The sequence below is a fragment of the Poromitra crassiceps genome, assembly GCF_964638095.1.
Source record: "Poromitra crassiceps genome assembly, chromosome: 5".
NCBI lineage: Eukaryota > Metazoa > Chordata > Actinopteri > Beryciformes > Melamphaidae > Poromitra > Poromitra crassiceps.
In genome coordinates, this window is record NC_139642.1 from 61374118 (window position 1) to 61514108 (window position 139991).

At 44.1% G+C, this 139991-nt stretch overlaps 1 protein-coding gene and 1 pseudogene across 2 annotated transcripts; one reads left to right on the forward strand and one right to left on the reverse strand.

Moving 5' to 3' along the window:
* Window positions 1-29826: 29826 nt before the first annotated feature.
* On the reverse strand, window positions 29827-118822 carry LOC310776668 (anoctamin-6-like). The gene is made up of 22 exons (XM_083636831.1): window positions 118672-118822; window positions 118156-118188; window positions 82795-82851; window positions 82582-82644; window positions 81693-81801; window positions 74836-75017; window positions 67508-67588; window positions 65980-66089; window positions 61084-61218; window positions 60318-60423; window positions 58354-58414; window positions 50407-50531; window positions 50195-50293; window positions 49764-49832; window positions 49360-49576; window positions 43438-43607; window positions 42611-42708; window positions 42345-42502; window positions 37764-37969; window positions 33807-34006; window positions 33137-33242; window positions 29827-30455 (listed from the first exon to the last, which is right to left on the reverse strand). Exons 1-22 carry the CDS (start codon window positions 118810-118812, stop codon window positions 30297-30299), a joined length of 2685 nt encoding a protein of 894 aa, XP_083492957.1. The 5' UTR covers window positions 118813-118822; the 3' UTR covers window positions 29827-30296.
* Window positions 91604-93497, forward strand: LOC310777392 (SPRY domain-containing SOCS box protein 1 pseudogene; annotated as a pseudogene). Its single transcript has 2 exons — window positions 91604-92585; window positions 93250-93497. The product of its transcript is annotated as an SPRY domain-containing SOCS box protein 1 pseudogene (transcript).
* Window positions 118823-139991: the final 21169 nt, after the last annotated feature.

Sequence of the window (139991 nt, forward strand, 5' to 3'; positions counted from 1 at the left end):
CCAGTCCAGCACTGGCCATGTTTGACCCCTCACTGCCCACCATAGTCTCTACAGATGCCTCAGACTATGGCCTAGGTGGTGTGCTAACACAGATACACCCAGACAACTCTGAAAGAACAGTGGCGTTTGCTTCTCGCTCTCTGAACTCTGCTGAGAGGAAATACTCAGTAGTGGAAAAGGAAGCGCTGGCCTGTGTCTGGGCTACAGAGTGCTGGAGGACATACTTATGGGGAACCAGGTTCACCTTAAGAACGGATCACCAGGCTTTAACAACATTACTGGCTTCAAGAGGCATGGATAGAGCCGGTATGAGAGTAGCACGCTGGTCTGCCAGGCTACTCTGCTTCAACTATGATATTGTTTACAGGCCCGGTGCTCAGAACCATACGGCAGACTGCCTTTCCCGTTTGCCACTGCCATACGACCAGGACTGCTCCCCAAACATAGAACCAGAGACTGTTGCTGCTGTCTCCGTCCTGCTGACTGCCGTTCCCATGTCTGACTTCACCGAGATCTGCTCTTCCTGCCCAGAGTTAGATCAGCTGCACACCTACATGACCAAAGGATGGCCTGCATCATCCAAAGGCCTGCCGGCAGACATGATGCCTTACTACAAAGTAAGAAATGAACTGTCCATGCAGGAATCACTCATCCTCAGAGGGAGCTACAGAATAGTGGTGCCAGTTCAGCTACGTTCACACATGGTACACCTGGCACATGAGGGCCACCAAGGCATAGTTCGTACCAAACAGAGACTCAGAGACTTGTATTGGTGGCCTAAGATGGATGCGCTGGTACAGTCTGTTGTTGCCACTTGCGTGCCCTGTCAGCTGAATGACAAGACAACAAGGACCGCCCCTGCACCAATGACACCAGTCCCTTTGCCCGATGGACCATGGCAAAAGCTGGGATTGGACATTGTGGGCCCATTCGAGACTGGCCCTGCTGACTGCAGGTTCGCTATCACCATGGTGGACTACTACTCAAAGTGGCCAGAGGTATGTTTCGCTCCACAATGCACTACTGCTACACTGATTCGTTTCATGAGCACAGTGTTCAGTCAAAAAGGAAACCCCATGGCTGTGGTGACAGACAATGGCCCACAGCTAACCTCATCAGAAATGTCTTCTTTCCTGGAACGAGATATCCAACACATCAGGACTACAATCTACCACCCAGAAGGAAATGGAGCTGTGGAAAGGCTCAACAGGGTGTTAAAAGAAAGCATCCTTACCGCAGAGAGAGAGCTCCGTGGAAAGCTCATGTCACTAAGTTCCTTCAAGTCTATAGAGCTACGCCACACGCGACCACAGGGACTTCACCCTTCCAGCTCATGTATGGAAGAAAGATGAGAACCAAACTCTCAGTCTCTATCCAGCCAAAGCTCACAACTGCTCAGGATGATGAACTGAGAGACAGAGTTGCAAAGAAACAGTTACGCATGAAAACATACACAGATGCTAAGAGACATGCCAAGACTCCTACACTGCACCCAGGAAGCCTGGTGCGTGTGAGACACCCTGTGCATGTCAAGAAAGGAAAGTCCAAGTTCAGTGAGGCTCTTAAAGTGATCCAACAGAAAGGACCTCACAGTTACACACTCGCGGATGGGAAGACTTGGGACGCTTCACGCCTGTCTGCACTGCCGGACACCTTCACTCTTCCAGTAGAAGAACAGAGAGTTCCACAAGAGCCGGTCGTCGGACATTTCACCGTCTGGCGCCTCTCTCGATCCGACTAGGAATTTATTGATTCGATTTTTGAGGATTTCACATGTATCATCTCCCCCCCCCCCCCTTTGATGTCCTAATCTAATATAAAGCACCTGTGAATGTACATGCTTCTTGTCACCATAAAGTCGATCAGACGAATAAGTTTGCTCCTCGGACATAATACTGATCTGAGCTTCCATCCACACCCAGCCGCACAAGAAACAGCGCAACAGTGCTGTGTGGGGGGCAGGGCCGCTGGAAGTCATTTTAAGCTTTTTTTTACATTTTTTTGCCATATTTAGAGGAATATCTAATTTTAAATTAACATTAGGATACTGTTGTGATGTAATTATTCAGTATTTTCTCCTTTTCTCACTCATTCAAAGCAAAGAGGGAAATATATAGCATGATGATAATGCTCTATATCTCCCTATTTGCTCTGAATACACCAGTTAACATGACACAGACTTAACATGATAGAAATATTATCAGCAAACTTAATGACTAGACTAATTATTCTGATCTGAATGGCATATATCAAGAAACATTGACTTTGCTGTATAGTGGGAGGTGCATTTTTGAGTAGGCTATACAAATAGCATGTCAAGTTCACATTTCTTTATTGCCAGATTAAACAATTCGTATTGGTTGTTGGTTGGTTCAACACAACATGTGCGTGCATGCGCGCTTCTTCTTCTTCTCTAGCCTATAAGCATGTAACTTCCTTCATTGTTATTGTTGATAATTCTATTTAAATAGGCTACATTTTCTTTTCCCGAAACATTCTTAAACAAGAAAGGAACATAGTGCACTGCAAAATATTTTTAATTACATTTGTAAAAAAAAAAAAAAAAAAAAAATTTTTTTTTTGGAAAAAATCTAGGGGGTGCAGCAGCACCTGCAGCACCCCTACTTCCCGCGGGCCTGGTGGGGGGGCGTGTCACATGTGACAGAGTAGTTCATTTCGCCGGCCCATGACATGACATGACCCGCAAGGTAAGCTAACGTAACTAATTAAGATGCTCTAAGTCTTTTAAGACGAAATATCTTGATAGTGATTATACTGTTAATAATGTTGTCACGTTGATTAATTTAGACTAATGTCGGATTATACGAAATGACCAACCAAGCTCTTCCAAAATGTGGGGTGTCTTGCTCTCTTTCTCCTCAGGCTTCAGGAGTTGTGCTAACTTGCTAAGCTAAATTTAATGAATAGCTGACGAGTGAACAACACTTGGAAAGCTGCAGCGTCTTCCAGCATTTAACTTCGATACGATAACGTGAGGTGACCACTATCTGGCAGGCTGCGCAAACTGTGTTACCATGTGGAACCATTGAGTGTGGAACCGTAAATCGCCAATGGCTCACTTTTTGGCAAGTTCGCCAGCCATGTGTTGGCTTGCTGCGTTCCTTTTGTTTTAGGGACATCTGGTGGTTGAACCACCACTGAGCAACTGTTTTAAAACCACACAACAATAGGGGCTTGGTAGGTCATACTATTTAGATGATCGCTTCAGGAGCAGACTGATTCTAATTTGTGGATGTTTTCCCAATTTTATTTACAAGTGTATGTATTGACATTTAAGGGCCACTTTTATCTCTCTTCAGACACTGCCACAATGACATCAAAGAAGAGGAAAATAGTGCCAGGACAGCAATCCATCGCTGGCTTTGTGAAGAAAATAATAATTGGTATGCATATATTTTAGATATTATTGGCTGATTGCTTTGGTGCTGAATCTGATCATGGTACAGTTAATTATTTTCGATTACTGTAACTACATACAATCACGTGTGTCTCGTTAGCCAGCAACAACTGTGTTATATTCAAATCTGTCTGTGCTGCAGAACAAGCACAGACGACTGTTTACAGTATTAACATCATGTAGTTTGAGAGATACTGTATCGTGTTGTTTATCTTAATTCATTCTGTTTAATTTAATTCAAATAAATGATCCTACCCATCCCACATAATTATTTCTTTCTTTAAGCTAATATTGGGAAACAGTTAAAAATATATATATTTGTGCATAAAACAACATTGTTTATCCATTAATTATTTACAGGTGAGAATGAAGCACAGGCAGTTACATCAGCAACTTCTCAGCCACCAGATGAAGGCCCATCTCAGTCAGCTCCAGCACAGACAAGGTCCGCTTCCCAAGATCTTCCACCCACTCAGGCACAGTCGGTTAGAAGACCAACATCAGCAACTTCTCAGCCACCAGAAGGCCCATCTCAGTCAGCTACAGCACAGACAACAACAATGTCTGCTTCCCAACATCTTTCACCCACTGAGGCCTGCTCACTTTTACATGAGTACTTTCCTGATGCATGTATGCAGAAGACCCTGCATTCATACTACACGTGTGCTGGTGCTTGCTGTGCTTTGTCAAAGACAGAGGAAACAAGGCTTAACAAGAAAGGAAAATTTATGTTCCAGCACAACTGGATTAATGACAGGGCCATGTCATTCTCAGAGGAAACAGGTACACATATTAGACCTACATGTTTTATTTGTAACAATGTAATGCCACTTTGTGAGGTTTTAGCTAAAACATATTTCTTTACACCCAATTTTAGGTTTATGGTGGCTGGTGTATGTGGAGGGAGAGGGGATGTTCTGCCTCTTGTGCAGAATACACAATACAGTCAACAAGTTAAACCGACAGGCTGTATTTAATCAAGCTCCATCAGTAAACTTCAAAGCGAGCGCAGCAAAAGATCATGGAACGTCAGAGGGACACCGGAGTACCATTAGGAAAGAACTAGGATAAACTCTTCCCTGGCAACCCAGTATAAGGCTGCAAAGGAGACCAATGACTCTGTTACCCACAATGCATTCCTTTCTGCATACTGGCTTGCAAAGGAGGAGATTGCAAATAAGAAGTTGGTGTCCTTGATTGATTTAGAGGACCAGGTTGGAGCAGAAGACATGAAGAAATTTAAACAAAAAAGTCAGAGATCTCAGAGGGGCTAATAAAAGACAGAGTGGTATCTCGAGCAAAGGAGGCAAAGTACTACAGTATTTTAGTCGATGAAGTCTCAGATTGTGCTGTTCTGGAGCAGCTATTAATCCACATAGGAATAGGATATGTTGATCTGCAGGGAGAAACACATTTTGACTTCTTAGAAGTAAAGGATGTGCTTGAACACAGTGATTCAGCAAATGCAGAAACAATCGCTGCTCTGATTGTTGAAGAGCTCCGCTCATGTGGTCTCCCAGTTGAAAGCCTTTGTGGTTTTGGCTCAGATGGAGCAAGTGTGATGACCGGTGCAAAGAATGGAGTTGGTGTGCGGCTTAAAAGACTGTCTCCCATAATGATCAGAAGTCACTGTATAAACCACCTGTTTTCTCTGATTATCACCATTGTTGGATCTTCTCGCTATCTGAGACATTTGTTGTTGGGGTTATATTAACGTAGGGCGTTGCTGCCTGACTATTCCTTTACAATAAATAATATAAGAAATATTTTCATCATTATATACAAATATAAGAATTGTTATATACAGTATATAAATAAAAATATATGTATTGAGCCCTGTGTCACTTATTTACTCAGCTGACTGGGGACTTATATGTCTATATATATATATCTTTATCCTCTCACATGTGGGTTTATACGATGTAGCTATGTTTTATGTAGACATGAATTGTCACATCTTAAATGTTTTTAATTTATAGCCTATATACTGACAAATGTGTGTTTTCTTTCTTTTCTTCTACATATAACGTTAATTGATTGATTGAGCTGTACATTGAGGGGCGGCCGTTCTGTCACACGGCCCGCTACAAAGGTGTTTGTGATCTGCACTTTGTGAATGAACCTGATGAAGCACGTCTGCGAAATGCGTTGTTCTTAAATAAATCAAGTATTTTGACAAGTTTGGTCATCATCTTTGGAGTGTGTGGTCTACAAAATTGTTCCTGACTAGTTGGTGTTTTATATAGTATCCTGGATTTATCTTGCTGTGACCTGCACCTCCCTTTGGATGTGCACGAGTAACTTTCTCATTGATATATACAGTATATATGAACAATACTGATGTGAAAGCCACCACAGTGCACAGCAGCACTTGCAAATAAAAAGTGTGTGTGGGTGGGGGGACAGAATCTAGGTTTTGAAAAGTCCCCAGTGGAAAATACGCCCCTGATATATATATACACACAGTGTATATATATATACACAGTGTATATATATATATATATATATATATATATATATACACTGTGTATATATATATACACACAGTGTGTATATATATATACACACACTGTGTATATATATATACACACACACACACACACACACACACACAGTGTGTGTATATATATATATATATATATATATATATATATATATATATATATATATATATATATATATACTGCCCATCTCTGTATATGTATATAATATATACATATACGGAGATGGGCAGTATTTTAAATACATGTATTTAAAATACATATTTCAAATACATTTGTGTATTTTGTCATTCGTATTTGGCTGGACCGAGAAAAATAAGATGAATACATACATACATACAATACAATACATACAATACAATACATTACATACATAAAATATATATATTTTTTATGTTATGTAATTGTATTCTCAAATTGACAGATTTTTGACATTGACGCAGGTTTAAACTGTGGAATAAAAAAAGGCAACAACCTTATCCTCATCCTCATCCTCATAGACCAGGACGAAGTCGATCTCTCTCTTGCCGTCGTCGAAGAATAAAGAGGCAGGTTTGTCTGGCTGGTTGGACTCTACCTGGGGCTGTTGCTCATCTGAGACTTCTACAACAGTCTCAGCCTGAGACATGTTGAAGAAAACTAACTAGCCTATCACCTGCATAAAAAGTCAACCTACTTCGTCTTATGTACACTACGGTATGAGAGCTACTTGTATGACACATGAGGTTAACTCTTAGAGGAGGTGCTTCTATATAGAACCTTTAAAGGGGCAATTTGTAATAGTTTTGCCCACTAGATGTCGTTGTCGCTGGAGCTGTATCCTTAAACACTTGCATTGCTCTCTGATATAGCATCTGCCATCAGTAGTTCCCAACCTTTTTGTACCCCTTGTGCTGTTTTGCCATGCCAGTAGTACCCCCTCTCTCGTGCACAGGGGCGGACTGCATAATCGGGCACATCGGGCAAATGCCCGGTGGCCTGGCCTGGCCTGGCCTGCAATTTATTTATTTTCTTTTTTTTCTTTTTGCAGGCCAGGCCAGGCCACTCACTGAACAGCAGGCCAGGCGCCGCCTACTGGTTTACTAGTGGTTTTATTACTTTATTCAGGGTTAAAGTGGGTGCATCTCATTGTAAAATTGGACTTGGCCCAAATTGGGCTTCAAACGGCCCAAATCGGGCTTCAAACGGCCCAAATCGGGCTTTAAACGACCCAAATTGGGCTTCAAACGGCCCAAATCTGCCTTCAAACAGCCCAAATTGGGCTTCAAACAGCCCAAATTGAGCTTCAAACGGCCCAAATTTTTCGCAGGCGCCCTTCGGACGCCGGCACGCGCCCTTCGGACGCCGGCACGCGCGTCGCCCCGTATCGGCCTGGCCTGCTTGGTATCTAATGCCCGGCCTGAATTATGATCCCAGTCTGCCCCTGCTCGTGCATGTTGATGATGCTCCTAAATTTGTTATATAACTTTTAGTGTCATATGCAGACGTATAAGTAAATCCACACAAAATATATTTTTCACTGAACTGCCGGTGTTGGTGGTGGCTTGACCTCTTCACCGGGCTCCCCTAAACCTGAATCTGGAGCGACAGTAACTCTACGTTTTTGAGCCATTTATCATTCATGTAACAGTTGACACCTGTCGGCAGAGATGGGCGAAAATACATCAAAAAGTATTTTGATACAAATTACAAATACTTGCTTTTTTTATCACAATACAAATACAAAATACTGGGTCTGAAAAATGTATTTGAAATACAAATACGTATTTTGAAAACACATAAAAATGCATTTTATAAAAACTGATAAAGAGCTGCAACAATTAGTCAATTCATTGATTCATTGTCAAATATTACATTAATTGCCTATTTTGATGATTTGTTAATCATTTTTGAGCCATTTCCTTAAGGAAAAATGTCCTAATTTTCTGATTCCAGCTTCTAAAATGTGAACTTTTCTGGTTTGTTGTTTAGATGGTAAATCATCTCTTTAGTCCTCTGTGACAGTATTCTCCTTTGTGTACCCTCTAACACACTACAGTTCTTCCATTTCAGTTTTAGCTGTTTTTCAGCACAGCTAATTTCTCCCTCACTTCAGCTGTTAATCACCTTCTGTGAGCGCTTTTACTTATAACATTTCTACATGTTTTGGAACTTTGACCATGTTTAGCCATATATATCTGACATCATATATACAGTAGGGTGGAGACTCTGGAGATGATGCGCCGTGGCTGCAGTTATGGAAATTGCCCACTCCATGGGCTCCCAAAATCATGACAGGCAGACAGACAGTCCAATAGACTTATAGAACTCCCACAACATGCAGGGTAGTCCAATACAGTGGTCCCCAACCACCGGGCCACGGACCGGTACCGGGCCGCAACGCATTTGCTCCCGGGCCCCGAGCCGGTCTTTTTAGTTTTTTTTAATAATCATAGGCTATAATATTATAGGCTGTGTGTGGTAGTTGAAACATAGTTTCAAGTTGACGTTTATTTATGTTTGTAGTTAAAACAAAAACATTAATACTGTAGGCTACATACAGTACAACACAAAAGGCTGTTATTTACCCTTTGTTGCCTGGTGAGTAAATATATATGTAACTAAAACCATTAAAATTGACAACCGGTCCGCAACTTTTTTTTTCATGTACATGTATCTACCGGTCCTTGGCACAAAAAAGGTTGGGAACCCCTGGTCCAATAGACTTCTACGGCACAGACAGCCAGACATGCAGACAGTAAGGTAAGGACAGAGAGACAGACAAGAACCCAACATACACACACACACACACACCTGCGCGGGGGTGTGGGGGGGGGTTTATTAATCTTATGCAGCCACGCCCACTTGATCCGTTTATGTCCTAGTTCCTCATTGCGCAGCTCGCGAGACGCTGGCAGCTCTCGAAGCTTTAGTTGGCGGCTCTAAGAAATAGATTTTTTTTTTTTTTCCCCTGCTCTCCCCAAAATTTCAATAAACCTTTATGGCATATTATTACAATACAACAATACTGGTGTTGACAGTAATAGAAGGTGCCAAATCATTCAAAACAATAAGCATTTTGCTTTTAGGAGTATTGTGCCAGCGTGCAGCGCTGTTCCAAAACGTGTCAACAGTTGCCTGGGAAACGCACATCCCATAATACAACTGTTCGCATCGCATCCCATAATAGTATGATGATACTTGGGATGCCATTGCGAACATAGATGTGAACAGATTAGCTAAAACTTCAGCGTCGCCAGCGGCGGCCCCCACCGTTGCGGTCGAGGTATACGTTTCGAAATCCCTCTAGGCCTGAAAGATTTTCTAGGGGAAAATGGTATATACAGTATGCCCCCTATTCTCCCACAGGCCTTCGGCGCTAAAACGGGCCTTAACCACAAAAAAACGTGCCTTTACGTGGCTTTACGCTGCCAAATGCGTTTTAGGCCGAATGGGCATGGTGCAGTCCCAGAATGGGCCAGAGTGGGCGTGTCGGCGCTAAATACCGGCATACTGCTATCTTCCGACCTGGCGTACATTTAGCGCTTTGCGCTTTTGAAAACCAGGCCTATTCAGAGTGCGCCAGTTGCGCGGAGCGCTCCCCTCTGGCTCTCTCCCTCCCCTGTGGCTCTCTCCTCTGTCACCCTTCTCTGTGTCACTCTCTCCCTCTCTCCTCACAGTCTGACAGGCACAATACCGACTGTCTCTGACTCCCTCGCTCAGAGTCCCATAGAAAAAATAAGCTGTAAATTCACTGCAATGTGAATGTCCCAACATGCATTGTGCTTCTCCATTTCGCTACTAAATAGCAACCAAATGAGCCGAAAACCTATATTAAGGGAGGATCTAAATAATGTGTAATGGTAAGACAACCTCCAATTGTAGAACATTTCAATATTGGACCAAATAAAACATCGAAATGAAAACACCACCCTATGTGAAACATATATGTCCTACTGGGGCTATAAATATCCCTTGTCGATTTAACGTGATTTAGATAAGTGACAGCGGAACGCGCTTCGGAAGCTTCTACTGTCATCTGCTATACTGTGATCTCCGCTCCAATAACTTGGCCCTACTCCACATTTAGTTTTACAATAAAAACACATTTATGCAATGACTTTACATAATGTAGGCTATATTTATGTGCATCATCCTTCCTGCAGCAGGCGAGAGAAAATGATATCTTTCTGGACAAACTTTCACCAATCTAATAGGCTATATTTTTCTAGCTGATGCGTTTAGAACATTATTTTCACTTTGATCTTGCTATAGTGTAGCGTTTTTACATGCTTGCAGTATTTAAACTGCAGTTATATTGGTTTGAGAAGCATCATAATATGGAATAATAGCCGATATATGGAGACAGACGGGATGAAGGGAGGTGGGGGGGGGGGGGGGGGGGGGATCAGAGGCTTGGGTTTCCTCTGGTTTTGCTGGACCACTGGAATGGAGCTTAAAAGGCAAGCATGGATTCGTTTATTGCACTTATCCAATGAACTGACGGTGCATAATTTTACGCTTAAAAGGCGTGGTTGTAATGGTTGAGGCTGCGTCTAGCGCCAAGACCAAGATATCAAGTGCGCTGGTCCACGCCCACTGATTTGCGCTGCGCCAGGCGCTCGGCCTAGAAACAGCGCCGATGCAACGATAGGGGCCTATATGTGTGTGTGTGTGTGTGTGTGTGTGTGTGTGTGTGTGTGTGTGTGTGTGTGTGTGCGTGCGTGTGTGTGTGTGGAAAACAATAAAACAAAAAAAGTAGTAGGCAGATGTGCTTGGTTGGGGTGGCTTTTGGTGTTTTGCGGGAAAAGTGGCTCTCCTATTGACTTTGTCCTGCCAGTGCGGCTCTAGTCGAATAAATAGTGAGGATCACTGGTTTATGTTATGACTTCCTGTTCAAAATGCCAGCTGTTTTACCTGCTCCACAGCTCATCGTATTTACTTTATGCATTTGTTGTTGTTGTTTTCTTTGTGACTTCAATAACGTTGTACCGATGCCAATGATACGACCAAGTTGATAGCATGCGAATGAAAAGCATTGTGTTGTTTGCAGACCATAATCAAACACCAGCGGCTCATATTGAACAGAGAATCGCAATCTGAGATCAACGACAATGATTCGGTCTATCCGGTGTTTTTGGAGAATAGCTGACAATAGCAACGCAAAGACAAAGAGGGAAGAACAATTTCACTTTAATAACTTCCCATTCGATTCAAAGGGAGATTAGTCTCCCCCTTTATTTATAATAAATTAATTTGTTGAAGCCCTGATTAAGGGCTTCAATTAAGCCTGTTAAGGACACACAGGGCGTAACTAAGGACAGGCAGCAATTATCTCTGTAGGAATAAAGTCTTATTAGACATCTGTGTGGTGCACCAGAGAAATGGAAGCTTTTACCAAATAACTACCTAGAGATGAAACAGAGGGGAAAAAAGCAATCCAAATGACCTCATGTTCCTGCTCAGCAGCCACAGTCTCTGTGTAAAAACAGGAATGTGAAGGTTGCGATTGGTTATGGGATGAATATTTTGATCATCAAAATAAAAGTAAAAGTGTGATACGTTTGGAATGGCACCTGTTTCCATGTTTCTACTTGGCAGTTTAAATGGCCTTTTCACGCCTGACTCATTTTGCAGACTGCTGCTGATATATTTAGAGCAGGGGGTAATATTTATTATTCATAACCGAGGTGCCGAATAAGCAATAATAGAATAAGCCGACAGGTCGCAATGCCGATAGCCCACAAGCAGAACCAGCTGAGCGAGGGGGCGTGCAGCGTGTCGGTGGAGCTAACCTCTCCCAGCCCCCATGCCAAACCTAACCTCCCCCCATGCCTAAACCTAACCTCCCCCAGACCCTAACCCAAAACCTAACCTCTCCCACCCCCCACGCCTAAACCTAACCTCCCCCAGACCCTAACCCAAAACCTAACCTCTCCCACCCCCCACGCCTAAACCTAACCTCCCCCAGACCCTAACCCAAAACCTAACCTCTCCCACCCCCCACGCCTAAACCTAAGGTCGGCATTGCGGGCGGTCGGCATAGCGGGTGGACACCCCTGAAACGCTCTTAACCAAGTCCATGTGTGATGTCATCTACCGATATACCGGTTTGAACGGAGGCGGAGCTTGCCATCTTCGGCTGTCCTGAATCTTCTGCTCCTCCCTACGGCTGTGCAGCAATCTCTGACACAGGGGACGACTGTCGCCAAGAGACTTATTCTGAAGGAGTGGAAGTCCCACTCTCCACCTTCTTTTCAACTGTGGCTGGCGCACATGATTTCGGTTGTACGTATATGGAGAGACTCAGGTTCCTGAGGACCAACTCACTTACGAAGTTCTCAGCTATTTGGGACCCGTTCCTGGCCTACTTTGAGATTATAAATGACAAATAACTGGCCCCGCTGATTTCTCATGGACTCCTTGCACGGGATTTTATGTACAGAATTTTCTATAAGCATTTAAGCACCTTAGGTGGCTGGTAGCACCATATTGTAATGTTGGTATGTTTTTGTGTGTGTTTGTTTGTTTTTTGTGTGTCTGAGTTTGTTTTGCTTTTGTTCTGAAAATTTAAAATTTAAAATAAAATATTGAAAAACAAAAAAAGAAGATGAAATTAAGCCATCATATCATCTACAGTATAGACACAAAGGAGATGTCCTAATCGTTGTAAACTAGACTGGGAATCCAACTGGTTATAACTGTAGTCCAGGCATATTATAACTGAAATCGCAGTCATCAGAAATTGCCCCAGTGTTCAACTGCTCCAAACAGGTGAAAATAATAATAATAATAATAATAATAATAATAATAATAATAATAATAAGAGATTAGTGTAATTGTGTTAATATTCCCATGAAATACTGAGGCCTATAGATTCAAATGTTATTTTCTAATGTTAGAAGTAACTGGTCAAGATTAGCTCTGATAATAAGACTGCTGGTAGCTGGACTTATGTGTGTGTTATGAGGAGCAGGGGCGACTGTAGTTCCAGACCTCTAGGGGCCTACAAGATCTCTAATCAGAATGTGACATGCATACAGTGCCTCAGAAAAGTGGTTGAACACCCCCCCACACCCCCCCCCCCACCACCACCACCACCACCACCAGCAGCAGCTACACGACTAATATATCCAATCCAGTAGTAGTAAATATTTTTTAGAAAATGAAAAATGTAATATGTGCTGTTTGAAGTATCCAACCCCTTTCACTTTGGCAAACCTCAACTCAAATACACAATGGAGTCCACTGCAATGAATGTGCAAGGGCAAAACAGAAGCTGCCCTGGCATTATAGCTACACTCACTGAGCACTTTACTGGAACGCTAGACTAATTATACTGGGTAGGTATCAGCTTTCAGCTCGATGTTAACCGGCTACCAAAGTGACATCTGCCTTAAGGTTTGACGTGTTGCATTCTCAGATACTTTTCTGCTGACCAAAGTTGTTGTTTTTGTACCATTCTGTGTACATTCTTGAGACTGTTGTGATATCAGCAGTTTCAGAAGGGTTGGTGCCAGACCTAATACTGGGTAGGTATCAACTTTCAGCTCGGTGTTAACCGGCTACCAAAGTGACAGACGTGTTGCATTCTGAGATACTTTTCTGCTGACCAAAGTTATTGTTTTTGCACCATTCTGTGTAAATTCTTGTTGTGATATCAGCAGTTTCAGAAGGGTTGGTTGCCAGACTAATACTGGGTAGGTATCAGCTTTCAGCTCGGTGTTAACCGGCTACCAAAGTGACAGACGTGTTGCATTCTGAGATACTTTTCTGCTGACCAAAGTTATTGTTTTTGCACCATTCTGTGTAAATTCTTGAGACTGTTGTGAGATCAGCAGTTTCAGAAGCGTTGCACCAGCAACCATACCGCGCCGTGGTCAAATGGTGTGAGTTGCATATGTCAGTTAGTTTGTTCAGCCATAGTAACCACATGCAATGCCAGCATTGGTAAAATAACTGTTGAATTCAACAATTTTATCAGACTGAAATAAATAATTGAGGTGTAATTACACCTCAATTAGGTCAACAACAGACACGTTTGATGTTAAATCCGACAAACCGGAGCTCTGAAATAAAACCCACCAGGACAAAACGATCCCTTATTTTGACAAGATGTTCCATATGTTTATGGGCAAGGGTTATTGTGCTTTTGGCTTTAATTGAGTTTACCTGTGCTGTAAACCCTGTGTTATTGAGACAGCGTCCAAAATTAGCACCAGCCACCAGCCAAATGCTGGTAAAATATGCAAGTGGCTGGTAGATTTGCTTCACTCACCATCCAAAACCTATCTATTGAGTCTGGTTAAATTTGAACATTCACTAGCGATTTGACTGATGGACAAAAAAGTTAATTTTGGAGCCTGTATTGAGATCCAGGTGAATATATTTCTTGTTAATGTGCTGTTGGCTTTTGAGTGTTCAGGTGTCTGTGCTGTAAATCCTGTTGAGAGTCAGGTGAATGTGTCTTAGTTATTCTGGCTTTAATTCTGCTTACCGGTATGTGTCCTGTGAGGGGGGGGCTCTTTATGTGACCATGCCCAGGGGCCCATCATGTCATAATCCACCTGGGCATAAGATGTTGGGAGAAGTAGATTCCTCTATACCGGTGGAGAGGAGTGGAACAACATCCCGAATGGAATTAAATCTGCAAATTCTCTAAATGGTTTTAAAAACCTGAAAAAATGATTGCTGAGTAAACTAGAGTAATGTGCGAGCCTTCCGTTGTCATGGTTATTGAACATGTGTGTTTTTGTTGACTGTTCTATTTGGTTTATTTGATGTTATGTGTTACCGTATGTCCTGTTTTTATAAAACCAGGGACCATGTTGGAAATAAGTGTTCACACTTTTAGATGTCTATCCCTTGGATTTTGTCTGCTATATCCATAAAATCAATCAATCAATCAATCAATCAATCAATCAATCAATCAATCAATAAGATACTCTGGTATAGACCTATGAGCATCCTTATGCTTGACCATGATGTTTGTTATGGCCAATCCATGTCTAAAGCACAGAAGTCCAATAACAGAACACTCAGGTTCAGAACAGGGAAGCCATCCCAATCACGCCCCTCCGAGTGCTGTGAGCATTCCAGTTTTTGTGTTTTGTGTTTCTGATGTTCCTTGATGCCTCAGGGCTAAAATAAATCATACAATTTAGGTGGAAATTGTGGAAAAATGTGTGTCATTGATGGTTTGAAGAGCTCAAGTCACCTCTATATTTGTCAGAAAAATTCACAACTGGCCTTAAATGAATGCTAAGAAGGTCCCCTTTAAAATAGGACCAAAAACAATAGTACAAAAGATTGGAAAATGCCCTGACAATGTGGGGTCCACCCGCTATGGCGACACCCGCAGTGCCGACAGCCCACAATGCCGACAGCCCAACACATTTGTGGGAGAGGTTAGGTTTAGGGTTAGGGTCTGGGGGAGCTAGGTTTAGGCGTGGGGGGTGGGAGAGGTTAGGGTAAGGGTCTGTCTGGGGGAGGTTAGCTCCAGCCGTCCGCCAACACGCTGCACGCCGCCTCGCTCAGCTCTGCTTGTGGGCTATCGGCATTGCGGGCTGTCGGCACATAGACGGGGCACCGACAATGTGCCTAAACCAGGATATTCACCAGCGTCTAAAATGCAATTTACTTTAGGGGTGATTAAATTCACGAGCTGGTAACTGTGTCACAGCTATCACTCAGGAATGGCTATCATACCAAAATATCATCTACAGACATGTATCTTATCAAAAATCATAAGCAAGTTTTGCCACCTTGAGTGGTACCGACAAGTGAAATGTTGAGCTCTGGCCCATGGACTAACAGTACAGTGGGGTTCTCCAGGGCGCAGAGTCATTTGGGCCAAACCTGGAGATGGTAAGCCGGTCACATGCTGCTGCAGCCAGGCAGGCACGGGGTGTAGCTTATCCCACTGCAGCAAGGCAGCAGAGCGCACAGAGCTGGAGCCATGTCTGAATGGAATGCTTTACCTCCTACAATTATAAACATAGAAAGTAGATATAGACTTAAAAAGAAGCTAAAAGTAAATTTTATAATATCATAACTAGTTAATTATAGGTCAATGAATGGATGTACTATGGGTGGACAGATGATAGATAGATAATGATTGATAGACAGATAGTAATGTATTAGTTAGGTTATAGGTAGATGTATTATATTATAGTATTATATTCCAGTATTAACTGTATATAGTATTTTAGGAAGATAGTAAGGTTGTGATGTAGGTTACATGGTTATTTGGATGGACATATACTGTATTTAGAACCAGGTTGAGTGAGTTTGTGTTTGTTTTCTCTTGTTTGTCTTAAATTTATGATTTTAAAATGTGTTTTGTCTTTTATGTTGCATATTTGTAATGTATCTGTATTGTTTGTTTTGACTGTGGACCCCAGGAAGAGTAGCTGTTGCCTTGTTTAACGGCTAACGGTGATCCTAATAAACTAAACTAAACAGGAATGACCATCACAGGATCAACCCCGGCCACAGGGCTCCTGACATAGACAGAGAGAGAGAGAGAGAGAGAGAGAGAGAGAGAATGTGTGTGTGTGTGTGTGTGTGTGTGTGTGTGTGTGTGTGTGTGTGTGTGTGTGTGTGTGTGAGTGAGAGAGCACGTGTGCTCGTCAGGCCAGTAGTATAATGGACGATGGGGAAAAGGAGGTGCCTTTCTTATGAAAGCGGACATACTCCTCTGGGGGGGGGGGGGGGGGGGCAGCAGGGAGGGTCTGTTTGGAACAGAAGAGAGGAGCGGGAGGGGGGGGGGCAGGGAGGGTCTGTTTGGAACAGAAGAGAGGAGGGGGAGGGGGGGGCAGCAGGGAGGGTCTGTTTGGAACAGAAGAGAGGAGGGGGAGGGGGGGGCAGGGAGGGTCTGTTTGGAACAGAAGAGAGGAGGGGGAGGGGGGGGGCAGCAGGGAGGGTCTGTTTGGAACAGAAGAGAGGAGGGGGAGGGGGGGCAGCAGGGAGGGTCTGTTTGGAACAGAAGAGAGGAGGGGGAGAGGGGGCAGCAGGGAGGGTCTGTTTGGAACAGAAGAGAGGAGGGGGAGGGGGGGCAGCAGGGAGGGTCTGTTTGGAACAGAAGAGAGGAGGGGGAGGGGGGGGGCAGCAGGGAGGGTCTGTTTGGAACAGAAGAGAGGAGGGGGAGGGGGGGGCAGCAGGGAGGGTCTGTTTGGAACAGAAGAGAGGAGGGGGGCAGCAGGGAGGGTCTGTTTGGAACAGAAGAGAGGAGGGGGATGGGGGGGGCAGGGAGGGTCTGTTTGGAACAGAAGAGAGGAGGGGGAGGGGGGGGGCAGCAGGGAGGGTCTGTTTGGAACAGAAGAGAGGAGGGGGAGGAAGGGGCAGCCGGGAGGGTCTGTTTGGAACAGAAGAGAGGAGGGGGAGGGGGGGGCAGCAGGGAGGGTCTGTTTGGAACAGAAGAGAGGAGGGGGAGGGGGGGCAGCAGGGAGGGTCTGTTTGGAACAGAAGAGAGGAGGGGGAGGGGGGGCAGGGAGGGTCTGTTTGGAACAGAAGAGAGGAGGGGGAGGGGGGGCAGCAGGGAGGGTCTGTTTGGAACAGAAGAGAGGAGGGGGAGGGGGGGCAGCAGGGAGGGTCTGTTTGGAACAGAAGAGAGGAGGGGGAGGGGGGGCAGGGAGGGTCTGTTTGGAACAGAAGAGAGGAGGGGGGGGGGCAGCAGGGAGGGTCTGTTTGGAACAGAAGAGAGGAGGGGGAGGGGGGGGCAGCAGGGAGGGTCTGTTTGGAACAGAAGAGAGGAGGGGGAGGAAGGGGCAGCCGGGAGGGTCTGTTTGGAACAGAAGAGAGGAGGGGGAGGGGGGGGCAGCAGGGAGGGTCTGTTTGGAACAGAAGAGAGGAGGGGGAGGGGGGGCAGCAGGGAGGGTCTGTTTGGAACAGAAGAGAGGAGGGGGAGGGGGGGCAGGGAGGGTCTGTTTGGAACAGAAGAGAGGAGGGGGAGGGGGGGCAGCAGGGAGGGTCTGTTTGGAACAGAAGAGAGGAGGGGGAGGGGGGGCAGCAGGGAGGGTCTGTTTGGAACAGAAGAGAGGAGGGGGAGGGGGGGCAGGGAGGGTCTGTTTGGAACAGAAGAGAGGAGGGGGGGGGCAGCAGGGAGGGTCTGTTTGGAACAGAAGAGAGGAGGGGGAGGGGGGGGCAGCAGGGAGGGTCTGTTTGGAACAGAAGAGAGGAGGGGGATGGGGGGGGCAGGGAGGGTCTGTTTGGAACAGAAGAGAGGAGGGGGGGGGGCAGCAGGGAGGGTCTGTTTGGAACAGAAGAGAGGAGGGGGAGGGGGGGCAGCAGGGAGGGTCTGTTTGGAACAGAAGAGAGGAGGGGGGGGGCAGCAGGGAGGGTCTGTTTGGAACAGAAGAGAGGAGGGGGAGGGGGGGGGCAGGGAGGGTCTGTTTGGAACAGAAGAGAGGAGGGGGATGGGGGGGGCAGCAGGGAGGGTCTGTTTGGAACAGAAGAGAGGAGGGGGAGGGGGGGGCAGGGAGGGTCTGTTTGGAACAGAAGAGAGGAGGGGGAGGGGGGGGCAGGGAGGGTCTGTTTGGAACAGAAGAGAGGAGGGGGAGGGGGGGGGGCAGGGATGGTCTGTTTGGAAGAGAAGAGAGGAGATAAGAGGCAAACTCTGCATTGTACAGTAGTGAGAAAGGCCCCATTAGAAGTGACAATCAAAAGCCATTACATGCAGTACTGATGTAAACCTGTTTCAATCCTCAGGCCTGGTAGTATACTTTGTGCTGCTTTATCTCTCAACACAACACATTGACCTGAAATACACAATAAACAAAAACTGAATTACTATCGTGTTCTCCCTGTTATAATATCCAGACTGAGCCCCCACCCCCTCCCCTGCACATAGTGCACCGAGAGCAAAGCCTCCACGAAGCCAGGGAAAACGTATGTTGTTGACTGTAATATCTAATGCAGTGATATAGAATGGAAATCCACAGCAAAAAGGTAAACAGTGAACCACTTGAAGAAAACCAGTTGTAATTAAATGATGGAGCCAGGAGTCAGAAGAAGTCGTCTGATATGATGTATTTCACATAGATCTTGGCCAAGAGATGCACTCTTGTATATTCACGGATGGATACACAGGCTTACATAAAATGAACAGGAAGTCACAGACATTTATAGGACCCACATCAGGTGACATCAGCCCTGCCACATATTTTGAAGGCCTTCTGCAGACATGACGTTGACATAATGGCAGGGATTCTGTAGACAACCTAGCTTTCTGCAGATGACCTAGCATTGTTCTGGCCCTGCAAAGAGCACCATGACAGGGCTCCCTGTGAGATAGGAATATGGTGCCTGTCTGTCTGTGTATGCACAATAACTCTGTGTATTAGGCTAACTATGTGTCACTTAAATGAAAGTGTATGTTATATGAATATATTATTAATAACTAGTGATTGTCCAAATAAAGGCTAATTTAAAAAAAAAAAATTCTGCACATATTTTCCCACCATTTTCCTACTTTTCACTATGACAAGATCTTATTTACCTCTTACACGACGCTATATTAATTCAGAATCAGATCATACGACCTGAGTCGTGTAAGGGCTAGCTCTTATTCAGACTAGGCCTGCTAAGTGTTAGCTGATTAATTGGATCGAAGTAACGTTACTTACGTCAACAGTAGCCCCGAAGGGACTGTTTGGGTATATGACTGGTATACGACTTACTAATGCGTGGCCACGACTTACTAATGCGAGATAATGCTCACCATTTTAAATCTCCATCTGACTGTCTGGCTGAATATGATCATTCAATTTATATCCACTTTGACAAGAACCACAGGTATCTCTTTGCTAAAGCTGTGACAGGGGGGCCTCTGACAGGGCCTTGCTGCAGCTGCCCCCTTGCCCTGGAATGCCCTCCCCAGTCACATCTGACAGGCCAAAACTCATTGTCTTTCATACTCATTATGTCATCTTTCCAAACAAGCCATGGATCTTTTAAGTTTATGTAGCCTGGTGAAATTTGAATGACACAGGACACAAAACTATAATTGGGGATCTTTATTATCTGACTACTTCCAAAGTAGGATAGTAGTATTAAATTATTTTGGAGTTTGGAGATTTTGCTTTGACAAAGAGTCAGGTGAGTCAGGTGAGTCTCTCAGCTTGCAACCAGGAAGAGAAACGGCATCCTACTTCCTCCTTCCTGTTGTGAGCTAGTTACAGGTCATGAAGGAATACTCAGTAGCTCAGTGCCCTCTAGTGGCTTTAGTGGGATCGCCCACTAGGCCACATTTAATAGATTTTCTTACAACAAAACATTCACTTCTGTAACTCACTGATCTATAGAACGAGATCACTAGTGCAGCTTCACTATAGAAATCACAGTATAAACTGTAGACAGTAAACGATGCACTTTCAGTGCCTTCTCTAGTGCAATAAAACCACTGTTTCAGTGTGAGAGACAAAATAAAATAAAACAAAGCAAAAAGAACTGTAGTGGCAGCTCTTTATGTGGTATCTTTGTGCTAACTCGGTGCACGTGTCGGTGGTCACAAGCCACCAACCCCAAACAGCACAGCAAGTGCGTCCAGAACGCTATCAACGTGAGTGTTTCCTGAGGACTCGGCACGGCAGGATAATATCCCGTAGGCAAAGGCGAACGTCCAAAAAGACAGGTGAGTCTCTCAGCTTGCAACCAGGAAGAGAAACGGCATCCTACTTCCTCCTTCCTGTTGCGAGCTAGTTACAGGTCATGAAGGAATACTCAGTAGCTCAGTGCCCTCTAGTGGCTTTAGTGGGATCGCCCACTGGGCCACATTTAATAGAATTTGAATGACATTATGACAAGCTCCATGTAGTGGTGGTGGAGCAGGAATTGAACGAGCCATCTGCATGCTTCTCTGTTGCATGTTGGGCAATTTGAGCAATTACCATAATGAGCTAATGAATTGTCAAAACTGGAAATTAGCATGAATTATATACATAGTGAAGCTGAAACCAGGAAATTGTTATACTGTATTGCTGCTTTTAATCAATTTAGAAAGGTGATCTATAGTCTAAATTGATGTTTGGAAGTCCAGTAATTAATCTGTTGCCATAACAGTCTACTTAACTATTTCTAAATTGACTAAAAGCTCAAATATAGCCTTTTCCCGATTTTGACCTATAGCCAGGCACTTCAAAAGTCATAAAAGCGTCCCCGCCTACAGTATGAGAATGAGGCTTGTTCGTTTCTGACTGTAAAATCGCAAAGCCATTTCCTTGATTTCCTTCCTTGGAGGAAGCAGCCGCGGGAGGCGGCTGCTTTTGGTTGACTTTATCTCTGTCGGGAGAGGACCGTCGCCACCTAGCTGGTCGGTAAAATAGATTATACACATTCAATACTTCCAATATCTCCATAGGAGACGCGGGGGGCATTGATCCACGTAGCACCGTCAAAAAAAAATATATTTTTTTTTTGACGACTCAACTCGTCGTTGGCAGTGAACAGCTGGATTGTGTTTGACGACTCAACTCGTTGTTGGCAATTAACGTGTTAAAGCTGGCTGCTAGGTGCAAAGAGCTAGTGATGTTAAAGAGAGGAATCGGGAATCAAACCAACACCCCACCTGTCATGTAACGACAGAGACACAGCAACTCATCATGCTGAGCTATAAGCGCTGTTTTGAACAATGACAGACGAAAAAGATAAAAGCTCTCAGCGAAGAGCTTTGAGTACGAAGGGGAGCTGGTGGTGCGATGGATATGTCGACCACTTTAGAGACGTGCAAGCATGCAGATGGCTTGTTTAATTCCTGCTCCACCACCACTACGTGGAGCTTGTCATAATGTCATTCAACTAATTAAATGTAAAAGATCCACAGCTTTTTTGGAAAGATGACATAATGAGTATGAAAGACAATGAGTTCTGGCCTGTCAGATGTGACTGGGGAGGGCATTCCAGAGGGAGGGGGCGGCTGCAGCAAGGCCCTGTTACCCTGTCACAGCTTTAGCAAAGAGATACCTGTGGTTCTTGTCAAAGTGGATATAAATTATATGATCATATTCAGCCAGACAGTCAGACGGAGATTTAAAATGGTGAGGATTTTTTTTTTTTTACTACTGGGGGAACCTGGCCCCACTGGCCCCCCCCCCATTAACTCCGGCAATGCCAAGACTTTTTTCCCTCTCTCTCACATTCTCTGTAATGTCTCTCAACCAGAGGAGACCCACGTTGCATTCAGGTACAGTCAGTTAGATTCAGCTTTGGGGGTGGTGGTGGTGGTTGCTTAAACCTGCGCTAAACCTCTGGTGTCACTCCACATTTACTCTTTAGGCTTTAGACAAGGTGCCACAATAGTCTACTGGAAATGTCTTGGACCCAGTAATGTTGTTTCTTATGAACTTAAATACCCCCTTAAAACCCCTTTTAGCAACCAAGTTGAATTTCATCCACTAAGCATAAATATGACATTTCAATCATAAAAGTTAATAAGAAACAACATTACTGGATCCAAGAAATTTCCAGTAGACTATTGTTATGTTCATAGTTTATTACAGTAACGTGGGAAGTTATTTCATGCAGCACAGACAACAAGCAGCACCGACAACATGCAGCACAGACAACAACATGCAGGACAGACAACATGCAGCACAGACGACATGGAGCACAGACAACATGCAGGACAGACAACATGCAGCACAGACAACATGCATGACAGACAACATGCAGCACAGACAACATGCAGCACAGACAACATGCGGGACAGACAACATGCAGGACAGACAACATGCAGCACAGACAACATGCAGGACAGACAACATGCAGGACAGACAACATGCAGCACAGACAACATGCAGCACAGACAACAAGCAGCACAGACAACATGCAGCACAGACAACATGCAGCACAGACAACATGCAGCACAGACATGTGACACAGACAACATGCAGCACAGACAACATGCAGCACAGACAACAAACAGCAGAGACAACATGCAGCACAGACATGTGACACAGACAACATGCAGCACAGACAACATGCAGCACAGACAACAAACAGCACAGACAACATGCAGCACAGACATGTGACACAGACAACATGCATCACAGACAACACAGAGCACAGACAACAAACCGCACAGACAACATGCAGCACAGACAACATGCAGCACAGACAACAAACAGCACAGACAACAAACAGCACAGACAACATGCGGCACAGACAACATGCAGCACAGACAACAAACAGCACAGACAACATGCGGCACAGACAACATGCAGCACAGACAACATGCAGCACAGACAACAAACAGCACAGACAACATGCGGCACAGACAACATGCGGCACAGACAACATGCGGCACAGACAACATGCAGCACAGAGCACAGACAACACGCAGCACAGACAACACAACATGCGGCACAGACAACACGCAGCACAGAGCACAGACAACACAGAGCACAGACAACACAACATGCAGCACAGAGCACAGACAACACAACATGCAGCACAGACAACATGCAGCACAGACAACATGCAGCACAGACAACAAGCAGCACAGAGCACAGACAACACAACATGCAGCACAGACAACAAACAGCACAGACAAAATGCACCACAGACAACAAACAGCACAGACAACATGCAGCACAGACAACATGCAGCACACACAACATGCAGCACAAACAACACAGAGCACAGACAACATGCAGCACAGACAACATGCAGCACAGAGCACAGACAACACGCAGCACAGACAACACGGAGCACAGACAACATGCAGCACAGACAACATGCAGCACAGACAACATGCAGGACAGACAACATGCAGCACACAGACAACATGCAGCACAGACAACATGCAGGACAGACAACATGCAGGACAGACAACATGCAGCACAGACAACATGCAGGACAGACAACATGCAGCACAGACAACATGCAGCACAGATGACATGGGGCACAGACGACATGCAGCACAGACGACATGCAGCACAGACAACAAACACGCCTTTGTCTGAAATTATTAGAATGACCAGATAAAGATGATTCACTAAGGAAGATGAAACCTTCATACAGTATGTGGGATACAGATCCTACTAGGGTTCATGAGTGATCAAAAAGAAGAAGCTATATTTCCCATCTGAATTGTATCAGCGACATGTAAACAAATATCATATTCATATGTGTCTATGGGCACACTCAGATATTCATAGTGGGGAACTAAGCCCCAGCGTTCTGGCAGACCTGCCTCTAGGTAAGATTTAAATAAATACAAATCAACATCTCAACTTGGGCATCAAAATAGCAAAGTAGTTTTTGGACCAACGTTGCTATTTTACAATTTCCACTCCGAAATTGTAAAATGGTAATGTACGTTTATACAGGTGTGGACGTGGTTTGCGGAGATTTCCAGTTTTCTAACCTCTGCCAGACCCTAACTCTAAAGCTAAACCTCTCCCCAGACCCTAAAACTAACCTCTCCCCAGACCCTAAGCCTAAACCTAAAATCTCCGGAAACCACGCCCACCCCTGTATGAACGTACATTACATCAATTTTGGAGCCGAAATTGTAACACAGCAATGTTGGTCCAAAATGTTGCTATTTTACAATTGTCTGTGAGACTGTTTTCCAGCCGCAGCGGGGCTTAGACTGACTCTGGGTGGGAAAGGGGTTCTTGGTGACCCTAACCTGAACCTAAGATTAGCCTCTTTGCAGACCCAACTGTGAAAGTAGGTTTCAGCCCCTAGAGGGCACTCTCGCTGCATGACAATTATACAGTGTGTAGAATTCTAACAGTTTGCTCTCAAATGTGAAGATTCTGCCCAGAATTCTTCAGCAAAACGACTCAAATGTATTTTAGAGTTTAGTTACCCTTTAAATCCATAGTTTTTATAATATCTCATCAATCCAGGAATGTTTTAATATTCAGATACAGCTGGCAAACTAGTGTGAGGGGGACAAACTCAGATATGACACCCAGAAATAGGGCATTGCATCATTTAATTGGTGATGATAAATGAAGAAGAAAGCATCAAACTGTATAAGATAAAAGCATCAATGCACAATTTTTGTTCCAGATGCCTCTGAAATGAACAAGTATCTCCATTTGAAGTTCTGTTTGTTTATGCCAGCCTCCTACATATAGTGATATTTAAAGAAATATCTATAGTTCCCCCATGCAAATCCCATAAATCTCTAAATACAACTGTAGCACTTCTGTACCCCCTCATGGTAAGGAAGGGTAGTGCTCTTGAGTTCTTTGTTATACTAGCTTATAATTAATCCCTTTAGGTTTTTTGTTTGTTTTATGCGTTGCATTACTCCATTTAAATCTATAAATTATAACCCCAACAGTGGACCTCCGGATACAGGTAAATGCCCTTAATTATTCCTTATACAGTAGTACTAAAATACTCCAACAATATCTATTAATCACTATAATGTACTAATTAATTACCCAAATTGCTTATACGTTACCTACTGTATCAATGCTATGTATGCCTAATCAATGCTAACCTATGCTAATTACTATATCTTTCCCCCCTCTGTTATAGGAATCAGGCTCTAAAGTAAGTAAACCCTTCAAAAGGAAATGAATGAATGAATGATTGATTGATTTTATTTGGAATAATAAAAGACAGCATCCAAGGCATAAAAACATGAGAAAGTGCAAGCATCATTTACATCATGGTCCCTGGTCTTATGGAAACAAGACATACAGCAACACATAACATCATATATACAGCACAGACCAATCAAAGAGTCGATCACTCACCCAAACAATGATCCATAGCAGTATAAAAATAATAATAAAATACATAATACATAAAAACACAATCTTAATATCAGCCCGGACTACCTCTCAAGCTATAGGCTACACTACACTAAGTTACTCAGCAACCATTTTTTAGTTGGTTTTTGAACCCATTCAAGGACCGGGCAGACTTATTATTAATTTAATTTAATTTATTTGTAAAGGGACAGATAGTCGACATAACATATAACATTTGCCAATGTCTGACGACATGGATAGCATCTCTAGCCAAAGCTAATTTGCAATGCCCGTTCCTAGATGTTATTAACAACAACTGTTGAAAAGCAAAGTACAGTAAAAGTCAGTAAAATATACAATAAACATGAACAAGGATCATAAAATCATGAAAATGGTCAATCAGGAGGGATTGGGTGTGACAGGCGCAAAGGTCGGAGAACTGCTCCCACAAGCTGTCCCTCATTTTCGCAAATTAATCAGGTTATCCACACAGCATTCTTATCTCACAAGTCAGAAAAGTAGCAACAGACATGGAAGACACCAAGAATCAACTTAACTCGCCAAAGCCACCATTTAAACTCAAACAACGAGAGTTCTCGGACGACGACGATGCTAGCACTCTCAACGACGTCATTGAGCTAGCATTAGCTAAACAACAGGCTAGCCTCGAGTCGGCATCACATGGCATCACACGGCCGTTCACACCGGTATCACTGGGGTGAAGCTCTCTGTTGACAATCTACAGAAGAATATGGACGCTCACATGGAAAAAGTCAGGGGTCTTGTCGACAAAGTAGACGCGGAGAGGCAGAGTTTTTTGTGGTTGGAGCGGTTGATTTTATTGATATCGTTATAACAAAGTGATTGGACATTTTATTAGATTTTTGTTTGATGGAACAATCTGGTTAACTGTGTTGTCGTTCTAGCAAAGTGATTGAATTTCTGTTTGATTTAAATTTATTATTTAAAAAAGCACAGATGTAGCAGTCACAAAATGATGTAGCCCAGCGAGCACAAAACGTTTTTTCAACGTTGATTTTTAGTTGAAATCTGGGTGATATTGGGTTTCAACGTCTAAGACCTAATTTCACCCTCTTTTCAACCGGCTAAAATGCGGTTACAACGTCAACGTGTCAAAAAACACAATTTGGTTAATCATATTGTTAAAACGTTTGTTGTAGCTTGAAATAGAGACAATATTGATAGTGTGTGAATTGGCATTTGTCCAATTTATTGTGTAACTGAGAGTTGAAATCTGGTCTACACGAAAACTACATTTCAACGCATTTTATGTCACATGAAATATCATAAATATGGGACTATATAGGCTATGTGGTGCCAGCAAAAAGCTTCCAGGTCACATAGGTTAATAGTTTAGCGCAATACTATAAAATGCAGCAGCGCGCATGCATGATGCACAAGTAGCCTTAGTCGCTAGCTAGCTGTGACTGACTAGACCAAAGCAAGTCTGCACTGGTCTGCAACATAATTTTAGTCTGTTACATAATATTATAGTCTTGTACACATCACATAAAATAACCTGTCCTCCCGATTGTTGAGCCTACAATCGTGTAGTCTACAAGTTGTGTGCAAGATAGAGTATATATGTGTGAATATGTGTGAAAGAAAATGTAATTCTCTTGAGAAACTACAAAAGAATAACTACTCGGAATCAGTGAACAGGGAATTAAGAGAGGCTAAGATGGAGCTTAATGACCTGTTAAGGAGACAAGCGGAATTCATCATGCATAGAGTTAGACAGAATTACTATTTTAATGAATTCATCATGCATAGAGTTAGACAGAATTACTATTTTAATGGGAGCAAATCAAGCAGGTTGTTGGCTTTGAAACTAAAACAAAGTGAATCCAGAGCTTCAATAGACATGATCACCCACTAAAGGACTTATATCTGATCCAAAAGAGATAAATGCCACGTTTCACTCTTTTTACAGCGATTTGTACAAATCGACACTTAACTTTGATCCGGATAAATGTAATAATTTCTTACATAAACTGCATTTACCCACTCTAGATGAACAGGAAGCAACAGAGTTAAGCCGACCCATATGCTTAAGGGAGCTGGAGGCTGCATTGAGACTAACTAATCAGGGTAAATGGGCCCAGATGTCTTTCCTCCAGAGTTCCTGCTACATTTCCTGGATCTTCTGGGACCTGTTTTATTCGCCTCGATCCTGTCTGCTATTGAAAAGGGCTCTTTTCATGAACACACTAATGCCGCGCTAATCTCTCTGATTCCAAAAAAAGGGAAAGACCATACTGACTGTGCCAATTACAGACGTGTCTTTGATTGACGCAGATAAAAAGTTGTATTCTAAAGTGCTAGCGCTACGCTTAGAGAGATACATGGGGAAATTAATACATAGAGATCAGACAGGCTTCATGGAGGGGTGTCTTGCTGCAGACAACATTCAGCGATTAATACATGTGATACACAAAACACAACTAGACACCCCATGCGCTATACTGTCACTCGATGCCGAAAAGCTTTTTCACAGGCTCAAGTGGCAGTATTTGTGGGCAGTTTTGGAGAGATTTGGACTGGGGAAATGTTTTATTGATATGATACATGTTTTATACGCGAACCCCACAGCCATGGTCTCTACTAATGGTCTACATTGCTCCTAGTTCTAGGAAGGTTCCTAGTAGAGGATGGGTCAAATGCAGAGGATGCATTTCCCCATGGGGATAAATAAATAAAGGATAACTGATCATTTACATTCCAGTCCGTTTCCCATTTTGAGAGGTTCTCGGCAGGGGTGCGGCCTTTCGCCAAGCCTATTCATTCTCTTGCTGGAACCCCTAGCATGACATCTCAGGCAAAATCAAATTGCTGCTCCCATCCAGATTAATTCTTCATTGTATACTATATTGGCCTTCGCTGATGATGTGCTTATTTACCTAACAGATAAAAGGGGTAAATCATTTGGGAGATATATTAAATTCAAGTGGCCTTATTAGTTTTGAAGAACTGTGCCCCATTTTTGATCTACCGAGGACATCTTTCTTCCTATACCTTCAATTACGGAGCGCACTCCGTGCTTATGGAGTTCCACGGGGTACAGGACTGCAAATGTGACCACACTGCCCACCAGAGGACTTGTGTCAGCCATATACTCACAACTTCAACATTGACTAAAACTTGGACCAGGGACTTGGCCATGGAGGAAGGGGACATAAATTGGGAAAACGTCTGGAAGAACATATTCCACTCATCAAAGAACCCCAACCATCAATTAATCCATTTTAAGCTGTGTCAGAGAACCTACCATACACCACTCAAGATTTCATATGAAACTCGTAGCCAGCCCTAACTGTGATTTGTGCTCTCTCAATACACCCGGTACATTTAAACACATGATATGGGAATGCCCAGCTTTCTAATGACTTTTAGGGGAAAGTGACATCAATTCTATCTGATATGATTGGCACGCCTATACCGCTCGAACCAATCCTTCTTTTACTTAAAGATGATTCACACATGGTATTGAGTGAGAGACAATGCAAGTTATGGCTCGCCGGTTTAACTGCAGCCAAAAAACTGATAGTACAGCGTTGGTTACCGCCAAGGACACCACTTTGGAAATGTGGAGGGAGGCTGCCTCCCTAATAACAGATCTACTGAGGAAATAGAATGTGCATCTGTACTCCTGGTGTGAATATGTACCGAGATCGGGAGGGGGAGGGATAAAAATGTATCTGTAAGTTGTGTTATGATAATCTTTGTCAACCTGCAATAAAAAGCAATTGATGACAAAAAAAGGTCAATCAGTCAGTCAGTCAGTCAGTCAGTCAGTCAGTCAGTCAATCAATCAATCAAGGAACAATACAAGCAATCATACGCAAAGATATAAAACATTGTATGGATCATAACCTACAGACCCATGAACATAGTCATTTATGTGATCAACTCATCTGCTGAGTGAGCTGTTAAAGGGGGACTTACCCCCCGAGATTTCTGGCAAAACGACATTCTGCTTGATTTGAAAAAAAAAGATAAAAAAGAAAAAGGAAAGAAGCAGAAGAGGGTCTCCTCTTGTCTCACTATACACTCTTTGGCTGTGTTCAGACCATTGATTGGTTCAGACTGGAAAAATAAACAGGAAACGGCGCCATGACACTTTTCCCCGCATAGAGGGAAAACGTTATATCAGACTGTATCAGTGCTAGAGTTCGTTATAAATATAGCCACGTTATGAACAAATAACCGACGCTGGTGGTCCGTATGGAAACAGTGTTACTCTAAATGGTTAAAAGATATGTCAATTTGGTCATTCAGTGCGTTTTACTGCCATGTAAAGTAACCAACGTTAGCCGCTAGCATTAGCCACAGTAGCCAATTACCCATAATGCCTCGCGTTATCCCAGCATCCAGGAACGGCTCGCGCTTCATTTAATGCATAAAATAAAGCTGATCATATACAATTGATTCACATTGAAGTACACCACGCACAAATACCACCGTGACGTAACGTTGTACCAAATCAGGTTTGAACCCATAGAGGGCGCTCTTGCTGCCAAAAATGATACAGTCTGTACAATTGTTACAGTTTGGTTTCAAATGTGAATACTTTGACCAGAATCCTTCACACACCATGCACACCAAAAGCCATTTATATTGGTTAGAAGCTGAAAAAAAGTGTTTTGGGGGGTTAGTCCTGTTTTAAGTCTTCATTTGCTGTTCATGTTTTTGATCATGCAAGAGGTTTTCCTCGCGCATTTTCTGCGTTAATTTTGCCACATGTTTGATCTTCTTTTTGATAGCCTTTGGCATGTCTGGGATCGCGTAGCCCAGGATGAACTCGGTAAGGTAAACAATGTGCTGTAAGGAGAGGAAGACAGTTGTATTAGTGTATTTAATACAAAATAGGCCAGTGTGAATGATTTAATACATGGACTTATTAGCCCCAGTTGCATTTTTTCATATGAAAGAGTACTACTAATCTAACAGTTTAATGATCACTAAGTGTACTGTTACATTTATTGTGGATTATCAAAATCAAATTAATCTTTTATTGGGGAAGGAACAGCATGCACTTCAATAATTGTCTTCAATGAGGAGAGATTACAGTAGTCTAGACCAGGGGTTTTCAAAGTCTGAGACTCTGGGTCACCCCCCAGACAAAGCTTGGAAAAAGGCACTCCCCTCACTCAATTCCTGGAGACCTATTGGATCATGATTATGTTATTTGATCCCATAGACACTCAACAATGTGAGCCAAGATTTATTGCTGTTTGACATAATTTAGACTAGACCAAATATATAGAAAAGTGTCTGCCTGAAGGCATTTAGGGCCTATCTTCGCAAAAGCGGTAATTTAGCGTTTAACGCCGCGTGCAATGCAAATTGGGGGCGTGCACAAGCGCATGCCTGTTATAATCTACTGGGCATAGGCGTGCCACAACCAAGGCGTTTCAGCACAAAAATGTGGGGATAGATGGCATTATCCTATCGTCAGCAGCGTGCAATTACTTTGCGCTAACAGCTTTGAAAAGCACCTCTTAGCTGCGCTCCAGACGCTAAAACACTGGCTGCGCTTGATCGCACCATAATGTCCGTGCTGCGCAGCGCAGAAACGTCATTACGCACAGACGTGCCACGCCAGGACATCAAATTCTGCTGCTAAAATTGGGTAACCAACAGATTATTCGGTGAGGCAATCAACTATAATTGACTGAGAAACTTTTATCACATCGCAAGGAGGGGTTATGGTAAATTAATTGAGAAAACTTTGAGAAACATTGTAGCCTACTTGCAATAGGCTATTCACCTTCACCTGCTATCCGATAAACCCGGAGGGTCGTTGGCACCACAGCCGATCTGTCACAAGCTCTCTCCATCTCTCTCTGTCCTCGGTACGAGTCAGCAGCTCAATGTTTCACAGAGTTTTAATTGAGTCCACTGTAAATCCTCCAATCTTTTCTTTTGTCTCCGCCACATGCAGGTTTCTATTGTCCCACCCCAGCCAACAAAATAACCCGAATTGCATCAAAACTCATATGTTTTTAACAGGTATATGATGTGATGGTGTCATTATGAGATAGGGATAATAATATATAATAGGCCTACAGCTATACAAATTACGCATGGGGAGAATTAGAGCATGCCTCACGCAAACTGTATTACAGGGACTGCAAGACGGAAATCTGCTTTGATTGATGTTATTGCCAGGCCACACCTATGAATAATTATGGTGGTTAACACCGCCCAAATCCCGTTTGCGCCGTGCATAAATGATTTGGCACGCCTCTAATTTGCGCTTGCGCCCGTTGTTGTGATCAATTTGAATAGGCTATTTACCTTATGCAGCCCCGCCCACTTTTTCTCTTCCGTATTATACGCAATTGTATTTGTTCTTCCGGTTCAGTGCTAATTAAGTTTGGCAACATTCAGAAGCTACACTGCGGCCAACTTCATTTACATGTTCATAGCGTTACTGCTGCGAGGAGCCGATGGCTGTACCCGGTCAGCATTTAACGTTAGTTACAAAAGCACATTGACAGTGTTTTCTCACTGCCAGTACACTGGGTTGACAGATACTAGCTAGTCCGACTGGTCACACAGCCAGCGCTCTCAGTCCTCGCTGCTCGTTGAAAATGTCCAAATAGGCGTTATTCTGATAAACTGGTCACATATTTGGAATGTTACGTTCTCATCCGAAAAAATATTAAAACTTTAAAACAGTTTGTTTTTTTGCTTGAAAACAGCTTTTTGGCTAGTCTAAAAATGATTACGGTAGGCGTAATCTACTTCCGGGTCTAAAACGTAAAGACGATTACAAAAGGACGTTATGCAGAAGCGTCTTTATATGGGCAAATACGGTGAATACTATGACTATGTTATAATCATGTTTTCATGTCCTTAACAACAGGGACCATGTTGGAAATAAGTGTTTGCACTTTCACATGATATCCCTTGGATTGTGATGTTTTTTTTTATATCCATAATAAAATAAAATAAAATAAAATCAACCAGCCAACTAATAAAATAGTATAATTTAAATATTAATATGTTGTCAAACATGTATTTACCGGTAATTAATTTCTTGTAATATGCAATATGATGACAGAATAGTGTATCTATGAGAATCTGCAGACTTCAATCAATCTGTTTGAACCAGAAATAGCTTTTTAATCACAGTTGGGCAAAATGATGAGGTAATGAGTGGTGTCCCATTTCCAATCCTAGGTGATTGTTTTTGATCCCTACCCCTTGTGGCTCCGTTTTGAAGGGCAAGGGCCAAAGTGAGGGACACTCAAAAACAAGGGGTAGGGGTAAAAATAAGAATTGGGACTGGGCCAAAGGCTATGTGATCTCCTACTCCTTTTGATAACGAATGTAATACAGTAACTAATGTAATATGTTTTCACTTCCATTCACTGAGCCTCCCCTTAAACTGTTTGGCGCCCCCTGGGGAGGCCCGCCTGCCACTTTGAAAACCACTGGTGTAGATGCATCAAATATTCTGAGTGTCAGAGATTGCTCATCATACTCTCACTCACCTCTACAAGAATGATAAAAGACAGCTTGGCAGCGATCACATGCCAGTAGTACAAACTGTACTCATACCGATGCGTATCGCTGGGAGGATTCCGGTAATCTCGATACCTAAAAAGGAAAACATTGACTGTTAAATGGCACCAAAGATCAGCTTGGAAGCACCACCACCACCACCACTTATTTTCTTCAGAACTGCAGAATATCCAGCCACCCAAACTGATACTGATCAATGGTCATTTCCGTTAAAAAGTAAAGCTGATCAAGGTTGTATGGAAGCTGCTTAGCTGACTCTGCTCAAAGGCAACACGATTGTCAAACCACTGTAGGAACAGCTATTAGTTAATTTCCAAAAGGCTTAGGCTATGCCTATTCTGAAGAAATCATTACCTAATATGATTAAATATCTCTAGAATTCAGAGGAACCATGTGTGTGTCATGTAATCTATAAAAATGTATAATTTTTGTCAAGCAACTTTCCTGCTAATTGTATTCAAATTTGGTTTTTAATTGTCCCAGCCTAGCGATCATTTTGAGAGATGTGTCCTATTTTTCAAAATGGTGGATCTGGTGGATCAAACTCAACTGTACAAAATCCCTCCAGGTAAAATTCGTACTGCAGAGAATCCAGCATGAACACATGATATTGGGATCAATTTGTCAACTGCTGTGTACCTGCATGTGGTGAGGTTTGGGAAGCAGTCAGACAGGGGCCTGCTCTGGTTAGTGAAGTCATCAATGTTGAATGTTGACAGGGAGCTGTTGATGTAGCCCTTCATGGTGTGGTCTGAGTGCTCTCCATATGGTGACACTGAGTGAAGCCAGTAGTACACCAAGCGTGGAATCATGTCTGATGTAAAAGCAATGGTCATGGCCTGTTGAAACACCAGACATGACTGAGTAAATACACTGAAAGCAGGATTTTCTTTTTACATGTGCCATTTCACATTTAAAGTGCTACTATCACAATCTGAACTAGAGGCTAGAGCCCGTGGCTTAAAGACCCTGGAAACCCAAAATAAATATGTATTTTGAGTTCATCATACCACAGGATCCTATGTTAACACGTTCACTGCCATTGGCGAGTTGACTCGTCAAAAAAAATCCAACGGTTGACTGCCATTGACGAGTCAAGTCGTCAAAAAAAAAAAAAAAAAAAATTGACGGTGACGTCTCCTATAAAAATATGGGAGCCACCGAACGTGTACAACCCATTCCACCGACCCACTAAGTGGCGACCCACAATCGCACGCAGCTTCATTCCAGCTGAGCTCACAACCGAAACGACTCATGCAGACTCGCCCAAAGAGCAGCCGCCAGCAGCCAGGCAGCACAGACAGGCAGAGCCTCGCTTGTACCGCTGCAGCCACGGAGAGAGGAGAACACACACGGAGGGAGGAGTTTGAAGGAGAGGGGGGTTTCCTGCTGCTATGGAGGAAATTACTGTTCAAAACTATTGTTTAGATGTCTGACGTCTTACGCCAAAAATAAATGGTTAACTCATTCAGGGCCAATGACGTCTTTGACGTGTTATCAGGAATAGCCCAGAGGGCCAATGACGTGTTTGACGTGTTTTTGTTTTTATTACTGCAGCACGTAGTTCAAACACTTCCTCAGCCTGTGACATAGTATCAGGTCCCTAGCATCTAAGACAACACGTGAACAAACACATACCGCAGCTGTTGTTTTGAAATTGAGCAAGAGGAAAAGCAGAAAACGGATAAACGCTTCCTTGTGCACTATGTGCAGACAGGAGAAACGCCATTGAAACGCCCCTCGGCGCGCTGCAGGAGCTGGTCGCTTTCCTGTGTGCCAGCCGGGAGAAAACGGGAGAAAGTAATCCAGAGATGCGTTTGATCATCGGAGGAATGAGGAAATGATCGATCAGAGGGCGGTGAGGACGTGTTGAATAGCCGAGGGGAAAACGGGAACGATCAAATAGCAGGGATAGGACAGGAAGACATGGACGAGGACGGGTGGACCAGAACAAAACAAAATAAACACACGAACAGCTAACAAGCCAGAAGCGGCAGTCACAGCAGTCCGCTGTCCGTTCTCAAGAGCTATTCAGTTGGTTCATGAAATCGCTGGGCTGCGTGCCCTCCAGTGTTGCTCCTGGCCAATCCCGGCGCCACAGGGCGTGGTTATTGCTTATCCTATGTGGGGTTAGAAATCACGCAACGAAGGGGGATCGTGTGTGTGTGTGTGTGTGTGTGTGTGTGTGTGTCTGTCTGTCTGTCTGTCGGTGTGTCTGTCTGTCTGTCTGTCTGTCTGTCTGTCTGTGTGTCTGTCTGCACACTCACTCACACTGCTGTATTGTTGAATGTAAAAAAAAGCACTTCATGTGTATATATATATATATATATATATATTTTTTTTTTCATTTGTGTCATAACGAATAGTATTTACATGTCTGATGTCAATACAGTTCAAAATAAAATAATTGAGAGCGAGTTCTGCCTGAGAATGTCTATTTTACAGAAATTGCCTTTTCTCCTGTTTGTCATCTCAGAGAGACCTTTTGGGTGAAAACAGGGTGTATATAAATGGATATAAGTAGAGTACAGAACATGCTAAAAGCTCACTTTTTTTTTCCTGGTGAACCCAGAGACGTACATCTTCATTTTGAGGTATTGCAAATCACTCTGGTGCTAATAGATAATTTACTGTGGGTCTTGAAAGATGACCAACAATTATGAAAATCTTTGGCCTGTGCTAAATATTGGCAGTCCTAAACTGGCTATGAATGAGTTAAAGTGACTGTTCTATCGAATTTCACAAAAAGCCATTTATCTCAGCATAAATTTTCAGACGCTGAAACCATGCTGTATTCTACTGCTAATGCCTACATAACTACTAACTCTACAAACTAACTCTTTTAGACAGAGAAAGCACACATTCTATTAGTTCTTTTGAGATAATTTGTGTTCACAAAATCTTAGCAGAAAAGAATCCTCGGCTCTTGAAAGATGAGCCAGAATCCTCAAAAAAAAAACTTGGCAGAACCTACCTACAGTATTGAAAAAACGGCTGGCAGTGAATGTGTTAATAAGCCACCAACAAAATTTGAACGACAATGAACGTCACAAAAGTATATACATTTAGGTTTGAAAGTCATAGAGAAACAAGCAGAACACTACAACAGATGCATGGGCCACTACACACACTCATGCTGATGGTGGCCGGTGAAATATGTCCTCTGCATTTGACCCATCCAGGCTTGTCCTTTCTTCCAGGGGGCAGGCCAGGAGCAGTGGTCGCTTTTTCTTTCCAGCGCCCGGGGACCTTAATTAGACCATCATTGGACCAACTTCAGATGTTGTCGTCACTGGTCGGATGACGATCTTCTGCATGTTTTTAGTGGGGGGTTATGTACGGAGGAACCCCCTGGGGGGTACGGGGAGAACATGCAAACTCCACACAGAAAACGCGTAGAGGCCCTCCCTTGGCCAAACGTGCACCAGAGCGCCATGGCCCAGAGGGGGGCTGTCCCCGTGGATGGAGAACAACAGGGGGCAATGCGTTGGGCGCTGCAATGCGAAGAGATCGACGCGCGTGTGGCCGGACCCGACCCAGATCTGCTCCACCACCTGCGGAAGATGGCGACACCACTCTGACATGCGGAGGTTGCCTCTCGACAACAGATCCGCACCCAAGTTCAACTGGCCCTGTGTGTGGGCTGCCGACAGAGAGAGTAGATGTGGGTACGCCCACCGGTGTACTCTCGTCGCCAACAGTTTTTTTTTATATATATATTTTATTTTAAATTTGATCAATATATGAACAAAACATACAAACAAGCTTAGACACAGGAAAGGAAAACATACATATAATATCAACAGTTATTATAATGTGCTATCGTTTGCCGAGAGGCCTTCGAACACCCCATCCCCATAGGGAGGCGTCAGTTCGAATGCCTGAGCGGGACCGGACCCAACTGAGTGCCCAACGAGAGCCAATGGGGGTCTGTCCAAGTGGCTAATGCCCGGCGGGCACGGTCCGTCAGCACCAACTCGCGACGGCGGTGCCTTGCCGGGTCCAGGCGGTGACTGAGGAACAAGATCTGGAACGTGCGCATCCCAGCAAGCAAGGACGGACCCGGACGAATCGAGAGAGCCCAATCGGGGCCAGCTCAAGTTATATCATGATGAGTCAGATCTGGCCCAGAGTATCACTGTATCACTATCCAACATTGCGGCGGAATCCTCAAATTGTTTCACTTGCATATCTTGTTGCCAGCGAGGCGTCAACTACATGAGTTGGAAGATGTACATAGCAGAATAACTGAATATGCCCATTCATGGTAATGTCATATTTCGACGTCAGCTCGACGTTCCTGCGTAGACGTCTAAATCATCCCCAAATCGGCTGTGATTTGGCCACGTCCTGAACGTCACTGAAAGACGTCATCACAATGTCATCATGATGTAATTTTGCTTGCTGGGATGTGCAGCAGTCCAAGGGGAATCAAAATGGATTAAAATATCAAAAATCCTTAGTTTTAGATGATTGTTTCATAGACATGTGTGTTAAAAAGGAAAAATATAAATAATTAAATAATGGAGATTCCATCAACATGACAAGACATGACATCACATGACATGACATGCAGGCATGGGAGTAGTGACTTACATTTGTTATCACAGCCAAGAGGGCAACACCCTGGAGAATGGGCAGCCAGACCCCGATGTCCTGTGCCCTCTCTGGCACCATGCGGCGCGACTGAGTGGTGAATTTCCAAGCATCGATCCGGATCTCACACACGTTGTTCATCAGCGCCAGGAGCGGGGCCAGAGGGAAGGAGGCCACAAACAGGGTCACAAAGCCAAACTGGATCACTGCAGGAGACAAGAAGTCACTAGAAATAACCACATTGCGGTTGTATGCCTCCGCCAACAAGTCAAGTTCCAGTCAACATCCATGTCTGTCCAGACTCACACCTTGAAGCACACGGTTCAGTGGTGGGGCCATTCAGCCTTATGGCACTTTAGGCAATGTTTGGGAGCACCTCAACAACATGGCTAATCATTTTCAAGATGGAAAAACCACTCACACTGCCCCAGCCACTCCCCCTACCAACCCTTCGAACCCCGACTCTCTACGACCTTCCTATCCCTCGCTACAGCCCCTTTTCCCCAGCCCCACCCCCTTATTTGACACCCCTCCCACCGCCCACATCCCCCCCATCCAATCCTTCTACCCACCCCTAGAACCCAGACTCTCTATCACCTTCCTATCCCTAGTTATGGCCCCTTTTACCTACCCCTGCACCTTCCGTCATGGAACGGATGGACATGTAATCACACTGACCTTGAACTATGACCTTTGACCACCAAAATCTAATCAGTTCATCCTTGAGTCCAAGTGAACACTTGTGGCAAATTTGAAAAAAAAATCTGTCAAGGCGTTACTGTGCTATCGTGTTAACTAGCATAAAACGGGCGGCCGTGAGGTCACAGTGACCTTGATTTTTGACCTTTGACCAGCAAAATCCAATCAGTTCATCGTTGATTCCAAGTGGATGTTTGAGCCAAATTTGAAGAAATTCCCTCAAGGCGTTCCTGAGATATTGTGTTAACGAGCATGAAACGGGCGGTCATGAGGTCACAGTGACCTAGACTTTGACCTTTGACAACCAAAATCGAATCACTTCATCCTTCAGTCCAAGTGGGCGTTTGAGCCAAATTTGAAGAAATTCTGTAAAGGCGTTCCTGAGATATCACGTTAACGAACATTGGATGGACGGACAACACAAATGTTTAATTGCCTTACTTGTAGGGATGGGCATTTTAAGTAATTTAAATACTCGAGTACTCTCCTTCCATTATGGACGAGTAATCGAGTACTCGCGCGGGGGTGGGGGGGGGGGGGGTGGTTGGAGGTTCCGTGTGGAAACAACACAAGCAGAACCCAAGTTTGCAGTTCATTTCGCATTAGCCATATGTCTGTAAGAATATCTATTATTTACAATATAATGACAGAGCACGGGTAGTATTCTGTCTAGGGGCTGTTCACACAACGTTAGCGTTTTTGCATGGAAAAAGCGCTGCCTGGAGCACTTATTGTGAGGAAATAAATGTGGACGGACCATGACAGTGATCTGACGTTAGCTCAGCAGCTGTTGGCCTACCTCAGTAAACTCCGGTGGTTGGATGGTTAACGCTTTGTTCGAGTAGACAATTGTGGAAAAAGTGAAGGCCTATTTCCAATACATGTCCGCTATAATCTCCGTGATGGCGGCTTGTACTCGGGCTCCACAAATGGCATTAACTCGCGGAAGCCTTCCCCCTCCACAAAGCTTAACGGGAGCATATCTCCAGCCACCATTTTCGTCACAAGCTTGTGCTTTACACGCATGTGGTTAAGCATCGAACTGGTATGTTTATGATACGCAAGTTTAGCATTACATAACCTGCACTGCACAGTCGTGTCGTCCCTTCTGTCGAAATACTTCCAAACGTTGCTCTTATGCGGCGGCATGTTGTCTCTGTATCGCCAGATTCACCTGTGGTGTCGTGTGCAGAGCTACCATTTTTAAAGGGGAGGGGGGTGGGGCGAGTACCCGGACAGCTGAAACGCTACTCAACTAATGATGTTATAAACGAGTACTCGAGTACCCGAGTACTCTCCCCCATCCCTAGTAACGAGCAATGTGTCTTGCTCTAATGGTATTATGTATTTGGTGTATGTGTATGTGTGTGTTGTGTGAGTGTGCGTCTGTGTGTGTGTGTGTGTGTGTGTGTGTGTGTGTGTGTGTGTGTGTGTGTGTGTGTATGTGTATGTGTGTATGGGTGTTGTTGGTGTGGGTGTGTGCGGGGGGTGGATGCATGAGTGGCGGCTGGGTGTGTAGGGCGTAACTGTATTGTCTGATTTGCAATTTTGATGTCTTGGGTCCTTGGCTACCATAAGCATTTCTTTGTTCTTTGGGGTCTCCCTTTCATGTGCCCCTCATTGTAACGGTATTCAACTGTGAATCTGCATGTGCCTTTTGGATGCATGAACAAATAAATCAATCAAATCAAATCAAATCAAATCAAATCAAGGATGGTATGTGACTGTTTTTGCGAATTAGATTATTTTTTTGCTGTTTTACATTTGAAATTTTGCCCGTTTGAAGCCAGATTTAGAGGAATATCTCATTTTAAGGCTGGCATCATCATGGTCTCTCTCTAATTATTGTTTAATAAGTATACGAATGGAAATATTAGAATATGAGTAGAATTACAGAACATTATATACTCATTATTGTATGTTTAGTAATGTAATGTATATTATATAGTGCTTCACTGTTCACTGTTGCTTTTGACCGTGATCAAAGACACTTTACAAACACAGTATGAAGCAACTTTAATAAAGAGAGAAAATATTAAAATAGATGAGAGAGAGAGAGAGAGAGAGAGAGGGGGAGAGAGAGAAATATTATAGGTCAAAAGCAACAGTGAAAAGGGCTTTTTTTTTGGAAAGATGACATAATGAGTATGAAAGACAATGAGTTTTGGCCTGTCAGATGTGACTGGGGAGGGCATTCCAGAGGGAGGGCCCTGTAGCAAGGCCCTGTCAGAGGCCCCCCTGTCACAGCTTTAGCAAAGAGATACCTGTGATGCTTGTCAAAGTGGATATAAATTGTATGATCATATTCAGCCAGACAGTGATATGGAGATTTACAATGGTGAGCAATTTATTTTTTATTTATTTTTACGACTGGAGGGCCAGGCCAGATATACATAGATGACTAGCGGCTACAAAGTGTTGGTTGAAGGTATCACACATCTGTGCTTTATCAGAGACACAGAGACTAAGACAAATTCCTCGTATGTAACTTGCATACTGTGGCAATAAAAGTGATTCTGATTCTGATTCTTATGACATTCTCACAGTTAATCTGAGGAGGGAGAATCGTACAGTGCCCGTGGAATGTAGGTCCAATTCCAAACACAACGCGTCACACAAGTATGCACACATTCACAGAGAATTGCATGGAGAGCCTTAACGACCTTTAATGACTTGCAGCTGGCGGGGGCGGAGTTTCTGCAGGAGGATTTTTCTCCATGAGGTAAACAGAGAGAGAAGGTAAACACTGCCCATGTGCTTATATTACCGAGATTATGATACAAAGTGGGTTATCGGTAAAGCCATTAAAATACGTTCATAGACTAGAGAATGTCATTAATTACTTTTCCTCAATAATGAGACATAATTTCACCCGCCCGCAATGCATCCGCTATTAATCAGAATGTTTATTTTTATGATCCACCCTGCGATATCTGCAGTCAGCGCGGTTATAACTGCGGCCCGTGCATCTCTACCTTGTATGTATTTTGTTTGTTTCGGTTAGTTATATGTTATGTTTGATCACTGTTTATGAAAAAGAACAGGGACATAGTCTTGTAAGTCCTTCTGGGCTGGGCTTCATTGAAAGCATGACACTTAATGAAATGGGGGGATCAGATCTTGTAGTGTTGCTGTGCATGCATGATGATGTGTCAGCTTTGTGCTCTAGTGTCTAGTGTAAATGCTATGAGCTCTATGTCATATTATGTGCTTTTATTGTAGGTGTTTTATCTGACGCATGTATGTTATATTATTATTATTACATTATTATATATATATATATATATATATAATATGTATTTATTTATATATATATATATATATATATATGTATTTATTATAATTATCATTATATTACTATGTCATATTATGTGCTTTTATTGTAGGTGTTTTATCTGACGCATGTATGTTATGTGCTCTATGTCATATTATGTGCTTTTATTGCAGGTGTGTCTGTTCTAGATATGTTCTGCATTAGGTCATGTTATGTTAGGTTATGTTCTGTCTGCATGTGATTGTACTAACCAGTCTTTTATGTTTTATTGTATCTCTTGAGTCTCTAGTACTTTTATCTTTGTAACACATACATATATATATATATATATATATATATATATATATATATATATATAAATATATATATATATATATATATATATATATATATATATATATATATATATATATATATATATGTGTATATATTTAGGCTGCCTTTGCAACATCTGGCCAGGGACAGCAGATGGAAACTATCCGTCCAGGCTAACTCTGGCTCACTTACAGTTTCACTGTTGATTGGTGTGCATTGTCCCTATAAACTAATACATTAAATGAAAAATCAATCAATCATGTAAGGGTTAAATTCAACCTTTTTTCTCTTACCCATCTCAAGATATTCAGGGAGCAGTCCTTGTTTGTCTATTTCCTGGAGAGCGTAGTCCTGTTCCCAGCGAGTCGCCCCCTCTGAGCCAACAGGCTTCTTTGCCCGTTTTGAGCCACCAGAGCTCTTTGAGCAAACACGGTAGTAGTTCTTCACTGCCCTGTGGAGGAGGAGGTGAGAGCATATCAACATGATGTCACTTGTACTTTTGATGTGTTCCTTCTTGTTGCATGATGTCATAGAATTGGTTCAGCTTCTGGCTGCTTACGGCATCAAGACCTCCTGGATGTTACTCAAGACGGCTTTTGCACTCATGATGACGGCGAGCTGAGTGGTCAACTCAAACAGACAACCACCAGGATCACACTGCAAAAACAAGCAAGCGAGTTGTTAAGGGAACCCCGCCTATTTTCAACCAGCTTTGTATCATCACAACATCGGTAGTATTTATATCAGAAAACTTTAAACCGTTTTTCCCCCTCTGTCGATCTGGGGAGAGCCATAGACACACACATGCTTCCTCCAATACATGTGCAGTCAGTTGCCAGCCACTTCTTTTCACCTGACGGCAGGGAGCTTCACCGGCAGGACGTAGCACGTGGGAGGATCAAGCTATTCCCACCAGTTCCCTTCTGCCCCGAACAGGCGCCCGACCAGAGCAGGCGCTAGGGCAGCAGCGAGGACACACCTTCATTTCGGCTTCTCACACACAGAACAGCCAATCGTCCCTGTATGGATGCCCGACCAAGCCGGAGGTAACACGGGGAGCGAACCTGCGACCCTCGTGTTGGTATAGGCAGGGAATCTACATGACACTAGACTACCCGGACGCCCCACTGGTCCACAACTTAACTCAAATCAAATCCCAATAACTGTTAACAGTTTTCTGATATACTACTGATTTTGTAATGATATAAAGCTGATTGAAATTTGGCGGAGTGTTCCTTTAAGTATGTAACGGTCGGACAGACAGATACTGTAGAGATGTAGACTAGAGTGATAAAGATAACAACTTGTAATGAAAAATAACTACTGCACTAGGCTGCAGGATTTGTTCAACATGAACACAGAGCAAACATTATGGACAAACCGTACCTCCTCGTTCCGGTAGTTTCCCAGTATATAAACAGGGCGTCCAGGATAGCCAATTGCTTTTCCCTTGATGAAGGCAATGTAGAAAATGGAGGAGTAGTAGTTGACGAATTGAAAGAGGAACATCTTCAGAGTCAAACTGTTCTCATAGTCCGTCATGGTCCGTGGAACCTCTGTTATTGTGTGTCAGATATGAAAAGTGTACAAGTCAGATGAAGTGAAACCATACATAATGCCTTTACTTTTGATTTACTGTCAGTACTAGACCTCAAAATCCATTTGTTCATTAAACAACTTGTTAAGACCTGGGGGGATGGGGGGGTGTACACGCACAAAAGACATACCCCTGTAAGTAAGCCTACATCTATTAAAGGGGGGGAGGAAAAAAATTGCATCTTCGCCTAGTGTCACTATGAAGAATCAAATTTTAAAAGGCAATGTCACCATTAACCAAGATGCCATACATCAGGGGTTTTCAAAGTGTGGGAGAGTGAGCCTCCCCTTATTGTTGCCATTAGGGGTTCAAGCCCCGAAGGGGCGGAACCCCTATTTTTTTTACTCTGGTTTATTATTAATTATTGGAAACCCTATTGTAATTGCTATGTTTATTAGTGTCCAGGCCAGCAAAGCGGCAGGGCCACTTATTGTATTTGCCTCTATTATTAGTGGCCGGGCCAGCGAAGCAGCAGGGCCACGTATTCTTCTTCTTCTTCTTCTTCTTCTTCTTCTTCTTCTTCTCCCGGGAAGTTGGACTTCCCATACATGAAAATAAACCAAACTTTGCACAACGGTCCAGTCCCATGCCAAACTTAGTTGACGTGAGTTTGGCGCCAATAGTCCTGATGGTGGTGCTACAATGACCATCTAGTTTAAAAAAAAATGTAATTCATAAAAAATCAGGCATACGTGCTAGGGCTTTGCAACTTTCACCAAAATCTGGGCCCAAGTGAGGAGAAACTTTTGTACACTGCAACCTATGGCCAATTATTAAGTCCAAAGCCTGCAAAACTGCAAAAACTGTAAAACTAATTAAACCCTACTCCTCCCACATTTTTCGTTCAAACGACACCAAACTTCAGCATCTGCATCGGTAGACTGTCCTACGACAGATTTTTTGTTTGATGCAAAATTGAGCCCACATATCAAAATGTTTTACTGTAAACGGTACTGTAAACACCTACTGCAAATTCTCACTAAATAAAGCTAGAAACTTCACGGAAATTAAAAAGTAGTTGAAGTGTGTAAAATCTCAGAATTTTATCTCAAAAACTGATTTTTTTTAACAATATCAAAGATGATGTCATGGACACTGACTCAATTGTCACTGATGATATCACGTTACGTTGTATCCGGGTCTGAGTACTGCTGGCGTCTGCTGCTGTGACTGCCGCTTCTGCCCGCGTCCTTACTTTTCGTTGTTGTTACCTGTTCGTGTGTTTATTTTGTTTTGTTCTGGTCCACCCGTCCCAGTCCATGTCTCCCTGTCCTATTCTCCCTGCTGTTTGATCGTTCCCGTTTTCCCCTCGGCTATTCAACACGTCCTCACCACCCTCTGGATTACCCGTCAAACTGATCGATCATTTCCTCATTCCTCCGCTGTTCAACACATCTCTGGATTACCCTCTCCCATTGGATTTATCATTCCCTCTCACTACCTGGACTCCATCTGCTTCGCCCCTCCATGACCGACCCGTTGCGTGCCATTTCCTATCGCTGCCCAGCCGTGCTGCGCTGCGTGACCCGGCCTGGGAGGCAGCCTCCACTACCTCGCCATTTCGTGGGCTCCCGCCACCTCCGCTAGCCATCTCTGCAGGTGAGTGATTGCCACCCCGCTTTCCCTCACTGCTGCTGGAGCTGGTCTGTCACCATGGCACGGCTGGGCTGCCCCGCCGCACGGGTTTGGTCTTGGGCCAGCACCATCAATCCTCACACCAACAACAACAACAACTGCAACATCTTTCTCCCCGGATTACTGTCACCTCTCCTCATATCATCTCTTCCCGGATTACTGTCACCTCTCCTCATATCATACCTCCATCTTGGACTCTCACTACAGCTCCTCCTATCTCTTCCCCCTGGACCATTTTTATTTCTATTTTTTCCACCTGGACCATTATTTTTTCCACCTACCCCCCAACTTCCACGATCTCTCCCCCACCTCACCTACTCTGCTGCCAACCTTCACTTTCTTAACAACAACCACCGCCTCTCCGCTCCTGCTTTCACCGCCGCCAGCAAATCTAACATTCTCCGCCGCCGCCGCTACATCCACCATGGACCCCGCCATAACCGCAACCGGACCCTACACTACTCTGCTGACACTAACATTCCCTCACTCTGGACTAACTCCCGCCCCCCTGTCAATACCACCTGCCGCTTTGCTAACCCCAACAACCTCCGCTCTCTCCCCCCTGCTCCCCCTGCTCCCAAATCCATCTCCCTTGGCCTGCTGAACACTCGCTCTCTCTCCAACAAATCACCTATCATATCCGAACTCATCCTGGACAATAACATTGATCTTCTCCTCCTCACTGAAACATGGCAACAGCCCCTGGACTTCTACTCACTCAATCAGGCAACCCCCCCCAACTATAGTTACATCGCCAAGCCCCGCCTCTCTGGGCGTGGGGGGGGTCTCGCCGTTCTCCATAAACAATCCCTACCCATCAACGAACTCAACCTCAACTCGTGCCTCCCCGCCCTCATCCCCCACCTCACTGCCCTTTTCAATCAGTCACTCTCCCAAGGTCACGTCCCCTCTGTCTACAAACTCGCCGCTGTCACCCCCATCCTCAAAAAACCCACCCTCGACCCTGCTAACCTCTCCAACTACCGCCCCATCTCCAACCTACCATTCCTCTCCAAAACCCTCGAGCGCATCGTCGCCACCCAACTTCACTCCCACCTTCACTCCCACAACCTCTACGAACCCCTACAGTCTGGCTTCCGTCCCTACCACAGCACCGAAACCGCCCTCTCCAAAGTCATCAATGACCTCCTCACCTCCGCTGACTCTGGTGCCCTCAGCATCCTAGTTCTACTCGATCTGAGCGCAGCCTTTGACACTGTGAACCACTCCATCCTCCTCCAAAGGCTGCGCCAACTGGGTGTTGAGGGCACCGCACTGGACTGGCTCACCTCATACCTCACCGACAGACAACAATTCATCTCCCTCTCCGGTCATTCCTCCACCCTCTCCTCTGTTTTGCAGGGGCTCCCCCAGGGCTCAGTCCTCGGCCCCCTGCTCTTCCTCTGTTATATACTCCCCCTTGGTCACATCATCCGTCAATTCAACCTGGACTTCCACTGCTACGCCGATGACACTCAGCTCTACATCACCACCAAATCCCTCCAGAACCCACCCCTCACCCACATCGAAAACTGCATATCCGCAATAAAAACCTGGCTAACCCACAACTTCCTCCAACTCAACAGCGACAAAACTGAACTCCTCCTCATTGGCACCAAATCCACCCTCAATAAAACCGGACCCATCACCCTCACCATTGACGACTCCACCATCACCCCCTCCCCCCTGGCACGCAACCTTGGTTTCATCCTGGACCCCACCCTCTCCTTCGATCCCCATGTCAGCTCCGTTGTCAAAACTTCATATTTTCATCTCCGCAACATCGCCAAAGTCAGACACTGCCTCTCCCCCCCTGCTGCTCAATCCCTCATCCATGCCTTCATCTCCTCCCGCCTTGATTATTGCAACTCCCTCCTCACTGGCATCACCTCCCGTTCCCTCCATAGACTCCAGATGGTCCAAAACTCAGCTGCTCGCCTGCTCACTCACACCCGGTCCCGCGATCACATCACCCCTGTCCTCCACTCTCTCCACTGGCTCCCCGTTAAGCAACGCATCGACTTCAAATTACTCCTCCTCACCTTCAAAGCCCTCCACAGCCTAGCCCCCCCTACCTGACTGACCTCCTCATCCCCCATCGCCCCTCCCGTACACTCCGATCCTCTTCTACTGCCACCCTCACCATCCCCCCATCCAGACTCAAAACCTATGGTGACCGTGCTTTCTCCCGCGCCGCACCCCGACTTTGGAACTCCCTCCCCCAGACCGTCCGAGACTCTCCCTCACTCCCCACTTTCAAAACCCGACTTAAAACCTATCTGTTCTCCCAAGCTTACAACCTCCCCTACCCCTGACCACCTCCTCCAAACCATAGCTCCAAACCATCACCCTCCGCCCCCCCCCATCCCCCCCCCTCCTCCTCCCTCCTGTTATCTTCCTCCCCCCTGCTTCTCCATACAACCTTGCCCTGAACCGCCACTGTCATTTGTATCTGTTCCCTGTAACTGTTGCCTGTTACCTGTATCTGTTGCCTGTCTCTGTTCCCTGTTGCTTGTCTCTTGTTCTCTGTTAACTCATTGAGTGCCAGCCACTTTTGGAGAACGGACGCTCCCAGTGCCAGAGTTTTCAGAGCGTTTTCAGTGATTTCTCGAGGCCCACAGAATATTGTGTGATATTACTATTTAAACACCGAACACGCAAAAAGAACAAGGAGACTCTATTGTATCATCAGCAAAAAAAGGTTTATTGATACCATTTTCCGTTCTTTAGTTATGAGCCGGAGAATATAGGTTGTTTTCAGCGTTTTCAGGCATTTCAAATTTTAAGCTGAGATATTCAGCCTTTTGTGAAATGCAGCATTTCAAGCACATTCACTGACTCTAGCTAATATTTTCTGATGTAGTGACCTGGTGTAGTTCTGTGGTGCATGCGTGCCCCACCCCCCTCTCCCCCCCTCTCCCCCACTCAGCTGCAAACTCCTCCCCACACGCACCCAGTCTATTTTCGGAGCCTCCGTTTTTGCGCCACGGCTCCCGGGCGGGTCACAGCGCAACAAGGAAATGCCAAACGGGACTGCAGGTAAGGTTTGGCCCTTCGGCGTCGGGTGCTGCCTTTCTGGTGGGTAATCGTGTGGAGAAACTATATGCAGACAGACAGACAGGCAGAGGAGCTCAGTTGTGTGCGCGGATTGACTGCTGTTGGGCAGGCACCGTCAACTGCAGCCAGAGCAATCTACATGGCTCTGGGCTGCAGCATGAGCGGGTTCTCTTTGATCACGGCTTTTTCAGGCTGTATTCGGACATTTCTGTAATCTGGAGAGCACTGTCGCCACCTGATGAGTCCGTAAAATAGGTTATAGACCTCCAATAGCTACAATATTTGTACAGGAGATGCAGAAGGCTTTGATCGACGTCCCACCGTCAAAAAAACGCATTGGACGTGGAAAGACGTCCTTGGCACTCTACGTCACTATTTAATTGGACGTGGAAAGACGTCCATGGCACTCAATGAGTTAAGCGTCTTTGGGTCTGGAAAAGCGCTATATAAAATAAATGAATTATTATTATTATTATTATATCATAGACATTGTGACATCATTCTGATGTCATCAGTGAGTGATGTCATCAGTGAGTCATAGGCATTTTGACATCATCAGGCTAGAAACCCCCTGGTATTGCCGCTTGCGGCTATATTTTATTATTGTTTCTGATTTGTTTTACCCCATTTGCTCCCCAATTGTACTTGGCCAATTCCCCCCTGCTGCCCGGTCGGTGCTCCACCCTCTGCCGATCTGGGGGGAGCTGTAGACTAGCACCATGCTTCCTCCAACACAGGCACAGTTGCGAGGATCACGCTGCCGCTGCTTTGCGGCAAGCTGTGCGAGGTCAGCTTTTTTTATGGAAAAATGCCAATAGTGTCCGACTCAGGACACAGATCTTCCATCACAATTTGTCTTTTTGGTAGGTAGGAACAGGATTTAAGCACTTAGTGACTTCAATGGCAAAATGAAAGTGCCAACAAAGTATTTTTGTTTTCTGTCCTTGTACTGTGAACTTGTTTATTTTGTTCTGCACCAAATGTAATTCAAAATTCGGATTTGGATTCAGATGCCTCACCGTAGTCGGTGATCCAGATAGCAACCTTCTCGTAGAGGAAGTTGAGGCCTATGATGATGATGAAGTTGATGAAGGAAGCGCTGACAGCGGTGGCCATCTGTGGGGTCACATACTCCTGCAGAAGCCCATGCTGGCCTCGCAGTTTGGAGGAGAAGACAAAGAACACAGCCAGCCTGTACACAATGACGCCCACAATCGATGCCAGGATCAGCAGGAGCTAAAGAAGAAGAGAAACATTTAGTGATTCTTGTCATGTCTTGCAGAGCAAACAGAAGTTGAGGAACTGGTTGAAATAAAGATGTAATTCATTTGTTACGTTTTAGATGGGGCAAACATGCTGAATGCACAAGAGCAGTAATAATAATATAGATTTAAGTCAAACTAAACAAAAGGAGCAGAATTACCCAGAAAAAGACTCCCCCCATTGCTATGGACACTCGAACACATTGTCCACAGGCTGCGCGTTCTTTCTTCTAAACAACAAACAAATATAAAATAGTGAATAACATGGCAAGCCTTGAAACTGACTGTATGATATATTATATCATCTCCAAAAAGTGAACTTTTTTAAGAAAAATTAGAAAACCTGTTTGGATGCATATTCAAATTTTACAACACATATAGTATGTATATATCATCTCCAAAAAGTTAACTTTTTAAAGAAAAAACCTGTTTGAATGCATATAAAAATTTTACAACACATTTACAAACGTTTGTCTTTGCTGTTTTGGTCTAAATCCTATGATCACAAAAACTCAAATTGTGAGTGGCAAAGTTTGGCTAAGCTTTGGCAACATCTCAATGCTGTAATTCACGCTTTCCGTGTGTGATTTACCGATGTATTGTTTTCCTTCTTGTCAGCTTCTGAATTGATATTCTTTTGCTCCATGGTGTCTCCCTCGCACTGCGTCACGTTGGTGTTTTGGTCTAAATCCTATGATCACAAAACTCAAATTGTGAGTGGCAAAGTTTGGCTAAGCTTTGGCAACATCTCAATGCTGTAATTCACGCTCTCCGTGTGTGATTTACTGATGTGGTATTGTTTACCTTCTTCTTACACTCATTTTCATAATCTGGATTGATATTCTCTTGATCCTCCTGGTACTCCATGGTGTCCCACTCGTACTGCAGCCTCGCCTGGTAGCGCTTCCAAAACTCCAGGAACAAAGTCACTGAAGCCAGGAAATGGAAAGCTTTGTTTGAAAAGTGTGTTTCTTCCTCAACATTGATGTACTGTGAAGAGTGAAATCTATTGTTCTATATCATAATATTCGTGAGGTGACTCACTTTCTGGGTGAGCATCCCTGCTTGCCCTACAGAAATCCTATATCACTACGCCAGAGGAAATGAACTGTTTTTACTTTCTTTTTCTTTTTTTTGCCCTTGTGAAATATGTTTCAGGGGCATTTTCAATAATTTCCAGGGCATTTTTTTTTAATCAAATGTGGGAAATCTGTTTAGTTCTTCTATTTTGCATGACAGCCCTATGGCAAAAGATGTGTGGCAAGTAAAAAAAGATGTAATTAAGATTAGGGTTTTCTTATCTACCCACGACCATAACCAAACCCTAACCATAACCACATTGTTGTACTTGCCTAACCCTAATGTTGTAAAATAAGAAAAATGCTCGTTAAAAATATGTAAGTGTAGTAGGGGGACACTAGGACCCATGACAGCCCTTGGCCAATCAAGAGTGAGTTACACAAACTAATAAGAGCCTCATGGAGCACAGGTGTGTCAGCTTCATGCCTGCTCACTCCTGATCCAGACCACACCTGTGCACATGTCCTCTGGGTAGGCCAAACAAATCATTTGAATATGAAACTGTGTTTTACTACTTCAATTGATTGTTGGGTAATGTAGGGGTGCAAAAAATGCACCCCGAGGTACTGTATTGGGTGTTTTTATGTAAATATGACTTTGTGGGTCTGCTAACATTTTGTTTCTTACATTTAATTGTTTCTTGTATAAAGGGTCAAGAGTCCAGGCATAGCCTCGTGGCAGTGGTAAGGTATAATACTTTTCTACTATAAATACGTTAATTTGCCTCATTAAGACCTACATTAACTCATTGAGTGCCAGCCACTTTTGGAGAACGGACGCTCCCAGTGCCAGAGTTTCAGAGCGTTTTCAGTGATTTCTCGAGGCCCACAGAATATTGTGTGATATTACTATGTAAACACCGAACACGCACAAAGAACGAGGAGACTCTCTTCTATCATCTGCAAAAAAAAGTTTATTGATCCCATTTTCTGTTCTTTAGTTATGAGCCGGAGAAGATAGCTTGATTTAGCCAAAAACAGCAATTTTTTTCTAGAAGCTGAGATATTGAGCCTTTTGTGAAATTAAACATTTCAAGCACATCATTGACTCTGAAGCTAATATTTTCTGATATAATGACACCTCAAAAATAATTTCCTTCAATAAAAGAGTGAAAACAAAGGAATTTTGTTTGGCCAAATAATATGTTTTAGCTGCAACCAGCAGCGCTGGCCCCTGCGTGCGCAGACCCTACACCTTCTTGCTGGTCTTGATTTACTGCTGGTGGGCATCAGATAGCCTATTCTAGCTTGTTTGCTCTCTATGCATCGAGCCTGCTGCTGCCTGGGTGTGTGTGTACTGTCAATGGTTGTATGCTATTGCTGTAGTGCCCTGCGTGCCCCACCCCCCTCCTCCTCCTCCTCCGTGGTGGGAGGAGTGTCTCTGCTGCGGTTTGCTCTGAGTTTGATCTGCACTGAAAAGTCCGCTGCCTGCATCCCCCCGCTTTTTTACAGCGTGTCCCCGGCTCCCAGCTGAGAATAATGTAACTTTTCAGAAAGACGCTGGTGTCGCCGTGTCGGCAACTAAATCATATGGATGGACTATCGCAGCGGACACGGATGGGGCTCAATTGTGGCAGCAGATGACTGCACAGGCACAGCTAACGTTATGCTTCAAGCATATCGATGCGATTTCCGTTTCCTCATGACTTCTTCTCTCTTTTCTCCTGGCCTTTGTCTAATCGGGAGGGCACTGTCGCCACCTAAGGGTTCTGTAAAATAGGTTAGACACATTCAATAGCTCCCATATTGTAAGAGGCGATGTAAGAGGCTTAGATCAAAAAACGCAATTGACGACAATCGTCGTCTTTGGCACTCTACGTCAGTATTTGAATTGACGACAGCTGTCGTCATTGGCACTCAATGAGTTAATGTTTGATGTCTAATCCACAGGCAAAGTGCTGGTAGCCGTTTACTTCCATTAGTGTTTTGTTTGGGTCAGATCAGGACCCGTAGTATTGACTCTTTTATCTCTTCTAGTGCTGCGGTTGGTGTGGCCTCTAGCCACGGGAGCGGTTGGTGCAGTGGGAGTTAACCTGTTGATTTGTGGTGGTATCATTTAAGGTTTGTTGTGGCACTGGTAATAGTTTGGGTGATTTGTGTTTGGGAAAATTTAGAGGGTTTATTTTGTGTGTAACCTTTTTGTTTCTCACTGATGGTATACTCCCAGTGCATCAGCCTGCTGACTGGCGTGGGTGCTGCGCCACTGCACCAAGACAAATTAACTTAACCTTTTGACCCTTATTTTAATAAATAACCTGTAATTGCCATTTTGACCCAGACTGACTGTTGTCTTCGTCATTGAAGTTCACCTGTATGCATTAGAGCAGTGATTCCCAACCTGTGGTCCGCGGCCCCCTGGTGGGCCGCGAAGGTATTGCAAGTGGGCCGCCAAATCATTTCCAAAAAAGTATGATTTTTGGGGGGGGGGGGGGGGGGGGGGGGGAAATGTTATTTTTTTTTTAAAGATTTTGAAAAATCATACTTGAAAAAGTATGATTTTTGTTTCTTTGATGTTATTGCTTTTGCTTGAATTGAAGTTTCATCTTTACATCATCTTTATATTGGGTTTGTGTTTATTTGTAACCCTATCGATTTAATGGGCTTTCTTCTGATATTTGGATTTTGTTTGGATCTGATATTGGATGTCAAATTGTTATGAGAATGCATTTTTCCATTGTTGAAGGATACCGTTATTTATTAATCATTTGTTAATTAGCCTGTTACAGACAGCCCCTTGCTTGTCATTTCTGACATCTGTGTGGTGCTGATGGACAGCTCCTTGAATGATTGGTGTGTGTGTGTGTGTGTGTGTGTGTGTGTGTGTGTGTGTGTGTGTGTGTGCGTGTGTGTATGTGTGTGTGTGTGTGTGGACAGCTCCTTGAAAACTGTAATACTGAAGGTGTTGCAACATGTTACAGGTGCTGTGTTAGTGACTGTGGAGCTTCCAACATGTTTCTCCTGTATTCAGTTCAGTCCTTTATGTTCAATTTTCAATAAAAAAGTGCTCTGAGAACGCATTATATGGCCTTTGTATTTATGGGGTCGGAGGTGGGCCGCGAACATTTTTGAGACATAAAAGTGGGCCCTGAGTTGGAAAAGGTTGGGAACCACTGCATTAGAGCCTAACCAGGGTTTACATAAGGTTTGACCAGGACTTGAACCCCAGTTATCGGATTGGAAGGCAAGCATCTTACTCACTATGCTACAAGCTGAGCTGAAATTCCCTCCCCATAATCCTAACCTAATTTTTACACTTGCTGCACATTTTCAGGAAGAAGCAGTTGTGGCGACCAATGAAATTAGTTCGGGGTGTGGCTTTCTGGGTGTGGCTTTCTTAAGGCTGAATTATGCTCACCCTGCCGTGAAGGGCGCGGGGGTGGAGCGAGGGGCGGGTGCGTCAAATGACGTAAATTTGTTGGGCGTGGTTATTCGCTAGCTCCATCTGGCGCTCGCCTTGTGCCTGATTTTTTTTCTCACAGCGCGAGCAGCGCACGGCTTCTCTCCAAACATGGCCGCTTTCAAGCCACTGAACCCTGAACACTGAGCTGTGTTTTCACCACATTTCTTGACCCATGTGGTAGGCTATAAACTTTGATTTGCAACTGTTCGTTTTTAGTAATTTCACCAAGTAAATGTGTTGTGTTGAGAGCATTATTGAGAGAGATTAAAAGCAGCACAGAGTAGGCAATCAGGGCTGAGAAGTAAAACGGCTTTCAGTAAAAACAAGTTTGGTGAGTCCTTCGTGTGCTGATGTGCGGTCGTTTGAGAGTGAAAGCGCACTCAGTACTGCACATAATAGCGTTTCATTGCGACTTTTCACGGGCTGTTCTCACCATTGTACAATACATGCTGATCACTTTCTGAGTATAATGGCATCAGCTCCAGCGCGGGGTCTGCACGGAGACTTGCGGGGCCTCACCCCCGCGGAGCTTTGCTCGAGTATAAGAGCACCTTTACAGAAAGGTCTTCTTCCAGAAAGGCTCGGGGGCTAACTTTGTCCATGTGCGGGAAGCCGCGCTATTTCTATGGAGGACCAGAAGAGTTGTTTGGAATGTAATGAAGTGTTTCCTTAACACTTAAGGAACTTAGGGGGGGGGGGGGGGTATAAAAAAAAAAAAAAAAAGTTCAATTTGAAAAGGGATTTTCAAAATCACCTATTGAACATTAAATTTAAAAATGGAATAACGAATACATCTTTAAATTGGGCATTTAAAAGGTCAAATCCTTATTCTATTTGGAATTGCTTTTCAAACTGCAATTTCAAAATGGATTTCAAGTTTCAAGTGGGCAATATCGTGACATCATTTGACCAAAATCATCTTATGACATTGCTGATGTCATAGGCGCTGATCATGTCATAGGCATTGTGACATCAGTGACAGTGATGTCATCAGTCATGCGAAGTTGGGCAATTGTGCGCTGCGCATGCCAATAGAGCAGGCGATTGTGCGCTGTGCATGCCAATAGAGCAGGCGATTGTGCGCTGTGCATGCCAATAGAGCAAGCGAGGCCACGCAGCAGCCGAGCTGCGGGGCGATGTGCGCGGCGAGCCTGTGCAGCGGGCGAGCCTAGGGTTTTAGCCCCGATCGAGTCAATACTAGCCTTATATTCAGACTGAATCTCAAATCATAAACTCATTCCTATTCTAGTCTGAGATTGCAGTCACCTCAGAGCATTTCTATGAGGGGGCGGGCTTCGGTCGGCGGGCTACGATGATTGGTCCCTAACCAATCACTAGACCAAGCTGTCCACGGCAACCAGCCGGAAGGGCAGCCGCAGCAATCTTGCTAGATCGCTGCCTGCTGGAGCTGAATCTCTCTGGGCTCCCTGGCTAAGTGCACGTTCACACAATAGGCAGAGCCTATACAATAAGCTTGAGGCAGGCTGACGCTTAACGGTTCACACAAGAAGCCTTCTCTTTTCCTCTCAGCGCCTCCTCTGTGCGCCTTGAACCCGCCCACAACTCCCATTGAATTCATGCCTGGCAGCTTCACGCGTTATGCCAGGAAAATAGGACTGAATCCTGAACGATCACTTCAGCGCGGCTTTGGCGTGGCGTGCGGCTGGTGTGAACGGTCTCACCTGTTAACAAGGACGCCAAAATTAAACTGCGTGGTTTCAGCGTGACTTCGGCGTTGCTTCGGAGTATGGTGTGAACGGCCACTAACACACCAGTCTCATGGAATAATGGAGTCGGGACCGCAATAGAAGATGAGATGACTTGGAAGTGAGTGAGGATGTAGCACTGAAGTGGTAAGTTCTGAAAATGTGTCTCATTCCAGCATCGGTTGTACTGCAGTTGTAAAGTGCTAATGTTAGCACTTGCTAATGCTAACATTAGCCTAGCACATCTGCCTTTCATAGACAATATGAACAACCAATACCGTTTAGCTGGAATAAGTATGAAGGCACATATTTTCAGAACTTGTCCTTGCTGAAGTCCTCATTTTTGTTTGGTCCGTGTAGCCTTTGCTAGGAGACGTGTTTCATACAACTCCTCTGGCCCATCTACTAGTCTTAAGCACAAGCTAACGTTAGTCAATGTTAACATCACCAACACTTATGATGGTTTTTGTTGGGTTTGTTTTTGTAAACGTTTTTGGGGAGAAAACCCAGCGACATGTTTTAAACAGCTAAACTGCTTCAGGCTATCTCTGCTTTGGCCACAGCTGGGTCTGTTTCTGTTGTGAAATGCATGTGAAATGCTTGTATTTACATCCCGTAAATAGCTTATTTTCTGACATGTAGCGGCTCATATCCTGATGTCATCAGCGAAATGTCATTCAGGGATACTTCCAGGGAGCTGGCTGTATCCGAAGCCCTGGGTCAGCCCTAGTGATGGCCATTGAATTGGTGTTGATGCGAAAGCTTTGTAACACCTAGTCTGGGCAAGCCCATCCCAAAGAGTCTGTGGTGACACAGGGTGGGCGGAGCTAACACAATACACTCACTCTGTAGGTTACTGTAGGTTCCTGACAACTGTTGTGTGAAGTAGGATAACAAGCTACTTTTTTCCGGTCTCTGCTAGCATTACAGGTGGTTACTATGGCTGAACAAACTGAGAAATGTCAAATAATAACACTGTATATTATTTGGGTTATTGGCCAGCTAAAGGGCTAGCTGACCATGCTAATGTCTGTCTTAGCTTAGATTGGCTGTTTATTCTTTTTTCTATTATTTTACTTTGTGTTTTTGTGTTTTAATTATTGTGTGTCATGTAGGCCTAATGTATACTTTGTCTTGGACCCCAGGAAGACTAGCTATCGGCAGCTAATGGGGATCCTTTTAATAAACAGATAAAAATGTTTGTCCCATCACACATCACATTGTAGCAGAAATTAAGTAAAAGTAGTAGCTCGACTGTCCTAACCATACCTTAACATTATGCAACTGTTGTTATTCCCAAACACACTTATACAAGGCTGTCATTAGAGGAGCTGCCAGTGACAGCTTGAGACTGGCTGTCACAGCTGTCAATCAGCCCTTTTTATATCTTTAAATAACTACTTAAAAACAAACTGATCAGAAAAATAAGCACTTGAACATACAGTACATTAGCTTGACAAAAACTACCTAAAATGATAGAAACCACCTTTGGAAAAAAATGATCTGCCGTGTACTTTTGATTGTTTAGTTTGGCTAATTTCCCATCCACTAACATGGCACAGGTGGGACTTGTGACCTATACTGGGACCGGCAATCTAAGATGCTTTGGCCTCACTTCTAGATAACTCATATCCTGTCCATTCTTTTTACAGTCATTGGGAAGTGGCAAGTAGAGTAGAGCAAGCCGTCAACAGCCATACCAATTTAATACATTCACCACTTCACTAATATAAATCTAATGACAGTCCATTATTTTTTGTATAATGTATATCTCCAAATTTAGAAACAATTCAATAGAGAGCCGCAGGGATGACGTATTTTTGTAGTCAGAACGCGGAAGTCCTGGACTCCCTGGTTCTTCACTGTTTCTGTCTATGGGATTTTTGAATGGGTTTTTGCCACAATGCTTCAAAAAAGGTCTCTGGGCAACGCAAGCTTAATCAAACGCGAACCAGAGTTCAGTCGGATAATCTTCACACATGAGGACCACTTTCATGAGTTTTGTAGCATAAATGCGAGCCCTAGAAGTAAAAAGCTCGAGCTAAGCTAATCCAGAACTACACACTGTCGCATAGGCTTCCACGTCACGTCAGCACTCAACCTGGACTGTTGTTGATGTGTGCACTGATTACCCCGGGCTGAACGGGGCTGAACCAGGTGAGGGAAAGAGAATTTCCGTGTTTGTCCTTTGAAGTGGTGACGTTATTGACGTATATATCCCCATCGACTCAACAGTGTGTAGTCTCATTTAGCCGTTTGCTAGCTAGCCGCCCTTTTAACGGCACGTAAAAGCTTCAAAACTCATAAAAGTGGTCCTCGTGTGTGAAGATGATATTACTAAACACTGGTTCGCGTTTGATTAAGCCAGCTTTGCCCAGAGAGATTATCAGAAGCATCGCGCCAAAAACCCATTCAAAACTCCCATAGGCGAAAACAGTGAAGAACCAGGAGTGTTAGCATCGATGATTTCCGGACTCGTTCCTGCGGCTCTCTATTCCATTTATTGTAATTAACAATGCAGGCACATAACATTTTGTCATGAGAGTTTGAATTGTAAAAAACGTACCCCAGATTGACATAAAAAAAGCAAACACCAGGGTTCCAAAGTTATCAAATATGCAAAGTCTCTGAAAAATAAAGAGAGAAAGAAAGAGAGAGAAAGAGAAAGAAAAGCATTTAGATCATCACAGTTGTCCTAAAACAACTTTGATGCAAATCAGTTCAAAACCAAAAGCATTCAAAGCAGTGATGCTTCCTGTGCATGGCTCTGGACAAATACAACAGTGACAAATATTCAAATAATCGAACTAACTGGTGTCCATAGGCCTACGTTATTACCTCGCAGGCTCGCAAGCATTTTGGACTTCCGTGGGCACCACTCTCTTTAAATATCTCTCTCTTTAAATCGATGTTTCTCATCTCCTCCCGATCAGAAATGTTGTCTTTTCTTTTTGCATGCCAGAGATGATGGATTATATGATTATATCGCCTCTTCTAGAGCTTTCTAGCAGTTGAAGAGGAAGGCTCCCGCACTGCGCTGTATACATGATCAAAGAATCCTCCTAAAACCCGAATAATACTGAAATAACCCAGATGTCTTAATTGGAAAATGCTAAATTCGGAAAAAGGGCAAATTCAGAAAAAGCAACTGGAATATGCTGTTTACATGACCCTTAACAAATTCAGAATATTGTCATTTTCCGAATAATACTGCAATATTGTGTGCATGTAAACGTAGTCAGTGATAGTAGTAGGAATCCTTAGTAGGGATTCTACGCAAGGTTTCATAAATGAGACCCCTGATCATATTAAATCACATCCCACAGTTGACCAACATCTTCGAAGCGATTGATTTCAATCAGATTGAGGGAAAAGTGTGCATGTAAACGCAGCTAGTGTTGAGGCTCTCCCCCCATTTGAGCATGGCTATGACTCATGGGTGTGCTGTTACGCTCATTTGATGGTCCAAATGTCTAGTTGACCAATCAGAGTGGTTGGTCGGGACTACATGTTGTATAGTATAGATTTGTTTCATCCTCTGACACATACAGCATTCATATGAGCAAGCATAAAACCAGTGGTACAAAGATACAAAATCGAGAGAATAAATTAAGACCATTATTCCCAAATGAGATATCCACCATTTGAAAGATATGACCCATACTCAGTCTGGCATAATGATTTGTCAGAGTATGGGTCCATTATTCACAAAATAGTAATGTTTTAGAGAATGTAATCATCTGTAATCACCCAATTCTTATAATGAGCAATAGCTATCAGAGTTTGTTTTTTAGATTAAATGGGAACGCAGTGTTTTGGATTGACACCCTTCAAATGGACTCTGAGCTGAAATAAATTTGTCAGAGTATGGGTCCATTATTCCAACACGTCCTCACTCCGAGCACGTAGCATATTGACGCTTTGTCCCGTCCCTTGTGCGTCACTTGTTACTAACATGGTACCCTTGAGCGACCCATGAAACGACTTGGGCTTTCCGACTAAACTCAATGCAAACCCATGGAAGTCATCTTTGACGCTTATGGCAACTGCTCCCCCATTAGTCAACTGCTCCCCCATTAGGGTCTGGGGGGAGGTTAGGTTTAGGCGTGGGGGGTGGGAGAGGTTAGGTTTAGGGTTAGGGTCTGGGGGAGGTTAGGTTTAGGCATGGGGGGTGGGAGAGGTTAGGGTTAGGGGGAGGTTAGGTTTAGGCATGGGGGGTGGGAGAGGTTAGGTTTAGCGTTAGGGTCTGGGAGAGGTTAGCTCCTCCAGTCGCTCAAGGGTACCATGTTAGTAACAAGCGACGCACAAGGGGCGGGACAAAGCGTCAATATGCTAGGCGCTCGGAGTTTGAACGGGTTGATTATTCACAAAATAGTAATGTTTTAGAGAATGTAATCGTCTGTAATCACCCAATTCTTATAATGAGCAATAGCTATCAGTTTTTTTTTTAGATTAAATGGGAACGCAGTGTTTTGGATTGACACCCTTCAAATGGACTCTGAGCTGAAATAAAAATAAAATACCACTCACTTTGGACGCTTCACAGGTGCTGTTTAACATCCAGTAAGTGCACTCCTTGTCGCACTGTGGACACATCAGCATATTTCCTCCTATCTCAGGGTCACACACCTCTTTGCTGCACAATCATTTAACACAGGACAGAGGTTAGCCTGTATCATTGAACACATGGACAGAGGTTAGACTGTATCATTGAACACAGGACAGAGGTTAGACTGTATCATTGAACACAGGACAGAGGTTAGACTGTATCATTTAACACAGGACAGAGATTAGACTATCATTTAACACAGGACAGAGGTTAGACTGTATCATTTAACACAGGACAGAGGTTAGACTGTATCATTTAACACAGGGCAGAGGTTAGACTGTATCATTTAACACAGGACAGAGGTTAGACTGTATCATTTAACACAGGACAGAGGTTAGACTGTATCATTTAACACAGGACAGAGATTAGACTGTATCATTGAACACAGGACAGAGGTTAGACTGTATCATTTAACACAGGACAGAGGTTAGACTGTATCATTTAACACAGGACAGAGATTAGACTGTATCATTGAACACAGGACAGAGGTTAGACTGTATCATTGAACACAGGACAGAGGTTAGACTGTATCATTGAACACAGGACAGAGGTTAGACTGTATCATTTAACACAGGACAGAGGTTAGACTGTATCATTTAACACAGGACAGAGGTTAGACTGTATCAAATGAAGCAACAGCAATAGCATCAAAGGTGCCTGCAGAGTCTGCAGACAGAAGACTAATACCTCCAAGTGGTTGTTTCTTGAGTCTTGTATCCATAAATGAAACAACCCAATCCCACGATGGCGGCGGGAACGAGCATGGCTGTGTAGAAACCCAGCCAGGCAAAGTAAATGCCAATCTTTTCCCCAAAATACGTCCTGTGGAAGGAGATAACAAATACTGCAGTCTACTGTTCACTAGAGTCATATTTCTGATGTATACAGATGTGACATTGACCGCTATGTAATGTAATATAATACAATGAAGGGGGGAGGGGAGAGAAAATAAATAAAAAACCCAGAAATAAAATTGTATTCCTGCCTTTCCCGCAATGGAAACTTATAAAACAGATACTTTGAGATAAGATCAATGGTATCTCACTCCACCTCTATGGAGGTCCACAGTCGTCGAAATTGTAAGAAGTATTGCATTAATTAGTTGTACAATTAAAAAGAGGAATTACAAAAATAATTCACAAATGACCGTAAGCTCTTGTTCACACAGGACGCCTAACGTAAGCAGAACTAAAGCTTGAGGCAGGCACACGCTTAACCATTCACGCAAGAAGCCTTCTCTTTTGACTTCATGCCTGGCTTAACAGATCAATGCTCGACTTCAGCACGCGTCACGCTTGGAATAGGCGTGAATCCTGAACGATCGCGAGAGCAAGGCGTGAGCGTGGCTTCGGCGTGGTGGTGTGAACGGCTTCGCCTGTTAACAAGGATGCCTAAATTAAACTTAGGTAGGTAAGTAGGTTCAGCTTAGGTTGAGCGTTGCTTCGGCGTATAGTGTGAACGGCGGCTAAGTCCTGTGTGACATAACGTTACTTTTTCTCCAAGGATGATAATGAAATTAGGATTATCAACACGAGGAACGCATTTGTTGGTATAGCCTACATTAGTCACTTAAATTGATGTAAATTACATTCCTTGCCCCACACTAATGAAAACATTCGCCATTGCCAGTCATGATCTTAACTGCATTATTACTCCAGTGATCAAATCAAAGTAAAAAAAAAAATCATTATCCAGTTTAGGGAAAGGGCTCATACATACAGTGATTATTAAAGGATAATTCCTTTTTTTTTACACCCTGGATCTTATTTCCCGCTCTAAATATTATGTTGGGCGGCTGTAGCTCAGGAGGTACAGCGGGTCATCCACTAATCGCCAGTCTGCATGTCGAAGTGTCCTTGGGCAAGATACTGAACCCCAAATTGCTCCTGATGGTGTGCCAGCACCCTGCGTGGCAGCCTGCCGCCATCGGTGTATGAATGGGTGAATGTACCTACTGATTGTAAAGCGCTTTGGATAAAAGCACTATATAAATGCAGGCCATTTACCATGTTTAAGTCATTACAAACAGCAGCGGGAGATAAAGCGGGAGGTGCTATCTATGTGACGGACAGCAAACAGAGCAGGCTGTCGGCAGCATGGAGGTACATTACATCGCTAATTCATGTTATCTCTATTTTATAATAAGCATAATGAGCCACTGTGTGTCGGAAAATAAGCTTTTGAGAAGACATAAATATAATCATTTCAGATGCCCCGTCTTCCTCATTTTCAAGTTGCAGTTCAAACTGATGATCGTTTCTGCTGATGCTAATCAAACCAAAGTTGTTAGGGTGACTTAAACATCATGGGCTCTATTTTCCCCCTGGCCTTAAAGGACGGCTTTTCCGTGGGGAATATGAATATATATTAAATATCACGCCCCTAAGGTTTTCGAATCCGTTGAAATTTTTGAAATTGGTTGTTTACAGCCAGAGATATCAAGCATCTCTCACATTATTTCCATGTCGCTCTGACACAAAACGCGTCAGAGCGACAAGTCCAGCCTTGCGGAAGTCGAGGACCTATGAACTACAATTGTTGTGAGCCATGGTCCCGCCTCTAGAGGTCCTCCACGCAGCTTCAGAGGTCTTGAACAAAAACAAAAGGCAGCCATCTTTTTCCACCACCTAGCCTGCTGTAGCTAGGTTAGCTTTCCATAGCTCCTTGCAAAGAGACCATATCTCGGGAACGGAAGCACGGACAGACACGTGACTGGCGGCATTGGAAAGCTCGTCAAATTTTACATCTAGTAGTAGGTGCGTTGAAGTAAAAAAATAAACGCTGAGCAATGTACCCGTTTTTACACATTTTTACAGAAAATAGTTACAACATCAGATGCGCGTAACTCCTACGAAAATGCCTTAAAATGCATGAAATTTTTTTTATGAAGACATCTCCCGACATATATACTTCGGTTTAAATTTGGTGCAATTTGGAGGCAATTTTATTTTTGATTTTTTCTTCTTCTCTATATGTTTTATTGTCGAAGACTTCTTCTTCTTCTTCTTTGAGTTTTATGGCGGTTGGCAAACATATGTGCATTACCGCCACCTACTGGAGTTTGATATCAGCCAAATGCCTGAGGGGTGGGCATGGAAACGAAGGCCACGCGAGCCCAGTGCATTGTGGGAAATGTAGGATTTCGAGTCCCCGCACACGCCCCTCCCCTCCACCACCCCCCCCCCCCCCCCCTTCACACACAGAGTGGATTTCGGTTGATATCTCTGGCAGTGAACCTCCAATTTCAAAAATTTCAACGGATTCGAAAACCTTAGGGGCGTGAGATTTAATATATATTCATATTCCCCACGGTAAAGCCATCCTTTAAATTTGCGTTTATAGCTGGGCGCAATGCTATTAGTGGGCGTGGTCATGCGCATTCTCTAATTTTTCTGTGACGCTAAAAGCCAGAATGCCGGAGCTAACCATTTAACCACGCTTTTTTTAAGCGTATAATTATTCACAAGTGTTGGATTGGTGATCTCCAGTAAACCAATCACATTCTTCCTTTCCTAGCTCCGATCCGCGGAGCGATTCCAGTCCGGTCAGAAAAGCCCTAGAAGCAAAAACCATGTAAAGCTGTGTTCACACCGAGATATTTATTTTTCTCTCTGTCGCTCGATTAAACCCTTTGGAATCGCTCTGTCGCTCTGTTTAAATCGCTCATCAACAGGCACAATAATTGACGGACATCTGGGGGCTATAACGTTACGCAATGTCATGATATTTGTCCACTACAAGCTAAGCCTATCAGCGTGCTCCTAATGCGAGCTCTATACCGGTAGTACAGACTTCACTTCATGTCAGCTGTCAGGCTGTAAATGAGCTGTCAACGCGGTTTGTTGCCACACAATAAACCAGCGGTTTGTCCAAGCCAGTGTGATCCTTGACTCACTCTCACACAGCAGCCAATCAGCGTTGAACAGCGAGCGACTGATGCCAGCGTAATTTCTCTCGAGTTGGGATATTTCATCTCGGGCGACGAGCAAATTTTCTCGCTATCGCTCGGTCTCTGTCGCTCGGACGCCCAGCGATTTTTCTCCCGGGCGAATATACGCTCAATCGCTCGTTTGCATTGACTTTGTATGTAAACTCGATGCCAGCGAAAAACTTGAATAGGTCGGTGTGAACGCAGCTTAAGTCAGGAGGGTATGAGAAGATGACTGGCAAAGATGTGAATGAGAGAGCGAGAGAGAGACGGAGAGAGAGGGGGGAGAGAGAGTGAGATAGCGACAGAGAGAGTGATTGAGAGGGAGAGGGAGAGAGACAGTGCAAGTGAGTGAGAGAGAGAGAGAGAGAGGGGGGAGAAGTCTGTATCAGACGAGCATGCAGACACAACTGAGAGTTGCTTTGGAAAGGCATGTCCGCAAAAAAGGATAACGCCGTGGGTGCATCCCCGGCGCACTGAATAAGGCCTAGTTTTGAGAAGCGTTAACCGCAAAAAATACAATTAAAATAAATTTACAGTGCAAGATACCCGCTGAATAAGTGTCCAAATGTTCATGTCATTCTGGCCAATACTCCACTTCTGTTATAGCAGTTCAGTCTGGAATATGGAATATCTTCAAGAATCTTTATGACTAAAAGGCTAAAAGTAATCTCATGTGTAAGAAATGACTGTTCTACATTGAAGTAGAAATTTAAATAATTAACTTGTTGGTTTTGGATTTATTTAGCTTCAAGAGTGCATTTCTGTTCGTGTGACCCTCAACACAGGCTTTGAGAATCCGGGCCACTTACTGATACTTATGCTCAAATTAACCCACTCATATTCTGGTTTATTTAAAGAAAAACATTTCGGCTATTGGAAATTCTAATTGGCTGGTAACTTTAAAATCTAGCAGCCATATTGGCAGGTGGTGAAAAAGTTAATTTCAAGCCCTGCAGGGAGAGCAGGTGGTGACATAGGAGTGAGTGAGAAAAGGATAAAATATTGGTGGTTAAGACTGAATAATGACATCACAACTGTTAATTTAAAATGAGTTATTCCTCTAAACCTGGCTTCAAATGCCCAAAATTTTTCGCGCTGGCGCCGTTCGGCCCTCAGCAAAATCTAGTAGCGAGGAAATGTTTTTGTGGCAATCTCTATCATCAAAGTTGCCCATCCATGGGTTACGGCATGACAATATTTGTTTGGCCCCCGGCAACAATCTTGGTTTCTCATGTGGCCCCCCATGAAAGATAGTTGCCCACCCCTGGTGTAGATGATCAAATTGTAATGATCCTCCTGATCGTCACATTAGTTCAGAAATATCAGTTTCATTTCACACTGCTGATAGACTGCACCTTTCACTGACAAGTGGTGCTATTTTCATTATTTATTCTATTCTTTTATTGCTCTTCTATAGTTTATTTCCTCAGCTTGCCTTATTTGACTTATTTACCGTTTGCGTTATTTACGTAAACATAGTATTACTGTTGTGACTATGTAGCTACTGTACTTGCACTATGTCTTGTAATGGAGTTCCCTAGCATAAGACAACAACAACAAAAAAACATACACTAATGTCAATGAAAGGTGCATAAATGTGCAGACTTTGCTATTTTCAACCTCTTTGAACACAAAATAAAAGCTTGAGTTACCTTATGAGGTCAAGCGGTTGCTTTTTGTAGAAGTTCTTGGGGTGAGCCCATTCTTGATAGAGTATGAATCTCTTACCACGCTCCTTCTCTTCTTTGGCATTGAAGCGGCACTGAGTTGTAGAAACACAAAACACCTCAGAGGGAGCTGTGCAATACCTTTACACTTCATATTTTAGGGATTATTTCAGGGACGCACACACACGGACGCACACACACACACACACACACACACACACACACACATTACAATGAGTGCAAATATAGAATACGCTTAAATTCCTAGAATGCCAACATTACAAGCCACGAATATTAAAGAGAAAAAAGGTCAAAGCCACAATGCCCAGACAACAAGTGTAGCAAACTGCTGTTCCCTTACAAAGATCATGTATGAGAGAGCTGTTCCCTTACAAAGATCATGTATGAGAGAGCAATTCCCTTACAAAGATCATGTATGAGAGAGCTGTTCCCTTACAAAGATCATGTATGAGAGAGCTGTTCCCTTACAAAGATCATGTATGAGATAGCTGTTCCCTTACAAAGATCATGTATGAGAGAGCTGTTCCCTTACAAAGATCATGTATGAGATAGCTGTTCCCTTACAAAGATCATGTATGAGAGAGCTGTTCCCTTACAAAGATCATGTATGAGAGAGCTGTTCCCTTACAAAGATCATGTATGAGATAGCTGCTCGTTTACAAAGATCATGTATGAGAGAGCTGTTCCCTTACAAAGATCATGTATGAGAGAGCTGTTCCCTTACAAAGATCATGTATGAGAGAGCCGTTCCCTTACAAAGATCATGTATGAGAGAAAGTTGCAAACTGCTGTTCCCTTACAAAGATCATGTATGAGAGAATTCTAAGTTGCAAACTGCTGTTCCCTTACAAAGATCATGTATGAGAGAATTCTAAGTTGAGAAAACAACAAAAACAAGATAGGGGCGTTATCAGGTGCACATACTGTAAAAGAGAAACAGAAATGCAGAGTTGCAGACAACTGTAAAGTATAAAAAATTATGTATAATAATAAAAAAATCATATATAATGTTGACTAAATGTGTATAGCACTTTTTGTAATCGCCAGAATAAAATGTCTGCATTTGACATTTTCGCAAAACCAGGGATATGTACAATCCTAACAGAAATTTGAAGCAAAACATCTGCATTTAACGTGAAGCCCGCCGCAGCTCGAGGCCGGGCTTGGTGAAGCCCTGCCCGGCCCGAGCAGCCCGAGGCCGGGCTTGGTGAAGCCCTGCCCGGCCCGAGCAGCCCGAGGCCGGGCTTGGTGAAGCCCTGCCCAGCCCGAGCAGCAAGCCTCCTCCCTCTGTCCCACCGGTGCATAAAGGCACGCGGTCAGGCACCTGTAATGACAGTGGCCCACAGAGCTGGATAGAAGCTATTATTATAACAATACAAATGACACATATAAATAATTTTGATATATACGTTAGGTTTGAAAGTCCACTCAATCTGTATGAAACATTGGTACACTGGTAACTGAATAAAGTGTAGTAACCAGCCTCACTCACATCATGCAGAGGATAGGCAGCTTTGAACACTCCGTCTTTCACTAACTTGGTGAGGCCAAGATGGGTCAGGATGTAATAAGCCTAGAACAAGAAGAAACAAGTCATCTTCATACTATCAAATAGTTTTATACTTCATGTTAGCAAACAATCGTATCCATTTTGTCATACCATGGTATGGGTGAATCTGGGATTCCATTAGCCGGTAATTGCCGGCTTTTAGCCGGTATTTGTTCCCGTGGGCCGGTAAATTAACACATTCACTGCCAGCCGTTTTTTCAATACTGTAGGTAGGTTCTGCCAAGGTTTTTTTTTTGAGGATTCTGGCTCATCTTTCAAGAGCCGAGGATTCTTTTCTGCTAAGATTTTGTGAACACAAATTATCTCAAAAGAACTAATAGAATGTGTGCTTTCTCTGTCTAAAAGAGTTAGTTTGTAGAGTTAGTAGTTATGTAGGCATTAGCAGTAGAATACAGCATGGTTTCAGCGTCTGAAAATTTATTCTGAGATAAATGGCTTTTTGTGAAATTCGATAGAACAGTCACTTTAACCATTTATTTTTGGCGTAAGACGTCAGACATCTAAACAATAGTTTTGAACAGTAATTTCCTCTATAGCAGCAGGAAACCCCCCTCTCCTTCAAACTCCTCCCTCCGTGGGTGTGTCTCTAGTGGCTTTGCAGCGTTTGTCACAAGCGAGGCTCTGCCTGTCTGTGCTGCCTGGCTGCTGGCGGCTGCTCTTTGGGCGAGTCTGCATGAGTCGTTTCGGTTGTACAATGAAGCTGCGTGCGATTGTGGGCTTTCTGCGGTGTTTCAAAGTGTGTTGCACGCATAATCTATTATGCAAATTTGCAATCCCCCACCGCCAGCTCCCAGCGCGATAATGCGCGAAAGCGAAAGCGTTTTCGCCAATCCATTTTACAGTATGATAATGGTTTCCTCGCGCGTTCCCCTGCAGTTTTGGCTCGGCTTTTTCTAGTCTGGAGAGCACTGTCGCCACTTAGTGGGTCGGTGGAATGGGTTGTACACGTTCGGTGGCTCCAATATTTTTATAGGAGACGTGGGGGGCGTTGATCCACGTCCCACCGTCAAATTGTTTTTTTTGTTTTTTTTGACGACTCAACTCGTCATTGGCAGTCAACCGTTGGATTTTTTTTGATGACTCAACTCGTCATTGGCAGTTAAGAGGTCGCCGGCTCAATTGGCCGGTTGGAAATGTGCAATAAATAAATTCCTTATTTAAACTAGCCTACTATTGTGTGATATATAGCCTAAGTGATGTTGCCAATAGGCTACAACTTAAATATAGACTTGTATATAGCCTATATATATATTTTTGCCCTGCTGTGTTTGGTGAAAAAAGGAAAAATCTATAGATTTACACTCAAATCTGAACAGCATTCAGCTGTATAATGTCATACAGATGATGTAAGCCACAATGCAATCTGGGAGAAGAAAAACGTAAATATACAGCATTTTAATTTAATACTTATTTACATTAACCTGACATTGCCAGATGGGGCGGTATTGTTTGTTTTCACAAACCAAACCGCACATCCATCTGGGTATGGCCTGCCCAGAGCCGATGATACTTTCTCAGGTGTGCCGGCATCTAGCGTAGCTCGGATTTGGCTCGAATTTGCTGACAGTAGGCTTTGGAATGTGCGCTAAATGTGAGCTAAATTTGAGCTAAATTTGCTGGAGTTGGGCTTACAGGAAGTCGGTCCGCACGCCAATAAACATTACGGCACCTATTCTCCCACAGGCCTTCGGCGCTAAAACGGGCCTTAAACGCAAAAAAACGTGCCTTGCGCCTGCTTCGGGAAGATATCAATATGGCTTTACGCTGCCAAATGCGCTTTAGGCCGAATGGGCGTGGCGCAGTCCCAGAATGGGCCAGAATGGGCGTGTCGGCCTTAAATCTCGGCGTAATGATATCTTCCCACCTGGCGTAAATTTAGCGCTTTGCGCTTTTGAAAACCAGGCCTATTCAGTGCGCCAGTTGCAAGGAGCGCTCTTCTGCCTCTCCCCTGTCACCCTTCTCTGTCTCTCTCTGAAACCAGGCCTATTCAGTGCGCCAGTGCTCTTCTGCCTCTTCTCTGTCACCCTTCTCTCTCTCTCTCTGACTCCCTCGCTTAGACAGGCACAACACACTTCCCATATAGGAAAAATAAGTTGTAAGTTGCCTGGCATGTCCCAGCATGCATTGTGCTTCTCCATTTCGCTACTGAATAGCAACCAAATGAGGCGAAATAGATATAAAAGGTCGATCTAAATTAATGTGTAATGGTAACACAACCTGCAATTGTACACATTTCAATATTGGACCAAATGAAACATCGAAATGAATACACCACCCTATGTGAAACATATATGTCCTCCTGGGCCTATATATATCTCTTGTGGATTTAACGTGATTTAGATAAGTGACAGCGGAACGCGCTGCGGAACGCGCTTCTACTGTCATGTGCTATACTGTGATGTCCACTCCAATAACTTGGCCCTACTTCACACTTCACTTTAGTTTTACAAAAAAAACACATTTATGCAATGACTTTACATAATGTAGGGTATATTTATGTGCATCATTCTACCTGCAGCAGGGGAGAGAAAACGATATCTTTCTGGACAAACTTTCACCAATATAAAATGAATCTCATCATATAGGGATAGGCTATGTTTTTCTAGCTGATGCCTTTAGAACATTCTTTTCACTTTGATCTTGCTATAGTGTAGCGTATTTACATGCTTGCAGTATTTAAACTGCAGTTAGATTGGTTTGAGAAGCATAATAATATGGAATAATAGCCTATATGGAGACAGACAGACTGGATGAAGGGAGGGGGGGGGGGGGGGCAGAGCCCTTGGCTTCTGTCTGGTTTTGCTGGACCACTGGAATTGGAGCTTAAAAGGCAAGCGTGCGATTCGTTTATTGCACTTATCCAATCAGCATGACGGTGCATAATTTTACGCTTAAAAGGCGTGGTTGTAATGCTTTAGGCTGCGTGTAGCGCCAAGACCAAGATATCAAGTGCGCTGGTCCACTCCCACTGCGCCAGGCGCTCGGCGTAGAAACTAGGCCGATGCAACGATAGGGGCCTACATTTGTGCACTCGAATTGGCATGTGTGTCATATAAGACAATCCTGGAAAAATCCATCGTTGAAGCGACGGCCGAAAACACTGTTTGAGAGTCTAGTGTGGGTGGTGTAGTTAGCCTGTAGCGAGAATGGATGTTGTGGATGACGTCCAAAGCCGTCTTAGGCACCCAGCAGTGGCAAATGTTGAAGTGATGATTTTACAGAGGACTGACAGAGAGTTTCAGTCCCATGGTGCAATGACAATCACCTGAAGCTCAATATCAGCAAAACCAATGAGCCTGTGCTGGACTACCAGATGAACAGGAGGCCTCCTGTCCTGGTTCTCATCCAAGGAGAGGAAATGAAGATGGGTGGACTCAAATAAGTATCTTGGGGTCCAAATCAATATAATTAATGTGATTATTAGGTCAACTTAAAGGATTTTGGTGTCTACAAACGTAAGTGACAGCACTTCCGCCGTTTTTCTAGAATGACCCAAGATCGTTTTCTCAGCTACAGTGGTGAGCAAAACATTATGACAGTGAAGTTTCTTTGGATATAAAATGTCATCACTTCAACCAGTGGCGCCGGAACGAGTTAGCAATAAGGGGGACACAATTTTTATTTGACCGTCTGAAATACTCACAGTACCACATGTACGCGGACGATACTGTTCTGTACTCCTCTGCTCCTTCCTGTGAAGCTGCTATCGCCAATCTCCAATCTGATTTCACCTCTTTGCAGCACGAGCTTATCGAAGCTAAGCTGCTCTTAAATGCCAGCAAAACTAAGACAATGTTATTTGCACATAGCAGCACTGTGGCTCCTCCGCTTGCTATCCACACACTTGAAGGGACAGCCATTGAGTATGTGGATACTTATAAATACTTAGGCTTTTGGCTGGATAAGGACCTAAATTTTAAACACCATATTGCAATTCTGTCCAGGAAGCTCAAATTCACCTTGGGCTCCTTGTATAGATTGAAATCGTGTTTTTCTATGCCTTCTCGTAAACGCCTGGTGGCAAGCCTGTTCATGTCTCAGTTAGACTATGGCGACACTATCTATAGATTCGCGTGTCCTACTACCCTGGCCAAACTTGATCCACTTTTTCATGCGGCTTTGAGATATATTTCCACCTCAGGCTACAGGACCCATCACTGTATCTTGTACAATCTAGTCGGATGGTCCTCCCTGACTATGCGTAGGATGCAGCATTGGTATATTCTCATGTATAAGACCATTCTGGGTAAGTTACCCTCTTACTTATGCTCTAAATTTGTGTCCATAACTACCTCGTATAATCTCAGATCCAACTGGTTGCGCTTTAAAGTGCCTCCTGTACGGACTGAGGCTGGTAAAAGAAGCTTATCTTATTTTGGTCCCTGGTCCTGGAACGACCTGCAGACACGTTTTAAGTTGGTTTCTTTGATTTCGTTGTCCAGTTTTAAACACAAGTTGTCAGAGGTTCTTGTCTCGAGCTGCTCCTGTGGCAACATTTAAACTTCCACTGTGCACTTTGTCTCTTTATGCACTTTATGCCTCTTGTAGCAATATTTAAACTCCTCTGTGCACAATATGCCTCTGCATTTTATGCCTCTTTTATCATCATTTTATGACTATGATTTTAGGATGTAAATCGTAATATACGATTTTATTTCGTATGCTTCTTACTATTACTTCTGATGCAGTGTTGGTGTAGTCTGTGCTCTGTTTTAATTAGTTTTTGTATCTTGTATGTAAATGTGTGTATGATCTGATCTGTAACTTGCTGCCTTCTTGGCCAGGTCGCAATTGTAAAAGAGATTTCGTATCTCAATTTGTTTTACCTGGTTAAATAAAGGTTATAATAATATTTATTTATTTATTATTATTATTTTGTTAATCGGCGCCCGAAGCGGGAAAATTGACGTTTTTATGGATGTTTGGATGATTTTTAGCCATATTTAGATGAATATCTCATTTTAAATTAACATTAGGATTATACTGTAGTGATGTAATTATTCAGTATTTTTCCTTTTCTCACTCACTTGGTGACCTGCTCTCCCTTTAGGTTATTTTATAATTACACTACAACAGACAGCAACACAGGCAGAAACACTGAACTTATTATTATTATTATTATTATTATTATTATCACTTCGAAACACAGTGCAAAACTTGTCATCTCAACACAAAAATAAAATAACAATAACTGTATACGATTATAGCAGCAGCCAATGACAGTGAGTGCAGGTCTGTCTGTCTCTCAGGTGTAATAATCCCACAATGATCACGGCTTTAACAAGTGTCACAGGCTGTGTAAACAGTGTAAAGTGGGCTCTCTGTAACTTGATCCCTGGGTCTGTCTGTCTCAGGTGTAATAATCCCACAACGATCACGGCTTTTACTCATTGAGTGCCAGCCACTTTTGGAAAACGGATGCTCCCAGTGCCAGCCCTTTCAGAGCGTTTTCAGTGATTTCTCGAGGCCCACAGAATATTGTGTGATATTACTATGTAAACACCGAACACGCCCAAAGAACGATGAGACTCTATTGTATCATCAGCAAAAAAAAGTTTATTGATATAATTTTCCGTTCTTTAGTTATCAGCAGTAGAAGATAGGTTGTTTTCACCAAAAACAGACGTTTCAAACTAGAAGCTGAGATAATGAGCCTTTTGTGAAATGAAGCATTTCAAGCACATCACTGACTCTGAAGCTAATATTTTCTGATGTAGTGACACCTCAAAAATAATTTCCTTCAGTAAAACAGCGAAAACAAAGGAATTTTGTTTGGCAAAATAATATTTTTTAGCTGCAACCAGCAGCGCTGGCCCCTGCGTGCGCAGACCCTACACCTTCTTGCTGGTCTTGATTTACTGCTGGTGGGCATCAGATATTCTAGCTTGTGTTTGCCAACCAATCTGTCCATCGAGCCTTCTGTCTGGGTCAGTGTTGTATGCTGCCCTGCGTGCCCCACCCCCCTCAACTGCAAACTCCTCCTCTGTGGGAGTGGCTCTGGTGGCTCTCTGCTGCGTTTGCTCTGCACTGAAAACCCAGCTTTTTCACAGCGTTCCGCCGTTTTTGTCGCCGGCTCCCAGCACTTCCAAGTGAGAATAATAACAACTCCACAACTAATCATGTGGAGGAGCTATCGCAGCGGAGACGGAGGGGCTCAATTGTGGGAGCAGATTGGCTGCTGCAGACACAGCTAACGTTATGCTTCATGCATATCGATGCATACCGATGCGGTTTCCGTGTCCCCACGGCTTCTTCTCTGTTTTCTTCCTCACCTTTCTCTAATCTGGAGAGCACTGTTGCCACCTAATGGGTCCGTAAAATAGCTTTTACACATTCAACATCCCCCATATTTTTACAGGAGATGCATCAGGCTTTGATCCACGTCCCACCGTCAAAAAACGCAATTGACGACTTTAGTCGTCATTGGCACTCTACGTTACTATTTGAATTGACGACGATAGTCATCATTGGCACTCAATGAGTTAACAAGCAGCACAGGCTATGTAAACAGTGTAAAGTGGGCTCTAAGCGTCAGGGGCAGTTGCCCCCTCAGATAAAAAAAAAAAAAAAAAAATTAGGGGGACCAAATTTTAAGGGGGACAAAATGTCCCCATGTCCCCCTTGTTCCGGGGCCAGTGACTTCAACATTTTATCCTATTAGACACGTGTTTGAAATGTTGTCATAATTAGAATATTAATTTTTGAGTTATGGCCAAAAATGTTGTTTGTGAGGTCACAGTGACCTTGACCTTCTATGACCAAATTGTAATCAGTTCATCCTTGAGTCCAAGTGGACGTTTGTGCCAAATTTGAAGAAACTCCTGCCATGTATTCCTTAGATATTGCATTCACGAGAATGGGACAGACGGATGGACGGACGGACGGACTGACTGACTGACTGATGTGATGTAAGTTACCTGGGTTGAACTTTGAGCAGAAATATCTAATCAAAGTTTGTGCCAAATTGGAGGGGGGGGGGTCTTTCAAGGCATTCGTGGCTATATTGTTTGAGAATGGGATGGACGTGTACAACCCGAAAAGATGACACGGCTGACGCCAGCGGAGACATAAAAACCTGAGTATAGGCTACTGTATATCTGCACCACCAGGGAGATTGCACACTAGAAAAATAGTGCACCAGGAAAATAGTGACAAACCTGTGAAAGTGTATTTAAGACTCCTTGGCAACATTAAGCTGTAATTAAAACCCCTTAAGGCCTTGAAGATGGATAATTCAATGTATGACTTGCCATCCTGGTCCTCATGGATGGAGTGAAGATAATCGGGTCCGGGAAATGGTTTTTGTTGGCGTTCTGGAAGGGCGCAGTGTAGTACTTTTCCTCCTTGGGGATCAGGACCTTTCTGGAGTCGCAGGGAGAGGAGTGGGGCTCCGGCTGCGACGTGTCATTCCCCTTGGACACGGTGTCTGAAACTTGAAGGTGGAGGCAAAGGTAATGTTACTTTTTTTAACAACTTTGTTTATACATTTTTATAAGAAAATAAAGACATCACAAAAATACAATACAGAACAAACACAAAAGCGACAACCTCCCACATAAAAAATAAATACAAAATAAAGTAAAATAAATAATATATATATAAAAAAATAAAAAAAATAAGATGGTGGTGACACACAAGAAAGGTTACATACAAGTTATCAGATTTACTTGGCAATGACAGAAGACACAACCTCAATCATTACATTTTCCCAGCAGGCGGACAATGGGTTGCCAAAATTCATGAAATACCCCTTCTCGGTTTGAGATAGTGAATCAGATTTTCTCTAGGTGTAACACATTTCCTAATTCCTTAAGGGTAAAGGTGGGGGTGTATTACTCTATATAAAGAGCACCCTTGCCTGCAAAGAGATTACTTGGTCAACAGATGTAAACTTTGATTGTGTTGGTGTCGACATCACCCTATCAAATGAAATGTCTTTCTCTCTGATTTGCCTCTATAGACAGCCAACTGCTAAAGTAGATTTCTATGACCAGTTAAAGCTCCTGTTGAGATCCTGTGATCCTAACAAAGAGACAATTTTTTTAGGGGACTTTAACGTAAATTGGGATGACAAACATATTAGAAAAAACCTTAAACAAACCATGGATGCCCATAATCTAACACAATTAATTGAACAACCGACCAGAGTAACTAACACCTCCCAAACCAGGATAGACCTTTTATTCACAAACAAAACTGATAGAATTGCCAAAACCTACAACTTGCTAAATGGTCTTTCAGACCATAATCTTATTCTCTTTGCTAGGAAACTAAACAAAAAACGGTCCCTAAATGCCCCAAACTGCTCTTTCTTTAACTTCATCCCAAAGAACATGCAACAAAGCTTTGGAGATGCTCTTAAAAATATAAACTGGGATGAAACCCTCTCCTCTGACAATTTAGAGTTCAACTGTAATCTGTTCACAGAAAAAATCAAGGAAACAATATCCTCTTTCTCCAGGAAGGGGCGCCAGAAGGCCAGGCAGGAGCATTATCTCCCCTGGTGGAACAAGAGTCACAGTTCTTTACTGCGGCTTAGGGACTCACTCCTTAAAGCCTGAAATCTGGACTGTCAACGGACAGGCAGAAATTCACCCATGTACGCAACAAGGTGACTGGGACCTTAAGAAAGGCCAAAGCCAACTTCTTTATCAGTTTAATCGAAGGTGCAAAAGGAAACGGTAAAAAAGTATGGGAGATCCTAAATAAATTACTAGGTAAACAGAGCAAACAGGTTAACGATATCCTGGAATTAAAAGTCAATAACGTCCTGATTAAAGACCCCACTGCAGTAGCCTGTACTTTTAACGAGTATTTTTTGAACAGTGTATTTGAAATAACAAAACTCTTTGCCCCCTCTGGTAATTCACCCAGCCCAACTGTGGATACTGGACCCCTCTTTGAGCTGGAGGAAATAACAGAGGAAGAGGTAAGAAAAATCCTTGTGGCACTGAAACGCCCTAAGGCCAGAGACACCCATGGCCTGCCCTGGACACAGACTTCCTAAAAACGCACTCTACCGCTCTAATAAAACCTATCACCATATTGGTGAACCAATCAATTAGACTAAAGGAGGTACCATCATCCTGGAAGGTGGCCATTGTGACCCCAATTTTTAAATCAGGTAGTAGGCCACAAGTGGCCAACTACAGGCCAATCAGCATCCTACCCACCATATCTAAGGTTGCTGAAAAGTGGGTGTCGAAACTCATGATTAAACATCTCGACGAAGGTCACACCCCACTCCACCCACTACAATTTGGCTTCCGTGCTCATCACTCTACCGAGTCAGCTAACTGTCTCTTCATTGAGAAAGTTAAGCATATGCTCAACAAAAACACATATGTTGGTGCTGTGTTCTTGGATCTCAGAAAGGCATTTGACACTGTCAACCACCAAGTACTCCTGGGTAAATTGTCTCATTTCAACTTCTCTGCTGATACTATAAAATGGTTTAAGTCCTACTTAACAAACAGAAAACAGTGTGTCATGGTTGATGGTGTCAAGTCCCCTTTTCTCGATAACCCAGTTGGTGTGCCACAAGGATCGATCCTTGGGCCATTATTATTTTCCCTGTACATCAATGACCTGCCGGACATATGCCCTGACTTCAATGTGCAGATGTACGCTGACGACGCGGTCATTTTTGTACAGGGAAAAACAACCGACCTGATTTCCTGTAAACTCACAAATGTATTGGAAAAGGTCCAACACTGGCTGCAAAACACGTGCCTGTTGCTAAATACAAAAAAAACTGTATGCATGATGTTCAGCAAACGACCAGTTGGTATCACAAGGTCCAATGTATTTCTGGGGGGGGAGGAATTGGAATTGGTCTCCCATTTCAAGTACCTCGGAGTCATTTTGGACTCGGACCTTTCCTTCAAGAAACACATCAAAAAAATGAAAAGCACAATTAATTTCAACTTAGTTAATTTTAGACAAATCCGGCCTTTCTTAACAGTTGAAGCAGCTAAAACATATCTTCACTGCATGATCTCCTCTCACATTGAATACTGCTTCACAAACTGGTCGTTTGCAGGTGCCACTGTCATAAAACCTATTGAACAGCTCTATTACAGAGCCATCAAGGCATTTGCTAGAAAACCTTTGTCATACCACCACTGTAACATTCTGGAACAACATCTCTTCCTGAGCTTTGAAAATCTCAAGGTCTTAAAGAGTGCCTGTTTCTTCTTCAAATGCCTGCATGGACTAGCTCCCCCTCCGTTACAGGAGTTCATCCAAAAAAATAGAACCACTGGACTTGGCACTAGATCAGACACCAGAGGTGATTGCAAGGTCCATCGTAGAATGACCACGTTTGGTCAAAATGTCCTATCGATAAAAGGCAGCCAAATATGGAATAGTCTCCCCGTCTCCATAAGGGACAGCCCCACCCTTGCTGCTTTTAAAGGTAGTCTTAAAAAATGGCTGAAAACAAACCAGTCATGTGTCCACAGGTAGTATGTTTTTTTCTTCTCTTTTTTTGTGTGTATTATTATTATGTATTTTTATTTTTCTAAGAGTAATTACTGCCATGTATTTTAGAGTGTATTGTTGCTACTCTTGTTTTACGTAGTTTTAGAGTGTACTGCTGCTACCTATGTTCTATGTATGTTTTTATTATGTTCTACGTTTTACGCTCTGTTTTTTGTGTTTTATGTTTTATGGGGACAACGGATGGAAATTAGCCTCGTGCTAAATCCGGCAATTTTTACACTTTTACTATGTTCCAGGTTTTACTATCTGTTTCTGTGGTTTCTGTGTTCATTAATTTTGCACTGTCCCGTCCAAATAAACTAATAAAATAAAATAACAGCTTGCTGCCTCATCTGCCTCAACAGCAGACTGTTGCCGGGGCTTCAGAGCTGATCACCTGGACACATTTTACGGTGAAATTATCTGATAAACTGGTCTGTGCAGCTCTGTGGTGATCAGCTAATGTCTTCATAGCATTGTGATTATGATTTACAGTAATGCATTATGGAAGATAAATGTAACATGTAAAGTGACGCTTCTGGGCAGTAGACCATTTGGGCATAACGTTATGTAATGTGACATGAGATCACCACATTTCAATAAATATAAAGTTTTTTCACATTTGAATGCTGCTGGTCATTTGTTTAATGCTGTATGGACATTTAAAGCTGATACACAATTGTGTTGAGGTAATTCCGCAAAGTTCAGTTAAAAATGTAAACATGTAACACTTGACACAATCAAATGTAACTTTTTCACAGCAATAATGTACAGTCCAGCCCACCATGGTATGGGAAAGGAACCATTGTTTGAATGATATCGAAATATATTTGCATGGTGTAGCATGTAATGCAGTCTATTAAGCTAGATACTCTGTGACACAGAAAGGCAGCAGGGATCTTGTCACCCTGATTCCAGATAAACTCATCTGTCTAGCTAGCCAGCTAGACAATATTACTGTACCATAATACCACAAGCTAAAGGCAGCATATGCCAATGGAAGGCTGGGTAGCATTAGCTAACGTCATCCAGGCTATACAGTAACGTTAGGCTATTATAAAGTTATGAAACGCTGATTCAGACGTTACAATAATATGACACAATATGAGCCAGTTAGCCTAGCTAGAGAGAGTAATTTCAGACCACCAGATATCACCATATTTCATTTCAATATATATAAAGCATTTGTTGATTGCTGGTTGGTTGTTTCTCCGTCGTCATGTCCTCTGGTCCAATCTTCGGTTCGTAGTTCGTGTTCACTCGACATCAACAATCTTTATACATGATGATATACAACAAGGCCATCTTTGTTGACAATGTTTATTGACAAAAGCATTAAAACAAGCAAATATAACAATATTCTCCAGTCACTGGCAGATACTAGCTACAACTTGTTCAAAGCAAATCTCTCATGTCAGCATTTGGCTTGTGTGTTATTGCAATATCCTATGTTGAAACAACTGATCATTAACATGTAGTTTAGCGTTATAATCTCAGGAGAACAGAATATTATAGCTTTGATCTTAACAAATTATGTGATTCTCTGTTGTGTGTCCCATCACTGGTGCTGGACGGCCACCCCTTGAAGAAACGAATGACACTGTTAATCACTGTATAACTGTATTAATCACTGTATAACGTTAACGTTTGCTTACCCAACACTACGTGCGATTGGTAAATACTGTAAATGCAGAGGTGGATAAACTATCCAGAGGAGTTTAACCCCCTTGTTCCCCCTCATTGATTGATACAGTTGATCGAACGTTAGCTAGATGGATATAGATGAGTATATGCTCTGCTTCATCTCAAAGAGGTAGGTAAAACAGAACTGCGTTTGTTTTCCGTCTACGTCCGAATCTGTGCAGCATGCAATACTGTTTAATGTTGTATAACGTTAACTTCTGCTACTCTAGTTAGTCCTCGTTAATGTCATGCTATGTTATTACGTTAGAAAATAAGATTACCTCGATTTTGTGGAAGATAGGAAGATGCAAGCGGCAGGCTGGTGACGCAAGGTCTGGAGGAAATACTCTCTGGCTTTTTTCGGGCTACTGTATGCAATGTGAGAGCAATGGAGCAAGGCTAGCAATAGCAACTAACGTTAGCAACATTCGTTAGCAAGCGTAAGACAACAACTTGAACAAGATGGCTGTCGTGGCTGCGAGACAATTTTTCAGAGAGCAATTCGGACACTCCCCAGAGTCCCATCCACACTCACGCCCCTTCCTGTATTTGTGGCTCCAGATTTGAACAGATTTCCCACAATGCACCAGGAAAATCCATTCATCCAATCAAACGGAATCAAACAATATCGGGAAGTGGGCTTCATTTTGCTGTGTCAAAAACAATGAGCTGGCTTTATCCATATATTGTACTATCAATGGTCATATCAGCCTCGAGATGCCCAGGAAGGATTCTGGATGAATTATCGGACGTTACTGTGGCATGTTTGGTCGTATTTTGGTTTGCATTGGCTGCGGGGAAATGGATATTCACGTTACCGTGAGCCAGGAACTACCCTGCTTCCCCTGTAGTAATGCCTGGAGTTGACCAAACCGAACAATCAAACAATGTTTGATAAGCATAACAGTAATGTTAGGCATATTTACGACTGTTATATTCCTTATCCACACAAGATGGTAATGTTATTAGTGGCGCTCGGTGGTAATTTCTATAAATGTAAATCAATATTAGTTAGCCGCAATTAGCATCAAGCTAACGTTATCCTAATGTGCAGTACCACTGCAGCTAAATGCAGTCAGTCTCCCCCGGTACCGTCTAATAGTTGACCAAACTGAACAAACAATGTAAATAAGCATACAGTAACGTTAGGCATATTTACGACTGTTACATTCATTATCAACACAAGACGGTAACGTTGTTAGTGGGGCTGGTGGTCATTTCTATAAATACAGCTACATCTATTAGTTAGCCGCATATAGCATCAAGCTAACGTTATAATAGGCAGTCTCACCACCGCAGCTAACTGCAGTCAAACAATAATGTTCCATGACCATAAGCCTAACGGTAGTAATGTTAGGCATATTTGCTACTGTTGCATTACTTCACACAAGACGGTAATGGTTCTGAGTTTCTGACCAGGTGGTAAATCCATTAGCAAGCAGCTAATGTTATCTGGTCAAAACCACATTACAGCAGCTACAAGCAGCAACGTCCCTCCATGAACCAAAAACACAGCCCCGACTCTAGTTTCCCCCGATGTCGGTCACATTGCTGCTGTCTGGCCAGACGGGCTTCACTAGATAAATATGTATTTCTTTTTGTGTGTGTGGCCTTTTTGCTGGAGTCTGTGTTGTTGTTTGCTTTTGCTGGCAGCTATCGACGAACGTAACTTTAGCCACTTACTGTTAGCCGTCTTCTTCGTTGGTATTTCCGCCGGAGCCATGAGGACAAGAGGCGGGCTTGTGAATGCGCAGAACGTCACATCCGCCAAATTTGCCGGGAAAGTATAACCCGTGGCCAGCATGAAAATCCTGCAATATCTTTGCAGATTGGGTGAACGCAGAGAGACGCGGCTGGGCTTGTTTTTAAGTTACGGAACGGCGCATTCACTCATTGGTAATAGAAAACACGTTGTGAACATTTATTTTCTGGCCAAACTTACCTTTAACTTCCCTGTTTAGGAGGCGAACCTTGATGTTCAAGAACTCGGCGTACATGCACTGGAGGTGCAACGGCATGTGGACCAAGGTGAACATCAGCTTTTCATCCTCCTGCAGAATGCAAAAATGGCTTGTTCAGTTTAGTTCACAGTACACAGAAAGCATTATACAATGCCAATCAGTACTGAAACAGATACCAGAAACCTTCCATCTGATGTGTGTGTGTGTGTGTGTGTGTGTGTGTGTGTGTGTGTGTGTGTGTGTGTGTGTGTGTGTGTGTGTGTGTGTGTGTGTGTGTGTGTGTGTGTGTGTGTGTGTGTGTGTGTGTACACGCTCCATTCATAGTCAATTTGGTGGACTTAGTCGACATGAGTTAACTTTTTACTTTTACTTGAGCAAAGACGTTGAATCAGTACTTCTACTTTTGCCAGTATTTTTGTAACAGTACTGTACTTCTACTGAAGTAAATAATGTGTGCTTTTCCCATCTCTGGTTTTAAGACAGAAAGGGGTCAAGGGGTGTTGGAACCTATGCATTGGGAAGAAGGCAATACCCATGCATGGGGGGTTCTATAGAAACTCAATAAATTAATTAAAGATCTTTATCATGCATGAACAGTGGTCGAAATTACTTTACATACACACTGGTTCTAAAGGGAGTATGACAATGCTACAGCACAGTGTAAACAAACTTTTGCTACTTTATATATTTTTTTGAACATGTAGATTATTGGTATTTCTTCACATTTGCACAAACAAACCGCACTTTCAACCAAACAAAACTGTTTTGAAGGCAGACTGATGCATCATTTCCTATATTAGTTTAGTTTTACATAACTTTGCCCCTCTTTGTCTCCATCAAGTGGCCACTTTGTGTTGAGTGCAGACTTACAGATATTCTGTCCTGCAGCTGCAATTCTTTATCCTTTGCTTTCTTCAAGAAATCCTTCTGCTGCTGCATGGGGAGAAGAGCAATGTAGCATGTACAGTACAGTATTTATGAAATCATTAATTATGCATAATTTCCTACATTAGTTTAGTTTTACATAACTTTGCCCCTCTTTGTCTCCATCAAGTGGCCACTTTGTGTTGAGTGCAGACTTACAGAACTTTTCTCCTCCAGCTGCATTCCCTTTTTCTTTTTTTTCTTTCTCCTCCACCACTGCATGGGGAGAAGAGCAACATGTAGAGTACAGTATTTATGAAATTATTAATTATGGAGAGGTATGAAATATTAATTATTAAAATTAACATTGAATTGAAATATTTATTTTTCACACAGAAAACATTATTTTGGGTGCCACTTCCTTTAGAAAAAGATGGAAAAATACCTCTGCTTATTCATCAATCAAATAATTTATATCTCAAGGTCGTGACTTTCTTGAACCTACAATCAGGAAATTACTTGAAAATCTCCACCAGATGAGGAAAAACATAGATGCTTCTCTCAATTAAGGGGTATATTTATTTAACCATTAAGCAGAATAAGATTCAATCAACGTAGTACAATGAACGATTATTACCCTACAAACGCAATACGTATAGCCAATGTTCTATAATGTGTATGTTTGTGCATAATGTATCTAGTGTGTATATGTATATATATGCATACATACTGTGTGTATATGTATATATATGCATACATACATATGTTGTGTTGAATTGTTTACACACCATGCAAGATTGTTGTCTTTAGTGTCTTATAAGCCCATGCGGGCTGGGCACCCTGTGCATGACACTTGAATAAAATATCTATCTATATATGTTGTACTTTGGTAGCTAGTTTCTGCTCAAGAAATATTTTTTGAATCAGCCTGAAGGTGGTGCTATAATTAAAGGCCATAACTTCCACGCCGTTTGTCCAATTTTCAAGCAGGTTTTTTGCACATGTTCAGGTGAACCTGCTCTACAAATTTGCCTCAAGGACCCTCAATGTCTGCCTGGAAAGTTTTTGAGATATTTTGAAAATTTTGGAAAACACATTTTCGACATCTCCTCCTAGACCGTTTGCCCGATTTCCACCAAAATCCATGAAGCATCTATGGAGCAAGCTCTACAATCCCGATTTTTTGATTTTTGAAATCTACTTTCGTTTTGGAGATCATGAGGCTCTATTTTCCCACAGGCCTTAGGCGCAGAAACTGGCCTTAAACGCAAGAAAAACGCGCCTTGCGCCTGCCTCGGGACGATAGCAACATGGTTTTAGGCCACGAAATGCGCTGTAGGCTAAACAGGCGTGTCGCAGTGGCAGAATAGGCCAGAATGGGCGTTTCGGCCTTAAATACCGGCCTAATGATCTCTTCCCTCCTGGCGTTAATTTAGCGCTTTGCGCTTTTGAAAACCAGGCCTTATAGCGCCGCGGATATTCCAGGCACAGCTGCTCTGCTCTGTGCCTCTGCTCTCTGCTGTGCCTCTGCTCTGCTGATCTCTCTCTCTCTCTCACTCCCTCGTTCAGACAGGGACGCACAAGTCCGATAGAAAAAAGAAGGTGTTGTACCGTACATAGTATAACAACATGACAGTTTTTTATAACATGACAGTTTTGAGCCCGTGACATTCAGAGGTGGTTGCATCATCCTACCTGTGCAGTGGGGGACAATAAAAAGCGAGAGAAAACGAGATCATTCGGCCCAAATAAATGTTCACTGCCTGGCTTCCAAAGCCACAAATGTGAAATCTCCCAGCATGCATTGGGCTAATCCATTTTGCTAATAAATAGCAACCAAATGAGCCGAAATAGATATAAAGGTAGATCTAAATAATGTGTAATGTGAACACAACCTGCAATTGTAGAACATTTCAATATTGGACCAAATAAAACATCGAAATGAAAACACAACCCTATGTGAAACATATATGTCATATTGGGGCTATATATATTCCTTGCAGATTTAATGTGATTTAAATGAGTGACAGTGTAACGCGGTTCTACTGTCATGTCCTGCTGTGATGTCTGCTCCAATAAATTGGCCCTACTTCACATTTTAGTTTTATGATGATCTCGACCTAGTTTCAAGATGAAGACCAGACACGCTGCCTCACGCCACACGTAATCTAGAAACATAGCGACCGCAGCATCACATGTAATCCTAGCGCGACAACAAGTGCAGTAATCCCAGAGTGACGCCGTTAATGTCGTCAGGCAGTAGTGACGCACTTGCCTAGGTGACGGCGTTAATGTCGTCAGCGCCGAGGCTATGACGTGGCAGTATTTATAGCCACGCCGAGCGCACCACAGTCCTTGTTCCCTGCCCTCTAGCCGCTGCCCTAAGCTGATCCAAGCCCTTCTCTGGAAGCCGCGTTTCACTTCTCAAGCTGCCCATTCCTCCAGATTCTGCTACCAAGCCATCTGCTTCACGAGACCTCCCTCCAGATTCCGCTATCAAGCCATCTGCATTCACGAGACCACTCACCGTTTAGTCTAGCAGCAAGTCCTCAAAAAAGGCTTTAGTTTTTGAGATACCCCTACCCGAGGTAGAACAAATGACAACAATGATTTTTCTTATCTTTAGGGTCTCCCATTAATGAAATTGATTGTTGTCAAAAAAAAAATTGGGGGAAAAGATGTTTTTTTGGCTGTTCTTTAGAACTACCCCAACCCCTGAAAAAGAGCCAAATTAGGCCAGTCCGAATAGGGGAAAGGTGACAAAAAAGCCAATAACTTGAGAATGCTCACTCTTTTCCTCATCAGATTTGCTGAGGTATGAACCAGGTGGCTGCCCTACATCACCAAATAGTCAAAAAATGATTTACCTAAAAAGATAATGAATTATAGTCCTGTAAATATAGCTTTAGTTTAGGCGGAAATTGTACTTTGTGGTGATAGGAACATAGGACTCCATCACTTTTCTCTCATTTATCAGAAAAACTGAAATCCCTGAAAAATATACCATTACGGAGTTGTCTAGGGTGCTATTGAACACTGACCAGTAGCTGTATGGAGATATCTGGTACAGTTCTATTGCAAATGAGATTTCTTTAGACATAGGCCTACTACCTCTTCTCTGAAACAGTCAAATTAGGTCACTGGCATAATAGTCTATAAGTTAAGAATGCTCACTCTGATGGTCATCATATTTGGAGAGGGAAATACCAGGTGGCTGAACTACATCACCAAATAGTCAGAATGTGAGTAACCCAATAAAATAAAGATTATCTAAATTACAAACCGCCTGGAGTGGCTGTAGCTCAGGAGGTAGAGCGGGTCGTCCACTAATCGTTTTGGATCAAAGAGGTCGGTGGTTCAATTCCCACCTCCTCCAGTCTGCATGTCGAAGTGTCCTTGGTCAAGATACTGAACCCCAAATTGCTCCTGATGGTGTGCCAGCACCCTAACCTGCCGCCATCGGTGCGCTTTAAATAAAAGCGCTATATAAATGCAAGCCATTTACCATTACCATAAAACAGAAATAACAAGCTGTAAATATTGGAAGTTTGATTGAAACTGGAACATTAATCCAAGTATAATAGTAATCATAATACATAATACACAATCACAAAAACAGACTAGAAAAACGGACTAGAAAACAAAATAACCAAGGCAAAAATAAAACTGAACAGAGAAATAAAAAGTGGCTGCTTATTTGTCCAGGTATATGGACACTTTTTTCACAGCCAAAAGTCCAAATATCCAAATATGAAATACAGTATCAGGCCTTTGTTGAACGTATTATGACCCTACCAGATTATTGTGCCAGTGTTTGGGAGTCTGGGGCACATTCACAACCTTATACTCCATTTACTGCAATTGTAAGGATTGCAAAATACTGATGCAAACAAAACTGTCTAAATATTGTTCAGTCTGGAGGCAGCCTGTCTATCTGGAGACGATCATGTTTAATATACTGCATCCTTAGTATCATTGTCCATTTGTCAGATTAAGCTATCACAATGTTACATTATTTCCTCTTCTGTGTATCATATTGTAAGCTTTTTCCGAAGTATTTGGATCTTTCATTGTTGCTGCACGTATATAAGATGTTGGAAGGCCAACAGAGAAGCACTGGCACTTTCCACTCTCTCCACAGTTTGGATCTTTGCAATACAAGTGAGTAATGTCTCTCACTTCTGTAGGTGCTGGGGGGTTTCCTAAATAGGACTGGTTGGCTCCATCTCTGGCAATCCATGACGATAGGACTCCATAACAGGGGTTTGGGCATGTGACTGTGAAACCATATCAGTGTCTGATACATTGCTCTTGCTGTCTACCAGCATGTCATGCACTCACTGGCTGTGACACAACAAGTAGTTTGTACAGAATAGGAAAGACAACAGCATTCACCAAACTCAAGACCCAGCTTTACGGAAAAAATAAAAAGGAAAATGGACTGATGTGCACAAACTTGTATGAACTGAGGTTCATAATTGCATCAACAACATATGCAGCCTCTGCAAATTTGCCACCAACAGAGGATGCATTTGCACAACATGTGCAAAGAGCAATGTATCAGACAGTGATATGGTGTCACAGTCACATGCCCAAACCAATGTTATGGAGTCCTATCGGCAAGGGATGGATTGTCAGAGATGGAGCCATTAAACCAGTCCTATTTAGGAAACCCCCAGCACCTACAGAATTGAGAGACATTACTCACTTGTATTGCAAAGATCCAAACTGTTAAAAGAGTGGAAAGTGGCAGTGCCTCTCTGTTGGCCTCCCCTGTACGGAGTTCTGCACCTGCTGTGCAGAATGTCAAAATGTGTCCCCAAACATCTGAGGAACCTGACATTTGACATTCTAGTATCTATATACTTGACCTCTCACTGAAACACATCTTATGTACGCGCAGCAACAATGAAACATCCAAATACTTCGGAAAAAGGTTACAATATGATACACAGAAGAGGATTTTTTTTTACATTGTGATAGCTTAATCTGACAAATGGACAATGATACTAAGGATATATTAAACATGATTGTCTCCAGATAGACAGGCTGCCTACAGACTGAGCAATATTTAGACAGTTTGTTTGCATCAGTCTTTTGCAAGCCTTACAATTGCAGTCCATGGAGTATAAGTCAAGTCAAGTTTATTTATATAGCCCTAATTCACAAGCATGTCTCAGAGGGCTTCACAGAAAGTATGTCTAGCTGATTCTAGCTAACACACAGTAACAAGAATATACAGAATAAAGATAACATTTGAACATTTGAAGAAAGCAGGAGAGTGGAGGAGGGAGGGAGGAGAGGGGGGAGGTGGGGAGAAAATAGGAAATGTGGAGGAGGAGAGAACAGAGGAGGAGAGATGAGGGTGCAGGGGAGGGAGAGCCGGGGTAGGGGTAGGGTCTAGGGTTGGGGGAGGGGAGGGAGTAGGATACGGGCCCGGATTAGGGCGAGGGTGGGGAGAAATGGGAAATGTGGAGGAGGAGAGAACAGAGAAGGAGAGGTGGGAGGGTGCAGGGGAGGGAGAGCAGGGGGAATGTGAGAGGGAGGAGAGGGCAGTGAGGAGGAGAGAACAGAGAAGGAGAGGTGGGAGGGCGCAGGGGAAGGAGAGCAGCGGGAATGTGAGAGAGGGGAGAGGACAGAGAGGAGGAGAGAACAGAGAAGGAGAGGTGGAAGGGTACAGGGGAGGTAGAGTAGAGGTAGGGTCTAGGGTGGAGGGAGGGAGTAGGATACGGGCCCGGATTAGGGCGAGGGTGGGGAGAAAATGGGAAATGTGGAGGAGGAGAGAACAGAGAAGGAGAGGTGGGAGGGTGCAGGGGAAGGAGAGCAGGGGGGATGTGAGAGAGGGGGGAGGACATAGAGGAGGAGAGAGGCAGAGAAGGAGAGGTGGGAGGGTGCAGGGGAAGGAGAGCAGGGGGAATGTGAGAGAAGGGAGAGCAGGAAGTGGCAGGGATTCAGGAAAATAGGGGAGAAGAGGAGAAGGAGCAGAGGGGGGGAGAAGGAGGAGAGAGCAGGAGAAGGGAGGGGGGGGCGGTGGGATGTGGGGGAGGAAAGAGCATGGAAAAAGAGGAGAACAGGAAGGGGGAAGAACGGAAGAAGCGGGGGAAGGGGGAAAGAGAGAGGGGGGGGGGGGGGGAGAAGATCAGACAACTGACTACTCTAAGCATTAACCAGAGCTAACTGGGACATAGTATCTAGCTAATCTACAGCCTAATCTGGCCTATCCTACCCTGCTCTAGTCTGATTTTAGCCTGAACACTATAGCAGCCTTAGGCTGTAGCTAATCTATCGCCTACCTAAGCTGTTCTAAACCAACCGGCAGCCCTCGACCAGTGATGAAGAGCACCGATGCCCCCCGACCCGGCCCCCGCCCACATAAGGCGTGGGAGGGAAGGCCAGGCCGGGACACAGCGGCACCCCCTCACCCCCAGTGAACGCAAGAAAACCTTTCCACCATATGGTGGCAATCCACACATGGATCGCCACATGGATTGCCCCAGTGACTTGGCTGAGGAGGAACCTTGTGAGGTCGTTGTGCTAGGGGCCCATTGCTGCGGCCCGTGAATGTGCCCCAGACTCCCAAACACTGGCACAATAATCTGGTAGGGTCATAATACGTTCAACAAAGGGCTGATACTGTATTTCATATTTGGATATTTGGACTTTGGCTGTGAAACAAGTGTCCATATGCCAGGTCAAATGAGCAGTATTTTGTTTTCTAGTCTGTTCTCCTGTTTTTGTTCATGAAATGAAATGAAGCACTGAGATTTGGGGCTACCATAAAACAAATGTATTATGATTACTATTATACTTGTATTATTCCATAATGTCAAGACAGGAGATACTACTGATTTATAGTTTGGATTAATGTTCCAGTTTCAATAAAACTTCCAATATTTACACCTTGTATTTCTATGTTTTAGAGGCTTGTAATTTCAACTTTATTTTATTGGGTTCCCCACATTCTGACTATTTGGTGATGTAGTTCAGCCACCTGGTATTTCCCTCTCCAAATATGATGATCATCAGAGTGAGCATTCTTAACTTATAGGCCACAGTACCCATCTGACCTCAAACACTATACCGTCCCAACTCCAACATCCCCTTCATCTCCAAAACTCTTGAGAGGGTGGTTGCCGCCCAACTCCAGTCCCACCTCGACTCAAACAACCTCCACGAACCATTTCAATATGATTTCCGCCCTAATCACAGCACTGAAACAGCCCTGTTAAAAATAAATAATGACTTCCTCTGTGCAGCTGACTCTGGACTCCTCACCATCCTCATCCTCCTTGACCTCTCCACTGCTTTCGATACCATCTCCCACCCACTACTTGTGGAGCACCTGGCGAACATTGGAATCACTGGTGTTGCACTTTCCTGGTTTGCATCCTACCTCCCGACAGACAACAGTTTGTCCAACTAGGGAACCACTCGTCCGGGTGTTCTGCCATTTGACCCAGGGGTCAGTATTGGGTCCACTCCTATTCATCACCTACCTCCTCCCCCTGGGTAAAATCCTCCGACACTATGGTGTCCAGTTTCACTGCTACGCCGATGATACCCAGGTCTATATCTCCACCAAACCCACCACCGCTCTTCCTCCCACCTCCCTCACCGCCTGCCTCCAGGACATCAGGAGCTGGATGAGCAGTAACTTCCTGAAGTTAAATGCCAGTAAAACCAAGGCCCTCCTCATCGGCTCCAAAAACATCCTCTCCAAAGCTCAAAACACCACTGCCCCAAACATCATCATTGACAGCTTCCCTGTTCCCTTCTCCACCCAAGTCAACAGCCTCCGCGTCATTCTGGACAGCACCCTTTTCTTTGCACCCCACATAAAAACATCACCCGGCGCTCTTCCTCAGCTGGCCTCCTGACTGTCCCGCCTCCCTCGCCTCAGTACCATGGGTGCTAGGGCCTTCAGCTGCTCTGCACCCAGACTCTGGAACTCGTTGCCATCAGACATCCAACAGTCTGACTCCATCACCACATTCAAATCCCACCTCAAAACCCACCTGTTCAAATTGGCCTACTACCTTTAATCATATACAGTACTCAATCTGTTATTCGCCTGCCGTGTGTATCTCCTGTCTTTTCTTATATCTACGCTCGTCGTATTTTAATGATGCTGGTGTTTGCAATGTTTGTTTTTATGTATGATATTTTAGAATGTCATGTCTCTTTTATGCACTGTACAATGACCTTGGGTGTTTTGAAAGGTGTCACCAAATAAAATGTATTATTATTATGTTTACAGGACTATAATTCATTATCTTTTTAGGTCAATCATTTTTTGACTATTTGGTGATGTAGGGCAGCCACCTGGTTCATACCTCAGCAAATCTGACGAGGAAAAGAGTGAGCATTCCCAAGTTATAGGCTTTTATGCCACTTATTCCCCATTCAGAATAACATACAATAATTTGACTGTTTCAGTGAAGAGGTAGTAGGCCTATGTCTAAAGAAATCTCATTTGCAATAGAACTGTACCAGATATCTCCATACAACTACTGGTCAGTGTTCAATAGCACCCTAGACAATTCAGTAATGGTATATTTTTCAGAGATTTCAGTTTTTCTGATAAATGAGAGAAAAGTGATGGAGTCCTATGTTCCTATCACCACAAAGTACAATTTCCGCCTAAACTAAAGCTATATTTACAGGACTATAAGTCATTATCTTTTTAGGTAAATCATTTTTTGACTATTTGGTGATGTAGGGCAGCCACCTGGTTCATACCTCAGCAAATCTGATGAGGAAAAGAGTGAGCATTCTCAAGTTATTGTCTTTTTTGTCACCTTTCCCCTATTCGGACTGGCCTAATTTGGCTGTTTTTCAGGGATTGGGGTAGTTCTAAAGAATAGCCAAAAAAACATCTTTTCCCCCAATTTTTTTTTTGACAACAATCAATTTCATTAATGGGAGACCCTAAAGAAGAGAAAAATCATTGTTGTCATTTGTTCTACCTCGGGTAGGGGTATCTCAAAATCTGAGGGCCCATTCTGCTAGACTAGTTCACTCCTGCAACATGTCGAGCTCCGAAGACGAAAAATACGAGGCGCAGTACCAATTCGAGCTGGAGGCATCCAGCTCCGACGAGGACTCGCCCGTCGATTCATCCATGCCCGGGTACGGGCCGCAACAGGCAAGCGGACGGCAGCAGGCTTCGGCAGCACCGAACGCATCTCAGACGGGGAACCTCATCGTCAAGAGCAAGCAAGCGGGGCCGGCGCGCGGCCGAGGAAAGAAAGCAAACGGGGCCAAGTCACGAGGACAAGTAACAACTCGCAGTCGCGCAAGGGCCGAAGCGGAGAGCGCTCCGGGCCCGGGCACGAGCACTCAGGGGCGCGGAGGGAAGCAAACGTGCGCCCCCGCGAGGAGCGCTGCGGCCCCGGCTAAGGCATATGGCAGGCCATTAGGGTCGAAAATCCCCGTGAGGAGCGTAGCAGCTCCAGCCGGGGCATATGGCAGGCCATTAGGGCCGAAAATGAAGGCGGAGCTCCAGGCCCCGAACCACACCAAGCCCTCCCGGCTGGACCTGCTGCTGGACATGCCGCCCGCCGGCCCGGACGTCCAGGCGCAGCACTCCTGGAACAACGACGACTGCTCGCCCAACATCTTTGTTAAGGAAGACAACAAGCTGGTGTTCCACCGGCACCCCGTGGCGCAGAGCACGGACGCCATCCGCTGCCGGGCGGGCTACACGCGAGGACTGCACGCGTGGGAGGTCAGCTGGGCCAAGCACCAGAGGGGGTCCCACGCCGTGGTCGGAGTGGCCACGGGCGACGCGCCGCTGCATTCGGTGGGCTACACGGCCCTAGTGGGAAACAACACAGAATCCTGGGGCTGGGACCTGGGCCGGTGTAAACTCTACCACGACGGCAAGAACCACGCGGGCAGAACCTACCCCGCCTTCCTGGAACCCGACGACACCTTCATAATACCAGACTCGCTCTTAGTCGTCTTGGACATGGATGAGGGAACGTTGCGTTTCATAGTAAATGGTAGGGGTGTCACAATATATCGTCCCACGAAATTTCGCGATAGTAAAACGTCACGATATGTATCGTTGAGATGAAATCTCATATCGTGAAAAAAAAAAAAAAAAAAAAATTTTTTTTTTTTTTTTTTTTTCTTCAAAAGTAGACAAAGAAACGTCTTTGTTTGTTGAAGTTCAATGTGTGGAAAGTAGTTCAGTTGAACAAGTCTCTGAAGAGACACATGAGAAGTTATACAGGAGAGAAACCATTCAATTGAGTTTCTGGCAAAACTGTTTACTTGACAGGAAAAACTGAAGATGCATAAAAAATAGACTAAGAAAAGTCTTGTTGTTTGAGTTTGAAGAAAAACTGAAGATGCATAATGAGAATTTATACTGCTGAGAAACCTTTTAGTTCAAAGTAAATCTAAGTGACGGTGTAACTCATTCTATTTCAAGATAAGCCTTATCTCCAATCTCATGTTTTTTCTAGTTGTTATTGTAATAACAATTTCCCACAACAGCATGTTTTGTATTTGTGCATTTCAAATAAAATACTACTTTTCCAGTCATATATTGTCATTATTCAAGTTTAAAAAAATATTGTTAAAATCGTATCGTATCGTATCGTTATCGTGAACCCAGTATCGTGATACGTATCGTATCGTGAACTGAGTGTATCGTGACACCCCTAGTAAATGGTCATGATCTAGGGGTGGCGTTCAGAGAACGTAGGGGCAGGAAAGTGTACCCAGTAGTGAGCGCCGTGTGGGGACACTGCGAAATACGAATTCGGTACATAAACGGACTCGATGCGGAGCCCCTCCCTATGAGGGACCTGTGCAAGCGTTCAGTGCGAGCGGCTCTAGGAAGGGAGCGCCTGAGCGAAATCCACGGACTGCCTCTGCCCGCCTCTCTCAAGAACTACCTGCTCTACCAATGACGGGGTCGATGACCACAGCTCAGTCGGGGCGAGAGCGCGCTCCGGGCCCGGAGCTGGCCGCAGCCATGCAATTCTCATTTTCAAGTCTCATCCATCTGCGGCCCCGTTCTGTTCGGGCCATCAAGCCATCCAGTCTCCAAGCGTCCGCTGTTCCGATCCTGCTAATCAAGCCATCATAAGCGCAGGTCCTGCTCCATCATCGTTCTCAGCACGACGCAGTTCCACGACGTGGCCGGGGAATTCGGCTCCCACGATTAAATGCTATCCAGCCGGGACGGCTCGCAGCATCGCCAGCCCCGAGCGCAGGGAATGCCCGCGGAGCGCGTCCCGGACAGCAGTCGAGCGCAACGGTAACGTAATCACCTCTTTAATACTGTAGCGAATCAGCAGTACACACATAGTGGTGAGCAATGGTAGTGTCTCCACTACAGATAGGAACTGTGTGGGGGAGTGTTATGTTGGGGAGCACTATGCTGTGGGACCACTTCCGGACGGAGACTGAGCATGTGCAGTCAGTCTCCGCGCACTGCCTAGGGGGAAGCTGCTATCTATGAGCATGACAACAGCGGAGAGTTGTGAATATGAATAACTGTGAATAAAGAACCTGTAGCAGCAAGAAGCCTCTGCCTCATGAAATATCAGGAACGCTACATTGGCGTCAGAAGTTTAAAACGGTGAATTACCTCCAGAATCGGCAAAAATGGTTAACAAGTTCCTGAAGAGAGAGAAGCAAAGACTCAAGCGGGAGGCGGGAAGAGAAAGAGCCGGGGCGGACTACCAAGCACCCGAGGAGAAAGAAGACGGGGTAGACGCGGCCGCTACCACAGAGATCCAGGCGGGGATAGCAGCAGCAAGCCTGGGGTTTGTGATGATAAAATCCGAACTAAACGGCGATATCCCCGTAGCCACGGAAGCTACCCCGCGGCTCAAAGAGGCTAGCAGACGGGCTAACGAGGCGGCGGAGAGAGCGGAAGAGCCGAGGCTGGTGAGAGTGAAGATCGAGCGGGTTGACAACACCGCTGTAGCAATGGAGGCTGTGCCACGGCCCGGTGAAGCTAGCCGGAGAACCGGAGACAAAGACGAGACACGGGTCGAGGAGACGAAGGACGGCGGGCGGCGAGGAAGAAAGGAAATCACCCCGCCAAAATTCAACGGTAAAGGCGAATGGGAGCCATATTGCACAATGTTCAACGTAGCAGCGGAAATGAATGGCTGGTCGAGGGGAGAGAGAGCCAGTCATCTGGTAATGTCACTCGAGGGTGAAGCTATAACATGTGTAGCAGCAATGGCAGACACCAAAGACTTAGACGTGGTAATGGCGGCCCTGAGGAGGCGTTTCGGACGATGCAAAGAAGAAGGCATTATGGTCGCAGAACTGTGTAACAGGCGTAGACGACCAGGGGAGTCGCTGCGGGCGCTAGCCACAGACATTGAGATCCTCAGCCGGCGTGTATACAGCCGGCTGCCGCCAGAAGCACTGGACGAGCTAGCCCGAAACTACTTCGTCCAGGCTATCGCGCCGCGAGGGCTACGAGAGCAAGTAATGCTGCAACGGCCAAAGACATTAGAAATAGCGCTAGAGCTGGCGTTTGAAAGAGAGACAGTAGAGGGCTGGACCATGAACAGCGAAGAGGGGAGAGCTGTCCCCGTAGTGAGAATGGCAGCGGAAAGCCCGATACAAGAAGAGCCAGCGTGGAAGACGGCTTTGGCAGAACAAGGCAACATGGTGAAAGAACTGTCCGAGTCAGTACAACAACTCAAAGAACAACTGCTCCGCAGAGCGACCCTGCAGCCCAACCCCGCTCGACAGCCCACCCAGCGGAACAACAGCTGGGCTAGAGGGAGCATGATCTGCTGGGGATGTGGGCGTCCCGGTCATCGGGAAGCAGACTGCCGCCGGAGAACGTGGAACCAGGGAAACGGTACGGGGCCCGTCCAGATGGGGCGAGACGGGTCTACGATGCCACAGTCCCCGTAGCCACAGCGTCGCAGGAGGGAGCCCACCGACAGCAACAGAGAGGTGGGGCTCCGCCGTGCCCCGAAGTAGACGACATCGCCGGAGCTGTCAACATGCAGAGCGGGCCGCGCGCGATGAACCGATGCCATGTTCCAGCCTACCTACAAGGGAGATACTGCGCCGCCCTGGTGGACACGGGGTGTACGGCGACGCTGGTGAACGTCAACATGATGCCCGAGGGGATGCGCCTGGAGCAGCCAGCAGCACAGCTGCTAAGAACAGTGTCCGGTGAGTTAATGCCAATGAGGGGGAGGGGACACGTAATGATAACAGTGGGGGGACAGACAGTGGACTTTCCGGTGTGGGTGGTAGAAATGGCGGGGCCTTGCATCCTGGGGGAAGACTACTTAACGATGAACAAATGCACAGTAGACCTAGGAAGAAGCACATTGACATTTGCAGAAGGAACGGTAGTCCAAATGAGCCAACCGCCCACCATTCCAAGGGAACGGCCTAACGTTAACAACATCACCGTGTACCGCGTCACCGTAGAGCATGAACCCCACCTAGCAGACCCACCCCCCCCCCCAAAACCACGCCCCTAGCCCACCTCCAAACACTTACCCTCAGCCAATGCAACAGGCAGAGGGAGAGACAGAGAGGTTAGAAATGCTCAGGACACTACACCAACGTCAGAGCGAGGGGTTAGAACCACAACAGAGCGACGAACTGTGGAGAGTACTAGAAGAGTACAAAGACATTTTCGCGATGACGGACGATGAACTAGGCTGCACTCACCTGGTAGAACACCAAATAGACACTGAAGGGGCGCAGCCCATCAGATCATATCCCCGTCGAATTCCAGCAGCAAGAAGAGATATAGCGAACGAAGCTGTAGAAAACATGCTGAGGGCAGGGATCATCGAGCCGTCAGAGAGCCCATGGGCATCGGGAGTAGTGTTGGTAAAAAAGAAAAATAGCGCAAAGATGCGATTTTGCGTAGACTATAGAGGGCTGAACAAAGTGACAAAAAAAGACGCGTACCCGATGCCCGTCATCGAGGAGCTACTAGACATAGTGGGGGAGTCAGCCTGGTTCTCCTCCCTAGACCTCCGCAGTGGGTACTGGCAGGTGCCCCTCTGCGACGATGCCAAGCCAAAGACCGCCTTCCGCACCGAGAGAGGACTGTGGCAGTTTCGAGTACTCAGTTTCGGGCTGTGTAACGCACCCGCAACGTTCGAGCGGTTAATGGAGAAACTGCTGGGGGACATTCCCCAAACAGAATGCGTCGTATACTTAGATGACATCTTGACACACGGGGGCTCGTTTCAGGCAGCGGTGGGAGCATTACGAAAAGTCCTACAGAAAATAGCAGCGGCGGGTCTAAAGCTACACCCAGATAAGTGCCACTTCCTGAAGAAGAGGGTAGAGTTCTTGGGACATGGCATCGGCGAGGGGGGCATCCGCACTCTAGAGGAAAAAACACGGGCAGTCTCAGAATGGCCCACCCCCAGAGACAAAAGTGAACTCGAGAGCTTCGTAGGGTTAGCATCCTACTACAGGAAGTTTGTAAAAGGATTTTCTGACATCGCAGAGCCACTGTTCCGGCTTAAAGAAAAGAACACAGACTTCGACTGGACAGCAAAATGCCACCTAGCGTTCGAAACCCTCAAGAAAGCGCTGACCAAGACCCCCGTGCTTAGAGCACCAGACCCCGCACTGCCGTTCCTATTAGACACTGATGCCAGCAATGGAGGTATGGGGGCCGTGCTGTCCCAGGCAGGGCCGGAGGGGGAGCAGGTGGTGGGGTATTTCAGTAAGACGTTTGATAAGACAGAAAGAAACTACTGCGTCACACGCCGGGAGCTCCTAGCAGTCGTAGAAGCACTGAGACACTTTAGATACTACCTCCTGGGACAGCCTCAGTTCACCATACGGACCGACCACTCAGCGCTGCAGTGGTTGTGGTCCTTCCGGGAGCCGGAGGGACAGGTGTGCCGCTGGTTAGAGAGAATGGCGGACTATAACTTCACCATAGAGCACAGAGCAGGGAGACACCACGTAAATGCGGATGCCCTGTCACGACGACCCTGCGCGGAAAGGGGGTGTGTGTACTGTGAGAAGAGAGAGGGGAGAGAGAGGGAGCTCCAAGAAGACGCTAGAATCTGCCCTAACCACACGGGAGATGGGCCAGTGTGCAAGACACTGCGGATGGCAGAAGCAGCAGATTGGAAGGGCCACCAGGAAAACGACAGGGAGCTGTCACCAGTGCTGCAGTGGGTAGAAGCGGGCCAGAAGCCGCAATGGGAGGAGGTGGCGGGGGCCACCGACACAACCAAAGGGCTGTGGGCAGGGTTTGACACCCTGAGATTGAACAGTGGAGTGCTGATGAAGTGCTGGAAAGAGCCAGCAACGGGAGAAAACAAGTGGCGAAAAGTAGTGCCAACGACACTGAGAGATGAGGTGTGCAGGAGTTGCCATGGGACAGTAGGGGCGGGCCACTTTGGGGTGAGCAAAACCCTCCGTCGCATCAGACAAGGCTTTTATTGGGGGAGGATGAGGAGAGACGTACAGGACTTCTGTCGGCGCTGCGACCTCTGCGCGGCGTACAAAGGGCCATTAGACCAGTCTCGCGCCCCGCTCCAACAGCTAGCAGCAGGAGCCCCCATGGAGAGGGTAGGGGTAGACGTGATGGGGCCGTTTCCACGCTCAGAGAGTGGAAATCGATACGTCCTAGTAGCTATGGACTACTTTACAAAATGGCCAGAGGCATACGCGCTGCCCGACCAGGAGGCGGGGACGGTGGTCGACGCACTAGTCACAGGCATGTTCAGTAGGTTCGGAGCACCAGAGACCCTACACAGTGACCAAGGAAGAAACTTCGAGTCACGAGTGTTCGCCACCATGTGCGAGAAACTGAACATTAGAAAGACACGGACCACAGCATTGCACCCCCAGAGCGATGGCCTAGTAGAAAGATTCAATAGGACACTGAAAAAGCAGTTGGCCATCCTCACGGAGGAGCACCAGAGGGACTGGGACACGCACCTGCCTCTCATCCTCATGGCCTACAGATCCGCAACACACGAGTCCACCTCCTGCACACCCGCCCTGCTCATGTTAGGTCGAGAACTGCGGACACCAGCAGAAATGGCGTTCGGCAAGCCACCGGATGCACCGGACGCTCCCCCGGGGAGAGAGTATGCCAGGAGGCTACAAGATCGATTAGAGTCCGCTCACAACTTCGCTCGGACCCAGCTAGAGAAAGCGGGCATGAGACAAAAAAGGAACTATGATGTGAGGGCAAAGGGAAACCATTTCCAGGGGGGGGAGTTGGTATGGGTGTACACACCCCGGAGAAAAAAAGGGCGTAGCCCTAAACTGGACTGTCACTGGACAGGCCCATGCAGGGTGATGGAGAGAATGGGGGAGGTGGTGTACCGGGTGCAGATGCCACTTGGTGGCAAGAAGGTACTCCACAGGGACAGGTTGGCCCCATACCGGGGGGGGTGCACCCTTCCCCCAGAGCTCGGCCGCCCAGCGGTTTCACTTAGACAGAGTGAAAGAAGGAATCGGTTTCCACAGAGAGGGGCGTCCGGCCATGACCGGGCGGGCCCCACTCAGAGACTTGAAGCACCAGAGACACTGCAGGTGGGGTCAGGCCCACCGGCAGGTTCACAGAGACTAACACGGCCACGGAGAGAGCCAAGGGCTCCGGGACATTTGAGCAACTTCGAGTTGTACTAAAAAAAATAATAAAAAAAAAAAAATAAGGAGGAGATGGTGGTTGGAAGTGTTATAATGAAAAGTGGATGATGTGTATGGCATGAGATATTGTGGGGAGGAGATGTGGGAAAAGCCTGAGATGGAAATATAAGATGTGGTTAAAAAACAAAGAACTGTTAAAAAGAAAAAAAGATGCTGGATGTGTTGGTACAGGGGAGGTGTGATGTGGTGTCAACGTGGGCGTTGACCTTATTGTTGGGCGGGGAGTATGTAGCGAATCAGCAGTACACACATAGTGGTGAGCAATGGTAGTGTCTCCACTACAGATAGGAACTGTGTGGGGGAGTGTTATGTTGGGGAGCACTATGCTGTGGGACCACTTCCGGACGGAGACTGAGCATGTGCAGTCAGTCTCCGCGCACTGCCTAGGGGGAAGCTGCTATCTATGAGCATGACAACAGCGGAGAGTTGTGAATATGAATAACTGTGAATAAAGAACCTGTAGCAGCAAGAAGCCTCTGCCTCATGAAATATCAGGAACGCTACAATACATAACAGTGCCATATAATTTTAGCAACCAAATCTTAATTTCAAATCACTTCGGCGTGCTTCAAAACAATCATCTAACCATTCCCTGCGGTCCGCACGTCGGGCGCGAAGGAAACAAGCTGGGCACAAGTAGCAATGCATTTATCATAGTGAATGAACGATCTCTTGACAATCTCCGTGAACTCGTCGTTATATCCTCGCCTACAGCTAAAGAAAGACGGCGGAGCTACACTAAACGTCTCTTCATCCAATAACGTGAAATTAAATAACCTGGTGCATTCGAGAGCAAAATGAAGAGGCTAAATCTATGGAGAACTACACACATCTCTAACGTGTTAAATAATTAGGCCTAAACAATTAACATCAAATGTATTCACACATCGTGCTCAAATTGCATTCATTGCATTTATTGCACAATTTACAATAGTTAACAGCCAGCCAGAATCATTGCAAACGGACGTTCAAAGCATCAGTTAGCAATAGCGTTCAGTTAATCAATGTCTAATGACAGCCAGATTCCGTTTTAACCAAAAAAAAAAAAAAAAACGTTTCCCTTTCTCCGAGTCGATGCTCCAGCCACCCAGTCAAATTAACAGAAGCCGTGCTGCTCACTGAATATACATACAGTATATATACATATAACATACATATATATATGATTCGGACATTTAACCGTGCGGCGGGCGATGCCCATCATCGGTATACGGCTCCACATATAGGCCTACTCTCATTCCACGGTAACAATGCTGCAAGTTAAAAATATCCATTCAGCGACTATTGGTGTCCAGGCTTCTCCAGGCATCGCCGGGCCGTCATCACCGTGCGTCACCTCATCCTTGCATCACTCATAATAATAATGCTTCCTGGTATCATGCCGCTTGCGGATTGTCAGTCACATCAATCAGGCTGAGAGACCTCCTGCGTCCCTCTATCTCCGTATCAATCACATGTCAATGCCATAGCTTCAGCACCGGGTTGCCTCGGAAAAGTCATCAATCGCATTCCGGCATTAATCCCATCCATTTAGCGAATCGAGCTTCTAGCGTCCATAATGCCGTATGCCGGAAGGGGCGTTGGGGCGTTAGTTCATGCATGCCTATAATTGCTAATATTTGAACGTGCTATCCTGCTGGCCAAGATTTCCAGAGTTCAAGCAGTAGCAATGCCCCGGAGTAAGTCGGCGGAGCGCGGAACAAGTGTTCCCTTTCGGCGCCTCCCCGAAGTTATAGCGCAAGGGGGGCGCTAAAGTCATATACATAAACTTTATTCCAGAATCGGGTCCATATAAAATACGTACACAAACACAGACAGCACAATAAGAAAGAATTAAAATAAAATAAAACCACACAACAAATAGATTCAAAACACATACAAGCAGCTATTGCAGTGCTTCCAGAAGTGCATCATAAATTTTGCTCACTTCGTGCAGGCACCCGCTAGTGCCATAATAACTCCATTCTCCGACTGGCTAGTCGACGCATAAAACTGTAAACAAACCGTCCCAGAACAGCACGGAAAGCGAGCACATTACCGCTCACAAACACATGGCTAGCACCTGTCCATCTCGGGGGGTTTTGCTAAGTCACCGCGCCGAAGCGCGCCGGATTGGTCGATCACCCAGCGCCTGCTGTAGCGCTGCGGCCACGCCCGGGGGGCGTCGTAAGCTGCCGCGGCGGCGCCGCTGGTCCTCGTCAGCCCACGCGGCCTACGCCCGACCAGAGCAGGCCGCCATATTGTCTGCCCAAAGATCTCTCCTCCCCCAGGCGTCACATGGTAAGCACATGGCATCCATTCCTGCATTCCTCGCAATAGCCGTTACTTCGCATTTCATTGGTGGTGGACTCCCCGAATCGGTGTCGATCGAATTGATTAAGCGTTCTGGGTGCCGAGCAGCCCGCAAGTGTTCCGGGTGTCGAGCAGCCCGTAGTCTCCCCACTAATTCAGACCCCAGTGGACTACTCGAAGTGTTCTAGGTGCTGAGCAGCCTGCAAGTGTTCCAGGTGCCGAGCAGCCTGTAGTCAGGGGGGGGGCTCAATCCAAATCTCAAAACCGAGGGGGCTCAATCCAAATCTCAACACCGAGGCAGCGTCACTAATTCGTCGATCTAATTGATTAAGCGTTCCAGGTGTCGAGCAGCCTGCAAGTGCTCGGCGTTGAACAGCCCGCAACAAATCACTAATTCCGACCACGGTAGACTACTCGAAGTGTTCTAGGTGCCGAGCAGCCTGCAAGTGTTCTAGGTGCCGAGCAGCCTGTAGTCACACCACTAATTCAGACCCCAGCAGACTACTCAAAGTGTTCTAGGTGCCGAGCAGCCTGCAAGTGTTCCGGGTGCCGAGCAGCCCGTAGTCTCCCCACTAATCCAGACCCCTGGACTACTCAAAGTGTTCTAGGTGCCGAGCAGCCTGCAAGTGTTCCAGGTGCCGAGCAGCCTGTAGTCAGGGGCGGGGGCTCAATCCAAATCTCAAAACCGAGGGGGCTCCACCCAAATCTCAACACTGAGGCAGCTTCACTAATTCAGACCTCAATAGACGACTCGAAGTGTTCTAGGTGCCGAGCAGCCTGCAAGTGTTCCAGGTGCCGAGCAGCCTGTAGTCACATAACCAATCCAGCAAGACCTCAGCAGACGACTCGAAGTGTTCTGGGTGCCGAGCAGCCCGCAAGTGTTCTAGGTGCCGAGCAGCCTGTAGTCAGTCAGTTTGGGGGGGGGTTCAACGCCGAACTATGCCAACCCCGAATTATGCCGTAAGTCGCCGTGCTGCCGAGCCAACCGGCCGGCGACAAGCATCGCCTTCCGCCCAGCGCCCGCTGCATCGCGAGGCGAGCAGACCGGTTGGCCTTTCAGGTTTCTCTCTTTTGGGGGGTTCTCCGAGCAGATGCCCTCCCGCCTCAAGAAGAGAGGCATCTTGCCACGGAGTCACTACGCCAAAGAATCAGTTGCCATGCTGCCACGCCATCAGAATTAATGCCATACCGCTTCAGGCCATGAATCCTATCGTCATGCCATACTTTAATAAAGCTTGCTGATTAACCTTACCCTCTGGTCTCTCATGATTGAAATGATGGTCTCGACCTAGACCATTAGTGGTGTGACTACAGGCTGCTCGGCACCTAGAACACTTGCAGGCTGCTCGGCACCTAGAACACTTCGAGTAGTCTACCGTGGTCGGAATTAGTGATTTGTTGCGGGCTGTTCAACGCCGAGCACTTGCAGGCTGCTCGACACCTGGAACGCTTAATCAATCACGCCACACTAGAAACATAGCGACCGCAGCATCACATGTAATCCTAGCGCGACAACAAGTGCAGTAATCCCAGAGTGACGCCGTTAATGTCGTCAGGCAGTAGTGACGCACTTGCCTAGGTGACGGCGTTAATGTCGTCAGCGCCGAGGCTATGACGTGGCAGTATTTATAGCCACGCCGAGCGCACCACAGTCCTTGTTCCCTGCCCTCTAGCCGCTGCCCTAAGCTGATCCAAGCCCTTCTCTGGAAGCCGCGTTTCACCCCACCCACCTCCCCAGTCCACCACCAATGTATTGACTCCCGAAGAATCCCCTACGGGGGGGGGGGGGGTTCTCCGAGCAGATGCCCTCCCGCCTCAAGAAGAGAGGCATCTTGCCACGGAGTCACTACGCCAAAGAATCAGTTGCCATGCTGCCACGCCATCAGAATTAATGCCATACCGCTTCAGGCCATGAATCCTATCGTCATGCCATACTTTAATAAAGCTTGCTGATTAACCTTACCCTCTGGTCTCTCATGATTGAAACAATAAAAACACATTTATGCAATGACTTTACATAATGTAGGCTATATTTATGTGCATCATCCTACCTGTGCAGCAGGGGAGAAGAAAAGGTAGCAAAACGATATCATTCTGGACAAACTTTAACCAATATAATCTCATCATAGGGATAGGCTATATTTTTCTAGCTGATGCGTTTAGAACATTCTTTTCACTTTGATCTTGCTATAGTGTAGTGTATTTACATGCTTGCAGTATTTAAACTGCAGTTAGATTGGTTTGAGAATAATATGGAATAATAGCCTATATATGGAGACAGACAGAGGGGATAAAAGGGAGGGGGGGAGATCAGAGCCCTCTGCTTTTCTGAAGCCGGACTGGATCGCTCCGTGGAATTGGAGCTGAAAAGTGAAGCATGTGATTATTTTAGTGCACTTCCCCAATGAGCAGATAGTGCATAATTGTACGCTTAAAAGGCATGGTTATAATGCTTAAGGCCGCGTGTAGCGCCGACACCAAGATATCGAGTGCGCTGGTCCACACCCACTAATCTGGGCTGCGCCTGGCACTAAGCACAGTTTATAGGCTGATGCAACGATAGAGCCCATTAACCCTTAAAGTTGTGAGAGGGGGTGGCCTCTTAGCTAAATTGTCATAACTTCATGACCGATTAACAAATCATCACGAAACTTGGTGGAGATGTTCGGAGATTATCACAGACCATGTGTGTCGGATGTTGTGCAATTCGTCCAAAAGGGGGTGCCATAAATGCCAGAAATGAGCGTGGCCTAACACAAAAAAGGCCGTAACTCTGCATCTGTTTGTCCAATGATCGTGAAACTTGGCAGATATATCAAGGAGAATGTAGTGATTGATTGATTGATTGTTATTTTTATTTGAGTGCCATGCACCTTAAGGTGCCCAGCCCGCATATGGGCTTACAAGACGCTATATAATATTTACAATAGCCAAGATGGCCACACGACAAATCATAATATACATTTGTACAGAATCAAGAAAAGAAAAGGCATTTCAACAAAACATTTCCAAAAGATACAATTATACTGGGTACAATGTTCCCTGTCTTAAGGTGCATTCACACCGACCTATTAAAGTTTCTCGCTGGCATCGAGTTTACATACAAAGTCAATGCAAACGAGCGATTGAGCGTATATTCGCCCGGGAGAAAAATCGCTGGGCGTCCGAGCGACAGAGACAGAGCGATGGGGCGAAAATTCGCTCGTCGCCCGAGATGAAATATCCCAACTTGAGCGAAATTACGCTGGCATTAGTCGCTCACTGTTCAACGCTGATTGGCTGCTGTGTGAGAGCGAGTCAAGGATCACACTGGCTTGGAACAAACCGCTGGTTTATTGTGTGGCAACAAACCACATTGACAGCTGATTGACAGGCTGACAGCTGACATGAAGTGAAGTCTGTACTACCGGTATAGAGCTCACGTTAGGAGCACGCTGATAGGCTTAGCTTGTAAACAATGACGGTGGCTCATAGTGGACAAACATCATGACATTGCGTAACGTTATAGCCCCGAGATGTCAGTCAATTCTTGTGCCAACGGGTGTGGAGTTACAGCTGATGTGTTAGGCCACGCCCACTCCTGGCATCTGCGGCGCCCCCTGGGCGCCCGCCTTTGCTCAAATCACACAATAGCACAGTGATACTCAACTTGCGGCCCGGGGGCCCGATGCAGCCCGCGATAGGGTGCAGGGTGGCCCCCCGACCATTTTCTAATTCTCAATGAAAACTAACGTGAAATAAAGTTTGACTGAGCTCCAGCTAAATTGTCAAATACCGCTGTCTGCTCGCCACCCAGGCACTTCTACAGTATGTACTTAACTAACTTGCTTAACATAAGTGTGCACAAAATTGTCAGACTAAACTCTGGCTGACACCCCAAAAACATACAATCCGCTACAGAAAAATGTATATTAATGTTTGTTTATTACCTGGCCCCTAGCCTCCTATCATTTTACAAAAGTGGCCCCCGGGCAAAGCAAGTTGAGTATCCCTGCAATTAGGGATGCACGATATGGATTTTTAGACCCGATACGATAACCGATAAATATATTCTTCTTGGCCGATAACCGATACGATATAACCGATAATTATTATAATAAAAATAGATGTAATTTTTTTGTTTTGTTTTGAACCTGTATTTTATGCACACCTGGGGTTAAAAAAGGGTTAGGGTAGATGTATGGATGTAGTGAGCATAGCTCTGACCTAACCAAATCTAACTAACATCACTGTGAACGCAAAACAAAGAAAACTTCTGATATAATATGATTGTTTTAATAAAGTGTATCACTCAATTATAGTCAATACAAAAATAAAGGCTTTTATAGAACGGAAAGCCAAGCTGCTTAGTCTGCAGATAAAACACAATGACAAAAGGCATAGTAATTTAGACTCTTATTGTCATACTGATCTGTTCAAATTTTGCATTGGTTCCAATTCTCAGTGAATTGTAGCCTGGGCCCAATGAATGGGGCAGGCATATATACAGTCCATGGGCAGGCACTATAAACCATCTGTGTCATTTCACTTTTTACTGAAAAATGCTGCCACCAGATTAAATAAAAGGCACTATGTAATGTTGACTGACTGATGCTTTTTATGTAGCCTAATGTGCGCGACTGCTCCTTTGTTTTCATTATTGGCTTTGTCCCGCAGCTAACGCTAACTAGCGCGGTTAGCTTAACGTTAGCGAGTGGTTTTTTGGAGTTAAATACACAATCCCTGGATGTTTCATTTCGGGTAAAGGGGTTTCCATTAGTTTCTATAAGTTTACGCCAGCTCTGTGTATTAAGTGCTTTTGTGGGGCTGTTTGATCACAAGCCACAGACTGTAAATGTCACAGTTTGCCAAGCGGACGAGCCTGCAGGGTAGGCCCGCTACGACTGAGCTAATGCTAACAAAACCCTCTAACACAAACAACAAACATATCCGCTGCATCATCGCCAGCTTTGGTTTAACGTAATGCCAGCTTAGAGGTTTCCCCTCCTCTCGGAACCTGTGTGGGACATGGATTGCAAATTACAGTAGCTTTCTGATCATTGTGAAACTGAAAAACAGCAACACACTACACACTGGCAGCAGCCATGTTTGCGTCGCAGCTGTGATGTCACGATTGTGCGACAACAAAAAGCTCCGCTTCCAAGGCAAAAATAAACAGGATTATCATCGGATAATTTATCGGAAAAAGGCCATTATCGGAATAATCAATAATAACGCAAAATGGCCATCTCGGCCGATAATTTATCGGTCCGATAATTATCGTGCATCCCTACCTGCAATAGCATGTCCGAAATGCCATTCAGATGAGGCTGAGCAGTTTGGGACTGATTATGCGAATGGACTTGATTTACTGCTATTACATGCTTACACCATAGACCCCGCCCACTTTCACCAATGATGACAAAACTTCTGATTTTCACTAGTACATCCTCCTTGATATATCTGCCAAGTTTCGTGATCATTGGACAAACAGGTGCAGAGTTACGGCTTTTTTTTGTTAGGTCACGCCCATTTGTGGCGTTTATGGCGCCCCCTTTTGGTCGATTTGCACTAATACTGTCACTGTGCCAAATTCCAGGTCTCTGCGATTTAAAATATAGTAGAGTGGAGCACACCCAAAAAGGTCTCTGCGATTTACCAACTCACGGGAATTTGCGTAGAGGCAGATGAACAAGAACGAGAATAATAAACTGGCACAAAAACAATAGGGCTTCAGCCCTTCAGGGCTTGAACCCCTAAATACATTGTAATCATTTTGTGAATTGGGGTGTACACTCATGTACAAATAGCCACAAGGGTTATTTACACCTGGGTGTGAATGTGTGTGCGTATGCGATGCGCAGGGGGTGAGCGAGCCAGATTGCTAGTATATATATATATATATATACTGTATATAGTCAGTGGCGGGCCACATTTTAGTGGGCCTAAAATGCACCAGATGGCAGCGGTTTAATCCATCTTATTTGTTTATTTAAATAATGCAGATTGTTTAATCAACCTTCATTGACAATGTGCAAAAACCAGCTTCTCACAACAGTTGTAGCCATAAGTAACACAATCTAAGCTAGTGTAGAAGTGAGTAACTAAGCTAATAATAACCATAACAGCACAAATAATTGACAAAAATCTCTAAATAAATATGCAGTAGGCTATTTACTCTGAGAAATTAAATAATGAGAAAAGGCACCATTATTGATGGTTAAAACTGAATAATGACATCACAACAGTCTAATCCTAATGCTAAATTAAAATTAGATATTCCTCTAAATCTGTCTTCAAACTGCAAAAGAAAAGAAAAAAATTACCAAATTGTAGTATCCTCCCTTGCTTTCAAGCTTAGGAGCCGCCACTTGATGGGCCCTATCGTTGCAATCGGCGTAGAAACTGCGTTTAAGGCCTGGCGGAGCCCAGATTAGTGGGTGTGGACCAGCGCCAGGGGCGTATGCAGAAATTGAATTATAGGTGGGCCTGGATCAAATTGGGTGGGCCTGCATAGGAAGGGGTGCAGATGCCCGGCCAAAGGCCGGGCCCACTCGGGTGGCCGGCCAAAGGCCGGCCGCCCGAAAAATTTGACGTGTTATTTTACTAAAAATAATGCATTTGACCATCATTTCAAGTAGAATGATACCACCCAAGCAAGAATATTTCAAGTGTTTCAAGTGCTTTACTGAAATATTTGGACCATATAATGATAATACAATTATCTCAACCTTAAAAGGTTACATATAGGTGCCAAATGTTGCATACATGAATGCTTATACTTGTGTGTATACTGTTACTTTATACAGAAATTAGAACCACTGATCCATATACTGCTGTGAGTTTAAAAAATAACAACACTGAGGCTGCTTCAAGTTTGAACAAGACGCCCTCTGGTTTATTTATCCACAGAGAGAACAAAATTCCTAGATGTCATGAAGTTGTCATGCATTAGACTCTGGAGATGATGTGCCCTGCGTTTTTACAAAAGTAACAAAACCATTGGCTAGCAATGCAGCAGCAAGTTTGCCTCTAGAAAACAACCAATTAAAAAAAAAAAAAAAAAATTTTTTTTTTTTTTTTTTTGGGTGGGCCAGTGTGCCTACCCAGGCCCACCCGTAGATACGCCCCTGACCAGCGCACTCGATATCTTGGTGTCAGCGCTACACGCAGCCTCAAGCATTATAACCACGCCTTTTAAGCGTAAAATTATGCACCCTCTGATCATTGGAGAAGTGCAATAAACGAATCACACGCTTGCCTTTTAAAGGAGAATTTTGTTTTTTTACACCACGGTCCTCATTTCCAGCTTAAAATATGATGTTTTCTACCCCAAAATACTTTTGGGTTCATTCGGATCCCCACAGAAGATTTGTCGCACCGAGTATATCCTCAAACCGGCTAGAACGGGAGCCTGCGGGGCATGCTGCACGCGCTCTGTAAATGACACTTTTTCGGTCACATCGCGGTTCATTCTGGTTGTAAATATAATTATTTAGCTAATAGCTAGAAGCTAAGCTAACACCAACACAACAGTCAACGTTGATCTGCCCCGGATGGGGTTACAGTGCTCATCTTCTTCTGTGGTTTCTCTTCTTACCACACTTCTTCAGAGAAACCACAGAAAAAGAAGATGAGCACTGTAACCCCATCCGGGGCAGATCAGAGCCGACTCTTTCGTTGTTGTTAGCTTAGCTTCTAGCTATTAGCTAAATAATTATATTTACAACCAGAATGAACCGCGATGTGACCGAAAAAGTGTCATTTACAGAGCGCGTGCAGCATGCCCCGCAGGCTCCCGTTCTAGCCTGTTTGAGTGTTTGAGGAGTGTACTCGGTGCAACAAATCTTCTGTGGGGATCCGAATGAACCCAAAAGTATTTTGGGGTAGAAAACATCATATTTTAAGCTGGAAATGAGGACCGCGGTGTAAAAAACCGAAATTCTCCTTTAACACGTTCACTGCCGTCGACGAGTTATCTCGTCAAAAAAAATCCAACGGTTGACTGCCGTGGACGAGTTATCTCGTCAAAAAAAAAAAATTCCAAAAATAGATTCTGGGTGCAACACACTTTGAAACACCAGCAGAAAGCCCAGAATCGCACGCAGCTTCATCAAAGCTCACAACCGAAAACCCAGAAACGAACGAGCCCGATTTTACAGTCTAATCCAGACTCGCCCGACGAGCGGCCGCCAGCAGCCAGGCAGCACAGACAGACAGGCAGCAAAAACTCGCCTGTGACAAACACTGCAAAGCCACCAGAGACACAGGGGGGTGGGGGTGCTGTTGTTATGGAGGAACTATATGTTCAGAACTATATTGTTTAGATGTCTGATGTCTCACTGATGCCAAAAATAAATGGTTAAAGTGACTGTTCTGCCTGTTCTATCGAATCACGCACGCACGCACACACACACACACACACACACACACACACACACACACACACACACACACACACACACAAACACAATACACTATACACACTTGCCCAAGGGCACCCATAATCACAGGCACGTGAGGTGGTTCTAAAAATCCATTTATCTCAAAACTCTCTGAAAATCTCTGAAACCATGCTGTATTCAACTGCTAATGCCTACATAACTACTAACTCTACAAACTAACTCTTTTAGACAGAGAAAGCACACATTCTATTAGTTCTTTTGAGATATTTTGTGTTCACAAATTCCTAGCAGAAAATAATCCTCGGCTCTTGAAAGATGAGCCAGAATCCTCAAAAAAACCCTTGGCAGAAGCTACCTACTGATTGGAAAAAAGTGTTGGCAGTGAATGTGTTAAGCTCCAATTCCACGGATCAGTCCAGTAAAACCAGAAAAGCCAAGCGCTCTCCTCCCCCCCTCCCTTTCATCCCCATCTATCTGTCTCCATATATAGGCTATTATTCCATATTATTATGCTTCTCAAACCAATAAACTGCAGTTTAAATACTGCAAGCATGTAAATACGCTACACTATAGCAAGATCAAAGTGAAAAGAATGTTCTTAAAGCATCAGCTAGAAAAATATAGCCTATCCCTATATGATGAGATTAATTAGATTGGTGAAAGTTTGTCCAGAAAGATATTGTTTTCTCTCCCCTGCTGCAGGTAGGATGATGCACATAAATATAGCCTACATTATGTAAAGTCATTGCATAAATGTGTTTTTATTGTAAAACTAAAATGTGAAGTAGAGCCAATTTATTGGAGCGGACATCACAGTAGGACATGACAGTAGAAGCGTGTTACGCTGTCACTTATCTATATATGGATATATATAGGCCCAGGATGACATATATGTTTCACATAGGGTGGTGTTTTCATTTCGATGTTTTATTTGGTCCAATATTGAAATGTTCTACAATTGCAGGTTGTGTTACCATTACACATTATTTAGATCTACCTTTATATCTATTTCGGCTCATTTGATTGCTATTAACACATTAACTGCCAGCCGTTTTTTTAGCTTCTGCCAAGGTTTTTTTTTGAGGATTCTGGCTCATCTTTCAAGAGCCGAGGATTCTTTTCTGTTAGGATTTTGTGAACACAAAATATCTCAAAAGAACTAATAGAATGTGTGCTTTCTCTGTCTAAAATAGTTAGTTTGTAGAGTTAGTAGTTATGTAAGCATTAGCAGTTGAATACAGCATGGTTTCAGCGTCTGAAAATTTACGCTGAGATAAACGGCTTTTTGTGAAATTCGATAGAACAGTCACTTTAACCATTCATTTTTGGCATCAGTAAGCCGTCAGACATCTAAACAATAGTTTTGAACAGTAATTTCCTCCATAACAGCAGGAAACCCCCCTCTCCTTCAAACTCCTCCCTCCGTGTGTGTTCTTCTTGGCTGCAGCGGGCGTGTCACAAGCTCGTTTCTGCTGCTGCCGCTGCTCCTCCTGTCTGCTGGCGGCCGCTGGGCGAGTCTGGATGGGGCTCGCTCGTTTCTTGGGGTTTCGGTTGAGAGCTTTGATGAATCTTTTGCGATTCTGGGCTTATGCTGCGTGTTTCAAAGTGTGTTCCACCCAGTCTATTTTTGGAACCCCCCACCGTTGTGCGCCACCAGTTGTGCTCCAGCGCGAAAGCGTTTTCGCCTACAGTATGAGAATGGCTTCCTCAAGCTTTTCCCTGCAGTTTTGGCTCAGATTTCAATAGTCTGGAGAGCACTGTCGCCACTTAGTGGGTCGGTGGAATGGGTTGTACACGTTCGGTGGCTCCAATATTTATATAGGAGATGTAAAAGGGTTAGATCCACGTCCCACCGTCAAAATTTTTATTTATTTTTTTAAGACGAGATATCTCGTCAACGGCAGTCAACCGTTGGATTTTTTAAGACGAGATATCTCGTCAACGGCAGTGAACGTGTTAAGTAGCTAAATGGAGTAGCACAATGCATGCTGGAACATTTCACAGGCAGTGAACTTACAACTTATTTTTCCCTATGGGACGTGTGTTGTGTCTGTCTGAGCGAGGGAGTCAGAGAGAGACAGAGAAGGGTGACAGAGAAGAGGCAGAGGAGCGCTCCTCGCAACTGGCGCACTGAATAGGCCTGGTTTCAGAGAGAGACAGAGAAGGGTGACAGGGGAGAGGCAGAGGAGCGCCCCGCTCAACTGGCACACTGAATAGGCCTGGTTTTCAAAAGCGCAAAGCGCTAAATTTACGCCAGGTGGGAAGATATCATTAGGCCGGCATTTAAGGCCGAAACGCCCATTTTCGCCCATTCAGGGAGTGCGCCACGCCCATTCAGCGTAAAGCGCATATATATATATATATTATACAAAACACCAACAGGAACAAGTCCATAATGTAGACCATACACTCCCAAGATGATGACCAAACTTGAGACTTGATTTATTTAAGAACAACGCAGTTCATTCACAAAGTGGAGATCACAAACATCTTTCTAGCGGCCTGTGTGACAGAATGGGCTGCCCCTCAATGTACAGCTCAATCAATCAATTAGCGTTATATGTAGAAGAAAAGAAAGAAAACACACATTTGCCAGTATATAGGCTAAAAACATTAAGATGTGACAATTCATGTCTACAGGGGCGTAGCCAGGGATTTCGGGCCCCATGAAAGGACATCACATCGGGCCCCACGGATGCCAGTGGAACATTTTGGCCATTTGAAGCCCAATTTAGAGGAATATCTCATTTTAAATCAGAGTTCCCCAAACCTTTGAGTAGTCAGACAGATTGAAAAAGTAGCCGGGTCATGTTCGCGGCATTTGTTCCAGTGGTCCTTTTCCCAATTAATAACCAAACCTCAAATATGTATCGATGAGTGTGACAATTGAAATAATACAAATAAACATTCTTATAAAGGTCCAATTCTCAATTTAACACATTCACTGCCAGACGTTTTTGTTTTACTGTAGGTAGGTTCTGCCAGAGGGTTTTTTTGAGCATTCTGGCTCATCTTTCAAGACCCGAGGATTCTTTTCTGCTAAGATTTTGTGAACACACAATATCTCAAAAGAACTAATAGAATGTGTGCTTTCTCTGTCTAAAAGAGTTAGTTTGTAGAGTTAGTAGTTATGTAAGCATTAGCAGTTGAATACAGCATGGTTTCAGCGTCAGAAAAATTATTCAGAGATAAACGGCTTTTTGTGAAATTCGATAGAACAGTCACTTTAACCATTCATTTTTGGCATCAGTAAGACGTCAGACATCTAAACAATAGTTTTGAACAGTAATTTCCTCCATAACAGCAGGAAACCCCCCTCTGCTTCCAACTCCTCCCTCCGTGGGCATTCTTCTTGGCTGCAACGGCCGTGTCACAAGCTTGTCACCAGTCTCACTGCTTTGCTGCTGCTGCTGCCTGTCTGCGCGGCCGCTGTTTGAGGAAGTCTGGATGGACTCGCTCGCTTCTTGGAGTTTTGGTTGAGAGCTTTGATGAAGCTTTTGCGATTCTGGTCATATTTATGCTGCGTGTTTCAAAGTGTGTTCCACCTGTAATCTATTATGCAAATTTGCAATCGCGCATCGCCAGCAATCAGCGCGAAAACGAAAGCGTTTTCGCCCATCCATTTTCATGAGAATGGCTGCTTTTTGCTTGCCTTCCTCTATAGTCAGGAGAGCACTGTCGCCACTTAGTGGGTCGGTGGAATGGGTTGTAAACGTTCGGTGGCTCCAATAATTATATAAGAGATGTAAAAGGGTTAGATGCACATCCCACGGTCAAAAAAAAAAAAATCTTTTTTTTGACGGAGTAATACGTCAGTGGCAGTCAACCGTTGGATTTTTTTTGACGGAGTAATACGTCGTTGGCAGTGAACGTGTTAATTATAAATAAAACAATATCCATATTGCAAAACACAAACAGGCAATGTATATTTTTAAGAACAAAGAAAATACTAATAACTGGTGGTGGGTAGACCTTGCTTGGACCCTTTTGGGGGGCCAAATCTGTATTTTTTAATAAATTTTGATTTTTTTTTACATTTTAAACTAAAATGCATGACTCTGGTTCACTTTGAGAACCAATTTAAGAGGCTAGATCAGGGGTGGGCAATTATTTTTCATGGGGGGCCACATGAGAAACGCAGATTGTTGCCGGGGGCCGAACAAATATTGTCATGCCGTAACCCAGGAACTTTGGTGATAGAGAGGACCACAAAAAAATGTCCTCGCCACCAGAGGGCAAAATTTTGCTGAGGCTTGGGGGGCGAACGGCGCTGGCGTGGAAAAATTTGGGGCATTTGAAGTCAGGTTTAGAGGAATAACTCATTTTTAATTAACAGTTGTGATGTCATTATTCAGTCTTAAACACCAATATTTGAGCCTTTTCTCACTCACTCCTATGTCACCACTTGCTCTCCCTGCAGGGCTTGAAATTAGCTTTTTATGGCCACCTGCCAATATGGCTGCTAGAAGTTACCAGCCAATTAGAATTTCCACTAGCCAAAATGTTTTTCTTGAAATAAAGCAGAATATGAGTGGGTTAATTTAAGTATCAGTAAGTGGCCCGGGATTCTCAAAGCCTGTGTTGAGGGTCACACAAACAAAAATGCACTCTTGAAGCTAAATAAATCCCAAAAGTTAATTATTTACATTTTTTACTTACTTTTAGCCTTTTAGTCATAAAGATTATTGGCCAGAATGACATGAACATTTGGACACTTATTCTTGCATGTTGCGTTCAGGTGCACCGTAAAAATATATATATATATATACTGTATATATATATATATTTATTTTTTAGGGCCCCTGTCAGTCAAGGGCCCTTGGAATCGTCCACAATTTCCTATAGAATACTACGGCCCTGGGTGGTTCTGACAGCTAGAGCCACATGACACATTAGTTGCTGAACTGAAGTGACACTCTATAAGCGGGTCTGCACGTTAATGACAGCTACCGGCCAGCTATAGTGCATCCAGCGCACCTCCAACTCTCGGTTAGCCTGTGAGCTGCGGCTCTGCTGAGCTAAATAGAAGAACTGTCTCCAGCCTCCTTTCTCCTGCTAGTTAGCCACCCGCAACGCTACAATATAATGATGAAAAAATTCTTATATTTGTATATAATTATGAAAATATTTATTATATTATTTATTGTAAAGGAATAGTCAGGCAGCAACACCCTACGTTAATATAACCCCAACAACAAATGTCTCAGATAGCGAGAAGATCAAACAATGGTGATAATCAGAGAAAACAGAATGCAGCAGTTTGGGGAGAAAACTGTCCAGGAGATGGCAGTAATCACCATCCCAAAAGGAAGGGGGGGGGGGGGGGTTCAGAGGGCAATCAAAACATACAAACCTGTATGTACCCATAGGCTATAACAATTTAAATAAAAACAAATGCGGACTCTCTCTGTAGCAGGAGTTTTTTGATGTCTCCTCCCCTAAGTGGGAGTCTGGGAGGGATACTTTTTAAATTCCCCCAAATTTAAGTGTGGCTGCTGAACCATGGCCTCGTTCATTATAATGTCTGGCCATAGCGTAATCCATATTACCATTCCTATTGGCTGCTTTATGTTCGGCTATGCGCAACTTTAGATTGCGCTTGGTTGACCGACGTAGACCATGCTGCATGGACACTTCAACAAGTAAATAACGTGGGTGGTGTTACAATTAATTAAACTTTTTATTTTATACTCCTGTCCAGTCTGAGGGTGAAAGAAAACCTTGGTATTTGTGATGTTGGAACAGTGTGTGCATCTGCCAAAACGAAAATTGCCACACAACCCCGTATTTAGCCAACTGGAGTCAGTGGGTCTCGGTGACGTGTACATAGACTTCACTACAGAGTCTCTTATATTGCTACCTCTCTTGAAGCAAAACCTAGGTGGAAACCATGTAAGGACGTTCCAGTGTTTGTAAATAATATTTTTAATGGCTTGAGAAGAGGTGTTGTATTCTGAAACAAAAGTAACTCTATTCTCTTGTGGCTCCTTATTACCAGAATCAAGGAGTCTCCCTTTGTACATTTTTGGTTCTATTTCTAGCTGTACAGATGGTCGATTCCCTATAGCCTCTCTGTTTGAATCGGGCATGCATCTCATCTGCCTTCAACTCAAAATCAATGGGGTCACTACAGATACGTTTGAGGCGTAAAAATGGTCCGTATGGGATATTCTCAATCAATTTTATTTAGGGTGGTTACGTGCATGCAATACACTGTTCCTGTCAGTCGGTTTACGGTAAATGGTAGTATTTTAGGCATGGTTATCAACTGAAATAGGCCTACGTAAATCTAAAAAATCTATTTGCTTCTTATCAAAAACCATAGAAAATCTGAGGGGGGGGATGTGTACCATTAATGTAATCCCTGAACTCAAATAGTTCACTCTCTGAACCCACAAAAATCAACCAAATATCATCTATGTATCTTTTCCAAAATAAAACATGTTTCAGTAGGGGATAGGAAGTTTGGTCATGAATGAACGAGATTCCCAATGACCCATAAACAGATTAGCTGCAAATCTGTTTATGGGTCATTGCGATTCGTGACTCATGATGGTGAGTGACTCACCGTCATGAGACAACTGAGAAAGGGATAGTGTCTTTTGGCTTTACCCCTCCTCATCTTTTTCCTCTGCCTCTCTGCCGCGGGTTGCCTCGGTACCAAGGGTCGTGTGGTGCGTCTAAAAAACGCTCGTCCTGGGAGTAGCTCGAGTCACTGGATAGAGGTATGTACAGTAGGCAGTTGATTCATCAGTCGGGTAGACTCCCCGGCCGTGCGCTCTTTGTAGGCCGGCGGGACCCATCGGCCTCGTGTCTCCTCCCGGACTCCCACACTTAAATTTGTGGGAATTGAAAAAGTTTCCCTCCCAGGCTCCCACCTAGGGGAGGGGAGCGGGGGACATAAAAAAAACTCCTGCTACAGAGACAGCCCTATTGGATCTTCTCATTGAATTCAATGGAACCCCATGGTTTAAATGAGAGTCTAGAATTAAATTCATTTTTGTAATGTGGGTGGTGTATTCTATACAGCTATTTTTTGTATTTTTTGTATTGCTGTATCTCCTGTATTTTTTCATATCTCTATGCTGGTCCAAATACGCCTTTGTTTTTATTTTAATTTTTATATGGGTACATAGGCATGTATGTTTTGATTGCCCTCTGAACCCCCCCTTCCTTTTGGGATGGTGATTACTGCCATCTCCTGGACAGTTTTCTCCCCAAACTGCTGCATTCTGTTTTCTCTGATTATCACCATTGTTTGATCTTCTCGCTATCTGAGACATTTGTTGTTGGGGTTATATTAACGTAGGGTGTTGCTGCCTGACTATTCCTTTACAATAAATAATATAAGAAATATTTTCATCATTATATACAAATATAAGAATTGTTTCATCATTATATACAGTATGTAAATAAAAAATATATGTATTGAGCCCTGTGTCACTTATTTACTCAGCTGACTGGGGACGTATATGTCTCAGATCATAGCCTATATCTTTATCCTCTCACATGTGGGTTTATATGATGTAGCTATGTTTTATGTAGACATAAATTGTCACATCTTAAATGTTTTTAATTTATAGCCTATATACTGACAAATGTGTGTTTTCTTTCTTTTCTTCTACATAGGCCTATAATGTTAATTGATTGATTGAGCTGTACATTTAGGGGCGGCCGTTCTGTCACACGGCCCGCTACAAAGGTGTTTGTGATCTGCACTTTGTGAATGAACCTGAGGAAGCACGTCTGTGAAACGTGTTTTTCTTAAAGAAATCAAGTATTTTGACAAGTTTGGTCATCATCTTTGGAGTGTGTGGTCTACAAAATTGTTCCTGACTAGTTGGTGTTTTATATAGTATCCTGGATTTATCTTGCTGTGACCTGCACCTCCCTTTGGATGTGCACGAGTAACTTTCTCATTGATATATATATATATATATATATATATCAAGGGCAAATACCTGGTTTCGCAAGTAGGGGGGACACAATAGAATGTGGAGCACCGACCCTTTAGGTTTTTTTTTTTTTTTTTTTTTTACATTTTAAAGTAAAAGGCCTCAATTTGGTGCACTCTGAGGGCAAAATTAAGAGGCTAGATCTATGAAGAACTACACACATCACTCAATACATGGCTTTTAGACACCACCTCCTCCAACTCATCAGAGCTCTGATATGAAAGCAGTTGACCTGAACAAGGCATAGAACAATACTGATGTGAAAGCCAGAGCCACAGTGCACAGCAGCACTTACAACTTACCTGCTTTTTGTCTTCAATCATCTGATCTGATATCTGATAAAAAAAACACACATTTGAGTTCGGTACCAGTTTAAAAAGTGTGTGTGTGGGGGGGGAATCTAGAATTTTGAGAATCTAGGTTCTGAATCTAGGTTTTGAAAAGTCCCCAGTGGAAAATATGCCCCTGATATATATACACACAGTGTATATATATATACACACACAGTGTATATATATATATATATATATATATATATATATATATATATATATACATATACAGAGATGGGCAGTATTTTAAATACATGTATTTAAAATACGTATTTCAAATACATTTGTGTATATTGTCATTCGTATTTGGCTGGACCGAGAAAAATAAGATGAATACATACATACATACAATACAATACATACAATACAATACATTAAATACATAAAATATATATTTTTTTTTTATGTTATGTAATTGTATTCTCAAATTGACAGATTTTTGACATTGACACAGGTTTAAACTGTGGAATAAAAAAAGGCAACAACCTCATAGACCAGGACGAAGTCGATCCAACTGTTGTCGTCGTCGTCGAAGAATAAAGGGTCAGGTTTGTCTGGCTGCTTGGACTCTACCTGGGGCTGGGGCTCATCTAAGACTTCTAAGACAACAGTCTCAGCCTGAGACATGTTGAAGAAAACTAACTGTAGCCTATCACCTGCATAAAAAGTCAACCTACTTCGTCTTATGTACACCACGGTATGAGAGCTACTTGTATGACACATGAGGTTCACTCTTAGAGGAGGTGGTTCCTTTAAAGGGGCAATTTGTAATAGTTTTGCCCACTAGATGTCGTTGTCGCTGGAGCTGTATCCTTAAACACTTGCATTGCTCTCTGATATAGCATCTGCCATCAGTAGTTCCCAACCTTTTTGTACCCCTTGTGCTGTTTTGCCATGCCAGTAGTACCCCCTCTCTCGTGCATGTTGATGATGCTCCTAAATGTGTTATATAACTTTTTGTGTCATATGCAGACGTACAAGTAAATCCACACAAAATATATTTTTCACTGAACTGCCGGTGTTGGTGGTGGCTTGGCCTCTTCACCAGGCTCCCCTAAACCTGAATCTGGAGCAACAGTAACTCTACGTTTTTGAGCCATTTATCATTCATGTAACAGTTGACACCTGTCGGCAGAGATGGGCGAAAATACATCAAAAAGTATTTTGATACAAATTACAAATACTTGCTTTTTTTAAATCACAATACAAATACAAAATACTGGGTCTGAAAAATGTATTTGAAATACAAATACGTATTTTGAAAAGACATAAAAATACATTTTATAAAAACTGATAAAGAGCTGCAACAATTAGTCAATTCATTGATTCATTGTCAAATATTACATTAATTTCCTATTTTGATGATTTGTGAATCATTTTTGAGCCATTTCCTTAAGGAAAAATGGGTAACACTTACTTGGATAGTCCGCCTACAGATAGTCTACAGAGTATTAGTAACGTTTCAACAGTTTATTAGTTATATGACAATATATTATGTGACAATTCATGAACATATCTACATATTTTCATGCACTCAACCTACAAATGTTCAACAACTTATATACGAATATTCAACAATTAGTTAACAATTTAATTAATATTTATCGAACATTCTAATGATCAACTAATGTTCAAGATTATATATACCAATGTTCCACAAAGTTTCAACAGCTTATTTCAATCAAGAGAGACCAGTGGGTAAAACAAGCAAGCGTTATTCACAAATGGCAGGGCAACTAATTTTGGCGTAATTACTCTATAAGATGACGCTTCTCTTGTGGTGAGAGAGGAGGGCATCAGCTCAGACTAGGATAGAGAATCCCCCCCGCGTAGGGAATTCTTCAGGAGTCAAGACGTTGGTGGTGGACTGGGGAGGTGGGTGGGGCGCAACACAGCTCCAGAGAAGATGATCAGCCCGAGATACTGGGGTGAACAATCCGGAAGAGGATGATGACGTGATAACCACGGCTACATATACTGCTCACGTCCTGTTCGGTGATTGGCTCAGCAAACGGAGATGTATGGCATCACAGATGACATCAGTAAGTATGACATCACGGATGTTTTGACATATGACAGGCTGATAGGCTATTGAGGATGCGGTGATATATGATGCCATATATGTGACGTGACTGGATCTTCATTCATGAAATTCGGTCCCATTAGTGCGGAGATTCATCTGTTTCGCTGTGTCTGTATCACGGTTCAGCTGTGTCGGTCTTCAATGGCCCCGCTGAACCTCATCAGCTGTTCCGCTTCACTGGTACCAACAATGGTAGTCACTCTCTTGGCTGCTCCATACAGTTTACCTGATTTTTCCAAGTGTTTCCTTGCGCCTGTAGGCTACATTAATCCTGTTTCTTCTGTGAGATTCTTCTCATCTCTGCTGCACCACTAGTCTGTCAGCTCGTCTGCCTGCTCAGCCTGGATCACAAACACCCCGTGGTTTCCAGCTTCCATTCATCTTATCATTCACATCCCCTTTGAGCATCGTTTTGCAAATGAACCTTTTCATCTTCACTCACCTCATGTCTGTGTCTGAGCGGTAAAAGTCTGTAGATGTTTAACAGATTATCTATAGAGCAATAACAGTCCATGAACATACTCTGAATAGATTAGTTGAACTTGAACCACTCACTCAACAAACCACGAGTGGAGTACTGCCTTGTCCATCTAGTGCATTCATAAACCTATTGCTTTTACCACAGAATTTCAACTACATAATGTAAATGTGAAGTTGACCATCACTTGCATAACCACTAAACATCTGTAGATGTTCATCTGGACTACCCAAGTAAAGTGAAAACTAGTTGACACGACAGTCTACAAATTCACCTATATATAAGTAGATATGGAACTTGATTCTTCCATAACTACTAAACATCTGTAGATTTTCATTTGGACTACCCAAGTAAAGGGAAAACTAGCCAACAGTCTACAGGCAATTTATATCCATACTATTCATGAAAACATGTCCAGATGAAGCAGAAGTACAAAGTTGTACAAATGTTTTATTTATCCACACACATACAGTAACTTATAAGGCACATTGGGCAACCTGCCCAAACATATGGACTGATGGCTTTAATCATTAAAGCCATCAGTCCATCCATTAAAGTTTAATGGATGAAAAGAATTGTATGAGGCCAGCAACACACCTGCCTTTGGCTATTAACGCTCACGCACCACCTGCTTAAACAGCGAGGGGACACATCCTAACGATTAGCCCAGTCCCAGGACATCACTATACTTTTTAGTTTTGGATGAACCAGGTAGTCCAGCAGAACTCCCACAATGGCTGAAAGCCAGGCCACAGCACAGTGCAACAATCAAGTAAGCCAGCGGCGCGGTAGTGGGAAGGAAGGGGGGGATCATAGGTGGATTATGACATGACGGGCCCCTGGGCCTGGATACATAAAGGGCCCCCCCTCACAGCGCACATGCGCACACTTAAGACCAGAATAGTAACTAAGGGCCCTATCTTCGGTAATTGAACGTTTGCACGTTATAACAAGCGCATGCCTGTTATAACTGTACTGGCCATAGGCGTGCCACATGCCAAAGCAGGCGTTTCAGCGCTAAAATGTGGGGATAGATGGCATTATCCTATCATCAGCAGCGTGCAATTACTTTGCGCTAAGAGCTTTGAAAAGCACCTATATAGGCACGAAAACACTCGCTGCGCTTGATCGCACCATAATCTCCGCGCTGTGCAGCGCAGAAACGTCATTACGCACGGACGTGCCACGCCAGGACGTCAAATTCTGCTGCTGAAATTGAGTAACCAGATTATTCGGTGAGGCAATCAACTATATATGACCAGGTGTTAATCAAAATACCAGAATGAACTGGAGCCAGAGACTGCTGTACTCAAAAATATATGATTTTATTGACAATATAGATGATTAAAACTAATGCCACTCGAACCCAGGCAATATCAATGCCGGCCTACAAGCAGGCATAATGAGGGTGGACGCCAGATGGTCCCTTTAATGTAGACTGCACTGTAAATAAAGAAAGCAAAGAAAACAGAAGAAAACAAACCATGTGTGGCCGGGGGCACCAGCCAATGTGCGTTGTTGGGGGGGGGCACCACACATTCAAATTCAATTCTTTATAAGCTTCGTCATATTTTCTTTATCTATTAGGCCTACTCCGTAGCCGAAATTAATCGTCAATACTAAACGAATATTATGCATAATGAGAAAGAATCGTGATTAATGTGTAGGTACCCCCCCACTCCCCTCCATCACATTTGAATGTATCCAGTTCAAGCATTTTGTGTGATGAGAGAAAACATGATCACCAGAGGAACTGCTAAGAAAAGGTAGGCTGAAAACTACTTCCCCACGTGTGACATGTTCACCACAGTCAGGCTTTTCTTAACCCTGCCTGTTAACTGTGTCTCTCACCCTGTCACTAACTGTAGACTAAGGCCTTGGCCACACTGATCCGTCAGAAAATGGACAGAATTATTGAACGGACAGATGTCTGTCCGATGCATGAGAACTGAGTCTACGTCAAACCCCTCGCCGAAAGGGCTGCTCCGCGGCTGGCGAGCCTGCCTGCGCAGCCTGCGTGCAGCTCCTTGGAAATGTGACTTGATGCAAATGACATGAACAGCGCGAGTATAATATAATGTAGATCATGTGCAGATAACCGGAGAGAAGTATATGCATTCTACATTCTCCGCTTGGACTAACTTCTAGTCACTGAAATCCTAGTGAAATCACACAATTTTACTCATTTTGCTGGGGAATCCCTTAAAACCGCCTGGGCCGCCATCTTCTTTGAAACTTTGACTAAATTCCACTTTTTTGCTTGTCAAATTGATGAAGGAGGGCACTTCAAGTGACGTCACCTTAGGGCAGTACACTGTTTTATCCTGTTAAGACATACATTCACCTGCATCTCATTAGGATTTACAGCACAGCCACCTGAACACTCAAAGTCAACAGCACAATAACAAGACATACATTCACCGCACAGGATTTAAGTGCAGATACACTCAATTAAAGCCAAAAGCAAAATAACCCTCTAATGGGAAAGATGGGCGCTCTCTTTTTAAGGAGCACCCTGTTCACATCTGCTGGCCACTGAGCAGCTCCACTGGAGCGGTTGGGGTTAAGGGCCTTGCTCAAGGCCACCTCAGTCGGTGTGTTATGGGGCCCTCTGAGCTCTTGGGCCCCTGGGCCTGGGAGGCCCATTCGGTAATACATCCCTGGGTGGGATTGGTGGACCTGAACGTTTTCATGAATAGTATGGATATAAATAGCCTGTAGACTCTCAACTAGTTTTCACTTTAAAAGAAGAGGAAAACTTATAGCATAAATGATCCAGGTCCAGGCACTCAAGGAGGTTTTGAATATAAAAAGCCTTTATTTGTAATGATAAAATGAAACAAACACGGTTTGTTTCATTTTATCATTACACCCTGAAGAAGGCAGAAGCCGATACGCATTGGTGTATTTTAATTGTTAGCCCATCCAAATAAAGGCTTTTTAGCGCATGAATAGGAGGTAAAAATGTCTTTCAATCACCTTTTAGTGCATGGTCATCCACATATAGGTTGAGTGCATAGTTAAAGTTCAACTAGATGTAGATGTGTTCATAAATTGTCACATATACTCTATAGATCATCTGTTAAACATCTACAGACGAAGCTGAATTGATGAATTGTTAAAAGTCAACTAATAAGCTGTTGAAACATTACTAATACTCTGTAGACTATCTGTAGGCGGACTATCCAAGTAAAGTGTTACCAACTAAATTCATGTTGTTTTCAAATGGCAGAAAGACCACAGATCCTCCTCCCAACATGTTGTCTCTGCAGGGCACTCAGATCGAATTAGTGTAATCTTATAAGTATTTGGGCATTTTAATTTATGATCGTTTATCTTTCAGACTCCACATTGAAAGTCTTACGAAAAAGTTGAAACTGAAGCTGGGTTTCTTCTTTCTTTGGTTGCCAGGAAGAAATTGGTTGCAGCCACCTTTCTCCCTGCTTGACTATGGTGATCTGTTGTATATGCATGTTCCTGTCTATTGTCTCCATTCTCTGGACATGGTGTATCATGGTGCTCTGAGGTTTGTCACGGGCTGTAAAGCCCTCACTCACCACTGCACCCTATATGCCAGGGTTGAGTGGCCCTCTCTGGCTGCACGTAGGCTCACCCATACATGTTTATCTATAAATCCATCCTTGGATTAATTCCATCGTACCTCTGTGGCTATATTTCTAGAGCCCACAGTAATTACTTGGCAAACATGCTTTCTTGTATTCTGCCCCTACAGCTTGGAACTCACTTCAGAGCAACCTCAAACTGAACTCAAACTTGTTCCACTTGGAACTTTCAAAAATCTAATGAAGGACACAGAAGTAGATTATCTTCGTATTTGCACATGTTTTTTATGAACGTTGTACATGGTGTGCTAATGGGGATGAAGAGCACATTTAGCCACAGACTCATTCCCCCCCGACACTCCACCAAGCGCTTTGGCCAGTCCTTCATGCCAGCGGCCATCAGGCTCCATAACAATAACTGAGACCTGTTTTAGTCACTTTATGCATTTTTGCACTCGCTCGTTGCGCATGCATTTTTGCACATGGCCCTGCACTTTACAAAACACGGACTTTGCACATAGACTAACTTATTTTTTTTTAAATTGTATTGTTTTTATCTGTTTTTATTTATCTCTTACTATTTTCTGTCTGCTCTGTATTTTTAACCCCTGCTGCTGTTGCTGTTTTTAGATGCCTGAATCTCCCCTCTGGGATAAATAAAGGTTTCAATCAATCAATCAACTGCTTTTGCCTGTTTTATTGCATGTTTGTGCATTGGTGTTTGTCTGTTTTAATGTTGTAACTTTATCTATTTTATGCTGCTATCTTGGCCAGGCTTCCGTTGAAAAAGAGGTCTTTGTATCTCAATGGGACCGACCTGGTTAAATAAAGGTTAAATAAAAAAAGCTCTAGGTTGCTTAATATTGATTGCCTGAGGATCCTAAGGTGTTGCAGCGCAAGTGAAATGTTTTGTGGTGCAGGTGTTAACACCTTTCATGCCCTTCTGAGAAACCTGACGTATACGTTTATCTGTCATCTGAATGTGTCTCACAATATGATCATTTTGTTGCTGTCTCAGCCTAGTCTCCACTAGATACCTGTCTTGCATCTGGAAACATTGGTACAATGCCTTATTGTAGTTTTGCTGATTGGCTAATGTTCTTGTTGTGATGTTTGCGTGCCTTATATGTATTGTGTGTTTTTTTTATTGGACCTTGTGTCTGTTAATAAAGTGATGATGATGATGATATTCATGTCTGCATCTGCCAGCGGGCCATCATCATGCAGCCAGTAGGCATATGTGTGAGTTTGGAATGGGAAATACCAGCTCTGATGACGTGACGTCACCGTCCCAGCTCATCATGACCTTTGAATTCGTAAGATTACCAGTCCCCAGTTATAAAGGAATGCACGATTACTATGGCTGAACAAACTAACTGACATTATGCAATTCACAACATAAGGGTGTCCACCCGCTATGCCGACCTTAGGTTTAGGCGTGGGGGGTGGGAGAGGTCAGGTTTTGGGTTAGGGTCTGGGGGAGGTTAGGTTTAGGCGTGGGGGGTGGGAGAGGTTAGGTTTTGGGTTAGGGTCTGGGGGAGGTTAGGTTTAGGCATGGGGGGAGGTTAGGTTTGGCGTGGGGGCTGGGAGAGGTTAGCTCCAGCCGGTCCACCGCATGCCGCCTTGCTCATGAGTTGGTTCTGCTTGTGGGCAGAATGCAACACGTCTGTCATTTTGGTAGCCGGTTAACATCGATCTGAAAGCTGATTGACGCCTACCCAGTATTAGCTCTGGCACCAACCCTTCTGAAACTGCTGATCTCACAAGTCTCAAGAATGCTCAGATACCACGTCTGTCACTTTGGTAGTCGGTTAACATCGAGCTGAAAGCTGATACCTACCCAGTATTAGTCTAGCGTTCCAGTAAAGTGCTCAGTGAGTGTAGCTATAATGCCAGGGCAGCTTCTGTTTTGCCCTTGCACATTCATTGCAGTGGACTCCATTGTGTTTTTGAGTTGAGGTTTGCCAAAGTGAAAGGGGTTGGATACTTCAAACAGCACATATTAAAATTTTAATTTTCTAAAAAATATTTACTACTGGACTGGATATATTAGTCGTTGTAGCGAATTGTGAGCTTGCTGGGGGCGAAGCTTTGGGGCTTGCCTCGTGAAGTGTGCTGGATCGTGGATGAGGGCTCACGGGCTGTGATCGATCAGAATCACAGGGATGGAGATAGGGACCGAGATGTCGGTCCTCGGACGCGGTTGAAATACCACTGGTGACCTGGCTGGGTGTAAGGCAGTCGGTCTCCAGGGCCTGGCTGGTTGTAAGATAGCCAGGATTCAGCTCGGGTTCGGATTTGGTTGTGCTAATGGTTGACATTATGAAGGTAGAGTAGGAAGGGAGTAAGTATACCGGATGTATGGAATACTGGAAGAAGCCTATAGCGTCACAGAACACTTTGTTTATATCCCCGCATTTGTGATGTCACAACGTTCAGGGAGCTATGACATCATCGGCGTTATGTCTGACATCGCCGATGACCTCACAGGTGAACTCTATGCTATGACATCGTCATTACGTCGTTGGCGCGCCGGCTCGTGGGCGTCGACTGCCCCAAGAACAGGCCTGACGGTGGGCCATTATGGACCCTTTTCTACAGTCATGTAGCTGCTGCTGCTGGTGGTGGGGGTGTGTTCAACCACTTCTGTGAGGCACTGTATGCATGTCACATTCTGATTAGGGGCTGAGCCCCCCTAGAGGTCTGGAACTACAATCGCCACCTGCTCCTCATAACACAGAGATAAGTCCAGCTACCAGGAGTCTTATTATCAGAGCTCATCTTGACCAGTTAGGCATTGTGACATCATTGTGACATCACTAATGATCTCATCAGTGACACACATACACACACACACGAGAGAGAGACTGAGGGAGAGGGAGAGAGAGGAGGGGAGAGGGAGAGATAGAGGGGGAGAGACAGGGAGAGAGATAGAGGGACTGAGGGAGAGAAAGAGGGAGACATTGCACGTGCCAATAGGGCAGGCGAGGCCACGCAGCAGCCGAGCTGCGGGCAAGGCCGCGCAGCGTGTGTATGCGAGGGGGCCAGCTCGGCGAGCTGCAGGGCAGGCGAGCCTATAGGCCTAGTATTATACATTTCCGGAATCCTTAGTCCTCCTGTGAGCATTCCAGTTTTTTGTGTTTTGTGTTTCTGATGTTCCTTGATGCCACAGGGCTAAAAGAAAGTCCTATAGAATTTAGGCAAAGATTATGGAAAAATGTGTGTCATTGACGGTTTGAAGAGCTCAAGTGACCTCTATATTTGTCAGAAAAAATCACTACTGCCCTTAAATAAAAGCTAAAAAGGTCCCCTTTAAAATAGGTCCAAACACAATTATAAGACATTGAAAAATGCCCTGACCATGTGCCTAAACAAGGTTATGCACCAGCATCTAAAATGTAATTTACTTTAGGGGTGGTTCACATCACAAGCTGATAACTGTGTCACAGCTACCACTAAGGAATGGCTATCATACCAAAATATCATCTACAGACATGTGTCTTATCAAAAATTATAAGCAAGTCTTGCCACCTTAAGTGGCACCGGAATCTGGTCTGGCCCATGGACTAGTCTTGGGATGGGGCTATAAAGACTTGTTTTCCACTTCTAAAAGCTCAACTCACTGTAGATTTTATCAATAAAATGTGTTTTAAGTCTAGTCTGAAAGCTCATACCAGAGCCTGGTACAGACTAATATACCAAAGATGTGACACCCTGCTTTTAGAGAATTGCTTGGTGTGAAATGTAGCATTACACAAAATCTCGTAACGGACAAGCCCGTCTTTTATTGTCACACGAACACCACAATACATGCATGCGGCCACAACACACTCATGCTGACGGTGGCCGGTGAAAAGTGTCCTCTGCATTTAACCCATCCAGGCATGTCCTTTCCTCCGAGGGGCAGGCCAGGAGCAGTGGTCGCTTTCTCGTACAGCGCCCGGGGACCAACTTCGGATGTTGTCGTCACTGGTCGGATGACGATGACGATCTGATCTTCTGCATGTTTTTAGTGGGGGGGTTATATACGGAGGAACCCCCTGGGGAGCACGGGGAGAACATGCAAACTCCACACAGAGAGAAAGGCCCTTACGACGAGATAACCCACCTGGGCAGTAGGCACTGAAGATATGGGGGGGAACACAACCACAGCGCCCACAGTGTCCCAGGCGAGAATCGAACTCAGGACCTCCTAACTGTGAGGCGACAGCGCTACCGACTACGCCACCGAATCTGATGTAACTTCCCCTGTAATATTCCAGCACTTATCATTGGAGTGTTAATAAGGTTTGCTCCCTTCATCACAGGTGTTTGGTTGAATTAGGCTGCAGCACCTCCTGAAGGCTGAATGAACAGTGAAATAACACACTGTGAAATATGATGTCAAAATAGATATAAAGCATGGTAACCTTCAAATGCTTGTTATTCTTGCACAACCATGCACTCTCACTTGATCACTTATATTCAGTGTTGGGGGGGAACACATTACAAAGTAACACATTACTGTAATCACATTACACAAAATACAAATACAAAAATATTTTTTTTATAAATTCTTCAAATTATCTGCAGGATGCAGGATTGAATCTGCAGGATTATGAAGGAAAAAAAGACACCAAACGTGCGGTGCTTTTTCATACACTCAATTACACAACACAACTAGATTGGATGAGCTGGAGGGACGGGGAGGAGTGAGATCTTGTGTATGTAGGCCTACTCCTTATTCGGATAGGGATGTGTGCTGATTTGGGCATATGTAAGTTTTCATATTATATTGTTAACTGGCAATTAGGTGACAATGCATCTCAGGCGATGCTGTGGATTAACGCAGAAGTAATAACGGGTAGTGTAACAAATTACTTTCTCCATGGAGTAATTAAGTAAAGTAAGGCATTAGTCAGCCTGTTAAATCAGGTTAATCGGTAGAGCAATACTATGGATCTATAGAGCCGAAGACCAAGTATTATAGTTTTGAAGGTATATTATGTCCTTTAAAACACAAGTACTTAGACAGAAGCAGTATTTGGCTGAAACATACAGTAAAAAAAACACAGTTAAAAAAACAGTTTAAACAGTTTAAAAAAACACAGTAAAAAAAACACACAGTTAGTGACGGACAAGCCCGTCTTTTATTGTCACACAGTCACACACCAACACGGTGGCCGGTGAAATTTGTCCTCTGCATTTGACCCATCCTGGCTTGTCCTTTCCTCCGGGGGGCAGGCCAGGAGCAGTGGTCGCTTTTTCTTTCCAGCGCCCGGGGACCAACTTCGGATGTTGTCGTCACTGGTCGGATGACGATCTTCTGCATGTTTTTAGTGGGGGGTTATGTACGGAGGAACCCCCTGGGGGGTACGGGGAGAACATGCAAACTCCACACAGAAAGGCCCTTTCGACGAGATACCCCACCTGGGCAGTAGGCACTGAGGATATGGGGGGGAAACGACTCCAGCGCCCACAGCGTCCCAGGTGAGAATCGAACTCAGGACCTTCTAACTGTGAGGCGACACCGCTACCGACTGCGCCACCGTGCCCCCTTACATACCTAAGTACTTGGACATGAAGTAGTATTTGGATGGAATATACCTTTAAAACTATAAGTATTTGGAGAGAAGGTAGTATTTGGGTGGAATAGGCTATATCTTCAAAACTATAAGTACTTGAACAGAAAGTAGTAAAACTATAATCTCCATCTCAACAGGTCCATAGGCTCTACCGACTGACCTGATTCAATCAGAGATCAAATCAGAGACCCTCAGTTTTTCAATCCCGCCTCGAGGCCCATCTCTTCTCCTCTACCTTCTCTTAAGTCCCCCCCGCCTATTCCTGTGTGTCATCTTTGCCCATTGTCTGTTGCACTGTCGTCACCGCCTCTCTCGTCTCACCCACAGTTAACAGGCAGGGTTAAGAAAAGCCTGACTGTGGTGAACATGTCAGACTTGGTGAAGTAGTTTTCAGCCTACCTTTTCTTAGCAGTTCCTCTGGTGATCATGTTTTCTCTCATCACACAAAATGCTTGAACTGGATACATTCAAATGTGATGGAGGGGAGTGGGGATTAACTGTTTATCTGGCAGTGACAATATCCAGGCATATAGCTATATGAAGGAGATGTCCATGATCTATGGTGATTATGATGATGATGACGATGATGATGATGATGATGATGATGATGATGATGGTGATGATGATGGTGATTATTATATATTTTCCATTAACATGGAGATATCTTAACGTGACTCCGCCAGATGGGGGCGGCATTGTTCCACAAATTTGTGAACCAACCTACATCCATCTGGCAGCGTCAGGTTAGAGATATCTCATCACCATGATAGCCTAAAGCAGGCACTTGTGCAGTCAGTTCAAATGGCAGACGTCTGCCGTACCGTCTATAAGGTAGCCTAAATATGTAAGCAAACTCACAGCTAAAAATTCTGAAAATCCGGACCGCTTGCTTTCTTATAAACAGGATTTACTTTTACTTTTACTTTCAATACTTTTAAGTACATTTAATATTTAAAAAATACTTTTGATACTTAAGTAGGCTACAGAAAATATTAGCTACTTTAAGACTTTTACTCAAGTAATATGTTAATGGGTGACTTTGACTTTTACCCAAATCATTTTCTGGTAAAGTATATACTTTTACTCAAGTATGGATTTCGAGTACTTTACACCACGCCTAGATGTTTTGGAGGGTAAGGCTATTCAACAGAGATCCAGTATAAATAGGCTTACATTTTGATCAACATGACACAATTGATAATGTAGCAAACAGCAGACAATTGTACACAATCATTTGCATGAATGTGCCACTGGCAAATGCAAGTGAGTCACACACTGCCTGTAAAAAGGGGGATTTTTGAAAATGCAGTATGCTAAGGTTCCATTTACCACTCCAACAAAATGAAATTTCAACAGTTTATTAAAGCACCTTTGATCATAATAAATATACATAAATAAAGGGAACATTTGAATTCCTATATAATGGCTACTTTAAAAGTGTTGTTATAAATCAGTTTACTTGATTGAATGTGTAATATGAGGGATCAGCCGAGCAGCATTTTGGTAAACAAACCGCGTCACTGGGTGGCAACGGCAATGGAACGCTATGGAGCCCAAGTGGCGCGAGGCGTGAGTGTCTGCTCTAGCCGCTTGACTCTGTTTACATTTTAAAAACTGCGACAGCTCACACAACTTTAACACGACATGCATATATTACATCAAACTCTTGAGCTAATTCTGCTCTCACTCAGAATGTGAAAATATAAGCGATGTGATGTATGGTTTTTGAGATATTAGCCTAGGCTCTAGGCCCTAGAGAAAGCACGGCGGCCATCTTGGCATTTGCGGGAAAAAAACGATATCACAGGCATAGAATTCTACGGTGGCTGCCTGGTGACATCAAGATATTTTTATTATTGCGTGGGAACGTGATAAGTAAGTCGTGGCCATGAGTTACTAATGCGTGGCAGCTGAATTGAAGTGATCACTATATTGGCATCCAGTGAATACTTTGCAATGAGAAACATGCTGTCTTCACTTAGAGACTATTTTCTACTGATGATGAGTAGAGAGGACTGATGAGCTTCATCACATGCTATCACCTTAAGCTCAATATCAGCTAAACCAGGGGTCTCAAACTCACGGCCCGCCGGCGCCCCCTGTGTGGCCCGCGATTTTTTTTCACAATGCACCTGAACGCAACATGCAAGATACCCGCTGAATAAATTTCCAAATGTTCATATCATTCTGGCCAATACTCCACTTCTGTTATATGTTATATCGTCTGTCCAGAAAAAAAAGTCACTTAAGCAACTGATGCCAACACAGTGGCAGAGCGGATTACTGAGCTGTCAAGTGACATTTATGATCAGTTCTAATTCTAGCTGGAGTTCCAAGGGACAGTTGAAAATTAACACTGCCTAATTTAGTAATGTGCATTGTCCCTAAAAAAAGAAAACAAAGTCCCTCAAATAAACAAATAAATTGTTAATGTAAAAAATAGATTGTCCCTCAAATAAATGAATAAATTGTTAATGTTGAGAATTCGAACGGTTGCATTTTTCTCTCTTTTTTTTTTAATACATGAAGTGGCCCCCTTGTGACAAGACTGGACACTCAGCGGCCCCCAGGTAATTTGAGTTTGAGACCCCTGAGCTAAACCAATGAGCTTATGTATTATAGAGTAGTGAAGCTGAGGCTGAGGCAGCAGAATCTGGAGGACTGAGCAAGTTACAGACACTGCGAGCCAGGAAGGGAAGCCGGAGTGCAGCTGGGAAAGGGACAAATATTCCAGAGAATAATGGTGAGTTTTTGTGGATGATTCTCTTCAACGGTAGACAACTGTTGTCAAGGTGTAGTAGCTTATATATTATCCTGTATTCAGATCATTTTGCAGACGTGTTGAATGACGACAATCCGGTGCTAACCTAGCATTGGCCTGGGTAAGAGGACGGAGAAGAAGACCTCTAAATCTGCCCCATCACCACTGCAGCTACAGCAGGCCAAAGAGCTCCATGAAGATCTGGAAGAGGAGGGAGTGTAACTTGATGCAACAAAAAAAGTCTTATATGGGTCAAACATTTTTTTTTAAACTGCTCTGCCAAATGGTTGAGTTGGTAACTCATGGTAAACTTTGCATGGTGTGGCAGCTCAACCGTTTGGTAAAACATGCTTAAAATTGGCTATTTTCTATGGAATAAAAACACTTCTGATCACACATTGTTGTTATGTTACATTTAGTGTTAATATGCCAAAATGATTTCACAAGTATGATTTTTTAACTAACATTCTGACATTTGTTGGTATACTATCATATTATTAGTATTATAAAAGTGCATCATTTCTAATTTTGAAAATTTGTCTTTCTAAAAACTATTAAAAAGAGCACATTTTAACCATAATTGTTTGTTTTGTTTACAAAATTCGTTTGCATGCTTCAACCGGGGTCATCCCTATGTTCCCCGGGTCCTATGTTCCCCGTTTTTAACACTCTCCGTAACATTTGGGGTGTCTATCCGCTATGCCGACCACCCGCAATGCCGACCTTAGGTTTAGGCGTGAGGGGTGGGAGAGGTTAGGTTTTGGGTTAGGGTCTGGGGGAGGTTAGGAAGGGTTCTATGTTCCCCGGTCCCACAAAAACGGGGAACATAGGACCCGGGGAATATAGGACCCGGGGAACATACTGTAGGTATGCTCCCCTTCAACCACCTCGGTGGATATTGGGGGTCGCGAGCCTCTGGCACCGTTATTTTGGGGGTCGGGGGCTGAAAGGTTTTGGAACCCTTGCCCTAGTAGACCTTTAGACACAGATGACCATTACCACGAAGCGATAATCCAAATGACACAGAACTAATGAAGAAACAACCTGGTGAAGTAATAATGATGTAACAAATGATGCACACTTTCTAGTAATGGCAACTACTCTACCCAATAAACCAAAGATATAGAGAGGCAAAGTGGAACGTCACTTCCTGCTTCAGCACTGTACCAGATTTCATCCGCCATTTATTTTCCCATAGACATTTCGTAAAATGCGTATAAAATAGTTGTACTTCGTTGGACCAAACGGTTCAGCTAACGCTATAATCGGGAGAGACCATAGAACATTTCACTCGGGCCAAAACAAAAAAAAAACATTGAAAAAACATTTTCTTTAAACCCGCATTTGTTTTAATGTTTTGGTCCCAGTGAAATGTTTTGCGATCTCTCTTGTTTCTAAATATATCTGTACTGTTTGGTTTGAACAAGTAAAACTATTTTTATAAGCATTTTACAAAATGTCTGTGGGAAAATAAATGGCGGATGAAAATCTCTGGTACAGTGCTGAAGCAGGAAGTGACGTTCCACTTTGCCTCTCTATACACCCTCTCTCATTGCTAAGGACTTTTTAGGGGCACAATGGTTAAAGAGCTTCAGTTTCTGCTGTAAGGGCAGTGATTAGAGTAAGTGATTTCTGGAGTTCCTCCTTGTGAGGCTGTGCAGCTTCATCGATGGGTCTGAATCTGTGGCTGGTGTGTGTTTCTGAATCTCGACAGCTGATGGTCCAGACAGAAGAGCTTGAGGTTTCTCAGAGTGCAGACCGCAGAGAAGCTCAGATCCTGCTGAAGCTCTCTGATCTCTCTCCAGTACGAAAGCCTCACACAGGTTCTTCAACGCCAAGCTACAAGACGGTTCACTCTGTGAAGGTGTTTCCCTACAAAGTGGACAGTCAAGTCTCTGTCCAGCAGCTCTGCAGACAGGCTTGACAGAAGATGTAGCTACATGGTAAGAGGTCATGAAAGTTCAGGAATGGAGTCGGAAACAAAACGGACAGTGTGAGAGAGAATGTGTGGATTCGTACAGTAGGTGTGGCAACAATCGCATCAGGGAATCCGGTCAGGACATTATCGGTGTTCAAGTGGGGGGTGCTGTGAAAGAGGGGTTGCAGAGTCCCGGAATTCAGTTTGACTGCTCACCGTTCAAGTATTGTAGTACCTGCCCTTAGAATTTGATTACTCATTTCATATCGTAGTCTCAGACAACCCCCCCCACTCCCCCTGGAATTCCACTGCCGGCTCCATTCTCAAAGCTCCTACTTGTTCACACATGTAGCAATCACAATGTTGCCTTAAACACAATTGTGTTGTCCCTCAAGTCGGGCTATTCATGTTCTTAAATATTGCATATTTTCCAATGCCGAGACGTTTTTGTCATGCCAGAAGAGCCTGTAATGTCTGTTCTTCTTACGGATGTCTAATGACGGGTTTCCACCCACAGCAGCAACTGTTTCCCCGCTGGGAGGCGGTAGAACAACAAGGGCCGTGTTCAATGGAAAAGACAGGCCAGCCTGGTGGCCATGGTCACTATAGTGAGACTCGAGCAATTGTGATGTCACCATTGATGTCACTGGAGCAATTGTTTGGTGAGGAGGCCATCATCAGTGAGGGATAAATCACTGATGATGTCACAATAGCTACATAAGTAGAGAAGCATGGTCTTTTTAGGGGGTTATGTTAGGGTCAATACTCCTGTCAGTGCCCCTGACGAAGGTACTGGCAAAAGAACTGGAGTTGGTCCCCGGGCGCTGCACTGTGGCTGCCCACTGCTCCTAGTTCTAGGAAGGTTCCTAGTAGAGGATGGGTCAAATGCAGAGGATGAATTTCCCCAAGGGGATAAATAAAGGATAACTTAACTTAACTTAACTTAAGCAGTGGATGGATAAATCCAGAAGGAGGTGGTAATGCAACATGACACAATGGCTCTGCTATACAGTATGTACGAGTGATTTGTGACACACTGCTGAGTGGTAATGATGTCATCGGTGATTCATTTCATTGATCACGATGATGTCATCGCCCCTAGTCATAGATATAGACGCCGATACCGTCTGGGCCACTATCCATCATCAGTCAGTGCGATGTCACTCACTGAGAGTGATGTAATCAGTGAGCGGATGATGTCACTGACTCACTGGAATGCCGCCCTGTTACAGTAACGCTACTCTATGGGCTGATATATTATGATGTCATCAGTGAGCAGTGTTGGGAGTAACTAGTTACTAAGTAACTAGTTACTGTAACTTAACTACTTTTTTCAGTAACTAGTAATCTAACTAATTACTTTTTCAAATTCAGTAACTCAGTTACAGTTACTAAAATAGTAACTGGGCTAGTTACTAGTTACTTTAGGACATGAAAATAACGGACAACTTCAGAGGATTACCCAGTTTCTGATCCTCAGACCTAGTCCGGGGAGAGAGCTGCAGCCAGAGCCCCAGAGGCTAATGACCTTGATAGGCTATAAGCCTCCCCAATAAGCGAAGGTTCAATGCCACACTGTGGCACAGCAACACTAACATAATGTGTGCATTACTAACAATCGAAGCGGACTTTTAAAAGTAACGCAAAAGTTACTTTCCCTAGTAACTAATTACTTTGAAGTAACTGGTAACTTTCAAGTAATTAAATGACCTTTTGAGAGAAGTAACTAGTAACTGTAACTAATTACCAATTTTCAGTAACTTTCCCAACACTGTCAGTGAGTGATGGTGAGTGATGGCTTCCTGGCGCATTCCAGATCCAGCTTCACCTGCCTCAGGGTATCCTGCAGTCTCTCGCACACCTGTCGCGCGCAATGGAGCTCCGCCGCCTGGCGTTCCTGTTTGTTTTGTGACAACTCCAGCAGCTGATCTTTCCAGTTGTCGTCCTGGGACTCCTTGAGACGACTCACTTCCTCGCCGCTTTGCGTCAGCTGCTCTGTGAGGTGCGCGTTCTCCTGGCTGACCTCTCTGTAACGCTGTTGATGTTCCTCCACCTCGGTCATGAGCCTGCTCTCCCGTGAGATGCTGTCCTTCAGCGAAGTCTCCAGGTCTTGCTGCCGTTGTTTGCTCTCGACAATTTGAGCCTTGGCTTCGCTCACTTCCCTGTGCTTCAGTTTGAGTTCCTCCTGCAGAGGGCGCGCCTGAGAGGACAGGCTCTTGTTCTTCTCCTCGAGGTCTTGACATTTTTGGCTGATGTGCTGCTGTTCCTGACCCAGCTTGTGAAGCTGCTGTTGGGCTACGCACAGCTCCTTTTGGGCCTCCTTCTTCCTGGTTTCCAGCATCCCGACATGTTCTCTCATTTCTCTGACCTCCTCTTTACGCTTCTGTAGCTGATCGTCCAGACGGGCACACCTCTGCTCCAAGTCGCTGTTCGCCTCGTAACTCTTCTGTAGCACGCCTTCCAAACGGACGCCCCTCTGCCTGTCTTCCTCCCAGACCACAAACTGCTTTGTGTGGAAAGCAGACATTTCGGAGAGCTCTCTGTCCCTGTCCTTCAGCACAGCCATCAACATCTGCAGCTGCTCCGCGTTCTTACTCTGGATGGGAATAGAACCCTCGCTCACTGAAAGCTGACTGTCCTGTAAGAGTGAGAGGCAGGGGGAGTCTGTGGGGATGCCGTCACTACTTCTGGCCAACTGTATCGCCATCTTGTCCATTTCACCGTTAATACACGGGAAGAAGACTTGGCCGGCGTCAAGAGTAGCTCCACCATCTTCCTTTTTCACTGGTGTGCTGTGCCTGGGTTCAACGGACCATGTTGAACAGGCCTTTCTTCCACTTGCATGGCATGCACTTTTCCCTTCGTCCATCACAAGTCCCACAAGTCAAAGGTCAGTCACCGGTCCTACTTACAGCCTCTGCAGGGAAGGATTTATGACATCACAGATGATGTCACAATATCTGTTATCAGACACACACATACAGGGGAAGGAGGAGTTTGAGAAGGACAACAGACTGTAGGGAAATGGTGGCTGGATGAATCCAGGAGGTGGTAATGCAGTATTATGCAATCAACATACTGGGATAAAGGTTCAGTCACACAGCCCATATATTAAAAGCAATAGGACGTAAAGGTGGATTTTCAACAGATTTGTGAATCTTGGGCAGGCCATAAAATACAGGACAAATTGGATGTTTGGTAATCAGAAATAATTTATCTTTTTCAGTAATCCACTTTTTTTTCACATGTTGATTCTATGTATGAATCTATTTCTGTTTTATGTGTCCTGTAGGGTTGGAATTTAATGGAATATAACATTGTGTATCATTCTAACAATCCCTTCCACTCTAAAAGTATGCTGTGGAAGCGATATATATATATATATATATATTTATAAAACGGCTCTCTCAAATCAAGCAATCTGATTGGTTCACAGCCATTGTATAAATACCGTAACCCACTCTCATGAGACGCAACTCTCTTACTAAAAGGCTTTGGTTACCTCAAATGACAATGTAGAAAAAACAAAATGGCGGAGACAGCTGTCAGATCCTTGTAAATCGATCTTCGCTTATAACTTTATAATACTTCGCAGAAAATTATGTTTTGTACAAGAATAGACGCAGGCTAATGTCTTCTTTGCAAAAAAAAGGCTGTTAACCCCCCATTTAACCCCGTAACGTTAGTTGGTGTCGGGCTTTGCAGAAAGCTCTCAGCTTCTCAGCAAGCGCTGAGAATGCAGCGCTGCGCTCGAGCTGCGTGTCGGGCTTTGCAGAAAGCTCTCAGCTTCTCAGCAAGCGCCAGGATTGGCCAATGTCAACTTCAGTCTCCAGAACGATCCAATCAAATCACCCACACGTCTATCTTCTTGCTAGAGGTCCCGCCTTACAGTAGTGTTTCAACTGACTATCAGAATGCCATGCGTGTGTTGTGGCATATATCCCGCTGCTCAGCAGTTATCCCACTCGGCCTGCGGCCTCGTGGGATAACAGCTGATTAGCGGGATATATTTGCCACAACACACTGGCTCTCATGCTATATTGCTTATATATATATATATATATACACATACAGTATATATATATATATATAAAGCATACATATAGCAACACTTAGTAATTACAAAAAACAAAAATACATTTTGTTACCCACTTGTCTGTTGTGTATTGTGTGTATAAATATATACCTGTGTGTATATACACAGTATATATATATATATATATATATATATATATATATATATATATATATATATATATAGCCTATATATATATATATATATATATATATATATATATATGTAACCATGTAAAGAAGCCAGTTACATAATTTGACAACGCCCTTGGGAATTTCACCCAAAGAGTTAAACCAAAGTTCAGTGTTACCCTTAAATGAAGAGCAGAGGCAAGATGTTCCAAGTATAACAAGGGTACATATTTATTAAATGCACAAAGTCCAAGCTAAAAGATTAACATGGAAAAGGCTGGTTGTTTATAAATTAAAAACACATTTAGATAGTTCTAAAATGGGAGCTGCTCAACGACCAGGAGGAGGGGTTAAGAGTCCCCAGAGAGGGAGCTAAAAGCTAAAATGCGATCCCAAATTAAGACTAGGTGGGGATACACTACCAACAGCACAGCAAACCAAAAACACAAACCCACAGATAACTAGGAACACGGGGATTCGCACACTCAGCCCCTCTCAATGGGACAATTTCTCCACTCCTGGCCGGGACAACCTGCAGTCAGAACGTAACAATTAAAAACAGGCAGTGGTATAACAGAAAGTGAAATAGTACAACAGAACAGAATAAATAAAACAATAAAGAAAGGGCAAAACAGCAGCTGGTCGCTACTGTAACGAGACAGGCAAAACACAAGTATTAATACATAGGCTATATCTATCTGTTCTGTGACAAATACATCTATGAACACTGAACATTTTACCTTCACATAGAGAATAAAGCTCTTGGGATTCTCAAGCTGTGATGAATGTTCTAGGCCGCATGTTCACTTCTGCCTACAAACAGTCATGGTTAGACAGTAACAGTGGAAATAACCAGGAAATACCACATACAAGTCACCCAACATACAACCTTACTCACATAAAGTGTCAGCAAGCAAGCTCCAAGCAACCATTTCCAGGGAAAACCAGAGAGTGTGGGATAAGGACAGCTCAGCCCCACAAGACACAGTATTTATTGAGGTGCACCTAATTATGTAAGCAGCAGCACCTGGGCCTTGATGGGTGTAAATCACTAGGGAGGGAACCTGACTACAACATGGGCCAGCCCTCTAAGTTAGCCTGGCTACATATATATATATATATATATATATATATATATATATATATATATATATATATATATATATATATATATATATATATATATATCTGCATGTAGAGATTCTCTCTCTCTCTCTCTCTCTCTCTCCTGGC

Bases quoted from the DNA above. Each gene is read 5' to 3' on its own strand.
- LOC310776668 (XM_083636831.1), bottom strand. From the start codon at position 118,812: ATGTCTCAGGCTGAGACTGTTGTCTTAGAAGTCTTAGATGAGCCCCAG. The intron at 42,503-42,610 runs GTAAGCAGCCAG...CCTCCTCCACAG, and splicing joins ATCCAGGAGGTCTTGATGCC to GGCAGTGAAGAACTACTACC. The intron at 37,970-42,344 runs GTAAGAGAAAAA...TGTCTCCTGCAG, and splicing joins CCCTGAATATCTTGAGATGG to TGATCCAGTTTGGCTTTGTG.